Genomic DNA, 116,846 nt, shown 5'->3' on the forward strand with positions numbered 1-116,846 from the left:
ACAGGAGTATATTGTCCATTTAATAGGAGCCTATAAATCACTGAAAAGCATTTATAAAATAATTGAAGGTAATGGGAACCATTTGTTTAAATAACATCACGTTCATGCCCCAGAGGTGCAATAAAAGTTAGATTAATTGATAGGATTTTATATCTCACTGTGAAAAACCGAGTCACATTCTAGACACCGACAGTTTGGGAAAGTTGCAAATTCATCAGGCACCCAGCTACTATCAAAATAGTCTCTTCCATGCGAAGAGGCACATTTATATGACCCTGAAGGGTTTTGGGATGAGAACTATTTACTTAAACTGTGAAGTGAACTAGCCAGTGTGAGATCCTGACCCAGATTGGATTTTTTTTCCTTCCTTTTCTATCTGCTGTTTCATTTTTTTCCCATTATGATAAAAAGCAAATAAATATCTCTAAACCAAAGGCTCATTCCTAATCCGGGGCTAAAGTGTCCCGCGTCCGTCCGTGCCCATGAGAACAGCACCTCTGAGGCACCGGGCGAGGAGGCTGGGGCTGCACCGGGGAGCCGTGCCGGGCCAGCCGCCCCGTCCTGGCTGCTCACCCCAAACTTTGCCGGGTGCCTGCCGGCCGCTGTGCCAGTCTCCTGGCCACGGCCCCGGCCCCATGGCAGGGTTTGCTCTCCTCAGGCTCCTCTCCACTGCCAGCCGGGGCCAGCAGCAAGCCGCTTTCAGGTTGTAAACCATCCCCCCCCTTCCCTTTTCCCCATAACCGTGTTTTGTGGTTTATTTGGTTAAAGCACAGAAAAATGAAACAAAGCATGGTTTTTAGCAAAAGGGCAGCTGGTGGGGTGATGGGAGCCGCAGGCAGGCAGGGACTCCCCAGCCCTGCCGCCGCTCTGCCTCTCCAGGGGCTCCCCTGCTGCCCACGCTCCGCTCCCGTCTTGCCCTGGTTTTCCCCAAACTCTATTTTCACTTCTTTCCCCTCTTTTCAGCGGCTCTCGTGTGCTGGAGGGAGGCCAGCAGCGAGCCCAGGCTCCACCTGGGAAGAGGGTGGCACGCGGGACTGTCACCCCCCAGCACCCATCGTCCTGCCGCCCCGTGGCACCCCGGCGCTGGCATCGGGGACAGCTGGCCCCTGCCTGAAACACCCTTCAGGGCTCGTCTCTACAACACCTCAATCATCCCTGCTGCGGAGGTGCACCCCACAGCATGGGTGCCCCCAAATGCAGCCCCCTGGGGGGCACAGCAGCGTGGGGACCCCCCTCTCCGGGAGCCCTGCACCGAAACATTCCCAGAAAGCCCATCCCTGGGGAAGGACGGGCTCCCAGCCGGCCAGCCAGCCACGCCGAGCCCGAGCGCGCGGTGCAGCCGGGCTTCGCATCAGCTTTTGATAAAGGCGCCCTGTCAAACAAGGGCTGAATAAATCATGATGTGTTACCAAGACGCATTACAGCTTTTAAAACAACCACCATGGCATTCTACCCCACGGACTGATGAGTCTGGGGATGCCAGATCCCTGGCGCTCCGCAGCCTTGCTGGAGCCAGCTCACATCTGGAGTGCAGTAAACGTACCCAGAAGCAAGAAAGCAGCTCTGTAAGGGTCAGGAGTACAGAGAGCGGCTGCTGACTCCAGGCGCCACCCCAAAACCCACATGCATTTCCTTGTGTAAACACATGTGGCCAAAAGGCAGCCATGGTCACCTTTCTCCAAAGTGAGCCCTATAAAACCGCCAGCAAAGTGAGGAACAATGTCACTATTATTGTTTTAGAGGAATTCCTCCGAAGCAGAAAAGCATAGCCGGGCTGCCGACAAGGGTGTCTTTAAAAGTGGGGCTGACAATTGACTCCAGAGCCGAGGGGAGGGAAAAAAAATCCCCCTGGGGTTGATCATTTGCAGTTGTTGGGGGCTTCCAGAGCCGCCCGTTAACCTGCTGGCTCCTGCCGCTGCAGAGGCACAGCCGGGCAGGCAGAGCCCTCACGCACTCATCACCCCAGTGGGGCCGCTGCTGGTGCCGAGGCAGCCCGCCCTAGGGATGGGGTGCTTGGGGGCCAGCCCTGGGGGGACCCTGGGTGTTGGTTTTGGCGGCTGGTGGGAAGCAGCCCTGAAGCTCTTTCTGTCTTAGCAGCGCCCAGCGAATCGACCCCCCGAGAGCCAAGCACACCCGAAAACTGCTCCCAAACCTGTCGTGGGTTTATTGCCCGTGAAAGAGGATTTCTACCCCCATCCCCTATCAGCTGTGTCTGCAACCCTGCTGATGCAATCACCGCTCCCAGGGCTGGCATCGTGCGGGGTGAGAGCTTGCCGTCCCCGGAAAAGAAAACCACTGGTGCCTTCTCCAGGGCGCCGATCAGAGCAAATATGTGGGGCCTGGAGCTGCTTTCTCTTGGGGGGTCCATGATCAGTTGGATCGAGACCTTATAGCAGCTTCTCTTTGGGGATTTATTGCCCGGTGGCAAAGCCAGACGTGGGCTGGCAGAAGCAGCAGGAGCGATAACCTGGGGCCAGATCCTGCCCATAAATCGGGAATCGCAGCCTGGAGCTGCATAGACACCCTCAGTGCTGCCGGAGGAGGGCTGGGAGCTGGCAGCGGGCACAGGGGTCCTGTCGGGAGGCTTTAACCCTCCATCCAGAGCCCAAGCTGAACAGGGCTCCAGCACCAGTGGTACTGGGAGGGTCCCTGTGGGAGGCCTGGCCAGGAGAGTTTTGGGGACAGGGCTGAGCAAGGGCTGTGAATATGTACGGAGGCGGGAGGCGTGCAGATAGGGCGAGTCTCCACGCTTGCCACCTGATTGGGATGACCTTGCTCCTGGATAAGGGGCTGTCCTCCAGTGAACACAGATGAACATTTGAATTGCAGTGATAAACTTGTCAAATAGTTAAGTGTGTTAGAGGCTGTACAAATGCCCCGCAGAAAAGGTTTCTCCAGTGAGTCAGGGTCCCAAAACCTTTCTTTGGGGAGCTTATCTTATCAGGCAAGGGATGCAGTGCTCCGCAAGGAAACGGGGCCAGCTCAGCCTGAGTAATGGGTCTCTGAGCAAAAGCATTGCAAAACTAAAGGTGTTTTTTAAAAAGTCCTGACATCGCAGACAGAGGGGTGAGGAGAGAGGAAGAGGAGGCTTAGTCACATTGGCCATAGCCCAACGCCGTGGTGCTTCTCCAGGGCAAGGTCTTTAATGTCCTTCCTAGGACAAAACTTTACATCTGCCTTCCCCCCCTTTCCCTGTGAGAGCAACCTGGGGGCCGTTCCCAAGCCAAATCCACTCCTTAATTCCCTGCATCGGAGGCTGGGGCCAGCGAGAGGGATGCTGCCGGCATCATCCCGAGGAGCCGGGAAGCCCCGTTCCCCCACGGGGCCGCCGAGTGAGGGATGCCAGTGGGGCTGGGGGGGTCCCTCAGCTGCCGGCCACGGTGATGCTGAGCTTCCCAGGGACACCTCCACCTCCCGGAGGAGGCGGTGGCCGTGGGAGGATGAGCTGTCAGGGGCCACCCAGACAAGCAGCGAGTGCGATCCGGAGTGAAAACAAACCAGCTGGCCAGAGAGCTCCCTCCTGCCCCAGAGCTGAGCCCAAGCCTGAGCCGAGCCCAAAAAGCCCCTGCGGTCCTTCGGGTCCCCTAACCAACACGAGCTGGGCATCATGGGAACCCAAAAGCCACTGTAAATAACATGCAAACACGAGCCAAATTTTTAAAACAGCTAGAATCCCCAGGAAAGAAGAATATCATTGTCCGGGGAATAAATACCCCAAACTGTCCCCAAAAGGAGGAATATTAGTGTGGAAGGGCAATGCCTTCCCCACTCCTCCTTTCTCCCCGTGTTGATGGAGATCATGAATTTCAACCTACTTGGGAAATTCTTCCCAGGGTAAGCGCCAGCATTAAATTAAAACCTCCTTGGAGTCTTCCCCTAAAAGCCAGCGTGTCCCAGCCGCCATCTGAGCGTGCCCATGTGCGGTGGGGCGCCTTCAGGAATGCCTTGCGTATGGTCCCTATAAGCGTGCATTGGACAAGATTCCTGGGGGCTGGCAGGACGGGAAGCCTCCGAGCTGTGGGAAGCCTTTGGTTTCTGCCCGCCGCTTGCGTAAATCCCCGGACACCCACGCACGGGGCGAGTTTGTCGTGCTGGTCTCTCCTGGGAGGGGGGAAATGAGGAGGAAACTGGTGATTTACCGCCTGTAGATGGTGTGAAATTGAGGGAATGGCTCTGCCGCTTCCAGAGCAGCATGACCACGCTCTGATCTCAGGATAGGTGACCAGGACAGACCTGTCATGACATGTCCCCGGTGCTGAGCAGAGCTGGAGGTGGCTGGTGTGGGGACCTCGGTGCTCGCTCCCCGCATGGGTGTGCAAGGGTTAAGGCACTTGCACCTCTGGAGGCTTCGCAGGCAGCAGCTACAGGACATGTGTGATTATTATTGTCATTCCCTTCATTTTTTGCATTTCAGAAAAGTAGCTGCCCTTAGGACGGGGATTTAGAAGAGGCTGTGGAGGAGCCGGTGGTGTTTGCTGCTGGGCTTCTGTGAAGGTGGAAGAAAAGGAACTTTTTAATGTGGATTTTTCATAGTTAATTAAAAAAAAGACGACAAGGCTCTTTAGCCATAGAGGAAGGAAGTGTCACAAATGATGGATGACATTTTGAGCTCCTTGTTGAAATATGGTCAAAGCCATTGGGTGGGAAATGTTTGGGGCCAGTTCTGCCACCTGCCCGCTGTTTGCTGGCGACCCAGGGCTGGTACGGGGCTGCTGGGGGTCAGAGCCTCGTCCCCAGATGTCCTGCGAGATTCCTCCTGCTTTGCCAGGGCTCAGCACGGGGAGCATTCAGCAGTCTCCGGCAATGCCCATGTACCTCGAGCCAGCCGTGCGCTATGGGACCTGCACGTCAGCTGCTTTCCCAGGACTGGGAGAGCTTCCACCGCGAGCGCCCGGTGCTAAGACCCACATCATGGTCTGCCCTACGTGGATGCAATTTTGGGGAGAGTCCAAGAGCAGGTCACAGGCGAGCCTTGCTGAGGGCACCACCTTATGCAATGCCACGTCTCTTCTTCAGCATCCTGGGGAGACCCAGGCAGCCCCAGATCCTCACTGCGGTGGAAGACAAGCACAGAGGACTTGAAGACCAGCTCTGGGGGACACCCTCTGGCTCTGCGGGGACTGGCCTGTCCCCAGCGCTGGCCTGGGGCACGGCCCTGCTGCGTCATGCCCCTCTGAACCCCGCCAGGATCCCAGCCCGCCTCTCTTTGTAGTGCTATTTTTAAAACACCAAAGGAGAACTCCCACCTCCGTCTGCCGGGAACGTGGAGTGTCCCCCCCGCTATCTGCAGCAGCCAAGAGCCCTGCTCATTTTCAAACCCGCCAGAGTTAGCTTTAGATATGAAACCAAACAAGCAAACTGAAAGGGGCTTGTTGTGTAAAAAAGTTCCTCCGAATTAGTTATATCTGGCTTGTGATCCCTTTTTGATTGAATACTTAATAGCAGCCAGGTGCAAGCAATAAGGGACGCTCGCCCGCGCCTCTGGAAGCAGCCTGGGAACGCGGGGCGGTGGGGCAGTCCACGGGCGGCGCGGTGTGTGGGCTGCTCCTGCCCTTCCTCTGCTCCCCTTTCATCCACGGGGATCCCAGCCTTTGTTTCCTTCCCTCAGCGCTGAACGAGCGCGGGAGATGCACACATACGCATCTATACGTTTGCATGCATGTACGTACTCAAACGCAGAGCTCTTTGTGTCGGGGTGCATGCAGAAGCGTGGGCACGTGCGCGTGTTGTTGATGCGATTGGGCAAGTAACAAGCACATTATACATGTGTGTCTATGTGCATTAATGCATATGCATGTATATAAACATGTTCTCTTCAGCAGCTGAAATAATAGGCGCTCCTGACGCGGCGGAGGGTGCAGCAGCACTCCCCGCGCTCGTGCAGCAAGACAGTCACGTGGCACTCGGAGACGTTTTTCCATCCTGGCACTCCCAAATGTGTCTGCTGGTGTTTAAGCCCATTTCCATCCCTGAGTACGTATGTGTGCAGTTTTACTGCATTAATTTTAGAAACATACTGCCTTCGTAGACAATAATAAAAAGTGGATGCCAGGGTGAGAGACTGTCTAGAAACTACCAACTTAAAGACACTGCTCTTCTGGACCTGTCCCTGAAAGCCTGGCGCACAGGCGTGAGTGCTCCTGAAGGCATAAAAATTCACCGCACGGGCCCGATTCAGGGCCAGGACACAGCAGTGCTGCTGCGCTCGGCGGTCCTTGGTCCCCGTCCCCACGCCAGACTGGGAGCAGCACTGCTGGGCAGCAAAACTGCTGCGGCTGAGGCTGCCCAAGCCGCTCCTGGCTCGGCATGGCTGTGGGGTCCTTTCCTATCCAATATCACAATTAAAAATGCACTTCCCCCCCCCCCCATTTCTTTTTCCCAAGTGATGCAATTTCCACCCAACACTGTTCTGGATAAAGATCTACAGCGTGTCGCTTCCGATTATAACTCCTATAGTGTTGGCTGTAGCCTGCCTGATTACTTGATTTATTGAATTCCCAAATCCTCCAGAGAAACTCGATGATTTTATACAAACAATTCCCTTATGCTTGAAAATACAGCATTTGCCAGAGCACTTTCTGGGTGTTAGGATCCAGAAAGCCATCAGTGCCAATAGGAGAAAAATATTATTATGGGCTCTTGAAATCTGGGGCAAACACTTTGTACGCTGCAGCGGTATGGACCAAGCATACACACATGCTATAGCTCATGCTTTTTTGGGCTGCAGAGATCAGTACTGGGCTGGTCCCACTGCTGTTGCAGGGGGTTTCGTCGCCTTCCGCGGGCGGTGGAGGCCAGGCGAGAGCTGGTCTGGCGTGCAGGCAGCGTGGCACAGACGGGTGAGATGACAGCTGGCAAAACGCCAGCCGGACAAAATTAACCTGTCAAAACATTTTGAATATATATGCTTGGCAGAATGCACTTGCACCGGATCAGCTTCAGAAAGAAGCGCTGAAACCAGATTTCCTCTGTTGCTGCAGCATAACTCCATTTATTCCACCTGCGAACGCGGCCGATAACACTTTCAAGCTATAGAAAGGGTGATAAGATTCAAGGGGAAAAGGTGCTGTACGAGAGCCAAGTCATTCCTCATCATCCCAAGGTTTCAGGTGTGTGCAAAGGGCTGCAGAGAAAAATCAGCGAAAGGCCTGTTCCTTCTCCTGGAGGGGAAGTGTTTGTAGGATTAGGGCATATTTAGACGAGGCAGAAGTGGGATTCCTAAACAAAGGGCCGGGGGAGGCGAGCCCCCACGCCGCTGCCGCCAGTTCCCACACCGCAGAGGGTTTCCAGATTCGCTGCCTACCTGCCTGCGGAGTAAAGCTATCCAGACCCGCCGCCCAGCGCTCGCGACTTCTATTTTAGGAGGTGGTAGAAACAGCGTTAGGCATTTCTAACCCCTGCTTTCTTACCGGAGTGGATGAGGTGGGCTGGGGGGGCTGGGAGCGTCGGGGTGCACCCACCGCTTCTGGGCGCACATCCATTGCCACGCACGCTAACGAACCTGGCTGCTGGTTTCTGTACGAGGACCCCCCACTCCGAGCACCGTTGTGATGGCCACACTGGCCAAAAAGCCGGCACATGCACAAGCCGCGTCCCCCGGCAGATGTGCCTTTGCTGCCCGGCTGGGTTTGGTGCGGGGGCCCGCCCTTCACCTGCGGGTGCTTTGTGTTGGTCACAGGGGGAAGCTTCTTCTCCATTAATGGCCACAAAATAAATGGGACTTAAATGCTAAATTGCAACACGGTGAGCAATCTGTACAGATTTACTTTGGGATTGTGTAATTAGCAGTGAGGGACATGCAATTCTCCGCGAGTTGGTGTGCGGGAGCAAGAGCGGGCCGTTTCCTATGGAGGAAATCAGGGCAGGCTGAAGAAAGGTGTCAGTGTTAACCTCTGCGAACAGTGACGGGTCTGGGCTAATTAAGCTTTGGCTCGAGTTTAGGAAATAAAGATGCGTGATGCCAGATTGCCACTGCGGAGTGAGGAGGGGATGCTGCCAAGGATTTGGGGTGTTGGAGGTGGAGAGAGGGGGCTGCACCGAGGGGACGGTGGGTGACCTCCCCTTGGTCCTTGGAAGCCTCCCTCTGAGCAGGGTCCTCGGAAACCTCCCTCTTTCTCCCCCTTGTTCTGTTTGTCCTCAGCTCAATCGCCGTGCACGTGCAGGGACGCCGGACGCCGGTGTGCGTGGGGCGAGTCGCTCGCAGCGAGCACAAGCAGATGCAGGGAGGCACATGTGCTGGGCTTGGCTTGCAGCAGTGCTACATATGCAATTTTTTTATTTACACCCACAATCAGTTTATAATCTCTGGCCAATACTTCATCTCCTGTATGGGAAGATTTGGCCCATGGAGAGATGTTAACTCAAAGGCGAGTGGGAAATATGAAAGGGCCCTCTATGTGGAGAGCAATTCAGTTTGTCTCCAGTACACAACTGTGGTTTTTCCATCCCTCTGGATTTCTGCTCGGAGACATCTCCGCGCCATGAGCTCTGCCTGGGCTGCAGCGAGTGCTGCCTGCGGTCAGGCGGCCGCGACGAGCCGACGACACTGCACCGACGCCAGCGCTGCTGAGCCGTGCTCCCACCAGCTCTCCGCTTGCTCACGGGGGTTACGGTGTGAGAGCAACAGCTGTGCCCTTGTGCGAAGGCAAAGCTGGGATCTGTGCTGTTTGGCTTTTCAGCCCTGGGGCGCTGAGCATCCATTCGGGAGCGCTGCCCCGTTCTGTGGCTGGGGGGGGATGATGCTGGCCAGGATCTGGGCAGTCCTGGTGGACCGGCTCCATGCTGGGAAAGCACCAGATCCAGCAGCCCCGGCTGGACCCCGGCCACCCAGGGAGCGCCCTGGGATGCTGGGCTCCCACTTGGCCCTCGAAATGTGGGGTGCAGGCAGCATGCTGCTGCTGTGCTGCTTTGGCACTACATTTCCTTGGGAGTTGATGAGAAAGACAAAAAAATGCATCTCGCTGTAAAACTCAGAAGACTAAACGGTGGGGGGATGAAAGAGGCTGCTGATGTGCAATTGATCTGCTGACTCAGCCGCCTCCCCAGAGGATGGAGGAAAATCCTCCGGCTGTGGAGCTGCTGAGTGCTTGGGAGCCCGGCGGTGGCCCTGCCGGCAGCGAGCAGGGGACCAGCCTGGCCCTGGCCCTGACCCAGCTTGGTGTGCCAATGCAGATGCTGCTTTCACACATGTAGTGAAGGTGTGGGGCCTCAGCTCGCAGCCCTGCACTCTCCCCTGCCCCAGCAAAATTTAATTGTTTTCTGCAAAGAAAAAAAAATCATTTGGGGAATAGATGGAAAAAGGAGATAGCGTCAGGCAGTCATGGCCTGTTCTCCACCTGTTGTTATTTTGGTCTGGCCCAATCAACCTGCTAGCCAGGCTGGAGCCAGAGACCATCTGGAAAAACTGCCGTGTTTATAAAACTGACATGGAGCAGCACCCCAGGGCCCTGACCTCCCACACAAATCTGGAAATGATTAAAATGGCCCTGGCTGCCTTTGCAGCAGAGAGCTGCCTGCGGAGAGCAGCCCACCGACCGCATTTGGAGTTCTCATCAGCGGGGCTGGGAACGCGCACCCTCCTCCTGGCGCCCTGCCTGCCCTGCCCAGAGCCCCCCGCGGGCAGGCGGCTCGGGGGGATGCTCTGGGGAGCGGGAGGGCTGCTGCAGCAAAATATGCCAATCTGGCTCATCCTACGGCGCCTTTCCTCGCTCCGAGCTGCCTCACTTGGCGCTGCCGGGCTGGCTCTGCCGGGAGCCCACATCTTGGTCTGAGTGATGGGCACCCACCCTCAGGCTGGGGCAGCCCAGCGGTCCCTCCCCACCCAAGCTCCGGCAGCCGTAGGCATCAATCCATCTGCAGCGGTCCTCTATTTTTATAGCTAGCTGGAATTAAAAAGTGAAATAGTATCGGTGAGTCTGATTTCAGTGGGAATTAGAAAGTGAGCCTCAGCGCCAAAGGCAGCGAGCGCGAACCCTGACAAGCTGGCTGCGAGCTCCAGTGAGCTCCTTCTGCAGGCGTAGAGTTAGATGAATGCACTGCACAGCTCCAAGTCAGTGCTGCGGGACCGGAGCCACGTCCAGCCCTTCCCCGGGAGCAGAAAGGCTCTGGCGGGGCTTTGGGTTGGGCGCCGGGTTTGGAAAAACCCTCCTGAAAGGGCTGCCCTCCCCTCTGCGCTGCTCTCAGTCCTCCCACCTCCAGGACTTCGCTTATCAAAGCAGCTCTGTGTCCTTTGTGTAGCAAAGGGTAAGCGATACCGCGGCCAAAATTCAAGCCACATTGGACCTTGCTGACCCACACTGGCCAGGGGACATTTGGCTGGTTTCAGCCCTGCCTCGCCTGCTGGGCAGCAGTTTAATTAGAGAGGTGTGAATAATGAATTATCCGTGACTCTGAGCCATCCATGGAAAATTCAAATCAACCTGCTTTTAGTTTACAAGACGTCAGCAAACTATCTGCCAAGAGAAAGTGGGGGGAGAAAGAAAAGCCAGACTGCGCCTTGGTGGAGGCTGAAGAGCGGGCTGGGGGTGTAAACGGGAGGTGATGCTCCACGGTGCAACTCCAAGCCCAGTCAGCGCTGGCTGCTGGTGCGTGGGGAAAAGGGGCTCTTGGCCCCTCGGCATGGGACCCAGAGCTGGAGCTGCTGGGCCGGCTCCGGCAGGGTGGGGAGAGTGTGACGGATGCTCCCTGCTCCCTCCTCGCTCCCTGCCAGCAGGCGAGCAGCTGGGTGGGCAGGGGTGGTGAGTGCAGCCATGGCCAGCGTCTGGCAGGGACAGTGGAACCTTCTGCACGGGGTCCCGCTCCCTGGGTTCCCTCCAGCTCCCTTGGGAGCAGGCGCAGCACTAGCCCTTTCACGGGGGCAAAGCCAGCTCTCGGCCCCCCAGGGGTCCTGCTGGGGCGGGGGGCAGCTGGCACTGCTGGCACCCCAGCACAGACGGGGAGCAAAGACAGGGAGAGGCCCTGTCCACAGTCCCACGGCACACACAGGGGGGACCCAAACCCTTCTTGCAAATGGGGCTGCTGGGATTTATAGCGACAGCTTCTGTAAACGCTTGCTTCACCCCAGCACAAGGGGACTTAATCCCTGAAAGGGCCCTGGCCTTGGGCCTGGAGGAGCCCTTTTTGCTGTGTTTGTCTTCATCCCTCCTCTGGTTTACCTGCTCGGCCACGCTAAGCTCTGGCCCTGAGTTTGCTGCTGCCGCTATTGTTCCCTGCATTATCAGGGGAGGGTGATGGGGACAGGGACGGGAGCAGGAGGGGCCAGCTGGGCTGCAGAGAGCCTGACCGGGGACAGCCGGGAGCTTGAACTTGGCACCACCGCCGCCGCACACCGCTGGGCAGGATGCTTCGGGCAAGGCTTCCCGGCACCGCACCGCTTCCCTCCCGGTCCAGCCCGGACCTGGCTGTGAGGGTGGCAGCTCCCTTCCCTCCTCCCCTAACCCGCCCCGCAGTGATGCTCGTCCTGCTCCGATATGCCCAGGCAGGGATGCTGGGAAAGGCAGAGCTCCCGCGCCCCCTCCCAACGCGGGCAGGATTTTTGATGGCAGAGTGTGCAAAAATTTTCAGCCTGAATTTCAGATGCTTTAATGGGCTGCTGATAACAAGAGGGATCCCTGTGATGCTTCTGGGGCCAAAGGCTTTGAAACAGGCAGAAAATAGACCTGTCACGTCTTTTGTCCAGGGCCAGCTCTGCTCATTGATCTCTCTATCAGATGAGTAAACCGATACATATTAACCCGGAGCCAAAGCAAACACATTCTGAGTGTTGAAGTTCAGATAAGTCCTTTTCTCCCCTCCGGGAAACTGGAGCTGAAGCCCTGGACGGGGCAGGGGGAGCGGTGGGGGGCCTGGGCTTGCCTGGGGTGTGTGGCTGTGTGTGCCTCAGTTTCCCCTGCCCTGGAAAGGAGATGGGACCCTCTGCTGTGGGTTTGTCCCAGGGAGGGTCCAGCCCCCACCCCAGAGCCTCCCTGCTGCCATTGCTCATTTGCACTGGGGGACGTGTGCCGCGGGAGCACGCCAGCCCTCCCGTCATCAGCCCCCTCCGCTTGTCGAGATTATTAAATTACCCTCCCCCCCCCGGTTTGTAAAAGGAAGGGCCGCTGGCTGATAAACCCACGTGAAAGGACGGACGATAACAGCAGGCAGCACCGCAGATAAACCCTCCTGCCACCCCCAGCAGCAGCGGGGGGCTCCCTCGGCAGCCCCGGCACGCACTCACCTGCAGCGGCCAACTCCCTCTGCAGACTGCAGGTACTGCAAGGGATTATCAACCCCCTACTAGACTATAACCTCGTATAAAATTCTGATTAAAACCTATGACACAAATAGATTATGGAAGTAAATTGTGCTTCAGGGAAGTTAAATACCTGAAAACACGGAAAGTACCTGTGGCTGATTCAATTACTGGCCATGGACAGTAAGCACTTGGTACTAAGTGAGCATCACCCAGGCTTGGGGGCATTTCTGCTGCGCTGGGACCCGCCTGCCTGGGCAGTCAGAAGTGAAACACTTCCAGGACATGAGCATTTTGGTGCTTTTTCCCTGGGAGAGAATCAAAATGACTCATGCTGATGGGGGTTTTTGGTACGGTGATGTCTGTCAGATTTTTTTAATAAGTTTCAAAGTTTCATTTCCACATGATTGTCTTGGTTAATCTTGCTTCAATTTTTATATTAAGCACTGTGCTAGATACTTTTGCTTCAAATTTTCTATTAAATGGTGTGCTAAATACATTGTGAATGCAATATATTACACAGGCGTGGTCATTTGGATGGTACAAAATTTGATTTTAGCTAAATCGCAGTCCAAGAACGAGAAGGAGGATGCACCCCTGAGGTGCCACATGGAGACCTCGTCCCCTCCACCGTCCCCATTGCTGGCCAGCCCCAGCCCCACTTCCTCCACCCTGGGGGCCAAAGGCAAATGAGGATGGTGGTTGTTGTGCTTCATTAAGGACAGAGGGGGGAGAAGGGAAGTGACTCTGTCACCACGGGCTGTGTGTCACCGGGGAAGCTGGGAAGCCATCCGCCTCCGGCCCAGTGAGCGGCCAGTCCTGCTTGCCCTGTCCAGCTGCGCCTGACCCAGCACCGCGTTTCTGCCAAGCAAATAAAACCAAGACACCCACGAGCTAAATAAATAGATGCCACTTCGGTATGGGTGGGTGGGAAGCCCTCAGGTGAGGGGAGCCGGCGAGCGGGACCACCATTGATGCCAAGTTTTGGTTTGCACCTTGCAAAGGCTGGGCAGGAACCGGAGGCGCCGCGTCCCTGGGAGCAGGGAGAGGAAGCCGGGGCAGCCCCAGCACCGCGACCTTTCCTCCCTCCGGGAATGTGCTGCCTCAGCAGGAAATGCTTGGGGCTCTCCCGGGCGATGGGCTGCTGCTCCCCACAATGGCTGAGGGAGCCCGGGGGGTCCAGGGAAGAGGTTTGGAGATGCCCTGGCCAAGGGCATCCTTTGCAGGGGCTTGGGAAGGGAGAGATGACTTTGTTGCACAGCGGCTCGCCCACAGTGGCTGCAGCAACCACACACCGAGTCATTTGATTTCTCACATGGGTAAAAGAAAAGTGATCTGGAGCGAGTCTCGGTGCAGAACAACCCACCATGTGGGTCAGGCTAGCTCTCACATCCCACAGCGGGGTTTTTTGGCTTCTGAGTCCCAGTAACTAACATTTAGCCTTTTTCAAGTAGTAAGGAAGTTATGTGGGAAATTGGGGCAAAGGATGGGAAAAGCTGACATCGAATCCTGGTTTCTGTTCTCCATCCACACCACAATCTGTTTCTGAGGAAAAGCAGCATCCCACTCAGGGTGCGGAGCTGCTGGCCCTGCTGCAGGCACCTGGGCAGCCCCTGGGGCTGCTCTGCATCCCCCAGCCCCTGCCTGCTCCCGAGTTAGCGGTAGGAATGAAATACAGGATTGCCAGAAGGATGGCAAGCCCGGCTTGGCTGGCAGAGCCGAGACCGGGCAGGGAGATATCCTGGGCTCAAACACTGCGGAGCAAAGCTCAGCCCAGCTGTGGAGGACAGCATGGTGCAGGGATGGGAACCACGCTGTAAAACCTATGTGCTCCCCTCCAACTACAAAACGAAATTCTTGCTCAAGGAACAGCCCATGCTCACTCGAAACTCAGCCCAGGTGAGCCCATAATGGGATCCAGGTTTCCACTGAGCATGGCTGGAGGTTGCCAGAAGTTCAAGCCGGGCTGGGGTTCAGGTTTGTGATGAAACCCACGGGTCTAGGGGCTGCTCACAGCGACCGAACGCAGGGACTCCGTCTCTGCTGCCTCCGCTTGCCTTCAGCTAAGGATAAGCTTGGAAAGGGTTTTGGTTAGCATGGCACTGCTGCCGGTGATGGCAATGGGAAGGGGAGGCAGTTATATGGCAGCAGGATCAGTCCCCGTAGGTGAAATACCATAAGGAGCACCGGTGCACACACAGCAGAAGACACACTGCTTCGGAAATGGGAGCCCATTCCGGTGAGGAAACAGTGCGAATGCTATTTATTTGCAGAGTTTTGTTTTCATTAACTCCAGCATGAGTCAAACCCTTCCTGCCAGCATTTTGCCCGGTGCGGTGCCTCCGGCTGGCACAGCCGCTTTGCAAACGCTTCTTTTCTTGGCGGGTGGAAGCCGCGCAATGGGGCGGGCGCAGGAAGGCAGAACAATGTGGCCGGCGGCCCCCGGCGCAGGTGCTGGCCGGCCCGGCGTGCCGCTGGCGATTGTGCCGCCCGCACAGATGTGTCCGTGAGCTGTGCCTCCTCGGGGGCTTTCCAGGGAGGCCCTGATGAGCTGTGCGCATGAATCACGGGCTGGCTGGGAAGAGGGGAGAAACACAGCGACGACAGGGGGGAAGGCTGGGAGATCGGGGGGCTGCAGCAGCTCTGCAGAGGGAGCTGAGGCTGTGGCTGTGCTGTCTGCGCTGGGAACAGCTGCCTGCAGGACAGTTAGGGCTAATTTTAGGGGTGCGATCAGTCGGACACCGCGGGGCCAAGCTCTTCACGCCTTCGCTGCCGCGGGTAGCGTGGTGCGCTCAGTCGGAGCCACCCAGCCTGTATCCTGTCTCCTGCGGCCAGCCGGCAGGGAGGCGAGGGGCAATGGTAAGAATAGCACAGCCGTCCTTCCCGGCGCCCCAGCCCCATGGGCCAGGGATTTCCTGAGCAGGGCGGTGCCCCCGCGGCTGACGGTGGATGCGGCGCCGTGGCTGTGCCGGGCCACGCACCGGCTGGCTCCTAGCATCCGTGCCATCCCATGTGGCTCAGTGCCAGGGAATTTCTTCTCCTTCTGTCCCGTCCAAAAGCAAGAGCTGGTGGTAACCAGCTGCAGGTGTTTCAGGCGGCAGTGCCAGCAATTAGTGGGGTAGCCAGGGAGCAAAACAGGGAAGAGGATTCAGCCTGAGCTGCCATGGGACCATTCCCGCTCTGAGCCATTTCAGCTCAGAGAAGAGCCCCTTAGGGGTGAAGAAATGGGGACATTTAAAACCAGGCTGGTGAGAGCCATCAGAAATACCCCGGCAGGAACGTGTGCTGGCTTCCTAGCTCGTTCACTTCCCTCCAGAGATGCTCCAGCGTGGGTGAAAGCAAACTAAAGTCAAATTGTAAATGGCTTTTACTTCTCCAGCTGAGAGACACAGCCCCCCATGCCCTCGCCCACACCCTGCCCTTCCCTTACAACCACTGGGACACCACACCAGATATTAAAGCCACAGCCAGCCGCTCATGAAAACGCATCAGAGAGAAACAGGGGCCGCTGCAAACTGCGCAGCCCTGCAGACCAAAGGTCTTTGTGTGAGAAGCAGCCGGTTCCCCGCTGCTTCCTCTGCCCTGCTGCCTGTGACCCACCGCGTCCTCGGGGCCCGGAGCCGGCCCAGGCAGGAAACAGGTGGGATAAATATTTGTGCAAACCAGAGTGAAATTTCCCTTGAAGACTGTGCAATGTGTTTCCCTCGCAGTGGTTATGAATGGGAAGGTAATGGCCGGCACAGCGGCAGGTGCTGCCAGGGTGGTGTGCGACCAGTGCTGCCGCCTTCCCAGAGAAAGTGAGCCCGTTACTCTTACTTCACCAAGAAAGCAAGCTCAGAAAGCTGCTGGGGGCTGCAGGAAAAGTGATCCTGGAAAAAAATCTAGGTGTTTAATTGCTGTGGCTCAAACCTGAGGCCCATGGGAGCCCTGCAGGGTAGGGGCCAGCACACCCCACCCCAGGAGAGCCGGGGGGCTGCGGGACTGGCACATCATACCCTGTGCTGCCGGGACGGAGCAAAAGCTGTTACAGTCCCAACACAAAGTGTCTAAAGAGCCATGCCTCCCCTTTGCAAGGCTGGTTAAGAAAAATCACCGAGGGCCACACACCCCTGCAGCGCCGCAGGCACAGCCCCGGCCCAGCCGGTGCCCACCGCACAGCGGGAGCGGGCGGACACAGCGGCAGCACGCCGGGGCCGGTCAGCAGCGGGCTGTGCGCACGGAAGCAGGTGCCAGCGATTTGGGGCCAGATGTTACCTCTTTCCTGGTGCGGGCTGGTCCCCTGCGGATGTACCCCTGCCTGCTGGGAGGGGGCCGGGGTGTGAGAGCACATGGGTCTGGTGCCCTATGTAACCAAAGCGTCACTGAAAAGGATGCGCTGGTGGGGTTGGGGCAGATCCAGAAGTTCTGGCTCTCCCCTTGGAGAACAGTGGTCAGGATTTGACCCTCTGAGCCTACCAGCGTTAATGGACGGAGGGGAAAACGCACTGTGGCGATGCTGCTCCTTCTCCTTGAGAATATGCTACAGTGGGAGCCTGCAGCGGAGGCACCCATTTCTGGTAGTGCATGGGTAGATTCAGAGGGCTATCTTCAACTTGAATTAAAACTGAGCAAGCTTTATCTGGCTCATTTCACAGCCAGGCAGTGGGAAAGGAGTGGGAATTTTCTATCTAAATAAGGGGGCGAGGGGAGCCCAGGCAGCACAGGATACAGGCGTCGCTGAGCTAACATGCACTCATTACAACCCCGACATCTGCTCTCTGACCTCTTGAGCTCTGATTGCCGACAAACCTGCTGCGGCTGCCTTCCCCCTCTTGGATTTCCTCCTCCTCCTCCTCCTCCTCTCGCCTGCAGAGACCACGATCTCCCTGGCCGAGGGGCAGGTGGGAGCCATGGGTGCCTGCTTCCCCCCCACAGCGCTCTGGTAGCTGCGCCCTGTGATTTGAGGGCTGGAGGGTGGGGACAGAGTCTGCAAACCAACAAGGGTTTCACAATAGTTTGCTTAAGGGCTTGTGACTTCCAGGCTCATGCTCAGGTGCTCCAGGCAGGCAGGGAGCAGCCCTGTCCCAGATGCCTGCAGGAGCCCCGCATCCCCCTCGGAGCACGGCCGTGCTGGGGATGCTGTGTGAGGACTCAGGGAGCTGCCACTACCCCACTCAGCACCAGCTGCTCCCACACCCTGGACCTGCTAGATCCAACCTCAGCATCCTTTCCCCTCCTCTAGCTCTCCCCTTTTTTTCCTCCCTCTCCTTCCCCTCTTCCCCCAAAAGCTCTTTGTCTCGGGCTCTGTGGAGGAAGCAGACCTTCTGAAAATAAACTCTTTCTGCTTTGATCTGGTTTATGGGCACGCACTGTTTATAGCTCCGTGCGTACGACTTGACACTTTCCCACCTGCGGCCCCAGCAACTGCTTCTTATCACAGCCACTTTGGATATTAACAGGCCAGCGGGGAGGGTGATCTGGAGGTCCCCAAGGCCCCCAGCCCTCCCCGCACCCCACCACCCTCCCTGGCTGCTACCACTCCCCAGGCAGGAGGGAGACAGGCTGGTGTCCCCCTGCATGTGCTAATTGCATCAACTCATGTTTATTGGGATGTTTACCTAGGCTAGCAGTGATGGGAGGGTCCTCATAGCTCGGATCCATCCCTTCCCCACAGGAATTAGCTCATTTTGACCTGTGCTTTCAGCACAGCCCAGGACAGCATTGGGTTCCCATGCCTTCTTTCTGACCTGGCGGATATACGCATTCGGGAAGAGGGGGGCAGGAAAGGCCTGGAAAGCCCCAAATTGGCTTTATTTTGACCTGCTGAAGTGTATATTGAAGCAGGTGTCACCCACCTGGTCTGGGGACTGGAGGCCATGCAGGCACTGCAGCCTGGCTCGGGTCAGCACCGGAGCACCCAGCTTCCCAATGGAGCCGTCACCGCGTGAAGGGGTGCTGGGGGGGACGAGCTCTGCACCAGGGTACAGAGGGCTTTGCTTCAGCTCACCGCAAATCTGAAATTTTGGAAAGGAGCTTTGCCATGCAGCGTTGGTCCTGCTGTTGCGCTGTGGCATGGCGGTGACACCAGGAACAGCCGGGTCAGCCCTGTCCCTGGGTGCTGCACGCCACATCTCCTCGCTGCAGAGGAGCTGCCAAGCAGCTCTGCTTCTCCAGGGCCAGGGTGCCAGCTTTTCCAGTGCCAGAGGGAGGGCAGGTACCGCTGCTTTCTCTGAAGCCTGTTTCATGGAGCTTTCTGCTGTACTACAGCGTCCTGGAAAGGGCCCGAGATGTTGCAATAAAATGAGTCTGTTAATAAACAACATCAAGTCTCAGCTGCACTTACAATCATCTTTTATGCAGGCTTGCCTTCAAAACATCCTCCAACAGGGCATCTCTGCTGGTAACACATGAGTCAGCGGCACGTACCCAACAGCGGATCCAGGCAAGTCCCCTGCGAGGCCTGGCTGCCACGCTGGCTCACCTGCACCGGCAGGGACCGGGGGACCAGGGGGTTTGCACCGGCACTGGCACTGCCTGGGCATCCCAGCTGCCCCATGGGACCCCAGTGCCTCCCACCCCCAACTCCGCCACCGCCCCCAGACAACCGCTGCTCCGATCCCAGGGCTGCAGAGGTGGCCCCAAGCGCCTCGTTTCGGCGCTGACCCCGCATGAGTCTGGCACACCGGTCCCTGTCCCCCCACCACTGCGTCCCCTCCGCACAGCCCAGCACTGCCAGAGCAGAACAGGTGACAGCAGACACCCACCATGGTGCCAGGTCAGTTGACAACACAGAAGAGCAGTCAAGGTTTTGGAAATCTCCCCTGCAAAAGGTTGGTGGTGGGGGAGAAATTTCAAGGCTCGTTCCCAACAGAAAGTCTTGAATTAAATCAGCTTTAGTCAGTTCTTCCATCCTCCTTCAGACACTTCCAAAATATTTCGTTTTCACTTTGAACATACAGAACGTTTTAAAGTGCATTTAATTAGCTTATATTTCATGGGGGGGGGGGGGGGGGGGGGGGAGTCATTTGGGATTGGAAAAAAAATGAGATTTGACAGAGCTGCAACAGTGGGGGCATATTTTCAGTTAGAGAAATTAATCAAAATCAACCCTTTTCCACTGTATTGATTGCAGCTCATTGATAGTTTCCAGTTAACAGCATTTCTTTAAAACATTCTCAGCTGGCTCCAGCAGCAGCACTTACTTCATACCTCTCGCCACACAAAAGGAGACGCGCGGTAACACTTGAGACTCCCATTTAAAGCCGATACACAGGCGTAACGGGGGGACTCCCTGCCACGAGATACTTCTGAGGTCAAGCACCGGAGAGCAGTGCGGAGAAGGAGCTCAGCCCCACCACTCGCAGTCAGAGGCAGGGACCCCCTTGGGGCACGCCGTGCTCAGGGGAAGGGGCTCAAAGTCACAACGCCGGGCTGGTGTGCCTGGGGGAGCAGGGAGTCCTGCCCGCGGGGCACGGGCTCTGCAGGAGCACCTGCTCCAAGGTCTCGGGACAGGGTTACCTAATCTCCGGGCAGGCTAATGCAAGCGGTGTCTTGCACAAGTGGCTGTTATTGGCATATTTTGGGGCTTAGTGGCGGCGCGCAGCGAGGGACGGGGATTGCTCTTGGCTGTCGGGCGCTCCAGGCTACAGCCAGGCGCCGAGGCTGGGGGAGCAGCCCGCACTGTCGTGCTACGAGCCAACAGTTCCAGTGTATGGAAATGCATGGAAAACAGCCCAGAAATCCCAAGGCTTGGCCTGGTGTGGGGAATGACTCACCCTTTGCATTCTCCCCCCTGCACATTGCTGCCTTCCCAGCAGCCTGTGAGGGCAGGGGATCCTGCCGCCACGCAAACCACAGCACCCCCCAGCATGGCAGGAGCTGCACCTGGAGCTGCCGGCTGGACATGGGAATCACTGGGTAAAACACCCAGGGGAAGGTCTAATCCTGCCATGCACCAAGCCTCACACGGGCTCCGCGCTGTGCATTTGCCACCCTTTGCTTTCCGCCCCACTTGGCTGCAACCCAAGCCCTGGCTGAGGGTCTGCAGCCAGCTGGGCTGAGCGGGGGTCCCTGCCACCTCCCCAGGGATGGTGTCAGCCACAGCATCCCTGTCAAACCCGAACCCTGCCCTCACAGGTTGGCTGTCCTTTCGGGCAGACACTTGCCGAGGCAGCATCACTTAGGCAGGGACTAGTCATGCTTCACATATTAAATATTTGAGGGGGACCCGCAAAGCCATGTGCGCCCAGAGGACAAGTTCTGGCCTGACCAAGGTGCTGCAAAGTGGCTGGTGTTCTTCCCCTCGCTCTGCTATTAGTTTTATTGGGGTACATCACAATTGCTTGCTGCAGTTGCAGGATAACACTGTGGGAAGGCCCTCATGCTCCGCCACGGCACGTGCACACACAGCCTGATGGCATCCACAGGAGAGCTGGGCACCCATGGTGAAGTACAGCCCCCCCCCCCCATGATCTCCCCTGACCCTCTTGGGAGGAATTCAGGGACAGTCCTATTTACCGGAAAGACGTACACCAAAATGAGAGCAAACTCGAGGTTATTTTCGAGGCAGGAGGAGCTGCCCCGGCTGTCGGAGCAGGGGAGCCCCACACCTGCCCCAGGCACCAAGCCAACCCAGCCCCGCTCCCCAAACACAGTCACCATATTGGGGAACCAGCTGTCAAAGAGGGCAGGGGGTTCATTTTGAGCATCACCTATGAACCCCAAACAACTACAACAGCAGAGGAAAGTGAGGCAGCTCTCGTTACGGAGCCTCCTGAGGACACACCATCACAGATAATGGAGGAGCGCCGATATCCAGGGGCTTTAGGGCAGCTCCTGGGCTCTGGAGCACACGGAGCAGGATTGAGCAGCATGCCCACCTCCGGCGGGGTGTGCAGCGAGGACAAGCCAGCTGTGAGCCCCATCAGCCATGGTTCAGTGCAGAGGTACCTCTCCCTTCTCCTCCCCAGCCCCACGTTCAGGTGGCAAAGGCCAGAGGAGCATTTTGGTGGCCACACACCCAGCAGTGTGCATGGGGAGAGCAGGGCTTGGCCGTGCCCCCCAGAGCCTCCATCCCCCCCGTGCTGCTTGCTTCAGGGTCTTCATGGCCAAGAGCGGCGATGCCCAGATGGGAGCTAGCTGCACGCTATCAATCACACTTGAGCCACGTGGTGTATCCCACCCTGAGAGCTTCTTGAAAGAAACTCCTAATTTTCAACACCCACTTAAGGCTCTTCAGGCTGCGTCGCTGCCAGCAGACGTGAGCTCATGCTGACGCTCATGGGCATGTGCTGCCCCGCTCCAAGGCTTACGCCCACAGCAAAACACCTCCCCCAGCTCCCCACTGCACAAGCAGGCGCCAGGCAAGCACCACCTGAAAAGCAAAAGGTGGGGTCACAAGCAACCCCCCCCACTGCCAGTGTGGATCCCAAAGCAGGGCAGCCTCGTGGTTTCAAATAGGAAAGCCTTAAAAGGACCTAGCTCCTCCTTTGCCCTCACTCAAGTGTACCTTCATAGTTCACTTGAAGATGTAGGTATTAGTGGGTGTCCCCTAACCGGGGACGGGGGCACAGGAGAGACCCCGTGTTTGCATCCCCTACTGACACAAGGACAGCCCCAGGCCCTGCAACATCACCAAGTTTGTGACTCACCGGCACAGGGGTTGGGACAGGGTTTCGTGCTGCATATCCCCAGGGAGCTCCCACTGCCCTGGAGCTCCCATGCTACAGAGGCAGAGCGTGGTCCTTGGGATAGTGCTCCTGCCCCACTCTTCCCTTGGAGCAGCCAAGACCTTCCCTCCCCAGGTGATGCCTAACAGGGGCAGAGCCAGCAGAAGGTCCTATTTGAGTGGGAAGCTAAAAAGCAGATGGTTTTCAGCTGCTCCTGTGTCGGGGTGTGAGCAATCAAGCCCAGGGGCTCCTGCTAAAGGGTGCCTGTGCTTAAATGCCGTCTCTCCAGAGGCACCATCAGCCACAGGCAGTGTGGTACCCAGGGGTGCCTGTGCCACTGAAGGGGGCTCCTCTGGGCACGCAGAAATCGGGTGGGTGGCACCCAAGGGGAGGCTGTCCCTCAGCCCTGTGCCTAGGCTGGACCTGGGCTAAGGCAGGAGAAGCCTGGCCCTGCAGCCACCCGCCGTGGCTCGGCGGTCCCTTCCCCTGGCACTCTGGGCTGGGCGAGTGCGGCCAGGAGGAGTGGATGGCTCTCTTGGTTTCTCACCAGTCCTTGGCTACCACAAATGTTTTCTTCTGGCTAACCACAGCCCTGGCCCCGTGTGAAGGTCCCAGGCCCCAGGGGAGGAAGGCCTTTGGTGATTTTTTTCCTGCTTCATGCAAGCTGGGCTCCTGTGAACACCACATGAAAGAGCTGGGAGGGAGAAAGGGCACAGGAAAGGTCCCAGAAGAAAAAAACTTTGCGCCCTGGAAATGGGCTATGTTGCCAAGCCAAAATAATGCTGCTCAGCCAGAGATGACAGGTTGTCCTACACCACCTGGGCAAGAGAAGCCCTGTGTGCAGGGCTGCTGAGCAGCCTTGGTGCATGGGTTTCCAAGACATTTGGAAACATCATGGTGTGTGAAACAGAAGAGGTGTCTGATACCAAACACACATCTGGGGTGAGATCCCTCATGGGGCTGCACCTTACGGAGTCACCGTGTACCCCAGAGGAAAGACAGGAGCTGGGGGGGCTGCTCAGCATCGCTGGACACACCGAGACTGGGTGGGGACAAAGGGGTTAAAAATCCAGGAAAAAGCCACAAATGGATTTCACAGATGGCCCTTTAGCCACAACTGCAAACCTTCACAGGTTGCAGGCTCAGGTTGTGCGGGTCCCTGGATACCAGTGCTACCCTGTGGGCACTGGGGTGAGGGTGGCTGGCTGGTTCTCGGGGACCCCTGTCCCCTCCGGCACCCCCAGGAGGCGGCGCGGGGCAGAGGCTGGGACACAGTAGCGTGGCCTTGGTTTCAGCAGGAGGCATGGAAAAAAAAAAAGAAGATGAGGTCACTGCAAAGCAGTCGTGTAGGATGTGATACAGGAGTGGGGCGTATGGAGGAACAAGGAGCTATTGTAACCCTGCAAAGCAGGGGAAAAAACCAGCTGTGGGGATGGCTGCTCACCTCCTGCTCACGCCAGACACTTGGGGGATTAACTTGTCTGAGGTCACGTAAAATGGGTCTAGAAGAGGAGTGGGTAAAAGGAGGTGGCTGAGGCAGGGTGGGATGCTGTGGCAGAGGGATGGATACTGTTTTCCTCTCCATTGCACCAGCCCTGCTGGGGGAAAGTACAAGAGGTACTGGTGCAGCCAGCTCAGGTACAGTGAAACAGCTGGAAAACACCTGGCGCAGCACTGGGAATGCCCCGTGGATTTGCGGATTTGCCCTGTTCAATCCAGTCCTCCAGGCCTCCAGGGCATTCGCTGGGGATGGGCTGTGGGATGGGGCTGCTCAGAGCAGTGGCAAGGGCTGGAGCAGGTTCTTGGGGACAAAACTAAGAGCCTTTCCCTCCTTCCACCACCCTTTGAGCCTCCCAGTTTTATAGCTGTGGCACGCTGTGCCCGGTTGGCAGAGGGTGGCTCCGTGCCGTGGGGTTGGGCGTGCCTGCCCGTGGCACAGAGGACCCATCGGGGCTGTTATCCAGGGATGCACGGGAGGTGCCCATTGCTCCGGCCAGGGCCACACACTGACCTGAAGCTCCAGCACTGGAGAAACCCTCTTCCCTCCCTCTGCCCCGGCACCGCTGCAGCCCTCCCAATCCACCCGTCCCCGTCGCCCCATCCCCGGCCCTGCCGGCCCCGCGGTGGCACGGGGTAGCCGGTGCGGCGGTGCTGCAGACTTTCTGTCTGCACGGGGACTTCCCGTCCCTGCACGGCGCTGCCGGCGCGAAACCAAAGACCGGCTTGTTCGGCTGCCTGAGCCGCCTCCGTGCTGACTGCCCTGCTCTGTTCCCGCTAGGAATAATATACCCAGAGCTCTGAGCATAAATTGAGTTTCCCAGAGCCAGGCTGGTGGGGAGACTTTAATGGGAAGGAAAATAAACTGTGTACTCGGCGTGCGGGGAGAGGTGTGGTGCTGGCAGAGGGGCGCCGGGAAAAAGCTCCTCTTGGTTTTCTTTTTTTTTCTCCTGACTTGTTTGCTGAGGGAGCACACGTATGCATGCCCTCCTGTGCAATTTGTTTGCTTCCCAGGATGCCAAGGAAAAGAGAGGCATTTTAAAGTAGCGGGTTGAAAACTCTGGGGCCTCTGATCTGCCAAAGCATATTGGTGGCTCAGCACTGAGACCCGCCCTCAGAAGAGGCATTTGCTTCAGGAGAAGCTTCTTTTCTCCCCAGATTGCTCCTCTTGGGCCTGAGCTGTGGGGCTCCAAGGAGGCTTTCGTGGCGCGGGCACCAAGGAGGGATGTTGCCGTGCCGGGACGGTGACAGTGCGTTTCTGATTTCTCAGCACAATGCAGCAATTCAGGGTCTTGGGAAAGCGCATGAGTCATGCTGTGAACTTCCCTGGCCAGTCACCACTGGGAAACACACTTGCATCTGCTCAGCCACCCTGAAAATGCCTCCTGCTCGGGAATAATCCCTGCCATTTCTCCCTTCCTGCCCACTCCCGGTGGCGGCTGGGGCTGCTCCCGGGAATATCAGCAGTCCAGGGGCAAGGGTGCAGGGACGAGGCTGCAGGGGAGCAGTGAGAGCATCCGAAGGGGAGGAACAGCACAGGATTTGGACATGGGGGAAGAAAAGTGCCTGTGTTTAATCTCTTGGCTGTGCATGGCAGACGCCAGCAACCCTGGGTGCTTTTGAGGTGGCTGGGACCCGTGCGCCCTGTGTCCCCCCCGGCAGAGGAGGCTTTATTGACTTAACTCTGGGGCTGCACCTATTTATGTTTGCGAAGCCTTTGAAGTCCTCGGGGAGAAGAGTCGGGCCTTCGGATGTGCCTGTGACTCAGGAAAATCCACCCCCTCTATGACCAATAATTATCCCAAGCGGGAGCCAGGAGCCGGGGGGGTGGCGGGCATCCCCCCACCCGTGGGCGGCCCTGGGTGGCAGGAGGGACGTGGACGGGCTTCCCCGGGGCCACGGCAGGGCTGGGAAAAGTCCACAGTTTGGGAAACTGTTTCTCTTTGAACATGTTCACTGTCAGCTTTCACCAAACGTCAGAAATACAAATGGGAAGTGAAATCCCACTTTTATAAAAATATTTGCTTTGAGCTGTAAGGAGGCTTATTAAGGGAAAGGGCGGGTTTGAGTTTCTTTTCAGTGCAATGCTCTGCTCGTCCTGGCTCCCGGGAAGGCAGCCTCCCCGTGCCCTGACATGTCCCCAGGGCCATGTGCTGGTGGCCGTGTCCCGCATGTGTCCCCCCACTTCTACAAAATGCAGCTGAGCCAGGGCGGGAGGCCATGGGGGTCCTAGGGAGCAGCCCCGGCACAGCTCGGGGCAAGACACCACTCACAGGGGGGTGAATGGTGCTTTTCTGCTCTGCAAAGCCCAGCCGGCTGCTCAGGGGCTCATGGAGGTGCCCCCCATCCCGCATCCAGCTTCCTCCAAGGAGAGCCGTCCCCCGGCGCCGGTGCCTCTGTCTGTGCCGTATCCTGCTGAGTAACGCCGGTCCACATCCATACATGGGGAAGAGCTGGGCGAGAGGCTTTCTCCTCTGTCAGACCTCTCCCTCGCTCAGTAAATAACATTCCTGCTAACACTGGTATGTAGAAAACTTTCCAGCTCTCCGGCTAACGTCAGTGTCGTGGCTCCATCGCCCGCCCCCGCCAGCAGGGTCTGTGCTCCCCTCGGGGCCAGGGCTGCACCCCGGCCGGACCGTGGGGTGCAGTGGGGGTCCCTGCTTGCCCGCCGCTCCCAGCTCTGCCTGCACAGGCGGCATTTTATTTTGGGGGAAATGTGAATCTCTCAGATGACTTGTGGTTCCCTGAGCCCCACTGGGGGTTGATGAGGGGATGCCTGTGAAGCGATGAGTTCTCCAAATGACTAATGCACCAGCAAAAAGCCTTGGCTTCCCTTAGCTCTCCCAGCCCAGGCTGCACAGCCACCTCCCACCGAACCCCAGCTCCTCCGCTCCGGCCGCAGCAGCTCCGAGGCTGTTCACCAGGTTAGAAAGAGCCAGAGAGAAAGGGCAGCGGGTGCAGGCGGGGACCTGAGCGCTGGTGCAGGGTGACCCGTGTGTCCCTGCCCAGCCCCGCTTTGGGCAGCCCGTGGGTGACTCAGGAATGCTTCCCTCCTTCCTGCCCAGCCTGGCGTCAGGCTCATTCACAAATCGTCTCCCTTCATGTCCAGGTGGAGGGGCGGGCTGGGGAACGCGGCGGGGGCTTCCCCGCAACCCTTGGCCTCTGCCTGCCACCAGCTGCGACGTGCAGCAGCATTGCTGCCCTGTCCTGGCATAAAGCATTGGTGTGGGCACCAGCAGAGCTCTGCTGGAGTGGCCCATAGTCACTGCCACTGCCACTGTCACTGCAGACGGCTCTTGCCTTTGCCGCTCTGTGCTTCAACGGCTGCGGTAGACAACATCCATCTAACGCGGGGCTTATGCAGCACCGTTCCAGGTTACCCCACGGTGCTCTTTGCACAGAGCTACAGCACTAGGCTGATGCTGAGGTATGATTTTGATTTCTAATTAAGGTAGCAATCTCTACACCTTCACAAAAAAGAAGGTTTAGATTTGTCCAAGAATTGCGTGGGATGATTTAGCCGTGTTAATTCAAAGAGCGATCCACTCCCCAAGGCTGTCTTGAGGACCTGACAAGAGCCAGCTCGTGTTTGGCAGGCAGGGATGTTTGGGGTCGCTCACCCTGTGCATCAACTAACCAGTGCAGGGGAAGCTAAAAACTGACGCCAGGCCCGTGGCAGCGGTTGAGATGGTCTTGGCAGGTGGAGCTGGGCTATGAAGTCCACACAGACATTCATCCATGAGCGTCCTCAAAGCTTTTGGGTTTCAGTTCCAGGTTTACCCCCACCTGGGATGCAAACACACACAAAAGCAAAGCTTTGGGCTGTCTCAGAATGCCCGGTGCTGAGCAGCTGGGTAAGGCTGATCCCCGGGAGTGGGTGCCAGGCTTTCCTTGGCAAGCGTGGCCCCGGCCTCCCCCGGCACCTCCCCAAGCTGCTGCTGCACACCGGGGCCACCTCCCCACAGCCACACCTCGGCTGCGGAGCCAGTGCCCTTGGCAATTTGGGAAAGTCCTGGCTGCAGGCAGAGTGCCTTGTGCAGCTCTGTCCCACCCCATGTGCTCCCACGGTGCTGCTTCCCGGTGCTGCTTCCTGCAGTGCCCGCCCGCCAGGAGCCAGGAGGGGAATTTTTGCTCTTGTTCCTCAGAAGCCATGCATTCCCCCGCGAGGGCACGGCATGCCGGCCGCCTGTCCTCTCGCCGGGCTGCTGGCACGCACCACCCGGGGAAATCACACCCTCTTCCCAAAGTGATGCAGTGAGGCTCCCGGCTCATTTTATGGCCCCAGAGGGAACTCCAGGCTGAAAAGGGCTGAGGGATGAGCCCGTGCGCGGTTGTATCACAGCCCCGCGTCCCTGGAAGAGGGGCCTGCCTGGCTATTCCTGCTTTAGATCCAGATGGAGATGGTAAAAGGGGTGCTGGTAGCCCTGGGAAGCCTATGTGCTTCATGCACCATCATGTGCCAAGGTGCGGTCTCCCTGCTGGAAAACAGGAGTAGGAGCCAGACCCTGCCATCCATCCAAGCCCTTCCCGATCACTCGGCAGAGGAAACGTGTGCTGAGAGCTGCTGGGGATGGGCCGTTTCCTCCCCTGGGTTTTTCCTTCTCTTTCTTTGCCCTATTTAGGTATGTAAAGATCAGGGGGGAAAAGCTTGGCTGGCATGGGGCAGGGGCTGTGCCAAGCCGCGGGTCCCGGTGCGGGGCTGTCCTCCCCATGTGGGGCCACCCTGCCCGCCTCCTTCTCTCTCCTTTTGGCCAGCGATGCTGCAATGCATGCCCGCAGCAGGTCCGACCCTGCACCAGCCCCGGGGCCAGGGAGCATCCTTGGCTCCACACTTGGAGCTCGCTTTGTGCTTCCCGTGGCGGGAAGAGGCCAGATCCTGGCGCACGGCTGGGCTGCGCTCCCTGTTGATACGCCTGTGCAAAGTCAGCAGTGCTTTAGCAGCAGGGATCTGGCCCTCTCCGCGTGCCTCCTTGCCAGCTTCTCCATGAGTAATGACACAAACGTGCTTCTCACCCTGTCCCCGGCGCTGGGCTGCTCACCAGGGTGTTATAGGCTCCGCTCTCGCTTCCCCGTCTCTGTTTTACATCAGAGCAGCTCCCGTCCGTCTGTCTGTCTCCTCTTCTCCCCCCAGTGCAGCTTCCAGACGGTGTTAAATGCCCAAAAGGAGAAGCGAGCCAAGGAGGCAGGCTGTAGGCAGATCTGGGGTCAGGCAGCCCCTGGCACCGCATCCCAAGGGCCAGCCCTGCGTCCCCACCGAGGTGACAATAAGGACATTTGTTAGCTGGCAAGCCCTGAGAGCTAATCCTGCCCCCGAGTGCCAGGAAGCCACCTGGGGACTCGCCGAGAGGGTGAAAACTATTGACGGGCTGCCCTGAATGCGGGGGGCACTGAGGAGGACCAGAGCAACCCCTGACCCGGTGGAACCCGCTGTCACCTCCACCACCATCGGGGGATCAGCCACGCCAGCATCCAGCCCCAGCTGTGCTGGAGAAGGGCTAGATCCAGACAGCTCAGCCCCAACCAGGCAGCTGGTGGGTAACACTTGTCCTGAAATTGGATGGAGGAAGGATATACTTGGATGAGAAAAAGGGGCTTCTCCCAGAAGGAATGGACTGCAGGTGAGAGCCCCGTGCTGCCCCGTGCGCTCCCACCCCACTGCCAGGTGTTAGAGGACAGATGTTACAGCTGTGGGCACGACGGATCCACACATGGATGGTGGGGTCCCGGAAACTTTGCACTGGCAGCCTAATTGCTCGTTTGCTGTGGGTCTCCACAGTAAAATATTTGTCTTAAAAGCAGCCCCTGGAGCTGTAGGGTTTTTCTGAGACAGACTTGGCTGTTCACGCTCGAGAAGTGGGTGAAGCGCTGGGTTTCTGCAGCCCCCGGGAGATAACTCGAACAGGGCAATGCAGCCGGCAAGGGGTGGCTGTGGGTGCTGCCGGACCCCTGCTGCGGTGCTGCCCACGCAGGGAGGCTTTGTGGCTGGGAAGTGGGTTCATGCTGAGCTGTAGTTACGAGTAAAGGAAATGAAAATAAAAGCATGGTTTTTCCAACCATCTCCTAACATGCCCGAACATGTGGTGGGATGGCTGTCTACGTCAGCGTGCCTATGGAGCCTGTCCCGCTCCCTGAGCTCAGCCTGGGAAACGAGGGGAAACAGCAGGAAAACAGAGTGTTATTGGGAGGGAGGCATTAGAAGAGCTCAGAGACAAGGGGAGACGGTGGAAAATGCCGTGCTTGTTTGGGGGCCCAGACCTGTACAGCCTCACGTTAGTGGTCAATGCAACGTGAGGAGCCCACAGTGGCAAAAAACAGCTTGAAGAGTTCATGGAGGGACCCCGGAGTGTGGGTAGTCACATAACCCAGAGCCATCCCTCTTTCCCAGGCTGACTGGAATGTTTTGGGGTGTGGGGGATGCTGGCCTTTGCAACTGGGAGGCTTCCCAGCCAGCTGCTGCATGAGGGTTGTGTCTCTCTGCTACCACATTACTCAGGCAATGTGCTCATCCATGCAAAGAACTGGTGCAGACGAACGACTCTGGGGCTTTTAGTGCTGAGAAAAAGGGCGATCGTTAGCGTTCGAGCTGGGATGCTCTGCTCTGGTCAGCAAAGCGGGGGCTGCTGGTGGGAGCCATACTTTATTGAAAAGTGGGACAGATGCTGAAGACGAGCTGCCAGTGTCTGACTGCCAGTAGACTCTTCTGTTGTGCAAGATGCGTGTTAATGAAGTGCCTTTTGTAGGATGGAGATGGGAAGCAGTTTTGTAGTGGCTCTGAAAGGTCCAGGGAGCCATGTGCATCAGACAACAACCTGGATGAAAAAGCCATTGGGATGGAGGAGAGTGCCTGCTGTTTCTCCTGACCGTCTCTGGGAGTCCAGTGATACTGAGGGACCCATCTGGGGAACTAAAAGGCAAAGAGAAGGCAGGGCATTTCTAAGGCAAAGCCTGCGTGCACGCCACCGCGGCGCAGGAATCAGCTCTGCATGACTCTGGCCAAAATTTGCCCAGGTCACTGCTGCTGAACACCCTCCCAGCCAGCATCCCCAGTCCCCGCGGTGCCCAAGGGCAGTGGGGTGCACAGCAGTGCTAGAACAGCCATGCCAGAACAGCCGTGCCTTTCCCCCAGTCATGCACAGCAGCTTCAGTATCAGGATTTCCACGTGCTCCCACCAAGCCACGAGGATTCCTCCTGCAGACCCCAGCCCTGAACCCTAAATCCCCCAGCCCGTCGCCGCAGGATGAGCTTGGCAGGACTCCTCTGCCCTCATCCCAGTGGTATCGGGGGTCTGCGTGAGGGTCACCCTGCCCAGAAAGGGCATGGCACAGCTTATCCAAACCCTGTGGGGACAATCCAGGCAATGGGGCCAGTTTGGTGACATTTTTACCTGCTTCTGTACCACTGGGTCCCCCATTGAGCTGGGGGGGGAAGACGGCACCCCGAGAAAGCATTTGTGCATTCGCATCACCAGCTGTGTGGGAAGGACACCCCCCTCCGCCCCCAGGAGCCGTATGGGTCCTTGCCCCAAGCTCCGCTTGCAGAGGGGGATGCTCAGCATCCCTGGGGAGCGGTGGCAGGCATCAGCTGGCCGAGGGGAGGCGAGGCCATGTGGGTCGCCCAGGAGGGTGAGGAATGTGTGGTTAGCTGGAGACGGCTCCTCCGCCAGGTTGGCAGCGGAGGGGACGGTCCCCCCCAGCGCGGCGGTGCCGGTGGTCCCCAGCACAAGCAGCCCTTTAAGGGCCGGCAGGTTGCACAGCTCAATCCTCCCTTGTTCTGACCCCACCGGCAGACCGGGGCGGCAGGCACCCGCGTCAGACCCAGGGTCATTTCCAAAGGTGGTATTTCTCTCCAGCCCTCCCTCTTAGAAAAATCAAACCCTTCCCAGCAGAAAGGGAGATGCTGGGCAGAAGCCTGTGAGAGGGGATAGCCGACAGCACCCGCTGGGGCAGGGACATGGGAGGTGGGATGTGGGACATGGGACACAAGGACCCTTCCTTCCAACAGACTCTTTGGGATGTCGGAATGGCTGTTGATGCTTATTAGGGTTAGTAAGTATTAATTATTAATAACTATAATACTTTGACTGCCTATGCATAAGATGCTTTTTTTTCACCCTTAAACTTCAAAGATCTTTAGAAAAAAACAGTCAGGTTCACTAAGGCTGTACTACAGATGGGGAAACTGAGGCAAGGAGGGGACTGAGGCCAGCACCGCGTCTGCCTGGCCAGCTGGCAGCACCGGGAGAGGGCTGGCCTGTGGGGACAGGGCACAGGGGCTCTCCCGGCGGCAGGAGAAGCCCCGGAGCTCTCGCCCCGTGGTGGGACTGGCTCTGAGCTCAGCTCGTAGCCTCTCCTCCTAAGCCCTGGATCAGGCTGCATTTCAAAAATGCTCTTAAGTGCTGCTGCAGCCCAGCTAGCGGGACGAGGACCTGGGGGGAAGATGTGGCGGGGGCCTGGCTGCAATCCCTGCAGGAGCCCGGGGATGCCAGCGAGATAATGAGAGGGGATGTTAAACATTACTGCAGTCACAGGGCTATTTATCTGACACGAACAGAGGCAGCCAGGAATCCTCCAGGGTGCACAGCTCAACTTAGACCCCATTAAAGTTCCTTTTATTCCCTGTGTTTTGGCTGACGTTAAAACAGCGCCTGAATTGCTCCTGCGGGAGCCGGCTTCCACGCCTGGCGTCAGGTCTGCTGCTCGTTCCGGCCAGCAGCCGTGGGGCTGGGCTGCCTCCGCTTCATCCGTCTCCCCTGTGCCCCCAGGTCCCCCCAGCACCCAGCCCCGGGCGGGCACAGCGGGGGCTGAGCGGGGCAGGGATGGGCAGCCCCAAAGGGCAGGGAACCGCAGGCGCGGGCAGGGCTCGCAGGAGCGGAGCTGATGTTCCCCTGTGACACCAGCCATCCCGGGACTCGGAGGGCTCCCGGCTCTGGCAGGGCTCTGCGGGACGAGGAGAAGAGCCCGAGCCTGGAGGGAGAAGCCGAAGAGGCCATTTTGCCAGGAGCCAGGCTTGAGCTGCCTGGAAAAGATCCTCCTGTGCTCTGAGATTTTCTGGAGGATTTTTTTTTTTCTATCCTGACACAGGAAAAAACCTGAAAAATTGCAGAGATCGCACTGTACCTGGGCAGGAGCACAAGAGGCTGAGCAGAGCCTCTTAACTGAAGAGCTTACCTTTCCAAGCAAAGCCTGTTGTGAACTAGAAACGTATTTAGTTTTGGGGGGGAGCACACCAAAATGAGACAATTTGGAAGCTTTCCAAATATTTTTTGGACCCCTGAGCTCCTGCCCCGTGCCTCCCCACCAGCCGCTTCTGGATGTGGCTTTGGGGCTACAAAATGACCATGGTCAGGGACAGCAGTGACATGGAGCTGCTTTATACGGCCACGCTTTATATGGCCAAGCCAGGTGCCCGCAGCAGTGCCGAGGGGATGCCGAGCGAGCGCAAGGTGCCACCACACCACCATCACCCACCGCTGCCCGCTGCCTGCACAGGTGAGCAGCAGCCAGGAGCCGTTCCCCGAGGCAGGGCAAGGCGGGAGGGCAACGAGGCAGGCAGAGGCCGGGGAATTCGCATTCAGAAGTGGAACAGACAATTTCCAAGCCGTCGTGTCAGTGCGCGGTGATGAGCCAGGGCTGCTTCAAAAGGAACCAGCTTTAAATGGATCAAGCCCTGAGCCAAAAGCATAAACACTAGGAGGAAGTTTGGCTAAAGTTAAATCATGTTTTATTTAAAAATCTCCCTCTCCCTGTTGTAAGATGGAAACTCTCCATCTGAAAAGTGAAACTAAGATTGGAAACAGTCCGCAGTCATTAAGTTTATGCTGCTTTTTTTTTTTCTCTCTGGCTTCTCAAGTAAAATATCAACTGGCTCCACTGTCAGGGACAGGAAACATTAGTAATAAGTTCATAGATTTACATTTTCCCCAGGGAAATACAGGAATATCAGAGATCAAAAGTTGGAGAAAGGAGTTATTTTTATACAGAGTGATTTGCAACCAGCATTCATTGGGGGGAGTAAATAAATTACAGGCCCTTCACTTTGGGGTTGTTTAAGTTCTTTTTCTTTAATGCCGTCCCTTTTAACTACCGTAGAGAGTCTGTCAGGACTTACACAGAGCAGAGAGACTTCCGCGCCTGCAAAAAGGGCTGTTTTCCAGCAAAAAAAAGTTAGTTGCTGCAATTAGTTGTCATAGGCAAACATCACGTATTGGCCCACGGGCAGGTGGGTGTCAGGGTGGCTCGGGGCAGGACAGGGGCTGGGCCAGCTTGGCACGGATAGGCAATGCAGGGAGATGGCTCTGCTGGCCAAAAAGGTGCTTTTTGGCCTGTTAGACCCAGCAAGGTGTACCCACGGGAGGGGACGCTGATGCCGGAGCTGGACGCAGCAGGATGCGCAGCACCGGGGCTGTTTGGATCTCGCCTCTGCCGCCGCCTGCCCCCATGGGCAATAAGAGGCCGCGATCAGGGCTGATTCAATCAGGGCAAGGCGATGGCCACGGGCGCCCTGCTCTCCAGGTGGGCAGGGACAGCCCCGCGGGCTTTGCTGCCGCCCGGGTTTGTCCTCGTCGCAGGTCGGGGGGTGGCTTGCAGCATCCCCGGCGCCTCGGGGTGCCCGCTCTCTCCTCAGGGTCCCTGCGCCGAGCTGGTGCCCCAGCCCGGGTACAACCACTGCTCCGTGCAGGTCCTGCCGCTGCAGCCCCTGCTCCCCTGGGAGCCGCACCACGGGGGACCGGGGCTGCTGGTGGCCGTGTCCCCCTCACCCTCCAGCTCACCCGCTGGGGCTGAACCGTGCCGGCAGGGCCTGGGGTGGCAGGGAGCCAGTCCCAGTTGTGGTGGAGACACTGGAAACTTTGACCAGGCATTTTGTCTCGTGTCATCAATTAAAGGTGAGGCACTCACTGGCTGGGCAGGATAATGAATGACGGTTTTAAGTACAACTGGAAAAACAATAAAATACTCTATTAGGGTGACACAGCTGTGAACAATGAACATTAAACAACTTCACGGCTAGCGGAGCTGCCGCAGCAACACTTAGCCCTGGCGTTTGATGGATTCCTGTTTGGAGTGCGCCTCGCAAAGCGACTCTCCATCCACCCCAGGCACAGAGGGCTGGGAACCGCTCTCTCCTTCTCCTGCTTAAAAATACATCCACATAAAACGCGCTTTAAGAATCCCTTAAGGTTCATTAATGTCACAAGCAGGGGAGGAGAAAAGAGTTGGAAGGCCTTGAAGTACATGTCGGAAACACTCCAGAGAAAACTGTAAATGCTGCTGGGATGAACTGCAGGCTCTGGAGGATCAGTTGCGCTGGAAGACTATTTATTTTCCAGTCTATTTTAAACACTGGACTGTTTCAGATAAGAGTTGCCTGTGGTGGCAGACAGGATCGTGGGACTGGTGTGCAGGAACTCATGCCAGATTCATTTCTGGGGAGTATTTCCTCCCTGCCTTGATAAATCTGCCTTGTCTGCTGTACCAGGTTACTTCCTTTGGAGTTCTCTCTCCTTATTATTACTTATTAAAATTGCCTGCAAATAGCACTTGGGCTTCATGCAACATCCTGTATGAACAATTCATCCTTCTCGTTATCTCGAAGCTGACAATTCCCACCAGGGCCAGAGAGGATGGGTGGAAAAATGCCTTGAGAAGAAACAGAAATGGCCATGCCTTATTGCGAGGCTGGAGAAACCGCACTGGGGAGACTGGAGAGGGCAGGAGATAAGTGGAGACTTACCCCCTTCAGAGACAAAACCATGAAAGGGAAGAAAACGAGAAGAAATGATGCCGGCAATGCTGATGAGCATCCTCCCTCGCCTGCTGGCGCTGGGGTCCTGGGCTGGTGTTCGGAGGGGTCAGTGAGCCCCCTGCGACCTGACCTTGCAGACTGCCCCCCCTTTGCCTAGATCTTATCTAGAAAATTGCTCTCAGGTTACACAGCTTCTTCGGTGCCGGGCTTTTAACTCCCTGGACAGTGACTGCAGACGGCAAACCCGCATCTTCCCTCTGCACCTCCCAACACGGCCTTGCAGGAGAGGCCCTGCCGGGGTCACCAGCCCCTGGACTTTGAAACTTTGCTGCATCCCTTTCTGCAGGGAAGAGATACGGCGTTTCGGTGACCCGGGGCCGCCTGGAGGGGGAAGGTTTGGGGAGTCGAGCTGCTGGCTGGAGCCGGATGCTTGTTCCTCCAACCAAATGGCATTAGTGCTGGGGATGCTGCACCGAGGATGGCTCTCCTCGCTGTCCTGGCCTACAGGGCTTCGTCCCCGGCAGTGCAAGCCATCAGGATGCAGCTCCCTGGCCCTCATCTCACACAGTCGTCTTGGCCTGATGGAGCCGAAAAGTTCAAGCTTGGCTCCCGCAAGTGCAGGGCATTGCCATCAGGGAAGCTGCACTTGTGTGTAAGACCATTTCCACCTTGAGCATCACTCATGGGGGACACAGAAGCAGCTCCCCTGGCTCCGTCCTGCCAGCCCTCCTCAGCCCAGGCTGGCAGCAGCCAGGTTGCATCCAGCCCCTCCACCGGCTCCCAGCCCGAGCCATCCCTGCCCAAAGCAAAAGCAGCCTTTGCTCCAGCATATGCCCTCCGTCCCCTGGCCCGGGCACCATGGCCCTGCTCGGAGGACGGTGCTGCCTGGCGCATGTGGGCTTAATCACAGAGCATCTGCTTCCCATTGCGGCCGCCCAGGGCAGGTTTCCCCTCGCAGCCTCCTGTGAGGGTGCTAATTTTATATACGCAAGCTGCCTTCAGCGCAGCCGTCGGGGTAGCTGCGGGGCTGGGCGGCAGCGCGGGGGGACGGAGGGCTCTGCCCTGGGCAGGGGGAGCAGGGTGGAGGGGGGCCAAGGCAGTGCCAAGGGGGAGAGGCTCCTGTTCCCACTGGGGCTATGGGGAAGCTGGAAGCAAGTCTCAGAGATGCTTGGCCTGGCCTGGCAGTGTGGAGGGGTGCCAGGGACTATTTTCAGAAACCTCTCTCGTGGTAACATCCCAAGCCCAGGGTAATGCTAGCCCGGTATCGCTGGCACAGGCTGACCCATCCAAAAGCCGGAGGGTTTTGCGAGACGAGTCCTCGCTGCTTGGCGATGGGCAGCCCCAGTGCCAGGCAGTCAGGCATCTTAACTAGCAGTTCCCAGCCACAGCTCGTAGAAAGGGCAAATGCTGCTGGTGCCAAACGACGGAAAACTCCTCCAGACGATTTGGAGAAGCCTCTGGAAAACGGTCTCTTCAAGGGAGCTCAATTTTGGCTTTCTAAATTGAGGCTCCCCAAATTGCTTTTGGAAGCATTAGCCATTATTATTTTCCTTCTTTCTGTCTAATCACAGTATTTTCCCCGACACTTGGTGATAACAGGCATCCAAGCGCTTCATGCCCCCAGGAGGGGCTGCGCACCGTCACCCTCCTCAGCTCCCACACTGTGTCGGTCACCACTACTGTACCAAGCGGTGCCACCACCCTCCATCCACGGGCAAGCGCAGGCGATGCCGAGCAAGAGGAGACCCGGCAGCACCTTAGCAAGAGGCAGGGGAGCGCTGCAAACCCAAGCACCGGGGCAGCCAGTGCGGGAGCTCGGTGCCGGGCGATGCCGAGGGTCCACAGACCCAGCCAAGCACCTGCCCACCTGCCTGCGGGAGGAGAGGCGAGAAGGAGGTGGCTGTGATGAGGTGGGGATAACCCCGTCACCGCGGCCAGGGGCTGCTGACAGCAGCGCGTCGCCCTCTGAGAGCACTTCGGGCTGTGCAAGGGAAACCTCAGAGCGCTTTGATCTGCGCTGGGGCTCCTTGATGTAAAGCAGGGATTGGGTGAAGGCGGCTGCGGGATGAGCCCTTTGGCTGCCACCTCTCCCAGCTGAGGAGGAACAGGGCTGGCTGCCCCAGCGGCGCCGAGCAGCGAGGCAGCGCTGCCCTCGCCAACGGGGACCGAGGGGGGACCCGAAATGCGTGTGCATGACTGGTAGGGCTGGGCTGTGCGGGGCTCAAAGGTCCTGGTGTCGTCTGCTTTAGGGGATGCTTTGCTTCCGCCTCTGCCCCACCTTGCAGAGCCGCCAAGGGCAATGGCAGACGGTCACGGTGCAGGGCTGGGGCCGGATCCTGCTTGGCAGAGCACCCCAGGCCCAGCACTGGGAGCCTGGCTGTGGGCTGACAGACCTTGCAGTGTCCGCAACCCATTTAATGGGGGAAAATGGGTCACGGGAAGCAAAGCAGCCAAGCCTGATGCAGCTGAGAAAGCTCGAGTCTCTGCCTTAGCTAGAACGAGACCATGCTGGCAAGACCCCACGCAGCCCAACAGCACATGGGGCCCTTGCAAAGAGTCCTTCATGGTGCACTGGAAATCCTCCCCCAGCATTGCACCCAGAGGCCAGTTTAAATACCTGATGGCGGCAGTTCCCCGGGTTAGCAACCAGCTCTCTTCTCCATCCTCCACCAAGAGCCAGCTAAACCCTGGGTGAAAACACACCCAGCAAGTGTCCACGCAAAACTCAGTCTGCAAACCTGCTCAGCTTCAGGCACTGCAAACCACCCCTGGAGAAAGTTTTCGTAGCAGAGCTGTGTGCGGGGCAGGCGGGCCACGCCGCCGGCTTGGGGTGGGACTGAGCACTGCGAATGAGAGCATCTTTGTGTGGCGCCGCTGACTGGCGTGGTGCATATGGTCCCTATTTATTTGACTTCTTTGCTGCTGGATCCCTTTCAGAATAGTTTTCTGCAATTACTTTAAGTTTCCCCAGTGCAGATTGGGAGTGAAACTTGTGCTTCAGGAGATAAACTGCAGACTGTTTGGCATCAAGGGAAGCTGTTAATTTGCCAGCAGCAGAGACAGAGGGAAAAAGAAAATGAAGAGAGATAATTCATTCCCATCGCAGCTTGGTTTTGAAAGAAAATAGGGGCTGTGGGCTGGAGAGACACAACTAGAGCTGGTTATTAATGGCTCAGTGCTGAGGCCAGGCCAGCAGAGAGAAACCCGCAGCCAGCTGAGCCCTGACCCGCAGATATGCAGGGCCAGCGGGTCCCAGGCCTCCCCGTGGGGCTGCCAGTGAGGGTGCCCTGGGAAGGTGCTGGTCCTGGTGCCCCTTCTTGTGTACTGGCTTGTCTGCTGGGCACGCCTGCTCCCCGCTGCCGGGCTCAGAGAGCTCCTTACAGCTACAGCATGATATTCCCCACTGTGCGTGGAAAAGAGCGCATGTGGAGATGATGCGCCACGACTGAGGATGCAGAGTCGGTGTCGGAGCTGGGATGCGATACCCGCACCTGCCCAGCTGTTCTCTGCACTGCCAACCCACCCTCGCTCAGTGCCACAAGGTGGTTTTGCAAGTCCCCCCCATCTGAGGCTCCTGCTGCAGTGGGGAAACAGCTCCAGGTGCCCAGGAGCCCGGGCTCGGGGCTCGGTGTGTGGGGCTCACGCGGGGACCGCTCTCAGCACGCCCCTGCCACGCTGGGCCGGCCGGCGGGGAGGATGCTCGCGGGGAGGATGCTCGGAGGGTGATGAGGGGAGGGCTGGGGGTGCCCCAGGCGTGGCTATGTGCAAGCGGCTCCTTGGCACGTGTGTGTGCCACGGACCCTCTCTGCTCTTCCGCTTATTGACGTTATCCTCTGGCTGTGAGCTGGAGCACGCCGGGAAAAGCTTTCTACATCTGCCTCCTCTGCACTCACAGCCTCCCCCATGCTCCCTCCCACCTTCCTTTATTTATGGGACAGCTATTTCCTTTTGGAGACAAGTAGCCAGTATTATGAAATGGCAAAAGGGTTTGAATGAAAACAAGGTGTTTGCTTAAATTGTGGAAGATTTGGACTTTCTGATGGGTGATGGCATGTGACGTCCCAGCCTTCCCTTCCTCCCCTGCAGCCGGCAAGGACTGCAGTCCCTGTCCCTCAGGCACGTGCCAGCCACTGTTTTGGCTCCTGGGATGCTCTGAAGACCGTTTGAGGGAAATCAGTTGCCATCTACCAGTGTCTGCATTTAAAAATTGGCACTCAGGTCCTTGCCTGAGTCACAAGTACTAATAACTATTAATTTTTCCAGCAAATGCAGGCCCCCCGTTGCTGCCCTCCAACCCAGTGGAAGCGATGATGGAAGGTTATTGCTTTAAAGTGAGGTTTTTGGGGGAAAATTTGGATGATATTGATCACAGACGGCAGCTGCTGTAACCAGGGCAGTAAACTTTCCTACCCCGGTACTTCTTTTGACCTAAAATAACTTCTGCGCTTAGGCTGCATCTTTCTGAAGTCTGAGCAATGGTTATATTTTATGGGGGAGGGAAAAACCCCAAGCCCAGCTCCTCCCACGGCAGCACGGCATGAAGGGGGCATCTGGCCGACGGGCGCCCTGGGGAAGGAGGACGTGGGATGGGTGAGGTGCCTGCGGGCTGGTGTCCTGCTGGGGGCTGCGGCAGGATGAGGCCTCAAGCGCCAGCCGTGTGGCAGCCTCGCACGGGGACATAGCTGAGGATGCTCTGTCCGTCGTGGTGGGGGGACTTGGGGGACCAGGTCCCTGCAGGGCGCAGGAGCCCCCTGGCTTCGAAGCCAACAGGTGGGCAGGACATGAGGAACAATTCCCAGCCCCGTGGTGCTACCCTGGCTGGGCACCTCTGCGCTGCCTGGGAGCTCCCTGCACCTCTGGGTTTGCTCTGCCGCTGCCTCAAATGGCAGCAAATAGCTTTATTTATAGAGGAAGGGCTCCGTTTCGCTTCCTGCCCCTCTCATCAGCGAGTCGCCGGCGGGGCGGGGGCAGCTCCCGCGCCGCTGTTGGCTTCTTGGTCCCACCGTTGGTGCTGACATCCTTTCCTGACACACATCGGTTTCCTGCACGTGGCTCTCGCTCCGCTTCCTACCCCACTTCAGTTTCCACTGAGCATTGCATGTCACAGAGCGGAGGAGGGGGGGGAAATCGAAAAAAAAAAGAAAAAAAAAAAGAAAAAAAAAAGAAAGGAAAAAAAAAAGAAAAAGAGCATCTTTTCAGCTTTTCTTTCTGCCCCCACTGTGGACTGAAGCGAGGTGCAGGCTGGACAGGCGATGCTCATCCCCAAGAGCATCCCTGGCACTGGCTCACCCATCACATCCAGCCAAGTGAGGAGAGGTCATGTCCTCAGCTGTGGTCGCCTATGGTTTGACTCCAAAACTCTTTTGTTCCCTGGTTAACAGCCTGATTTCTGAGGTTGGTGAGAAGGGCAGGTGCTCCGCACCCCTGCACATTCCCGAGCTGCTGGGGCTGGGCGCTGCTGCCCTCATCTCAGTTTTAGGGTGGCGGGGGGCAGCCCCGGCCACGGTGGTGGGATCGCTCCCCCCTGCCCGCCACGGAGCTGCTCTCCAAACCCGCTTTCTGCCTCTTCGGGAAAGCGGGAAAAGCGATCAATGCCTCCAGCCCTGTCTTTAGAAAGTGGATTAGGGCCACTGAATAGGAACTGTCTCTCTAATGAAGTGCTATAACCAACAGGCTAATTGAGTAATGACATAATGCAGGCCCTTCAAGCTCTTTATAACGGGCCATGACTCTGTGCCACGACACGCCGCCACTTCCTCGCCTTGCCCCGCTCTGCCTCCAGCGCATCGCCGGCAAAGGAGGCTTAACGTGCAGCACCGTCCTCCCCGGAGCGGCCACAGACAAAGTGTCGCCAGCATAACCCTGCGTGGAAAATGCGGAGGTGGAGGGGAACCCGGATTAATTAGCTCGGGAGACGCCAATCTCCTTGCATGTGAAATGTGAGCCTTTTTATTGAGAAAAGTAAAACAGGCCTCGCATTGCTTTCAGGGAGCCCAGTAAAACAGAAGGTGATCCATAAATATGTATGTTATGCTGGATTTAAAATACTTTCTGATGATTTTCTAGGCAGATCTCCAATAAGTTACAGCACAGCATTGCTATTGTAAAGCCGTCGGCACAGGCTGGTAACTCTTGCACTTCTTATTGTGGGGAGGACACGGGTCGCTGCTGTGCATGTGCTTGTGTCCCTTGTGCCAAACCGTTCATCCTCAGGTGAAGAAATTAAATATAAGGTGTTATGGCTTTCATTTTTAACCCACTGCCATTAATGGAGCTCTGGCGAGGGTGTCTCTGCAGAGGGGCTCCGTGGCTGCTCCTGGCTGTTTGCTCAGTGTTACCCATCTGCCTGCACCGGCCCGGGGACAGCGACCCGCTCCCAGCCCACACGAGATTGTACCTGCCAGGGGGGCAGTGCCAGCGGCCCCCAAACCTTTCCCCATCATCGGGACCGGCTGAGAGCGAAAGAAGAGAAACAACCGTTTAACCCACAACAGTATTGCGCTTGCCCGTCCCTCCGTGGTCTCCCAAACCCCCCCAAGTGCAGCTGGGTGCTGCCTGTCCTCTCGCTGGCCACAGCCGCTGCCATGACATTGGTGCAGGGGACATAAATAGTTGGAGGGTGAGACAGCCCTGGGAAGGTGTTTCTCAACCCTGTGGGGTGAGCGGAGCAGCCCCACGTGCTCGGGGCAAGGAGTTTGTGCTCGCTTTGCCCAGGAGAAAGCCGGCCTCCGCTGGGAGGATTTATGGCCTGATTTCCCAGCCAGCGAGGCGCGCGCTGGCGCTGTTTTGGCAGGCGGCCGATGCTTCGCTGGGGCACGGTGCAGCCCTGGGGCGGGCATCACCCCTCGCCCCGCCGGCGCGGGGGCAGGCAGGGAGAGGCTCGCAGGCAGCGTGGCTGGGGAGAGGCGATGCCCTCGGCAAGGCGAGCACAGCCGGCGGCAAGACCCTGGTGATGCTGCAATCCAGACCGCCTGCATCTGCAGAGAGAAGTCATCTTTATTTTAATCCTTCGGCCTCGCTCCCCTTCCCCAGGTCTCCCTGGCTCCATCTCTCTGCATTTGCCATGCTCTTTGTCTCCATGGGAAGACTCGCACCTCCCCAGCCCCACGCTATCAGTTCATCATCCGATTAAAGATTAATTTGAGATTATAGCTCGTGTCAATAGCCCAGAGCTGGAAAAACAATAGCTACACCTGCAGCTTGTTTGTGAACCCCGCTCCTTATGGCGAGCTGTTAATGGACGGAGGCTTTCACAGGACTGCCTGTTGACAGGGGCTCGCTCAGCCTGCACCGGCACCTGCCGCCCTTCTTGCCCAGCCGAGGAGAAGTGTATACATCTTCCAAGGCCTCCCACAGTCCCAGGTATCTCGAGGGGAAACCTGTGTTGTCTCTGCTGATTGCCCCACGAGCCGTCCTGGCTTCTGCCACAAAGCTCCGGTCATTCCCTTCCCCAAATCAGAAACAGCCGTCCAGCGATTGACTTTAATAACGGGCTTTTCCCTGGATCCTGCCTGGTTTCTGTTTGTTTATTCAGCTTTTTCTAGGCAAGGTAAGAGCCAAAAGAAGAATTAGGCTGCTACGCTTTGTAGGGGCTGAGCTTTGGCTGCCTGCTCCTGGGGCTGCACGCTCAGATGCTGGAAACTCTCCTCCAGAGGCTGCGGGGGATCTGGGACAGCACGAGGAGAACATTTCTATCAGACAGTTTTGCAGCGACAGGAGAAGAAAGTGGAAAATTTTTTCCTTCCTACTGCCCTGGAGGAGGGGGGAGGCATTTTGGGAGGCAGTGGCAGGGCTGTCCCCTATCCAGCGCCGGGTCCTCGCCTCGAGGTGAGCTCTGTGGGGAGCCCCCAGCTCAGCCGAGTATGAGGCAGGCTCGGTGTGTTCCTTGTGTTTAAACGCTTTCCAGCCCTTTTTCTTTTTCCCTCTTTCCTCTTCCCCCTGCCCGGGTGCCCCATGGGGGGTTTCCCAAGGACTTTGGGTGCAGAGTGGCCCTGGAGCTGCTCTTCGCCCTCACTGCACCAGGGCCAGGCGTGCCTCATGCCCGTCCCCGAGAGAGATGGGGACAGAAAGGAGTGGAAAAGGCAATTTTGGGAACTGCAGCCCCCAAATCACCAAGCAGATGAAGCTTAGCCTTTGCAAAGGTGGCTGTAATCCACCCACTTCCCTTCTCGTCCCCTCTGGGATGCTCCGGATGCCTGCAGAGACAGGATGATTTCAAACAGTGGCGTGGAAGCCCTCAAGCCCTTTTTAACCCAGTATCTCTGCGTGGGTCTGCCCCAGCTCTCTGCCCCAGCGGGGTCCCACGGCAGGGTGGGTTTTCCAAACACCCTTAATTCTGCATTGGGTCAGGGGTGGGGGGGGGGGAAACTAGTCCTCTCTGGGAAGAAAAGGCACTTTGTGGTTTCCCCGGAGCCTTTGAAAGGGCTCCAGGAGCCGAGGGGACGTACGTGCTTGTTTAAAGGTCCTGTGGAGGTCCGTGGAAATTAAACGGCGGAGTTCAAACGCTCGACGCCGTGGCCGTGCCGCCGCCCGGGGAGCGCGGCAGCCCGGAGCCGGCACAGCCCGCACCCCGGCACCACGGCCCCTGCCAGCGGGGCCCCCCGCTACCTGCCGGGTGCTTGATTGAATCCCGGCTTTTACGAGCGCTGACACCGTAATCTGTTACAGATGGTCACACAAGGTGGTCACCAAATGGTTCCTCCCGTTAATCGCCGGCTGCCCCCTTCCCGCCACCCCCACCACCGAAACTGCAGCCTGCGCTACCTGGATGAAACAGCCGGGCTGCAGGCAGCAGCTTTACGGTGTGTTTAGTTCCTGTGGCATTAAAACAGAGAGGGGGAAAAAACAGGGAAAAAAACTGCTGAGGTTTCGTCATGAACCCTCTGGCTTCGCTGTGCAGCTCTTGTTGCCTGGGAAAGTGCAGGGGACCAAGGGCAGGGGACCACGGCACTCTGCCAGCTGCCCTTGCTGCCAGGGGTGCTGCTCTGGGGGGTTTCCTTCAGAAACTGAAATGAAAAAGCAATTGCAACTCATCATCAGGCCCAGCTCCTGGATGCAGTTCTCCATCACAGAGCCCCAAAGGTGTATGGGGCAGAGAAAGGGTAGAGGGGATTGCCCATCTATGCAGCAAGTTCGAGCTGGACACAAGGGTGTCCTTGTCGTGGGCCCCAGCCTCTGCTCACCCCAACAGCCCTTGGTGTAGAAGTAAGAAATATTTTTGCAGCAGGAAAATGAGCAGCCGGTCAGAAGAGGAGGGATCTGGGCCATGGCCGTCACCCTGAGACAGGGCAGCAGCTGGTCCAGACCTGGGCGTAACTCGGGGAGGTCAGAGGCATTGCCCCAAGCTGCGGGACAGCATCTGGGCGGCCGTGGGTCCCCAGGGCACAGGGTGCTCCTGTCTGAGCAGCCGCGGGTCCCCGGGGTGCAGGGTGCTTGGGCAGGGCAGGGAAGGGAGCAGATGCAGCAGCAGCCCAAGTGCCAGTGGGCTGTGCTTTTGTGATTCAGAACAGGCAGCATTTCTTTTTTCCAGTGTTTTAAGGCTGCATTTGTGTTTGAATGCCAGCAGGATTTGTCAGTCGGAGCCTAGGCTGTCCTCCACCCGTTTTATACCTTCTCTCTAAAAGGCTTGCATCCCAGCCAGGCTCTGGACAAAGCCAGGAACACAACTGAGAGCAGGAAAGATTGCTAAGGAGGAGGTTTCTCACAACTCTCATCGTCTGCCTAACCAATATTAGTCGAAGCCCATTGAGAGGGAGCTGGCAGGGTTCCCCAGTGGGTGCCAGCACAGGGACGAAGCAACAGCCTGAATGACACTGGAAAGGGTCCCCATCCGAATCGGTGACAGCCATGACACGCGTGGATGGGGGTAAGGCACAGCCTGTGCCGTGCAGTTGGATGCACGTTGCAGGGCCCTAACGCTAAGCAGCAACCGAGGGCTCTCGCATGTCAGAGCCGCAAAGCCGACACCAACCCCGGCTGGCGCGACAGCCTGCGCCGCCTCGCTGGCAAGCAGGGCTCGGCGGGCCTCTGCTCCCTGCTTACCCACTCCTCAACCCTCCTTTCCAGCTCCTGCAGGTGGTCCGTTCTCAAAATTGGTCTTTTTTTAACTATTTAGCTGCTTTTGCGGCTCCAGGATTTTATGGATGGAAAGCTGAAAGTAATTAGTGCCCCTCCCCCGCTTCCTGTTGGGAAAAGGAAGAAAAAAGCGCACACAAGAGCAAACCCAAAACTTCCTGCCCTGCTTAATAATCAAGTAATGAGTCCAGCCCGGCTGGGAAAGTCAGTTTATACTGGGTGAGCTCTTAATTAAAGAAGGACCGAGCAGCAGCTCTGCTCACTTTTACAGCCACACACATCTTCCTGCTCCGTAAGCGCCCCTGGGAGAGGCGCGGGGAGCCGGACGCCGGCCGGCCGGAGCGGGGATGAGTGCTGGGGGCTGCGTGCTTTTACTCTCTGGTTAAAAGCAATGTCCTGGACATGGGACTGAGGAAATGTGGGAGGAAGAAGGACAAAATCTCAACCCCTGGGGGAGGCAGGTGGCGAGAGCGGCTGCCTTGTCCCTGAAGCACCCCGGATTCGGAGGTGGCTGGGAAGGTGCAAGGCAGGTGGTTTGGGGCATTGGGACCGTTTCATTATGGAAATCCTAGAGGCAGGTACCTGGGGTATCCTGGAGCACCTGCCCCTCGGTCCCCTCCCGGCTGTGGGCACGCAGGGGACAGCCTTACCCACACTCGCTGAAGGGCTCTGCGGTGACAAGAGGATGTGTCACCTCTGCTGCCACACCACCCACATGGGGTCACCCACCCGGAGGCTCAGCTCACCGAGGTGCCTGGAGCTTTAGCCATCCCCGGGGAGGCTCAGGAGCCTGCCAAGAGCCGGAGGCAGCCCCAGCGCAGCGGTCCCCCATGCTGCAGCACAGACCCGCTCCCCAGGGAGTGCTGGGGGACGCGGCCGGGCTGTGGGTGCTCCAGTAGCCCCGTGGGGAAGCCAGCACCCACCCGGGCAGGCTGGGAGGGGCAGGGCAAGCCCTTGCACTTTCCCACGCGGAGCCAGGGAGATGCACTGCACCCCCAGCAGCCTGACCCCCCCAGCAGCCTGACCCCCCCCCAGCAGCCTGGTCCCCCCAGCAGCCTGACCCCCCCCAGCAGCCTGGTCCCCCCAGCCTGCCTCACCGCACAGCTGCCCCCTCCCCAGCCCTTGGCCAGGAACTGACTCAGCCTGCCTTTTCCTCTCCCGAGAGGCAACTGCTCTGCAGATCCCCTCCCGTGAATGCCACTTGCCGGTCACCTGCAGCCAGAGGCCAGGAGAGCCGAGCCCAGCACCCAGCCGAGCCCAGCACCCCCACCCAGCCCAGCACCCCGGTCCCCGCAGCACAGCAGAGAGCCACAGCACTCCCCACTCACACCCGCTGCCGCACATTCACCCTAAGCACCCACAAAACCCTATTATAAATTAACCATTTTATTGAATATCAATAAACTGTATATAATTATATAAAAAGTTTCATCAGTACAAAATTGTGGCACAAAAATATAAATACCAGTGTACCTTTGAAATGTAAACATCCTCTTTGTAATGATTCCATGAAAACAATGTCCAAAGAAAGATGCATTCAGGAGGCACCTGTCAATACCCATAAATAGGGCTTTTGGCACACACCTGTCGATGGGCAGCCTTGGGACAGGCCACCATTGTATCGGTGACAAGTGCCTGCTATTAGTCACAGTCCTCTTGAAAAGCAGTTGTTAAGAGTCATATTAACAGGTGCTTGAGTGCATAGCTGCTCTGTAAACAGGGTTGGTGTTTGAAATGGCTACCCGTGCCTTTTATGGACACTGTTAATCTCGCAGGCATTGCAAATTGTCATTGTGCTGGGGAGAAGCAGCTGCTTCACAACTACTGGGATACTGTATTATTGCATAGTTACACCTTCTACAGGCGGGGTATATACACTCGGGGCGGGGGGGGAACGTTTTGTCCTTCATTAAAAAAATATTGGTTCTTAAAAGTTACCAAGTGGTTACGGTAAAAAAAAAAACAACAAACACACACACACACACACAACCCCCCCCCAAGCTACATGGTCGCAATGTTTGATACTGGCGGTGGGGCCAGGGTGCGGGTCCGACCCTGCAAGGTGCCGAGTGCCTGCGGCAAGCGGGGGCCCCTGCCGAGGGGCTGCGCCCCCCGGGCTTCGCCACTCGCTGTGCCCCGGGTCCAATCCTGCCCCCTCAGAGGCCGGGGTGGGATCAGGATCAGGCCTTCGCATCGCACAGGAGGCACCCAGCGAGGAGTGTGAGGGTCTGCAGGGCCGGAGTAGCTGCGTCCGGCCCGGTGCACGCTGCGATGGCGATGGAGGAAACTAACTCCTACAGAAACTAGTTATTATATAGGTATTTGCGTGGTGAGAGGCCTGGGGGAGCCGAGTCCTCAGCGAGAGCCGGAGCAGCCCGTCTCTTCGTGCTTGTGGAGCAGCGACATACGGGAGAAAGTCCGGGAGCAGGTTTTGCATTGGTACTTCTTTACATCTGAATGGGTCTGCAGGTGGGCTCGGAGATTAGAGCGGTCAGCAAAGGCCCGGTTGCAGTGTGTACAGGAAAAGGGCTTTTCACCTATGGGACAAAGAGAAACGCTCCCAATTAACCAGTGCATCAACACATGGGGAATATCAAAGAAGGAGCCATTCATTAGCCAAAGTTTGTGAAGAGCACAGTGAAAAGAAGTGCTGGCTGTTATTGTTCGGAGGGAAAGCCGGGCGAGGTATGTACAGCATTCGCTCCGGGGAAAGCCGCGGGCTTGGGAATTTCCTACTCCCAGCAAAACCTCTCCTACGAACCACGGAAAATTAACGCTGGGAACATCTGCAAGCAGCAAGGCGGTTGCCCGTACAAACGAAGACAAGATTCGTCTCCTGGCCGGAGCCAAGCGCCCCGTTCGCGGAGGCAGGAAAGCCGAGCACTACGTGTTAATGAGATCATAGCAGGCAGCGGCTGGCAGGCGCCAGCGCCAGGGCCAGTACAGCTATTTCCTCCGCCGGACCCGCGCTCCCCCTTCTCCCGCCGGCTCGCATTGAAAAGCCTGGCCAGGGCGAATTCCTCCCAGAAAGCCTCTTTTGGAGGAAACAAATGCGTATGCTCAATTTGGAAAGCACAATTAAGTCTTCCCGGCTTCCTTCAGCCAGCATCTTTAGTACGTTAAGAGGGTGTGAAATCAGTGCCAAGGAACAATTACACCGTCCCCGCAGCCCCACAAAGGATGCTCGGGGGATGCATTGTAGGGGCGGCCGGGGGGGCCGCAGCTGCGGCACCCGGACCCGCACCAACAGGTGCGGGGGGTCCCGGCACCTGCCCGCGGGCCTCGCCGGGCCGCACCTCGGCAGCGGGCGTGCTTTGAGCTCAGCTCGTCGCCACCGGGCAGGGTGGCGGGTTGGAGGCCACGGTGATGGGCCGCCGGCTCTGGGCTGCTGCCCCGGCTGGGCAGCCTGGCCCGGGGCCCTCGGTGCGGGCAGGGAGGGATGCTTCGGGCATGGCGGTGCACAGGGAGGGAGCGCCACAGCGGTCTCGTAGCCCCAATTTATGAAATTGAGCCGAAGTGTGTGGCCTCACAGCGGCACAGATTTACAAGCCGAGCCTTGACCCCGCACTCGGTTCCAGCCAAGAGGATATTTAAAGGATGTTTTAGAGAGATGTGCCAAGGGGGTTTGGGAAGCCCTTATCTTCCCAGATAACACCCGGCCCGCCGATTCGCTGAGGGCCGCGGAGCTGGGAAGCGGGAGGCGATAAGGGAGGGAGGGAGGGAGAGGGGCGAGAGCCGGCGTTACCGGTGTGCGTGCGGATGTGGCCCTGCAGCAGCCAGGGCCGGGAGAAGGCCTTGCCGCACATCTTGCAGACGCAGGGCAGCGTGTGGCTCCGGATGTGCATCTTGAGAGCCCCCAGGCTCACGTACTCCTTCTCGCAGTACTTGCAGCTGAAGGATTTCCTGGCCTGGGCGTCGCAGTGCAATTGCTTGTGCTTGGAGAGCCCGGCGAAGGTGGAGTAAGCCTTGGCACACTGGGCGCAGCGGAAGCGCTCGGCGGCGGCGGGGGCCGAGGCCGGGCTGGGGGGCCCCGAGCTCTTGCCTTCATCCTCCTCGCTGGAGAGCGCCGTCAGGTCCAGGGCGGGGGCCGCGCCGCCCGCCGCCTCGCTGCCCGGGCCGCCCGGGAAGAGGCTGGAGAGCAGCCCCGCGTCCCACACCAGCGGCGGGTAGTAGGCACCGGGGCCCAGGACCTCGGGCGGGGGGATGACGGGCAGCGGGCACGTCTCGTACAGCAGCGGGGCGGCCAGCACTGCGGGAGGCGGCAGCGCTCAGCGGGGGCCCCCATGCTCCCCGTGGGAACGGGGGCCCCGACCCACCCCCGGGGGGGCTCCGCACCCGGGAGAGCGGGGTACCCAGCCCATCCCCGCGGCAATGGGACCCGACCCCAGGCCGTCCCGTGGGAGCCCCGCGTCCCCCACCCCGGAGCCGGAGGGGCAAAGGGACCCCAGCCCATCCCACGGGGGCCCGGAGCCTCAGCCCACCCCGGGGCAAAGGAGACCCCCACCCCACGGGGGCTCTGCTGCGAGGGATGGGGCGAAGGAGACCCCGCGCCCCTGCCCAGCCCGCGGGCGAGCCCCCGGCGCCTCCGCCCACCCCGGGGTACCAGGGGGCGGCCCCACATCCCGAGACACGGGGGACCCCGCGCCCCGTCCCACCCGAGATGCACGGAATTGCAGCCAAACACCCCTGCAAAGTCAGTCACCCACCGCTCCCGCGTGGGGCGACCAGGGGATCCCGCACCGAGCCCCCGCGCCACCCCGCGGGGCGCCCCACGTGCGGGGCCCGTCCCGCCGCGCCCCGTCCACGCACCGGCCTGGCTCTCCAGCTCGCTGTAGTTGGGCTTCTTGCTGGCCGAGAAGTGCTTCTTCACCAGGAAGGAGCGCGGCATCTTGCAGCCCCGGTGCCGCCGCCCGCTGCGGGGCCGCCGCGCCGCCGCGCTCGTTAATATGGGCCCGGGGCCGGGGGGGCGGCGCGGGGGCGGGGAGGGCGGTGCGGGGCCGCCCCCGGGGCCCGGAGCCAATGGGCCGGGCGGGGCGGGGGCCCGGCAGGTGTCGGCCCCGCCGCCGTCGGTGGGCCGGGCCGGGGGGGGGTTGCCCACGGGGCTCCGCTCCGGCGGGGCGGCCGCGCTGCCGGCCCCGGGGCCGCTGCCGCCGCTGCTGCCGAGCGAGGGAAGCAGGGCACGGAGCCATGCGACAGAGCCGCGGCCTCTCCGCCCCAGCGGTCCCCGGGCCCCCCACGCGTGGCTGCCCTTGGCCCTGCCCCACTGCGGCGCAGATTAGGACAAGCCGCCGCCGTGCCCCGCTGCCCCGCAGCACTGCCGGGACGCAGCCCGGCGGGGGGAGCGCGTTGCACCGCAGGTTATTGATCCTCCGAGAAGAGGCAATGACTTGCAGAGGAGCAGGATGGATGCAGCACGGCCCTCACTGACCCCCTCCCCGAGCCAGGGCTCAGGAGCACCTGCCCGGACATGCTTCTCCCTCCTGCCGGGCAGGTTTCAGGCAGCGCAGCCTCCCCTAGCAAGCAGCCGTCTGGTTTTCTTCCCTCCTGCCTTCCCCTGACTCCTTCCCCACGGGCCCGGCAGTGTGGGTCAAACAGCCCCAGTGGGGCACACGCTCCCTTTGGCTTTCCGCTCCCCAGGGGATGCGTGCCCACGGGAAGGTGCCCAGGCCTTGCCAGCGGCGGCTGGGGCAGTGGGGAGCAGAGCCGGAGCGCTCCCCCAAGCCTGGCAGTTCAAAAGCCCAACCCGGGCTTCCAGCTCACCCCATCCCTCCAGCTCACGTGGGGATTTCCCTGCTGGAAGGGCTCAGGGCATGGGTCCAGCCACCTGCTGCAGGAGCCACGCTCAGCTCCGGGCCAAGACAGCTGCTGGCGGTGGGCGGCTGCGGGAGGAGGAGGAACGGGACCTGCTGGGAATGCCTCCTCGCTCCCGGCCAGCGCCCGGCCCTGCCACCCGAAAAAGGGTCCGTGGAGCTGGGCCACTCGTGACTCAGCCGTCACACACCGCTCCGCCAGCCGCCGCTGACCACACGTTACTGTTTAGCCACAACCCGCATGAAATGCAGAAGTGGGGAGCAAAGCTTTCCACTGGCACAGCTGCAGTGCAGGGGGCTGAGCTCCCTGTCAGTCTTTCCTCAGGGCAGAACAGCTTGGGAAGCTTGTCCTGCCAGCCACACGCAGTCCTGCGGAGACCAGACGCATTTGCAAACTCTTCCCCTGCAGCCACATGCTCTGGAGCTGGATCTGTCCCTCCTTTGCTGCAGAATTGCCCATGGCTTCCAGCAGGTGTTTATCTGCACAACTCAGGATCGGCCTGATGTTCAGGGGAAAACGTGCCCCCGAAGGCCTTGGGGGATGCAAATCACAGAGGCCAGGTCCACCCCCTTTCTCGCAGGGGTCCAGGGGTGCAGCACCCCGCGGTGCAGGGGGCAGCAGCCCGGGTGCTGCTGCAGGTGCCTCCCCCGGCGCCTCGCCAGTGCCCCCCCGCGCTCCTCCACCTGCCGCGGATGTGGTTACGCTGGGGACACTTGTACGAGGAACCCGACGAGGTGGTTTTCTTTCAAGAAGCAAAGCCTGCTCCTCTTTTCTTTCTGAAATGTTAATAATCAGATCTGTTCCGACCACTGCGCGTGGAAAAAACTTGCATGTGCTAGAGGAAAAATCGAGATCAAGGGAGAGAGTGACCTGACCTGCCTGTGCCCGTGACCAGCAAGCTACAGGACAGAGAGCAGGAGACCGGAGGGGAGAGGAAGCTCTGCAATGATTCACGGGCTGGAAATGGCAGTGGTTTCTCAGCTGTCCCACCCTGCACCAGAGCACTGGGCTCTGGCAGCTGCTGAGCCCCAGGGTGGTGAGAGCAGCCCTGCCACCAGCCCCATCCCAGACCCACATGGACTGGCCCAGGGAGCTTGCAGGCACACGCTAACCACCTCCAGAGCAGCAAGTCTGCTGCAAATTCTTCTTTTTACCTTCTTTGGCCCCATAGCTCCATGAAGCATCTCAAATATCCTACTGCGGAGCAAAGCCCCTGCCGCCAAGGGAGACTGTGACGGGGCGAAGGCAAGTTCTGGCCATGAGGTGTGGGGATGGGGCGTGCACCCTCACTGCGGGACCGGAGAAGCTCCATGAAACCCACCACAGGCCCCTGAGCCCGGTGGAGGGGCCGGGGACCAGCACAGGGCCGGGAGGGACCAGCCCCGTTCTCTCCAAAATACAAGACCTCCCTCTGCTGTCGGCGCACGCCGTGCCGGCCACCGCTTCAGCGGCTGCAGGGACCAGGGTGGGTTTATTCCCCCTACGCTCAGGTAATGGAAGGGAACCTCTTTAATGGACGTATTAAAACAGCTCCCAAAAACCTCCTCTGTATTATTTTTTTAAAGCCCAGTGTCCGAGTACTGGGTAAAGACAGAAGAAATGTGAGAAGAACCAGAAGAGGGACCCACGCCTGTAGCAACACCGCTTGTTTTCACTAAGCGCTGACTATTTTCTGGAGTTTTGGGGATGAAGGGGGAAAGGAAAAGGAAGTTTTCATAGTGGTTTCAACAGTCCTCGTTTGTATCACCTAGAGAATAATGTAGTTTGCCCATAAAAAAAGAGTTGGTTTTGAAGAACAAAGCATGAACCAATGCAACTGTAACATGAAGCTCTGCATTAGAAAAACAAACGAAAACCCACCCCCAAAACAGGCAAATGCCCCGTTGTCATTTTTAGTATATTTAAACCAAAGAAAAGCTTTAGGACTGCGAGCACATCCCTCGTTTGCTTTTCTGTGACTTAACACAGCCTTGGTATTGCGTGAGAGGTTAATCCTTCTTACGCTGGTCTGACCAGTGACCGTCCTGCAGAGCTGGGCAAAGGCCTCAAAGCACAGCTGCTGTGCCGTTGTCAGTCAGGTGACATGAGGACCCAGAATATACCATTAATGCTTTATTATAGATGGGACCCTTTACAAGATCCCATGCCCCCAGTGTAAGGAGACGGGAGGGATTTATTGCTGTAATTCCAGATGAAGCGATGCCTTTGTGTTAGGCAATTAATGCTGACAACAATTTATCAGACCTATTAGAGCCAGTCTTTGAGCAGAGACAGAGTAATTTAAAAAAATAGCTCAACTGCAAAGCTTGTCTCTTCCCATTCTGGCCCTCTCCCTCTGTGCTAATCCTAATGCCGACTCCCTGTGCCAGACACCGGGAATTTCACAGGTCCGAGGTGGCCCGATTGCATTATCGCTAACAATGGGCGCTTGGGATTTGCTGGCTACGAGATCAGCTGCTGACGAGGTGAGAGCAGCTCTGGCAGAGTACTTCACTCTTCTGCAGTAACGCTCCACTGGATTTCGAAGCCCGGACTAGCTTGTTCCATAACAAGGCTTTTTTTTTTTCATCACGAGTTTCTGCACAAAATGAGATGAATCAAGCTATACACAGAACACACGCGCCTCGCAACAGACTGTCTTTTAAATCAACCAGCAAATACTAAGACATACCACAGCGTGTGTAAACGCGTTTGCATTTCAGTTGATGAAGTCAGCAGCGCAGACACAAAGCTCTTCAGCAGCCGGGGTAAGGGGAAGCCTATGGCTAGGTTTATCTCGGAGCGGTTCACAGCACAGAAAGCCATGCTGTGAATTCTGCTCTTATCAAGCTAGCAGGTGCCAGGACATTGCTTCTTACTCATACGCTAATATAATCAAAGTTCAAGTAGAACTAGCCTGCATTTTCCAGTCAATATTTTGGTCTGTACCTTCTGTGAAATAATTCCCAAGTAATAAATTGATGGGAATCAAACCCGAGTTGTATAGTCAAGGAACGCGTCTGCACGGACAGGGTGCAATCACTCAGCACGAGCAATTCCCGACGGGTCACTGCTGCAAGCCAGCCATCACCTCCTCATCTGGAGCTACCTAAACTGAGGACAACAGACGGATGTTAACATCGCAACCTTGACAGCCAGAGGAGTTCAAGCAATGGGAGCTGTGAAGATTTCACAGAAAAGCCCTGCTGGACAGTCACACTTTCCCGATTTAACAAGAAGCTCTAGGGGCGTTTGTTTCTACGGCTTGCAGGAGTATTCAACTATTTTTCAAAACCTGCATGGTCCACTGTTTGAAAGATTATAGATAATGTTGCAACTAATCAGTACAAAATATTTAATGGAAGCCAAAAGTTGAAGTCTCCGCATTTCTTGACGTCTACTGTGCTCCCTGCAGCATTACACGGCCGGCAAGAAGTGTATTTAGGGAGGTGCTGAAATGAAATGTATGGAGCACGAGGAGGAAGTGACAAGAGTTGACACGAAGATAGGATTTTATAAATTAAATGACTTTTATTTGTAACTTGTCTTCAAAAGTCAAAAACATGACAAAGTAATTGATCGGAAGCTTCTAACTGCTCCTTAAACATTTTATCAGAATCACATGGAAGTGCACTTAGAATAGTAGCAGAAGTCTAGATTCTGGTCAGTGGGTATCACCAAACTGCATTCTAGCCAGATCCCAGAAATCCCCATCCAACCACTAATACACTGTAATCTCTTTGCAGATCAAGCATTAAAAATAACCAACCCCAAACACAGTACTTTTTCCACAGTACCATGGGATTCCCCCCCGCCTCCCAAGACTGAGCTTCCAGTCACCAAAGCAGATACTTACGGCCGAGTCTGTAATAGCCCATCCCAAGCTGGGGAAAACGTACCAAAACCAAGTTCAACTGAAATATTAGAGGTCTGGCAGGACACAAAATTTAATCGAGAGGTTTTAGCTGGGGTGCGTTTCATTGTTTTAAGGGTAAGGCTATGCTGCAGTCTGCAGAGCGCGATGATATCAAGTTGACTCGTCAAATAAATTAATTAGTACTCAATTCTGTGGTGGTGCAGGTCCACTGCTCCAATTAAACATGCTTCAATTAGACTAGACATCTCAACACTACTGTGATTTACAAGTTCTGGTCAGGTGTCTTAGATCATTAGATCTCAGCATCTTGACTGTGCAGTTAATGAAAACGTTAAACTAAAAAGGAATCTCTATAGTAAAAGTGTAGACTTGACTATACAATATCCATTTACCATGTACTGGAATTGTCATCCCGCTTTCTGGGTTATATTTCACTTTTTCTTTGAAGGCTATACCTGCATACTCTACATATAATATTATATGGAAAACAATCTAAGTACAGCTTCAGCTACTTGAGCAACATTTAAATGAAGAACAGGAATTCAAAATACCTGTCAAAATCTGCAAAGCAGAAAGGTAGTGCTATGAATGATTGGTAAGTTTTGCTACCAGCTTGCCTTGAGAGATGGAAAAACTAGGAATATATATGAACATTTTAGTTCAAATAGAAAGCAGCGGTATTGAAAAAAAACTTCTGAATTCCCCTATCAGCATAAGGCTTAAAGTCACTAGAAAACCAGTTTCAAAAACACCAATTTAATCATACAGCCAGCAAATATGATTAATATTTGCTAAGATAGTTAAAATGCATCATTTTTAACTAAGACCACCATTGAAGTTTATTCTCCAGGCTAGAAATTATGGTCAAAGTATGGAAGAAAGAAATAATCATGCATAGAACTAAAATATTTTGAACCAGTTGCTTACACAGGTGCAAAGACTTGCTAAGAAAGTTTGTAGTTTGAAGACTCATGCTGAAGACGTGTTTTCCATATAGTTGAGAGGCTGCATATAAGAATTTAAACACTGGGAAACATTACGAAATCACAGGCATCATAGGTCACTTTAAATGAGAGCTGGTCTGACGATTACAGTTAGCACCTAGAGGTCTCACTAAAGGAAAACAGAGCTACAAATACACCTCTCGTACTATCATTTAAGATATGTAAATGAGACTGGGAAGAGATATTTATTAACTAGTTCAGGCCATTCCATTTGGAATGGCTTTGGTTTTAGACAGTCAGATGAACACACCTGCAAAAGAAACCAAGAACTAGGCATAGGTAAAGGAAAACAGATTTGTCTCCTCCATGTGGACCTACAATTAAGCTTTGCAGGAAGCAAGTAAGAAAATTAGGCTGGCAGGGTTGAATGGCATAGACCATGTTAACAAAAGACAGTGTTACAGAAATATCAAACCAGGATTTGAAACTGAGATAGGGATTAAAAAGTCTTCCGTATTTCTGGATGCCTGAGTTCATCTTGGGATGTACAGGGAGAAGTGCGAGGATGCTGGGCATTTCCCCCTCATGGAAGCTTGGTTTTACAGTTAATCTTCTAGTTGGTTCATTTATCCCGCAAAGAACGCATCAAAACCTGTGCCATCATATCATCTTCATCAGCATCGTAATCCTATGAACAAAGGGTACAGAAATTCTTTTACTGCAACAGCCACGCTGGTTAATACAACAGCAAATAAGAACAGAAAAAAGCTGCCTCTTCCTTTGACTTGCCAATAATCCAATTTCTCTCATGATACCATCTGCACGGATGAGATTTCACATTAGCGGCTAAGTAAAAAAGCTGGGGTTTAAGAGTCATCGGGTTGTATTCCAAGGGTAAGAAAACACATACCACAAAAGTATCATACGAAAAGCGATGTCGTCTTTGAAGGTGCTCCATGAAGTTAGCACTCCTGTAATTTGGATCTCCCCACGGCATTGAGGCACAAATTGGGCAAACCTTCAAGAAAAAACCCAAAAAACCAATTAAGCCCCAATGGTTAAGTGCTTTAACATCTACAGTAGGAAGGGCAGGACAGAGACAACATGGAAGATTGAAGTTCAAGGTATGTGACAATCACTATTCTATATGCAAAGTGATGTCAATTAGTTTGCTGGGACATTTAATACAAAAGCCTCAGACAACCCCAAATAATTTCAGTTCGGGTCTTAGACCTCTGAACTAGAATGGCTTACTCTTCCCTCTGCTTTCTGAAAATCAGAACTGACTACAGCTGTTTGCTTTAGAAGATTTCAGCCAAACTTCCCAGAAAAATAAAAGTTTCAAATTCAGTTCCATGTTTTGCAATTCCTTTTTTATGAGAGGGGGTATCAGCAGATAAAGATTACTAGAATGATACACTACTTTTTGCAAGCATTTTTTCCAATGGTTTATAATATCTTCGCGCTGAAAACAGCGGAGGGGAAAATTAAATGCCTGACATCTTTTTGAAACTCTATCTTATCAATTTTATGTTTGTTACTGTGCTGAATTAACTTTGAATGTCTGCCATTTTTCAAATATGAAAGGAGGACGTGACCCAGCTGCAACAGGAATAAAGGCTAGTCACCTCCAGAGAATGTATCGAAAACCAACATCAAAATCACGTAAAAGTTAAATGCATGAACAGCATACCCACATTTGACTTTAACAGGAGTAATTATAAATATGTACTTAACTTCAAGAGTAAGTCTCTAATTCATTGTTTCAAAGGGATTTAAGACTAGACTTCATTGCAATTCCTGCACCAAGACTTTTTATTACCACTTGTTTTGCATCCATGCTGTGCAATGTTTTGCAGTGTTCAACTAGTCCTTCTTGATCAAAGTTTTTCTCGCTGCAATATGGGCAAGGAAAGGTAAAGCGATTTGGGAAGTTCCTGGTTGGGGGGAGAAAAAGAGGTTATGTATCACTGTAAGAAAGTTAAACCTAAAAGCCTTAGGATTCAATACTCAAAAGTTGTCTTACCAGCTCTTAAGAATACAAATAATTTAAAGCAATAGTCTTATTCTATGCCATTAAGACAAGCTAATTTTAAGAGTCAGCTTTTTAATTCCCCACAATAGCTTAAGGAACTCTTAATATCATCCATATTAACAGAGAATGGGAGCTCTTCTACAAATGTTACGAATGCCATTTACCATATTGCTTTTTTTTGTTTTTTTGAATGCACAAGGTACCACCCAGTATGCTACAATGCAGATGGGTGCACTGCAATCAATTCTGACTTCCCTTCATTTTAAGTTACTACAACCATGAGACAGAAGGATAAAGTTTTTATTTAAAAAAATAGGTACTTCTACTGAGTAACCTGATCTTTAAGATGTCTAGTGCACAGACTATGTACAAAGCAGAATAGCTTGCCTGTGCAGTCAGATGCAGGATTAAGGCTTAGTTTTTAACAACACGAAAGGATTAAAACAATTAATACCCAAACGGAGCAAAGAGGTAAAGTCTGCTTTTACTCCAAAGTTCTACCATTTGCATGAAAACCCATAATGCAGTTAAATTTTTTAAAAGATTCTTCTTTTTAGAAGATTATTCTTCTTCTCAGAAGAATCAAAATTGAGATTTTATAACAATTAACCAGTAACAGCCCTGTTTTTGTGACAAAAAAGACAAGTATTTCCAGAGAAGAGCTCGTTACCTGGTGTTGTGAAGTGGTTCTTTAGTTACAGCTTTCACACCTTCCATTATATAATTCTGGTACTTTGAACAAGAAGCTGCATGGCTACGCATCTTTGAGAGATACATCTGTGCAGGCAACAATTGCATAGCAAGGTTAATTTAAACTAGTTGCAGTTACTTCTACGCTTCTAAGCAGAAGTAAAACAAAGTGGCTTTCTGCAGATAGTGTTAAAGCAGGAAAATCAAAACACTTCAGCTGGCGAGGCAGAAAGCTTTGCGATTATAGATTAGTTAACCTGTAACTTTGCTGCCTGTAATATTTTACAAGTACAACACTGTTCAGGATAGCTCATTTTTCTTAACCTATACTCTAGTATAAAAAAAAAATGCTTCGTATAAAGCCAGTTTACCTGGGCACTGAGAAGACACAGTGTATGGAAAATAATTTGGCTTTTAGTACAGGTCTTGGTGTAGACTGATTGCTAGTTGTTTGGTCCCATTAATGAAAATTCAAATTTACAGTAAGGCAATCTGTAATTCAAGGCACTACAGTTTTCTATCAGCTGGAATGAAGACACTACCCAGAAATAAGAAGCGAAACTAACTGAACTGTTACCCTCACCTTAGTGTGTCTAATTATCCTTTTCTTGTTGTTTTGCCATCTGTTGAGGTATTTTCTTATACATTCAATTAACACTAAGAAGCCCAACTTTACAAGGGGAAAGGAAATGACAGGAAGGATGCCATACAGGTATTCAACATGCAGGACGCTAACAAACAATAAGTCTATGGAATACGCCACCTATGTAAGACAACTTTGACTCAACTATTTCAAACAAAGCAAATAAATTTCTGTTTAAGAGCCAAAGAGATCACTATCTAAAACTCACATCCACTATTTCATTACAACATTCCTTCCACAGACATGCTCACAGAAGCAGCTGCAGAAGTAGTATTTTACTATAATTTTAAAGTCAGTATCTTTCATTTGAAATTCACTTCCTGAAGAGGTGACAACAAAAAACTGTGGAAAGAGCGCCAATGTTTGGATGCTGCCTATATAAAATATCTTTTAGTACTTATCAGAACAAATGTTTTGATCTGATTCTGCAGAAAGCTGGAGCAAGCACTTTACTTCCCTCTAAGCAGTATGGCCAAGCAGGCACACCTCATGCACTTAAATTCCAAATACTTTCATACTTTTTTATTGCAGCCATTGCAAGTGGTTTCTGTCATTTCAATTTGCTTTTCCAAGTCCAGAGCTCTGCTACCAGGCGACAGGGTGCTGCGGCAGACACCACAGACTGGCTTTTTCGGCTTAAGACATTCCTGCAGGCACAGAGTGCAAAAGCTAGGGGGGGAGAAAAACAGTAGGTGGTGAGAACAGCCCTCCTGGACATGCAGCATAAATATCCACGTCTTCTGCCCTAAGTGATAACGGAGTCTCAAGAAATGATAGCTAATAAAACAGCAGCCTGTTGACAGTTGTGCATGAAGGAAGGATTCCAGCTCATTATACTCAGTGTCATTAACCTTTGGGCAGTGCTCTGCTCTCTCGGTTTCCACATCTTTCAGGAGAGAAAGTAATCGAAAATGAAAGAATATTAGCGTTTTCCCCTGATGGTTTTTTTTTCGGGTTTTTTTTGGGGTATTTTGGTTTTTTTTTTTCATTTCAGGGAAGCCCCAGGCCACCCATAAGACGCTGCTGAGGAGCGGGGCTGCCCGCGGAGCCCCCTTGTCCTCAGGCAGCGCAGCTTCACCCCCTCTCCCCCCGCCGGGCTCCAGCCCCCGCCGGGCTCCAGCCCCTTGCCCCTCCCGGCCCGCCCCGCTCCAGAGGGAGCGAAAGGGGAGGGCCGGGGCAACCGAGCCGCGGCTCCCTCCCAAGGCCTCACAGCCCCCAGCCGAGGAAGGCGCCTGCGCGCCCCGTTCCAGCTCCGCTCCCCTCCCGCCGACAGGGCCCCAAACCCGCCGCCGCCTCGGGCCCCCGCTCACACGTGTCCGCAGGGCACTCGCACCGGGCTCTCGTACACCTCCAGGCAGACGGGGCAGGTGAAGCGGGACAGCGGGTCCTGCCGCCGCTCCGGGGAGCGGGAGGAACCGCCGCCGCCGGCCACCGCCATCTTCCCGCCGCCGCGCCCCGCCCCGCCAGCCAACCCAGGCGTGGCCCGTGCGCAGGCGCAGCTCCGCCCCTGCGAGGAGGCACCGCCCACATGGGCGTGACCACGCTCAATGGGCGTGGCACTCTGGGGGCGTGGCTCGGCGCTACCCCGCCCCCGGGGCGCCGGTGCGTGGCGGCGGCGGCGGGGCCCGCGCCGCGGCTGGGGGCAGCGGGGCGGGGGAGGGAGAGCGGGCAGCGCCGCTGCACCGCGCCCGGGGAACCGGTGATTTCAACAGCAGCCCAGCGTAGGGGCGAGGGCCGAGGCGGGCCCCGGGCGCTGCCCGCCCTGGCCGCCCTCACCCCCGGCCGACCCTGCCGGTCGTGGCCGGCGCCCCTTCCCCGCCGGCCCCATCGGCCACCGCCTCTCCCTCAGCCCCGGGGGTCCCCTGCCCGGAGGAGGCCCCTCAGCCCGCGGCCCCCCGCGCCGGGCGGGCCCGGAGGACGTCGCCCCGCCCCCTCGCCGCCCGCCCCGCTGACGTCAGGCGGCGGAAGCGCTCCCAGCGGCAGGAGGCGGTGCCCCGCCCTCCCCCGCCATCCACTTCCGGGGCGCCGCTGTCAGCCGCCCCCTCCCGCTGGCCGCCGGCAGCCCCCGGGCCGGTGCCGGGAGGCCGAGCCGTGAGGGCGGGCGTGCCCCGCCGCTAGCCAGCGGGCAGCCCCTCGGGGGGTGGCCTCTACCGGGGCGTCGCGGGTGCGTCTGAGGGGCCGAGGGGTCCGCGCTGCGCATCCGGGTCACCGGGCGCTTCCGGCTGAGCGGCGGCGGGTCCCGGGCGGCAGGCGCGGCCCGGCGCCGAGCGGTGAGGGACGGGCCCGGCCCGCGGGGCGAGGGGGGGACTCCGCCCGCCCGGGCCGCGGGCCCTGGGCGCAGCGCCGGCTGGCGGGGGCGGCGGGTTCGGGGCGGGCGGCGGCGGGCGCTGCGCCCCGTTACCGGTGGGGGGCTGGAGGGAGCCGGCCCGGGGCTCGGCCGTCAGCGAGTGCCGCTCAGGCCGGGGAGGCGCAGGCGGTGTCCGGGGCCGCGTCCGCGGCTCCTCGGCCCGGCCGGCCCCGTCCCGCCCTCCCGGCCGGGCTGGGCGTCTCTGCAACAAGTGCCTCCATGAGAGCCGGGGAGCGACGCGGCTCCAGCGGGCGTTAATGCGTGTGGTGTTCCCTCCTCCCCCCGTGTTTTACGGTCCGATATCCCTCAGCAATGCGGCGTGCTCTTGTGCCATTAAACAGCCTTTGTATTCGGGTTAGTTTTCTTGTCAAATGTTTGGTGAAAACCTGGCGTTTCTGGTCCCCTTAGCGCACAGGTTAGGAGAAGGCTGTACCTGTCCTGTGTTTCTCTCCTGTTGCTGTGAAGGTGTGACGGTGCCCTGCCCGGCAGAGGGGCCGGTTCCCTCAGCTGAGGTTTTGACCCAGGAGATGGATAGAAATGTTTTCTTATCTCACCAGCAGAAACTAGACTCGGATCAGAACTTACTGTTCACACATCTCCATGAAATCTTGAGGTTTTCGGTCAATAATTTGCAGCAAAACTGCCTTGTTACCTTATCTGTTCTGCCAGGCAGTGTGTTTCTTAAAACTATATTTATCTGTGCCTGCTCACATATTGAGGTTTTTGTCGAGGCTTGTAACCATGGTTGTTGGCTGTTCGGAGCCTGCCTGGCGCTGGGTGGGCTGCCTGGGATGGGGATGTTTTGCTTCTGGAAGCTCTGCGTGTGGAGGAGCAGCTCTGCGGCGGCTTGCTGGCATGCTTGGTTTGTCGTCTTTTGCCTTTCAGCTCTGTAAACTCTGGCTTGTGTACAAACCACAAGTCGAAATCGGAGCCGGCGGTGGCTTTGAGTGTCACAGTCCGTAGGGCCTTGATGAAGGACTTTAATTTGGGGACTTTCCTAATCCTGATGTCTTGTACATGTAACCAAGAGCTTTTGTTTAGTAGTTATTAACCGTGGAGGTGGAAGATCTGTAATACTTAATCCAGCTCCTTGTCAGCACAGGATCATTCCTTGTCCTGGGCGTGTATTACTGATGTGCCAGACAAAGATCTTTCTCTGAAATTCTCTCATGGAGCTCTTTTTGCTAAGGAACAGACATTCTGTTGTCTTTGTCCACAGACTTCATCTTGCACAACTTAAGGAGGAAAGATCTGGGGAGAGAGAAGGGTTTACTCCTGTCCCTTATGCTCGGATGTTAATTTAGAACTCCACATTGCCTGTGATTCACAGCTTGTCTCTTGACATCAGTGCAATTTCTGACTGTGGAAAGACCGAGAGCAATGTGCCTTTGAGCAGAAATTGAACTGCTAGTTAACTTTTCCCACACGGGGTTGTCATTAAGTGCAGCCTTTCATCAAGTAATATTAACTGCTAGGCTGTTGATTTTTATGTTTATTTATTTTCCTGGCCTCTTGGTTGTTGGTTTGTGGGTTCCCCCCACCCCATGTATTTTGTGTTATGGCTCCTTTCATTCAGTTAATTTTGCTCTTAACAGTGGTTTTCATTTTAACAGGAGTGTGTGGGGGCATTGATCAGTATTCTAGCAGCTGCAATTAATATTGGGTGGAAAATCTTTTCTAAAGTGCTGTTTCAGACTGACGATAACCGAAACAGTGCATTGATTTCCCCCGCCTCCCCTCCCTTTGGTGCACGGTTGGGAAGTCCGTAAGGGCTAGATTGCATTTTCATTTAAAAAACAAAGCCTGTGGTCTGCTTTTTGATCATAAGTTCCTCAGGCAGTCAGGATGCAGCCCGTTGGCCTGTTAATTACCTTGGTTTTGGTAAAGTAGCATTGGGAAGCTTCTTTTGTCACCAGCTTTTTCTGTGTACTATGTGACCTCAGTGAGGTGAAAATGTAGATCAGTATATACATAAAAGCAACTATCCCTGCAAACAAAAATGCACATGATGTAAAAACAGAATGATTTTGCTCTGGTCTAATAAAGCAGCTAAAAATGGCAGGTGTCACTTTTTGCTGAAAAGATTACAATCTTCTTTGCAGCTGCCAGCATTCAGCTGAAACTTTGGCTGTACTTTGCGGCATTCAGGGGAGTCTGTTCTTTGTAGGATGGCTGCAGAGCTCTCCCAGCACAGTGATGGCCTGGGTGTGCCAGCAGGTGGAATGTGAGTGGCAGTCAAAAGCCTAGAAAATGTTAGAAATAGGAAGGCAAAGTTAATTAATCTGCTTAGTCTATGGGCAGTCCTGTGCTGCTGGAGGGGAAGAAAAAAAAAAGTAGATGTTTTCCCAAATTGAGCAAAATGAAACTTTTGTGGGATTTTTTTAATCTTTATGTCACTGTGCACGGCAAAAAAGCCCCAAAAAACCAAAACAAACAAACAAACAAAAAAACCAAAAAACCAAACAGTGACTGATTTAAATAATGTTTGTGTAAGTTATTTGAACTGAAATGGCAAAATAAAACGCAGAGAAGAGACCCTAAAAACTCATGCTTCTTTCAGTTTTTTGCCGTGAGTTACTTTTGCCTTGGTTCACTAAGCCAAGGAACCCTCAGTCTGGGCTTGAGACTACACCAGCTTTATTATATCAAACTCCCCCCGCCTTGCTCGATGTAGGTTTGTTGTGCTGTTTTAGGCGGATAACTGGAAGAGGAGTAGAGGATGACAGTGAAAAGCAGGACAACAGCATTTCTGTAGACTCTTGCCCTTTTTCAGAAACCTAAAGAGGCTGTTCTGGGAGCTGCTGCTCTGTGAACCATTTTATAGAATCCTGTGAAGCAGATAGATGCTGTGGACATCTGGGATTTATGCAACTGTGATGACTTGTCTTTGTTTTCAATTTTTATTCCAGAAGCGTTGCCATTACTGAAGATTCTTAATGCCAGATAATCAACCTACTGCCGAATGACCATGAAAGAGACGAGGTAGCTGCCCAAGTGCGAGATAAAAACTGATTTCAATGGATACAAAATATAAAGACGATTTATTTAGGAAGTATGTACAGTTCCATGAATGCAAACTGAATGCCTCTGACAACAAGCAGCGTCCTATTAATGATGAGTATTTGCGAGTGGCAGCGGCCGCCTTACTTTGCCTTCCCAAAATTGATCCCTTTTATAGATTCCGGTTGATAAAATTTTACGACATGGCTGAAAACTCACTGAGATCTGTGAAATCCTCAAGTTTACATTCTCTCCATAATGCATTCAAGATGCTCGAGACAGTTGGAATTAATCTCTTTCTTTACCCCTGGAAAAAGGAGTTCAAAAATATTAAGGTAAGATGTTTTATGTGTGGCCGTAGTGAGAACATGATTTGTTTTTCTTTCTTTTAACACATTTAATGCATTTCCTGTAAAGACTTTTTTTCCCACCTATTAGCATGAGAATATATTTGTCTATATACAGTTGGTAAACAGAAGCCGTTGGAAAGTTTCTATACAAAATAGGTGAAATTTGTACTTGTGAGAGTATCCCGAGAGCAGAAGTACAAGTACTGTCTGCATTTATAATGTAACCATGAAATAGAGGAAGAGCTTATTTAAGGTTTTTGTTCAGCCTAACCTGCTACAGTGTCTTAACTCTACGTGGAGATGCTTTCACTAGGGTGAGTGGTCAAGTTGCATTTAAGCTTGCTCTAGGTTTGATTTTTGTCTTGCAACAGCTATTAATGGAGCGTAGGTACTAACAACCAATGCATGCTTTCAAGTGGGTGCTTTGCTGAGGTTCCCACAAGTTATATGATAATGGTAAAGGAACTTCTCTGAAAGAATTGTTTCCAAAATATCTTTTATCTGCTTATCAGTTCTCAATTCATGAAGTTTTGATTTTAATGTACTTTCAAATTGTTTACCTATGCCAGGATCTCAGAGGGAAAAGTAGGAACTTGTATATTGCTCGGCTTGGGTGCTGGAAGTCAGATAGTGAGTTCTCTGCTGTTGATTTTTCTATTTTATCTTTTACCTGTTCTTATATGCCTATTCAAAACTGCTGCAGCATTTCAGTAATGGATGCTGTAGGTGACTTACAAGAACAGTTTTGAGACTTGAAAGCTGGATAAAAACACTGCTGGTATAGGTGTCTAAAGTCATTTGCAGGTTGTGTGCGCTAGTGATGGGTGGTTTTGTTTTTCTTAAGAAGACACTATTTTGCTATTTAGCAGAGAATTTGAGCATTATTAGGACATTTGAGAGTTCTCTGTTTCCTCAAGGGGAAACTACCTTTCTTCAAGATCCTGCCATAAATCTTCATCATTATGCTTAAGTTCTGGCCTTCGAAATGTTGGCCGATCCCTCGAGGATCTCTCTCGCTGCACTGCCGATACTGACTTTGGCTGTGCACTGTGGATCCGGTACCTGTTCTATACAAGGATGTGATGGGCAGGCTACTCCTGCCTGCAATCCAAAACAGTTTGAACTGGGTTAAGAACATGCCTCGGGTATGCCAGATGCTAAGGATATTTCAACTCGCACAAACTCATATCTTTGTTTTTGGGGCTTTTTTAGTGGAAGTTCTTGACCTAATATAAAATTAAATAAAGCGGACATTTGAAATTGCATAGTAATAGTACACAAAAAAGTGTGCGCCTCAGGTATATTTAAAGCTGAATTGAAGAGGACTTTGGTACTCCCGCAGTAGTTGTGAGTTCCTGTTATCTCTAGCTAGGTCCTGTCCAGGGGCAATATGTGAAATCTCTGCCTTTTTACCTTTCATGGTAGACTTGCTTGTAAATGCAAACATGTCTGGTACGCATAGAAGTTAATGTCAGTGTATAGCGTAGTGATTTAAATCAGCAGGGAGGACATTATGCTAATCAGGATTTCAATTTGAATAAAAACTCTCCTACTTTGAATTTGCCTCATGCAGAATTTCCATCTGCTGAACAGGAGGGATGCAGAAGTGGAGTTCATCTTGCCATGGGAGTTGCATGTGTTCGCTGTCGTTATTATTCTATTTAATTATATAGTATCTGTCACTGAATTATCTGAACATCTAGTCCACCACTGAATTTGTAACCTAGTTTTCCTTTTATTTCCCCCCCCACCCCCCTTAGACCTACACTGGACCCTTTGTTTATTATGTAAAGTCTGCTCTAACTGAAGATGATGTAAGGCAGATTTTGAACTACATGGGCTATGTCCAAGAACTGGGAACAATGTATAAGCTCAAAGAGCAGGTTGATGCCATTCAAGTGAAAATGGTTTCATTTGAACTCTATTTGGCCAAAGTGGAATGTGAGCAGCTTCTTGAAATTCACTTGCAAGTGAAGGATAAAGGTTATTCAGAGATTGATGTCATAAATGAACGAAAAAATAGCAATGAAGATGTTCGAGGCTGCTCAGAAGCCATGAAACGGCGTGCAGAGTGCAAAGAAAACTTAAACACATCCATGGCACGAATGGTACTCCAGAAATCAGCAAGTGAACGGGCCTCTAAAGATTATTTCAAGCCAAAGGTGAGCAAGCCTTCTAAATCAGTGGACACATATGATAATTATTGGGAAAGTAAGAAACCGCCGTTGATGAGCTCACTGAGTCTCAGGAAAGAACCAATTTTAGTTGATGCGGAAGACGACATTAAAGATGAAATTATCCGTCCGTCACCCTCTCTTCTGACAATGTCGAGCTCCCCACACGGGTGTTCAGATGAATTCTTGCCAACTTCATCTCATCATAACGGCATGCTAAGAACAAATGTCCCTTACAGCTCCTATTTTTCCGCTCAAGAGGACTTAGATTTATATACTGATCCTGATTCTAGAAGTATGTTAAATTTTAAAAGACAAGAAGCTATTAAGCCTGATGTATGGGTGTTAAAAAATGATGCCAACCCTGTTTACCACAAACGCACCCACCTAGCCAAAGAGACAGCTTCCCTCAAGTGCCAAAACTGTGGCGTACCTTGTGGCACTTCTGTTTGCCAAAAGTGTGACAATCTGTTCAACTCTAGGCAGGAATATCCACCAGTGAAACAGAGCACCTACTCAATCAAACCACTTCCAAACGATGGCTTGTCTCCTGCGTCTGCTTTAAGGGAGAAATCTCAGTACACATCACAGACTCAGAGTCAAGAGAGAGCTGCTCAATTCAGTTCAAAATCCAAACCTTCAGGCACCTCGCGCTGCGGCTTTTGTAACCGATCTGGAGCTGCAAATACTTGCACGTTTTGCTCAAAAGTCTCATGTGACACTTGCCTCAATGCTTACTATTACGATCCCTGCTGTAGAAAAAGCGAGCTTCACAGATTCATGCCTAACAATCAGTTAAACTATAAATCGTCCCAGCTGTCCCATGTAGTTTATAGATAGACTTGATTAGTCTGTTTTGGAGGGGAAGGAAAGGGGGAGGGGAAAGGGCTATCCTAACTAATGTACTGACTCCACCGATAAGAAAATACACTGACCTCTTACACAAATGACATGTCCAAATGTTTGGAACCATGGTTCAGTGATCAGGTGCCAGTTCTTGATTTTTGTGGCTTCACAGATGCTGCAGATACATTAGATTTCATGCTGCTATAATTTAGGTAACTCCTAAATGATCATTACTTTTCAATTTAAATGGGGGAGAAGAGCACATTTTTCTTTAAAACTTGGCAGCTGTTGCATTTTAGAAAAGTGACATCGCACCTTTCTATTACATTGCAGTCATCTCCTTGCCCAAATAAAACCACGCAAGGCTTGAAAATAAAATCTAAAAATTAAGATTCTCATTTTCTATGAGTGATGAAGCTACTGCCAGTTTTTGATAAAGTATGACTTTAAAATGTGCAAGAAATATGTGAATGGCTTGTTTTGCCAACAAGGACTATTTTTTGAAGTGTGTCTGCATTTCTTGATCTCCAAAATGCAAACACCACAGCATCTCTTCCTTTCGTCTTTATGTTTCTTCCTTCTCCCCTTATCTCCCGGTTGTTTATCTCAAGCTTATATAATCGGAATCTGGACAATACGTGCTTTATTTTCTGGTGTTGCCAATATCATCCTACTGGTTTTTACTGTATGGTATTTTAAAAAGGTGAACCTGTATTCATGTCACTTAAATTATGCCTAGAGTGTTGTCCTTCCAGATGAGTACTAATTTTCTTTACTTTCTGTTGCACATGTATTAAGTACTGTTCTTTGTACTGTAAATAGGTAATTTGGAAACAGTTTATTTTTAATAAATATTTAATATGTTGAGTTCTTAAAAGTGGTAAAATCATTATAACTATGAAGTCTCTCTGGGTTATTTGTTGAGGTGACTTTTTGTTTTTCCTTGTACTGTATTTCATAGCTTATTATAGTCACTGTGGCAGACTGATGTTCTTGGCTCTGATCAATTTTTGGTTTTTAATCTGACATTTTTTTCCCTCTGATAAGGCTATGACTAGCCTAAGTGGAGTCTTGTCTAAGAATTGCAGGATTTTGGTTCTCAGTGCACGCTTTTCCTTTGTGGTTATGGGAATTGTAAGTATAAATGTTATGCTTGCTTCCAAATCCACTGCGAAGTCTGTAGTGTAGTCCAGCAAGTAAAGCACTGGCCTGGTTAAAAATCAGAGCTCATTTGTGACTCCTGTTAAAGTAAACCCATCAGTTATGGATGTGAATCAGATAATATTATTTATCTGTATTACTGTAGCACATAGGAACCCTAGCCGAGAACCAGGACTCTGCTGTGCTAGGCTCTGTACAGTTTGACCCCCAAACAACACCTGATTATGACTAGGCTTTAGTTTTTTATTAAAAGGAAACCCACAAGAATCCTTCTAACTTCCTTATTCCAACTAGCTAGTTATCAGGCAACCTAATCTGATGTGCAGAATTAAATGTGTTTAAAATATCTGTAAAGAACTCTAGCTGAGATGTAAACTATGTAGTCCACTTTGCACTACAATTATTCACTTAGGGGTTTTTTAAACACTGTTAGAGTCTAGGCTTCTAAACTTAAATGTCCATTGATCCCTGTGTGACAGAAACATGCATGAATGATCGTTTGTCTTACATTTTTTTGGGTGGGGGGAGGGCTTGAGGTAGGTAGAGGGGGAAACTATATAGGCTAACGTTGTAAAATAGCTAAAATAATTTTAGCCATAAATGGGTGTCAGAAGTTTTATGGAAATAAGATGAAACCTGAGTCTTACAGAGGGCTGAGAACAATAAGTTACTGTACAGTTTGCACTAAGAAACAAAGTGAATGGCGTGTGTTTAGCAATCGGGGAGATTTCTGAATCCAGCGACTGCAACGGAACGTAATGTTGTAGGCAAGTATTGCCTTGCTGACCCTGAAGGCTGGGGTGAATATTGCTTAGGTGAATGATTTTAAGGTTTTCAAAATCTTGTATGGTTTTTTATAAATATATATATATATATAAATATGACACAAATGTAGATACATTATGTATATAGTGAAGAATTTAAAACCAATTTTACTATTAAAATACAGTCTAAGGGTGGTTTTCATTTCGGTGGTTATTTTGGTTTTGTTCATCTTTTGAAGTGTCATGCCTGTTTGGCTGCTATACAGTGTATCTTCTAGTTCACTAGTTCAATTTCCATATGGCTACTCACACTACAGTGAATAACTAAAACTGTGATGCCACGTAATTTTTACGGTGAACATAGCAGGGACTATACTTGCTTTGAAAAAGAAAAGTCCTGTGTATATATGTCATGGAATACTGTAGTACAAAACTGTGTTGAATTGAAGTGATACCATGCTCTATTTTTGTGTATCTTACTGTATGAGGTTGCTGTGATTGATACAGTAAAATATATGCTAATTTAAAATGCAGGTGTTTTGCATCTGATTTGTTTAAATTAATTTATGTTTTGAAGGAATTTAAAAATAAAGAAGCCTTTAAGAAAAGGCTTAACTCTTTTCTTAAAGTTGAGTGCATGTAGCTGTCTGTTCCACAACTGCGTTTTTGCATGCAGAAATGAGTTGGTGCGCAAAGGTAATCTCGGGGGCCAAATGGGCAAGTGTGTATGTATCATGAGCCTCAGCTCTGTGAAATTGGATGTACTGCCGGCAGAATGCAGAGCTTTTTTAAAAACGTTTATTTTCAAGTCTTAGCAGCATGACTCAGTTTGTTCCCTAAGAGCATGTAAGCCAATATGTGAGCAATCTGCAACAGACAGGGCTAGAGAGCAGGTTCCATGTGCGATGTGGAGCTAACCTACATTGGTTTCCAGCCTTGACTCTTGATGTCATATGTGCTTTTTCTAACTCGCTTCCTGATGTAAGCTGCATCTCGCAGAAGATGTGCGATAAGACCGATGTACATTTTGGCACTTGAGTTAGGCCTTCTGGCTCCTTTTTCATCCTGCTAGCTCTGGAGCAGGATAATTTCTCAAGTTCCAAACTAGATTATTTTTTTCGTTTGTTCTTTGTGTTAAAGCATGTCAGGTGAACGCTTAAATGCCTGAAGTGCCATTTCTACAGGTCCTCTAATCTTACAATCTGATGAGGTTACTGGAAGTACCAGGGATGATTATAAAAATCAGGCTCAAAGTAACTAAAATATTCTTGTAGGAAATCTTACCTTACACCGCTGTGCTTCTTGTGCTGATGTGTTTCTGGTGCATATAAAATAAGTCTTACTGTCTGACATTTCTGATTACAGACCTATATGTGTGTCTGATGTGTCTTTTGCTCAACAGAAGTTTAAAGGTTCAATAGACTGTCAAGTAGTTTAGCTTTGACAGTTTGAACCGACAGCTCCTTAAATTTATTTTTTCTGGAAGATGACTGTGGATTGCAAGCGTTTAGTACATGTTGCTAATTATGCTGCAGAATCTTATTAGGGGAAAAGATTCACCTTTCCAGTATGTGTTTAGAAACAGGAGCTAATCTGAGGATTGTGATAATTGATGTGTTGCCAGAGTGACTGAGAGAAAAGCGGGAGGTGACTGCAAGTTAAGGCAACATGTTGATGTACCTCTTTTGACTCTAATGTAGTTACTTCTCTGAAATCCGTGGGAGTTAATTAGGCCTTTTAGCATGGCCATTATTGTGGTATCTAAGTAGCGGCTGAGTTGGGCTACAAATGTCCCTGAGTGTTATTTGTGAAGGATGTTCCATGCGTCCTTCTGAAAATCATGGAATGTGGTCGTGTTTGGCTAAAGATTGTATGTAAATGTCTTAAAGCTCTTGTATAAAATTAAGTAAAATTGGACATTGCAGTTACTTTTAATTACTTTTTTCCTACTGTTGATGATATTCCCCTAGAAAATATTTTCTCTAACTTGTCTTGCCAGTCTGAAATGTAGGGGCAGGGAATAAGTAATTAAGTAGCTTTCTGGTTTTGTACTCCTACACCCCTGCTGTGAAAAACAAACTCCGAGGGCAACCTTTTGCATTGAGCCAGCATCTGAAAATGAACAGACTCGTACATCAGATCTTCTTACACGGTGCCTAGAGGAAGGCAAAAGGTTGAAGTATGTTGATATGGCAGCAGCTCTTAAACTCTCAAATCCTGCAGGCATGCCACATAATTGAAGCTCTTCCATCTGAGAAGAGGTGTAGGAGAGCCAGAGATCAGCTGCTTTGTTTGACAGATTTCAATGTGCTAATGTGTGGAAAGCAAGGCTGTTCCTTACAGCACTGAAAGCTCTCTGCATTGAAAATATCTTAGCATATTTTATGCTCTGTAATGGGTCCTCGGTTCAGATCGGAATCTAGAGCCCTGCGACAAGGTAACCCGCGTAGCACTAGAGGTGTGCTGATGGGCAGCTGCCTGCAGCCAGGCTCTGTGCCGAAGTCAGGAAAGGCGATTGTGACACCAGCCTGTCCACGTAGAGCTGTGGGGATGATAATTGACCTGTAAACAGGAATTTATGGCACATAGCAGTGCCCAAAGTGGAGCAATTCTTACAGTTCCTTGTTTTTCCCCTCCTGCACTGCTTTTGCTGCTTTCACAGTGTGAGACAGGCTATGGGGACTCTGGCATTGCTGTGAGTTGTTGCTTTTTTGGGAACAGCTGCTCTGCTGCCCTGACCTCTGCAAAAGAAAGGATCTCATCTCCTTAGGAGTCCCTGCGAGCAGGGGAGACACTGCCTTGCTCAGGGACAGTGGGGTGCTGCCAGTTGGTTTCTGCCATTTTGTAAGGCAGAGTTGCTCCAAGCTTTTCCAAATGCAGGCAACATGCCTCCCCCATCTGGGCCATGCTGCCACAGATGCCTTCCCGGAGAGCTGGGTTTGCTGTTTCCTCACCCTGAGGATCAGCAGGGTCAGAGGCTGTGATTACTGCTGGGCCACCGCTACAATCAGCTGCCCCTGCTCCCGATCCTCTCTCAGCTAGCAGCAGCGGGTCTGGCTTTCCACAGCAGTAGCAGAGGCAAAGGGGCTATGGAAATCTTCCTGACACCCAGCAGCTTCCTATGTTGCCTGTGCTTAAAGCCAGCCATGGACTTCCACTGAACTTGGAAAGGCTTTGTGCAGAAAAGAGGTGGGCAGGTGGAAATGTTCCAGATAAAATTGAAACAACCTGCTCTGATTTTTTTTTTTTTCTTAGCATCAAGAAAAAAATTCTCTTCCAACATTCAGAATCTGGGAGGCACTAAAGTCATGTTGCAGGGATTTTTAGATGAGATTAGAGATTGTTTTAATTACTGTTACTTCTTATTGGTGGGATCCTTTCTTAGTGCTGCAGATCCTGAGTGTACGTGGTGGTGGTCCTGGTACTTCTGTTCAGGCTGGGCTCTATCATAGCGGTTCCTGCTTTGAGAGGAGGATGTGAAATACCTTCTGACTTGGGTAATGCCACCCATTTGTTTTTAATCTCTTATACTGGGCTTTTAGTTAATTCTGCATTGTGCAGTTCACTGCATTGAAGACAATGTCGAAGCTCCAAGTAGCTTTAAGTAATGCAGTATCAGACCTGCAGCGTGTGGCTGACAACTTGCATGTGGCAGCTGCTTCTGCTGTTGTGGGTGTGGGGCTGTCATGCTTCCTGCTTTAGAAATCATTCTCATGATAGTCATACTGTTCTGAGATTTTTCATCATCAACCTGCTTTAAAAAAAGAAAAAGAAAAATCAACCCACAACTGCTCATCAACTCCTTAGTGAAAAATGTTGCTTTCCCCCAGAGTAAGTAAAATCTGTTTTGTAGCTTTGTGTGCAGCATGCTCTAATTTAACTGCCTTACCTGAATTTTTCACAGACCAGCTTTCTAGAGCATGGCCAGTACTGGTGAACTGTCTTCACCTAAGCAGCAATCTCTGCACGTCTCTCCCTCACTGCACATGTGTTAAACTCTGCTCTGCGCTTTGCCTTCCAGTTAGGCAAGACTGAGCTTCTGTAGTGACCCAGTTGTGGATCCTTGCCAGTGGTATGTGTAAACCCCAAACCCTAATAAATGAACTGTTAATCAAAATACGTGCTGCCAACCAGCAAGTCTAAAAAGCAGCAGCCTGTTTACCTGTCTTAGTGCACTTATGCTAACTAGTATATTCATGGTGAGCCTTCCCACAAGGCAGCTCTGTGATGGAGAGGAGAGGCCTCTTCCTCTCCTGTGTGGTCTGCTGTGTGTGTCCCTTGCACCACCAGGAGCGGTGGGTGTGCGTGTGGTCCCACAGCGGAGCCGCAGAAGCTGGTAGAAGCTCGCTGACTAATAACAAGCATCTGTGTGGTCCCTTAAAGGGTACAGAGGAACCCTGTTGGACACCCCTGTTAGCACAGGGTCGGAGGATCTTCTGAAGAGCTGAGTCCTGGCATGAAGATTCCCTCTGTGTGCCTAGGTGGAGCGTGGCTGGGTGGGAATGCTGAACACAACCCCTGGAAAGAGCTGTCTAACTGTTCCTTGGCAATTCCCGACACTAGGAGCCAGCAGACACCTGACAGCGCTTTGCCGGCTTGGTCAGGACGTGTAGGCAGGGCTGTCTAACTCTGAAGTGATGGTGGTTTTGTTTGGCTAGGTTTTTTGGATGTATTCTCCGTTGCAGCCAAGCATGCAGCGGAGCCTGTAATTATTCCCATGGAGAGGGTTGTGCTGTGACCCCAAAGGGATGGAGGAGGGAATCGGCAGTGCTGCTGACGGCTCTCTCCATGCCTGGCAGCACCAGTGCTTGGGTGTGCCCAAGGAGGAGGGTGGCTGTACGGATTCACTGGCCGCAGCTAGCATGGGTTGACTCCGTGGCAGAAGCAGAAGGGGACGAGGATGCCATCTGCCACATCACCTGTTCAAAACCCGTTTCCTCAGGCTGCGTTGCTGGGGTTAGCCATAAGCCTTTCTGTCCGGAGGGGTTAGCTCAGCACCGCTGTGAAACACCTCCCCGGGAACTCAGTTTCCCTTGGAAAGAGCTGGTGGAGGTGGCTCACGTATCGGTTCTGGGATGTGCACTGAGGGGAGAATGCCATTTCCATCTCTGCTTTATGCTTGGTTCCTGGCCCTAAAAATGCAAACCTGTTCTAGCATCTTTTCGCACAGTATTAAATGAGAAGATGTGTTCTTATAGCTGTAACAGGCCTGTTTTATAAGCTGGCTTTGGGCCACCGCAGCAGAAATCAGTGGGCTGTATGCATATGTTCTGCCTCTCCTTTTTAGGGGAGAGTGGGGAGAGGGGCTTTATTCCCCACGCTCCGCCTCTCACTCCGGGAGAAGCAAAGCCCCTCTTAGGGCAGCTACTGTTACATCTTTCGCTATGATTAAATTCTCTTATTCTCCAGACCTTAACGACAGAAGTTTCTCTGAGAGGCATTCCTAATGCCAGGAAGGGGAAGGAGCACGCGTGTGCATTTTCTACTCCGCTTTGCTGCGAAGTCATGTGAAATAGCTATAGATGGCACTCTGGTATTGGTTACTGCTTGTGCCTAGCGGTTTTCGTGCTGGGAGGACAGAGCACAGTGAGACTCTGTCTTGGGAGAGTAAGATCAATTTGGCCAGCTTCTGAGGGAAAATTTATGTATAGCTTCTGCAGCGAACACACGGTGTGAGCAAGGCTATAGTTAAGGGTGGGAAGGGTAGAAATTAAGGAATAAGATGAAGCCTAGTGGCAGAACAGTATCGTATTATAGGAATACTGTTTCCTGCTATACAGATTTTTATAGACAGTGCTTCCGTGTAGATGATCTGGCATTTGGGGTCTTGTGTTGATAAGGATTTAAGGAACCTTTGTACCTCGTTTAAGGGGATGTTTTATTCAGTGTCTGCCCAGGCTTTCCGTGCCCTAAGAACTGGTGGGGGAGGCCGTGGTGCCCTGCAGTACCAAAGGGACGGGCTGCAGTGCCTCTGCTGCCCAGGGGTTTGGCTGTCCTGGTGCCGCTCCAGGACAGAACTGGGGAGGCGTTAGCTGAGCAGAGGACGCCGGTAGGCTCTGTCTCCCACTCCTAGGTCTCCAGTGGAGAATTTCAGCCTGAGAGCACAAAACCTCTTCATGTCAATCAGTAGCAGAAATAAGACTTAGAATGGGTGAGTACTTGAGGGTGGAAGGGGGTGTTTGCTCTGTGCGTGTCCTGCTGGGGAGAGCCTTACGTCTTCGGAGTTCGTTCAAACTTGAAGGGTGCTTTACGTGCACAGTCGGTCTCGGGGATCCCTTTCTTACTGCTGCATTTCGGCATTCACGTAGAGAAGCACTGATTCATTTGAAATGCATTCTCTACTCCACAGATTACTGCCAGGCTCTGTGAAAAGTCTGCCATGCCTAGGTTTTCAAAACTGCCGTTTGCTTGGACTCTTTTAGTGACTTCTGCCTGTTTCAGGAATCAGTCTGATTCATTTTCCATTGCGACTTGTAAAATCTTGGACTATTTAAAGGCATATCAAAAATTGAAAGAATCTCTTCTGGCAGCATCGAAGCCTGTGGTGTTTGAATCTTTGATGTGAAGATTTCTCCTGCTTGGAGAATAGTTCGTTTTAATGCTGTGAAATAGGGCATGATAACTGTGCTGCTGTATATACTACAGTGAGCATTATGTGCTGCTTCATAAAATGATGCTCCTGTCCAAGAACTTCCTTTCAGAATGAAAGAGGGAAGGTGCAGTATTCAGATACTAGTAACTCACATCTAAAACGTTTGGCACAAATTTGTCTTTAGTGTAGATCTACTGCCTGCAGCTGGACTTAAATTCTTTCTTCCTGGTTCAGTGCTCACTGCTTAAAATACAGCCTGTTAAATGCTGCAATGGTCTAGGTACCTTTGGAACCTAGTGTCTGTCTGGGGTTGCTCTGCAGGGAATTTGGTAAGCAGAAGCAGGGTTAAGGCACGAAGATGTGGTGTGTACCATTGTTCTACTTGGGTTTAGTTGCAGTACAATGGAAAGCTGAGGAAGAAAGCAACCTGTTTTCCGTAAAGTCATTTTTGAGATGTGTTAAAACACTGTGAGGTCTATAAACATGATTTTGGGGAAAGAAAGATCAGAGATCCTAGGAAGCAACATATATAGCTGCAGAGGTGCAAAACCTACAGGACTTTGCCACCGAGAACTCTACCTGGTAGGAATGATCAAACCAAATGTTCCTTGTTGTAGTACAAGCCTAGGGTGTCGTCACTGTATTTTGCTTCTTGGCTGTTCCTGAGTTTGTAGTCTCAGGGCAGGTTGTAGGCATCTTCTGGTACTGTTCACTGCTTGATTTAAAAATCCTCTTTTTCCTTTCATTGTACTTCCTACTTCTTTTTAACAGGCTCAAAGCCTGTTGGCAAAATGACTTTTACTGAGCTCAAGTAGGATGCTTGCATGTCTTGGGAGTGAATGTAGGTTTGACACTGATTTGATTCTGCTTTTTCTGCCTGCAGCTTATCACTCAAGCTCTCCAACGAAGGACTTTATTTCCTCAGTCAAATATTTTCCATATGACTAGATAATAGCTAGAAGCAGTGATTTTTCTGTCAGTGCTTGGCACTGTGGATTTTCTGTTCAGAAATTGTATGGCCATCTGAAAAATAGTCTTAAAAACAAGCACTGCATTTGTTTAGAGTGACAGGGTAAAATGAAGTGATGGAGTATTTTTATTTCTGTGGCACTTAAAATTTGTCTTTTTTTTCCCCAACAAAGCTTGAAGTCACAGGGAGGTTCGTTCATTGTCAGCAGACACCTTCCCTGTCAAACTGAAAGTCATGTCCCAGTTTCTCCATTGGTACTCCCTGGAACGTGGTGCTTGTGAAAAACACCAGCTCAGCTGCTGGGATGTCCAGATTTCACCCACCTCCCCGATGGGCTGTAGCTAAAAAGTTTTTTTTTCCCTGATGCACTAACGTCATGACACCCAGCGGCTTTGCCCCAGAAGCAGCTTCGTGAAGCTGAGCCCAATTTCCAGTTCTGTTCAGTCAACACCTCTCCCATCACCAGCAAACAAAGAAGTTTTTAAGTGGGTTTGTGATTAGGGAAAATTGTCTGCTAGAAACCCGACTGAGACACTGAACTAGCGTATGCACCAGTCACCGAGGCACTGTCTTTTAATCATGACTGACACAGTTTTATATTGAAAACAAAGCCTGGCACCATAATCTTTGTTCTGGTTTTATGCTAGTGGAGGAGCACTAATTGCACTGTGGTTAAACCTGATCTGCACAACAGGGAGAGGAGCTGAGGGTACAGAATTAATACTAGATAAAACCACAGGTGTGAAAGGCTCATTAAAAACTATCAAGCCAAGGAGTAAAGAAATGTGGGAAAGAAATTACACCAGTGCCAAAGAGCAGTATGAGTAGGAAGATAAGGGGAGAAAGTTATTGGCCTGACAGTCCTTCAGAGAGGAGGAGAAAAAATTGGCTTAAAAATTGAGCCCGATAACAAAGTGGTATCTAATGACTCTACATGCAAAAATGACTTTTCCGTGAAATACTAGTTTTACATTCAAATGCAGAAAAGCTAGGTAGTAGAAAACGAAGTTGATAGATTTCAAAGGGAACATTAATTAGGAACAATTTGAAAGTCCAGCCGAAGATCTATTTAAATTGGTGCATTTCTAATGGAAATTAATCTGCCATGTGTTTTCCTAAAATAAAATAACTTGATAAGATACTAAGTCTGCATGTGTTCAAAGTAGACTTCGAACATTAGAAAAGAACGAAACAAAAATTAAAGGAATTCATTCCAGAGCGTGAAATGGCGGGTCTGCCCTGCTGCCTGGCGTGGGGCTGGGTGGCTTCGTCGGTGCCGGAGAGCTGGGTGTGCAGCTCTTCCCAGCACCGCTGCTTGCAGGGCGAGGACGCACGCAGGAGGGGCTGATGCAAGTTCTCCTGTCTTTCCATGGTGTTTTGAGCAACAAGATACTGATTCTTTTGGAGCTTGTTAAGATATGAGCACAAGCTGTATGCTAAGGGGAATAGTACCTTGCAGTGTTTTTGTCAAACTGGTAGCTAACTTTAAATTCTTGTGGGAGGAGCAGGTAGGCCTGGGAAGAACAGAAGTATGTGGCTTTTAAAGAAGAGAGGAGATGATATTTGGGGCATCTGTGTGTGATACAGGGCTGGGAAAGAATGAGATTGAACAATAACCAGTTTTCTGGTTACATGTTTGCCTCTTTGATTTCATGTTACAACCCTTTGTCAGCCACTACATATTGTTCCTTGGGTGTTTCTTAGAGCTGTGTTTGATTTATGCCAGTTGAGAATCTAGTCCATAATTCCTAAGGATGAAGCCTTATTCACCACTACAGAGGTTATATTTCTTGTCAGGTCATTTCACGCATGTGGAGCCTTTCACAAAACCACAGCACACAGATGCACTTCCATTTACGTGTGGTGGAACATGCGTGATTTGTTGTATGGCCATGCGGCGTTTGCAAACTGAAGCATGATGTACAGCATCCTTGTGCAACTGAGACCTGTGCTCCCTTGGTGACCTCCGGAAGAGCGAAAAGTATTGAGAAAATCAGCCTTTGGAGTTGTTAATGAAAGAGAGCGCCTTGCAGAATAATTTAGTGAAGTGACAGACCTAAGAGGATTTTAAAATACTAAATTTTTCCTTTCCTGGACCACAGCCAAATTCTTGGCACCAGTGCACCTTAGTGCCAGTAGGATTCTGCTCCTGTGTGTGTCTGTGTGTGTCTGTGTGTGTTGAAGGCCATGAGGCACGCACTGGTCTGCCAGTGCTGGGTGCACCAGTTCCCCTTTGCAATGCAAATGTGAGACATGGTGAATGCTAATGGGTCTGTCTGCATGCTTGCAGAGATTTTGCAGAAAATGAGACTTACAGGCCTAATGCGTTCAGTGTATCATGGGAGCCTAAAAGCATGCCAATCTTTTCAGTTTTGTTGGGAAAAGCAGGCAGGTAGGTGGCCTGAAGGAGACACCACAGTTGAAGGACACAAGAAATGGCTCAGCTAGTAAGTGCTCTTTGATTTCAGCACGTCTGTTCCCTTTGAGATACCTTCATGAAACACATAGACCCTTTGCACCATCCCCACAGCTCAGCCCTTATCATTGCTATGAAATAGCCATGAGCTGGAAGAGTTTTCTCTGTACTGATGTTTAAAGGTGACTGTCAGGTATCCTCCGTTGTGACTGGGATAACTACAGTCTCTGCGGATGGTTCTTAGCTGGTCTGAGTGCTACCTACTTATATTTGGGTTTTATGCCTTTTGCTTTCCAGGCTTTTGTCTGATCCTAGGAAAGTAACCCCAAGGCACATGCTAACCCTTGCCTCCCCGCATCAGAGCCTGCTTCAGGACCTTCAGCTTTCTGCTCCACAGATGTTTGTCCCGCTCCCCTCTGCTTTGGTCTCTTCGCGAAGGTTTGACTGCTGAAAAACTATGGCAAGGGGTGAGATGAGCTCTTCATGGCAGGGGAAGGTGGAGGGGGAGCACCCCGGTTACTGTGCTGGCTGTTTCCTCCTGGCGGTGCTGACATTGGGTGGGATCCAGCCCCTGGAGAGCTGCCGGGGATGCTTTGCAGTATCCTGTCCGTGGCTGTGGAGCTGAACAGGGCTGATTGAGAGCGAGCCTGGGAGAGGATCTTGAAAGTTAAGGGTTAAACCCTGGCCAGCTGGACTTTAAGTAGCAGGCAGCATTCAGAGCACGGCGGACAAGTGGGATGTGAGAAGCCAGAATATGCAGGCACTGGGAATTGTGGGTGGCATTGAAAAGCCAAATACAAGAACAGAAACATATATTTTAATATGTATTTCCATTACAGTCGCAAGCACAAATTGTGAGGGGGGAAGTGCGTCTCAAGAGCAACATATGTGTTATCTCATGCCTCCATCTAAGTATACAAGCATGGGATTAATGTCTATTTAACATAAAGCTGAAAGTTTGGTGTACAGATGGTAGGAAGTTGGGCAACAGCATGCGTAGCTTGTAGCATAGATCTGTCTTAAATGAATGCCATCACCTAGCGTTGTTTCTCACAAAATGTTACCCTTCAAATCCATCCCTAGCCCACTTGCAAAGATGCTGAGCTGCCTCTTCAGCACAGGCGTACTCAGGAAATTATAGGCCAGTGAGTCTGACCTCAGTCAGGCTGGGTAAGAATCTAGTGATGATAAAATGAGATGAGAACACAAAGCAGTGGGAGAAATATGAGTTGATAAAAATCAGCCAGTATGGCTAAATCTTGTCAGACAAATGTAGCGGGGTTTCTCGCCCCCCTTTTAAGGTGATGATGCAGGGAGCAGAGTTGCACGCAGGAAGCGATGGGCGCAGACATCTGTAAGACACTTGACACAGCGACGCAAACCAGACTGATGGGTCGGATTAGTAGGTACAAAATGTGCCTGGGAGATACCAAAGGAGAAAATGTGACTGGCATGCTGAAAAACTCATTGCATGCAGATTTCAGAGTCTTGCACAGACAGCTAATAACCAGAGCCTCATACCACACTGTGTGCGAAATAAATACTATTAATGCTCTTTGCAGGTGGGGAAACAGAGGCCTGGTGAGATGACATGATTGACCAAAAGGGAAAGCAAGGGAACTGGAAGTAATGCTTTCCAGATTAATTTAATTAGTACTGTGCCTGTTTTGGTACATCCCTGCTCTAGCCAAATGATTGTGGGGTACCGAGAGAGGGGATGAGGCTTTACAGAGAACCTCACTCTACATTCAGGCAATTTTGCTTCAGAATTTTCTTCTGTGCCTGTTTATGGTGATTTGCTTTATGAATCTGACCAAGACTATCTTGAAAAAGAACTTATTTCTCAATCTGCTGTTACTGAGGTCAAACGTTGGGAGCATGCTTTTAGGGAAATATCTTTGACCTTGTTGATTATGTTGTAGCTCTGTCTTTTCTAAAGCTTAGGACACTGTCTGCTTTATGGGTGCAATTGAAATCAGTGCTTTTATTCTCTGCTCTCCGTTTGTTCTCTATAATCAAATGCTCTTGTGGTCTGAGTGGAAGCCAAGAGTGGTAGTATGCAACACTTCAGCTGCAGCTGGCTGGCTTGGGGACCTCTCAACTGGTCTTCACAAATTTTCTGCCAAGTGGGGACAATAATGCTTCACTAAGATGCCCTGCTCATGCAGGGCCGTGGAGCTGGGAAGTGACTTACAAAGTATCTGCTGTTTTTAGTCCCTTTGAGCCTCTCTGTACGGGGCACGGAACAGCCACTTGAGCAGAATCCAAAGCCCTCTCTTCAGTTCCACGCTTTTTATTTAGAGGATCAGTTCTGTGTTTTCCATTGTATTTAAAATTAATCTACTTGTAGATCCCTGTTTTTACCTGAAATAATCCCCAAGTTGTCCTTCATGGGCTCTATTCCTTCACAAATCATCCTCTTTGCTCATCACTGCTTATTTTTATAGACCTTTCCTTGTAATGTACTTGAAAATTCTATGAGATATTGGTCTATCACTTACTGAAGACTATACATTTCTATCAAAATCTTTTTCTTGATTGTCCTGAATGAATTTTGTCTGGCAGCTGCCAATATTCCTTTAAAATTTCGCATGGGAGACCTGAGTAAAGCATCACTGCGCCGATAGCTTTGGGGTTTCGTATTCCTGGGCCAGTCATGGACTGCAGGCAAGTCATGTCACTGTTACCCATCCTGTGGAGTGCTTACCAGTAAATGGGTTTAATAGAAGGATTTTCACAAGGGTTAAATACCACCTCTGGCAGTGCAAGGTTTTATCCCTAATGTAGGGAAGCACAAGTGAGGATTTGTACTGACCTAATTCTTCATCTCAGTTATGGCCACCAAAGCTTCCTCTCGCCCCAGGACCTGGAAGTGTGTACTTGCCTGAAGTTACGGAACAGTTCAGTAGCGGAGCTGGGAGCTGTTCCTGCGGATGTGTGTAGCGAGGTCCGTAGCTTGCCGTGCAATGGGCAGGACAATACAAAGGCTGGAAGAAGACGGCTGGGAGAAAAGTCTTTGCTCGGGAAAATGAGTTCCCAACACAGGCTGAGGAATGCTGGAAAAAGGGTTTATCCAGTAGTTCTGTGGAGGGGATAAGTGTTAGCAGGAACCTGATGGAGTGCAACCTCTAACTGAGAATTATGAGGGAAATCAATGTCAAGACAATGTTTTCTGTGCTTGTATAGCTTCAAAAATGAAGGCTCCACCTTGGCTTTGGCTGCGAGCTTGGCTTTGGCTGGTGGGCAGTGTTGCCCACCATCTGATCTCTGTGGATTTCTGTGCCTTGAAAAATAAACGACTCTTTACTGTCCTTTGAGACAGGGTGTTTTAAGGATGCAATTTGTCTAGAGGCTGGAAGAGGCATCTAGGAGCAGGGACTTTCAGAGGGCTAAGCCGGCTGTCTTGCAGTAGGTACGTCATTAGCCCGTTGCCAGCCACGTTTTCTTTGTGTTTGATCAGTACAGGCATTTACTTTGCTTGTACCACAGGAACAGCATGTGAGTAGGTAAATAATTGTTTAGAATGGCTTGTTTAGTCTCACATGGCCTTTTTTCTCATACAAAGTGCCGATAAAGGAGCAACTCCTCCTAAGGGTTACTGTTTCCTTCAGCTCCCACCTGAAGCTTCTCCATTAGCTCAAACATATTTGGGCTGCAGCTGTGCTGATAGCCGTGTATGGAGAACATCAAACAAGGGCAGAAGTGAATCCCTAGCAAGGCTGTTGTGCAAGATTCACCCTTTGGTTCTGATACTGCACAGCGTTGTGCTCTATACGTGACTGGCAAAGTGGGTAAGCGTGCCCATCTGCACATCAAGACTTTTCTACCCCATCCGTGGCTGTTTGGTTGCTGCCCCTAACGCTCAAAATAGAGCTGTCTTTCAGGGAACACCCCTTCTTCCAGCCGCTAGCACTGGCCTGCACGGTGGAGATAGTGTTTGTATCTGCTGCCGAGCCTTTTGCTGCCTGCAGATATCCTCAGTATCGGACACAGCTGTTTGGACAGTTCTCTGAGTCATTAATCCTGGTGAGTATTGAGATAGTTTCCTCCCAATTGTCTCTGCACTCCCTTGTCCCATGAATACATCCACAGACTCATTTTTTATTCGACTGAAGGACGAGGCTCCTTTCAGCTCCCTGACAATGCAGGACGCAGCAGGATTTGGCTTGGGCAGCGCAGCGCAGCTGGCTGACTCGTATTCCTCGTGACCGCCCGTCCTGGCGGTGCGACCCTTTCACAGGGCTGTGCTATTTCTAGCCACTCTCAGATTCGTGACTGTGTCCCCTTTCGCACAGGAGTTTGAATTTCCATCTCCTGCTGACGTGCTGTAGTGGCCTGCCTGGGCTGCCGCCTGCTGCACGCGTTTGCTCTCCCTCCTCGTGCCGTTTCCCGGAGCCTCCCGCTTCACGGGTGAGCAACTGTGGGGCACGATAGCTCTAATTCCTCCTCTCCATCCCATTATGCTGCTGCTCACCTGCTTGGGAGATGATGGAAAGGACTCGTGTCTGAAATACTGTGAAGGGCAAGGCCACCCCCAGAGTCTCCATCTTCCCTGACCAACACGAAGTGATTATTCAAGCCTCTCTCTTTCATGAATAGCTTTGATATCATGTTTTTTGAGCACAATATCCCCAGAGCTGTTTTGCCACTTGAGCCCTGGATCCCTGCTCCCTGTCACTTTATTTTTGCCTCTCCCAGCTTGATTATTGATGAGAGCAATTTGCAGTATGTGCCGCTTTGTTCGGCAGGAACAAACTAGGTGTACAAGAGAGAAAAGTATTCCCATCCTCTTTGTAGGAGGTTGAGCAATGTGCTTCCAAATCTCGGCATACATGTACTGTCATTGATTCATGTTTCTGCGGACAACTCTGTCATTTGCATACCAACGACTGTGGTTCTTCCAGGCTTCGCTATGCCTCGGGCTGCAGCTGGGCTTCATGTTCATGCTATGGAACATGTTCCCAATCTGTATCTGTCACTGCTACTTAATGAAAAAGCTGAACATCACTTCTCTTGCAGGCTCCTCTAATGATTCAATTTTAATTTGTGTGTTGCTGACTGATTTTCTGTTTAGGCTATGATAAATAAAAATTAAACATTCAGAACAGATCTCTAGCTAGTGATGTCAACACATTTTGCAAATCTAAATTATGCCTTACAACATCCCTGCAATCTGCTTTCTTCTGAGAAGGAAACTGAGGCAACCAGAGGAGACCAGGGAAACCGAGAGTCCTAACGCTGGAAGCAAATCTATTGCTGCCAGCACAGGGTCACTGGGCATGGTCCAGTTAACATCCCTGTGTGCCAGCCAGGGGCTGGTCTGAGTTACCAAGGGCATCAGTTGAAAGCTCTGGAAAATCTAGTTGTAGTGATTTAAGGCAATCCCATCCATGACTGTCTGCTCCGTTCCTCTGCCGGCCACGAACATCGCTGCAGCAGAGACTGCGGGAAGCAGCGTACTCCTGTACGTCAGCCCCTCCAGTCCGAGCCTCCTGTTTTGTCATCAACCTTCGTTGAGCTGAAACACCCAAATTTGCATAGAAATGTTTCAAGTGTGGTAGAATTTCTTCTTTCTTGGTTTTTACACTAAGCGTCTTCTCGTTTGAGAGGTTTCTGTAAGGCTTTGTTCCTAGAAGTCACTGGAATGGAAATGAGATGTTTCACCGGACATTTAGATGTGCCACTGCTGCCGTGGTATGTGCAAGTGATGCATGTGCGCAGTTACCTACTCCTGACATCAATGTTCACTGTGTTAAAACGATGTTGATGTTCAAACTCAAGAATTTTAGGCTGAAGGGGAATGATATTTTCATGTGCCTGAGTTTCTAACATTCTAACAATACCTGAGTTTCTAACATTCCTGGATGTTAGTAAGTGTTATACTTAAGTAAGTGTTGTCTCCTTACGGTTTTCTAGTAGAAATGCCTGTCCCTTTTTAAAACTGAAATGTGTGATTAGAAGAGTTGTATGGGTTTAAGTTCAAGGTGTAGGCTGCACCTTTCACTGCCTGTAAAGGTCATTCATGTAAGTAGGAATAGCTAAATAGCTATTTGTAAGCAACATTGTCTGCCAACAATACAGGTTTCATGGACATTTTGCCTGAGTAATTACCTGTGTTGATACTGTATTCGGTACTGCCATTGCTAGAGACCTTTAAAATGGGTGTAACCATGTCTGCTTTCAGAAAAAGGAAGAGAAACACCATGGCTTAAGACTGAGGGCAGAAAATTGTGATTCAAGACTGAGCTTGAGCCAAGGAGATCATTAGGGATTAATTAAATGCCATTACTAATCAGGAACAGGCCACTTACTTACAAAATTCCTCAGGCCCTGGAAGTCCATGGATTTCCAGATAGTCTCAGTCTCAGGATTGACTGCAACGGTGTAGAGTCCGTCCTGCCTCTTAGTCCACCAGTGCTTTCATCAATGACGGAAGTGCTCACTGAGGATACTGGATAACCTCCTCTAACTTTAAAATAAAACGTTTGTACCACCAAAGCACTAAAATCCAATAAATTCACAAATGACCTCCCAGCTGTAGTGCTGTAAAAATCCTAAATGGAAATCTGAACTCCATCAGCCCCTTACTTAAAAACAAAATAGATAAATACATTGAAAGGACCGATAACAGTTTGGGAATGTAGGAGGTCTGTGCGATGAAACTGGCACTTGCTGCCTCGGCGATGGATCAGTAACAAGGAAAAGCCTAATAGCATTTTTATATAGCTGAAGCAGCTTGTGGATGCATGTAGCACGTCCACAGAGCTTTCTGTTCAAAAGGCAGAAGCCAAAATCTCAGCCTTGGTCATTAAAGCAGCCATCACAGACTGGAAGGGCTGCTTGATTCACTCTTCCAGCAGCACAGCCCATCAAGGAGCCTGTCTGGCTACCGCTCACTCTCAAACCTGTCACCAGTGCTACCACAGCCATCTTGCCATGGGACGCAGGCTGCTTTGGCTGCTGAACGGCAAATGTTCCCACTCACTAGCAGCATCGACCCAAGGAGCCGGCTGGGACCTCCGGAGCCTGGGCTGAATTCCAGGCTGAGGTTGGAGAATTGCTACGCGTTGCTCACTGAAAATGGTAAGGGTGAGGCCCTAGGGGCACTTGGTGGGGATGTAACTGGGGTCCAGTTGAAGACATCATCCCTGCATGACAGTGACTCCGTTTTACTTTGTTTATATGGCCTTTGATGGAGGAAGAGCAAGATATGAATAAGGGTATAAAAATTTGAGCTTTAGGGACAAGGTGCCTAGTTCATGCTGCCTTCTTAGGGACCCTGGTTTAGTTAGACCTGTCTGTGGTCATGGCAGATGGTCTAGACTTTTGTGTTATTGAGGAAATTAATGGCTAATTAAAAGATCTTTAGTTAGATTAGTACCAGATGTTTCACAAAGCACTGTTATAAACATCTGGCCAACTGCCCTGGCAAAATCCAGTTTGATAACGCAGAGTCCTACTGGTCTTCAGTTTGAGAAAATATACTTGACAAAGTTTTCATTTTTTGGATCAAGTTTATGTAAATATTTAAAGATTTATCAGATTAATAGGACTTTACAATAACTCCAGAAGCACTCTCCTACTTCACGAATACAAGTAGTGTCTTTTTATACACAGCAGTAGCCTCTGAAGATGGATGACGGCTCTCAGTTTGATTGTCAATTATGTGTTTATACGCTGTTTGACAGATAATTTTTTCATGGTGATTTACTCTTCCTCATAATTAGATGTAGCAATTAGAATATCTTATATATTATACTGGAATTTTCTTCTAATGGTGCTGTAGCTGGATGGTCTCTCAGACACCTGTTCTACAGCAGAGCGAGCTTGGGAATTAACTCTCCACCACACCAATCTGCTTTTCTTCTTTTTTTCCCCCCTTTGAATCATTTTAGTCTCCTGGCATTGGGGAACTTCCACTGTTTTCCCAGGATATTCTCTATCCCCAGTTGATGTTTGTTTGTCTTATCTTTATCTAAGTTACTTCCTTACAGATCTGGTCAGCTGGCTTGCTATCTTTTGCTGGGCAGCAGCATCCCTCCTCCTTTGTCTCAGAAAACAGATGCTCTGCCATGTCCCTTTGGTACCCCGAGGAACGCTTTTTCATTTCTCCATCAATGCAAAAAAATGGCCAGAGATGGAAGAAACATACAGAGAACTGAGCACCTGGCAGCGTTGGCAGCACTGCCCGCGGCCATGTATCCTCTTGTCCTTGGCCTCTTAAAAACAGCTTTCTCTGCTCGCTATCGCAAAGCACGTACTGCAGTAAGGATGAGCGTTCCCAGCCAGGGATGGCTGCTGGGGCAGTACTCGGCATCAGGGTTGATACGCAGAAGAGAGGCATGGCTGTGTGTCTATTTTCCGTGTACAGTTATTACACAAGTAAATTAACTGTAAACGGACATCTCCATAATGAATGCTTGTGTGTCAAGATGCCCAGTTTGCCTGGAAAAGGTTGTAGTATTCGCATGTACAAAGTAGGTGCACAATTATGTAGTTTAAATGACTGAACGCACTGATACGCTTACAAATTCTTGCAGCCAGTGTCTTCCAACACAGGGGCAGAACCGCAGGGAAGGACGTCCAAACGCAGCCAGACTGGCGGTTCTGAAAGTCTCATCTCCTCCTTATCTCCAACACTATCAGAGTTGCGCTGCCAGCATTTCAGTGGGGTGCTCCCAGGAAAGGGCCTTGCATGTGATGGCGAGCTGGTAGTTTCTAAAAGGCAGAGGGATACAAGTTTCAGGTTACTTCCCACCATCTGGACTGCAGAAATGCTAAGCTGAGGCTGGGCAAGGACACGGGGCTGCAAAGCACCTCTGATGGGTAGCAGCTGGGCTGCACTGTCCCTTCTTCACCTGGTGCAAAAGTGATACCTGCATCCTCGCCAGGCCAGCTGGGGAGCAGGAGAGCCGGCCCCACGGGGGGAGAGCAGCGAGCCAGGGAAGCAGCGACCTGCCCTGACAGCCTGAGCAAGCAGCAGTGAATATAGCGTTTCATTGGTGCAGCTGCAAAACAAGGTAACTTTCGTAGATTTTGTCCCTGTGTGTAGAGCTGGTTGAAAGCTTTAGGAGGCGAGCAGTGTTGTTCTTTGGCTATGACATGACTTATTAGGTTCCTCTGGACAGGCAAATGTAGCCTGTGCACGCAGGTGTGTGCATGTGCCTGTGTGTTTTCTGCCCCTATCAGCTTCCCTTGGCTGAAGGAGAACCCAGATACCCATTTTGAAGAGCCATAGTAATTTGATTTTGTTTGTTTGTTTGTTTCCATTTTCAAGTTCTTTGCAAGAAAAAGAGCCCATAAGCTTTATTTCAAAGGTGAAAGCCAGAACGCTTGCTCCTAGGTCCAGAGGCTGGTGTTGTTAAAGGGGAGGTCCTGCCAGCCATTGCAATGTCCTTCTGGCTCACCGGTGAGCAGAGGAGTTCCCCTGTCCCTGTACTCACTGCCGTTCCCCTCAGTTTTCTGCAATTATGCTCAAATTCTGCGATTGTATGCTTAAAACCATAAATGTTTAATTACATGAAAAGGCTTGTTTGATTCGATTAGCACAGACTTACAAAAGCACCTAGAGAAAGTATCTTCCCACAGGGAAGCTGTTCTTGACAGAAGAACAGGATTAAACAGGCAGTTAGAGAGTTAAACCCTCTCTCTTTTTGAGGTGTAGCTGGAAGCTGAGACCTTAGACCAACAAGATCTGCCGTACTAAGCCACCTCAGCGGGTGCAAATGGGCTCCAGTGGGTTAGGAGCAAGACCAAGAACTTACGGTCTCAAGATTTAACGCAGACAGCGTAGGTGTCTTCAGGATGTGACCAAAGAGGAACCAGAAAGTTCTGGTTAGCCTTCTCCTGTGGCCCACAGGGCAGAGAGGGAGAGACAGAGAAAATGGAAACAGGATTACAGTCCCAATGCTATGATTAATGCTGGTGTTGAAAGGGGAACAGGGCGCTCTGAGCCGCCTGCCTAATCACAGGCTGTAACCTGCTTGGCAAGTCTTCTTCTCCACTTCAGACTCGCCTGGCTGCCAGCCAGAAATATTAAGTCTGGGACAGGTGACATTGAGTAGGTTTGCCATACCTCTTCTGTTGTCTTTGTAATGCTGCCAGCGTCCTGTGGTCATTTTCTGTTGATTGGACTCTTGTTCCTTTGGGGAACTGATAGCTTCAATATTCATTCTTTCTTTCTGGTTGTTTTTTGTGGGGGGAGAGGGAGGAAGAAGAAGGGAGAGCTTAAAAAACAAAGTTAGATAGTTGAGATAACACAGGCTATACCAAAATCTCTAGGATTCACAGCAAAGAATCATGCTTCAGGTCAATTTTGATTTCTAGAAATCAACCTTTTGGTTAAATCCCAGTTCAAAAGTACTCTTTAAAGAATCACTCTGTGCCTTGACCATTGCCGTAAAAAAGCAATGTTGAAAGAGTGTGATAGGTCTGGGTTTAAGCATGGCTCACCACATGCTTAGGCTTTAAGAAAAAAGCTGTTCCATGAACAGCCAACCTTATAAAGTCTAGTTTCCTGCAGGTTTGGTTTTCTGTCCTGTCACCTCCGTAACCCCCAGCTCCTCCATCTCTTTTGGGAAATCTCTTGCAGACAAGAAGGGAGGCAGCAAGCAGGGGTCTGTGAGCGCTGCTCGATCAGCTGCCTGCCCGTGGCATCTCCCCTGAGCTTGCTCACCTCCCTTTGGAGCCAGCTCCTTTGGGTCTTTCCCCACTGCACAAACCAGCCGGGAACTAAATTACCTCAAAGACTTCAATCCCTCTTCCAAATCTGGGTGAGAATGGCTGATGGAATGAAATGTTATTGGGGAAGAGGGGTGTTGCTGAAGAAAGACAGACTGGGCTGGAGGTCTGTTTCCCAAGGAAACTATGCTAAGAAAATAATGCAATCGTGCAAACATACCCACAAAATTTAGTAACTGTTTGCAGTCCCTGCGTACAGTGTGGCGTGGAGTGGAAAGTGCTGCTGCTCCTGTTTCAGCTTGTGACTCTGCTGAGGACTTTGTGTCCCTTGGCGGGTGACCGAACGCCGTGCCTCAGGTCCGTGCCAGGTGAATGGGAGAAAATGGGGCACGTTCCCTGAGGGATTGCCGGGCTCTTTGGGTTAACTCTGGCCATGCGGAGGGGACTGCACAACGGGGCCTCAAACTTGGCTGAGGCCTTTGTGTTTCTGGAACACAAACAACAACTAACTTTCAGTTTATAATAATCTCAGTATGTATCTATTTACATAGCTGTTTAGTCCATAAGTGTTTCTCATGAAGGCTCTTTTCCAAAACACAGAGAGTACATAAGGCTATTGCTGTGCTATTGCTGTCCATTTCTCCAGCTTCGGGGTTCCTTTCTGAAGCAAATTTAATCACCCAAATCCAAACTACTCCTGACAATATCTGGAGCTCTAAAACTGAGAACTATCATTTTTGATATTGTTCCCATTTCTAACTGGCAACCAAGGCTCTTGGTGTGGAGAAAATTATCAAAATGCATGGTTAAGTGGTGGTCGTGACTCGTGTTTTGCCAAGCAGAGACAGGTCAAATGATTTGGGTGGAAAACAAAACCCAGCTCCGATTGGCAACAGGCTCAGCACAGCGGTCCCCACCTCCTCGTCTCCTCTGTCACTCCGAGCATGTCCTTGGAGCACCTCGCAGCACAGCATGGGGTCAGGCCGGGCGGCCAGCCAGACCTTCGGGGAGAGGTGAGTGAGGTACCAGCCTGCTCCTTTGAGGGGGGATGAGAGGAGGTGGCCAAGGGGAGGGAAAAGTGAGCCTGGGGATGCTGAGGCCACGGGGTGCTGCTTTAAACTACGCTCTCCGTGCCTCAGTTTCTCTCGCTATGAAAACAGCGGCTCCGAGGGCAGGCGGCGGGGATGCGCGGCTGGGGAGGAGGGTGCCCGGGCTGAGTGCCTGCTGGGGAGCAGGGCGCAGGGGACGGAGGGTGCCCGGGCCGAGCTGGCCCTGCCAGCCCCGCAGCGCCGGAGCTGCCCCGGCTGTGGGACGGCGTCCCTCGGCCTCCCCTGCCCGGGGGCCGGGGCCGGGGTGCGCAGAGCTCAGCCCCGGTGCGGGCAGGGCAGGGCTCAGCCCCGGTGCGGGCAGGGCAGGGCTCAGCCCCGGGGCGGACAGGGCAGGGCGCAGCCCCGGTGCGGGCAGGGCTCAGCCCCGGGGCGGGCAGGGCGCAGCCCGGGCAGGGGCGGCGGGAGCGGAGCTGTCCGCGGCCGCCGGTGCTGAGCCGCGCGGGCAGCCGCCGCGCTCCCGCGGGCGCGGAACCTGCGCGCCCGCGCCCCGCCCGCCGCCGCCCCGCGGAGCTGCCGCGGGAGCCCCGGGAAGTTTCTGGCGGCGGCGAAGGGAGCGGGCTGCGCCGGGGAGCTCCTCCGGGAAAGGTAAAGGGGGGCCCGGCCGCGGGGGAGGCGCCGCCCCGAGCATCCGCGGGAGGGACGCGGTGCCCCCCCGGGCATCCCCGGGGCTGGGTGTGGGGAGGACGCGGTCCCCGTGGGCGTCCCCAGGTGCAGGAGGGCCGGGAGCCCAGCCCCGCTTGCTGTGTGCCCCGGGGCTGAGGGAGACACGTTCCCCGGGGGTGCTGGAGCGCAGCGCCGGGCAGCGTGTCCCGGGGCGGGCATGGGCGAGCGCTGGTGCCAGCCCTGGGCGCGACCCCAGCTCCCCGCCTGGGCGGCCTGGGGCACCGGTGTGTGCGTGAGTGGCACATCTCACCGGGCGCTTTAGGGTGCCCGTGTGCGGGGGGCTGCACCCCCTCTCAGAGGGGCTTGCAAGAGTCCTGGGTGGCTAACAGAGGGAGGCGGAAAGCAGACTTGTTTTGTCTGTAGCTGATGGGGATGGGCGGCCCTGGCACAGGAAAAGTCTGTAATCTCCAAAGTGATTTCAGGCAGGGGACTGAGGGCTGCCTTTCCTTGCACCGTGATCTGTCCTTCAGATACTGAGCAATCACTGTGCTATGCTCTTTTGCTCTTCTATGACTTTTTAAGGCTTGCTTTATTTGCTAGGCAGGCAGCAGTGTCTAAGCTTCCCCTGTGCTAGGAATTGCAGAAATCGATTCCTGCCATTTACTATTGAAAGAGATGGGAGGTCAGCTGAGTTTCCAGGCTCATCAGGTTTCCTCCTCCTCTCCAAGAAGGGCTCTGGCTTTGTGGCACGTTGGCTGAAGAAGAGCAACTGTCCAAGTCTGGAGAGGGAAAGGGCAAAACCAACAATCGCACGAAATAAAATGTATGTTTTTTCAGGCAGTCAGGCAGAATGCGTGCGATCAGGCCAGTCCAGCCACGCCGGTGTCCTCCCAGGTGCCAGGTGTGGACGTGGGGTGTGGGTTTAGGTTTGATTCTTCTCGTGAACACAAGAATAAGGTCTGGGATGCAGAATACGAGGGTTTCCTGGTAATGTACCTGTGGCAGCAGCTGCTTGGAAAACTTCATCTCATTTTGAAGTCTGATTAAATTGAGGGGAAAGGAGCTTTCACAGTCTGTCTCAGAACAGAGTCTGAGCAATGGAGCTTAAATCAAATTCAACAGCAGCTTTGTATGCCCAAAGACTACGTGGCCAAGCAGTTTGATTTTAAAGGGCTGCGTTGTGACGGCTGGGTAGCCCCCGATGAGACATTCTCGTTTGAAGTCCCTCCCAGAGGAGTTACAGGTTTAGTCTTGATTGAGCATAGTCACGTTTTTGAAATGCTTTTGAGTTGGAAGAAAACTCCAGCAGCTGTTTCTGTCAGAAGTGAGTGTGAATGTGTTTAGTACCTGCACTGATGCTTCTGCAGCTTGTGACTCTCCACTAAACACGACAGCGCAGGGAAAGGCTTGTGCAAGCGTCCCCCTCTGTCGCACACTCACCTGAGGGAGCATCTCAGAGAGAGGGAGGCCTTTGGGCAGGTCTCCAGCAGGCAAGCAGAACCAGAACAGGTTTGTGAGGAGCTCAGATTAAGTGCACCACCTTCTAATTCATCTGGGGGGAAGGCTTTACAAGCCCCCAGCGAAAGCAGCAGGGGAAAGTCGGAGATTTTTGCAATAGTTTTTGTACTGATCCTAGCTTCACTTGCCTGTGTGCTGCACGTAGCTATGGTAAGTTTACAGGATGTAGTTTATGATTTACTTTCAGACACAAAAATGATAGCTCTCCATATTTCTGTAAAACTGATTTATTGTCTGTGTGTCAATGACATCAGCATCTCTATTAGTGCAAGAGATGCATTTTTATAATTTTCTGTATTACAATGAGAGATGCGTGCTTTACAAATAGCTCAAGCGCACCCATAAAAATAAGGCCTGTCGTGGTTTAACCCCAGCCAGGAACTAAGCACCGCACAGCCGCTCGCTCACTGCCCCCCGGTGGGATGGGGGGGAGAATCGGAAGGGTAAAAGTGAGAAAACTCATGGGTTGAGATAAAAACAGTTTAAGAGGTAAAGCAAAAGCCTCACACGCAAACAAAACAAACCAAGGAGTTCATTCACTCCTTCCCATCGGCAGGCAGTGTTCAGCCATCGCCAGGAAGCAGGGCTCCATCGCGCAGAAAAGGCCTTGACGCTGTGTAAGCACTGCTCAGCCGTAAGGAAAACATCCCTGTGTTATCAACACCGTTTTCAGCACAAATCCAGAACATAGCCCCATACGAGTTACTATGAAGAAAATTAACTCTATCCCAGCCAAACCCAGCACAGGCCTATCCCAAGTAATAGATCAGAAACAGAAGTTCCTCTCCCCTGGATTATTGTTACTTTTTGCCAGCTTGATCTCGCAGGACACCTGCAGCTCCCCTGATGTCCTGCAGGATGGAGACCTGCCAGGGTTCTGAAGGAAATGAAGTCCTGCAAGCTTTGCCAGTTCCCTCCTTCCCTTGCTGCGTGTGTGCATGCACGCTGAGGGGCAGGAACAATTCCTTCCAGACTGTTCATGCTGGGCCTTGCCCTGTCTCGTCACAGTGCAGCTGTGTGATCACAGTCCCTCCTTTTTCCCCGGCTCCGTGTTCTTAATACACGTATGCTTTGCTGAAGCATCTCGGGGAGGTGGTGTGCATGTGCTGTGTTCAGGATGTCTGCTTCCAAGGGCTCTTGAGGAAGAATGAAATATGGCCTAGGGGAGAACTATGCATTATGAGAATTTCAGGAATGATTTGCTCAGCCCTAAATAAAGATTGTTTCCAATTAGGTTAATGAAGGACATCATTCTCATGGCCAGAGTCACTCGGTCTGGCACAGGGAGGTATAAATCACCTGTCCCTGTACCATGGACACTCTTTACCCTCCAAAGAGCACAGGAGAGTAAGGGAGATTATTTCCACTGTGCTGTGAAGCATTTAGCATCCAGGGTGCTCTGTGGAGTACAAGGGGGCTGCCAGTCTCCAGCACCTCCGCATCCTCCTCTCCTGCTGGATTCACTCTCCTCTGCCCCAGCTTTGCTCCCAGGCTGAGCGACTCCCAGTCCCATTCCCGGGTGCCACTCTGCAGCCTGGGACATCGCTCCCTCACTCCGACCCCTCAGCTGGGTCTCACCCAGCTTGCACCATTGCAGGGCTCTCACCACCAGAAACTGCAGCTCCCTTCCTTGCGGCCTGGCGTCTGTAGGGATGGTCAGAGCAGCAAGCAACGCTGAAGGTACTTGTGTGGACAAGTGGTGCAACTCAGTGCCCCAGACAGAGCTAGCCTGATGGTGTGTGCGTTTATCCCAAAGACATAGGCTCCTATCTTACGGCATCCAAAATGTGCCTCTGGGACCTGTGTCCATTTTTTCGTCTGTTTGTGCTTAAGGGGAAAGAAAGAGTCACTTTCTCAAGAAATTCTGAACGGAAACTTAGAAGCTGATGAATATGTAGCAAAACCTCCTCCCTCTTTTCCTTTCAACATCCACACTGTCATACGGTGGGTCTAATGACTTGGTGGTTTTCTAAAAATTTAACCTTAGCATCAATTAAAATGCTTTGACACACAAGGAAGGGAGAGGTGGGCTCCTAAGGACATTCATCATAGAAAGCACATTGAGATTGGATTTTCGTTAGCTGTGAAATTAAATACTCTGAAGCAGCTTTTTCACCCTGACAATTATGAATATGCATCAGAGTGATGTTCTCACCCTGCCCTGTCTGCTCCTGCCTGTGCCAGTGAGGAGGAAAGCCCATTTCCTCACAAACCTTTTAAAGGGTGGCCCGAAAAAGGGTGAAGTTGGGCTCCAACCTTTTCTGCTTCCTTGTGATGGAGAAACCTAATCTGATAACTTCTCTGCAGCATCCTGCCAGTACCGCCTGCTCCCTTCAGCTAAAGCCGGAGATCCCCTCGTTGTCTGTCTTGCAGCCAGCAAACTTTAGTCTTCCACTAAAGCCCAGACTTGCAATTGCTGCTTTTACTTAAGATAAAGTGACTTACAAGGTTTTAAACAAAACCTGAACACAAGCCCCATTTGTTTTCCTGTTCTTTATCAGTCACTGCGTAGTATGGCGAGATTTGAGGCTAGGGACAAGATTTGCACAGAGCAGGTGAAGAAAGATTGGGAAATGTTTCCCTTTTGCCTGCCAGGGATTTCCAGCACTTGTGCCCAACAAGTCGGGACTATCAGTGAAAATCTCAAGGGAGGACTTAAGCCTCCACTGGACAGTCAATAAAGGGAGAGATTCAGCTTGAATTCTGGGTGCAAAAGCACTTGAAGTGCTTGCAAGGGACTCACATCGCAGGGTGAGTACCAGGTATCCAGGAACATCCTTTTATTGAAATGATTGATCTCGTAAAGGGACAAAAAAAATATCTCCCACCCCCAGAGCCACTGTGCTCACCTCCTAAATGATTTTGTAGTCTCTCTGTGATCAAGCAGTGTGTCCGCGATGCCCAGAGCCTCCTTGCACTGAGGTGTAACCTTGCAGGGGAGCAGCAATTGGGCTGGTTTCTGCAGGCTGCCCTTGCAGAGGGAGCACACCGAAGTCACAGGGCCTGGGGCTGCCCAGCTCCCAGAACAGGTAACAACGGTTTTGCTATTGCTTTAATATCTGCTGAAAGATGGGCCCAGCACAGACCAGGGCGAGGAGGGACAGCTTAAAGCTGCCTGGCGTCACCTCTGTGCTGGTGCCTCTGTCTGGGATTCATGGGCTCTGCTCAGAATTCCTGGCAATTCGATTCCCCAAGCCGCCAGGGAGCAAATGGGAAAGGCAACCCCGGCTGGACACGGGCATGTCCCAGTGCCTCGGCCGGGCAGGCAGGGAGGAGCTTCCCGGAGCTGCAGATGCCATCAGTCGTGCCGAGGACACAGAGAGGGGACAGTCACCTTCAGCATAAACCTGTAAGTGAAAGCCTGCGAGCAGGTGACGAGCTGAGCAAACTGAGTTACTCTGGAATGCTTTTAGCGTGGTGCAAGTGCAGAAAGATCAGGCAGTGAATTGCTTCCCTGGGTACCCAGTGCAGGCTGGGGACTGGCGTGCAGCTTCCCAAGTTAATGTTAGCTGGGATCATTTCCTGCCTAAACCCTTTCCCCTCTAAGCAGAGCTCAGGGTGGATCTTGGCCCGTTGCTGCTCAGACTCCAACCTTGCGTGCCCTGGTAGTTATGTTGTGTAGACATTTACAGGGATGGCCACGGAGTTTGCGCTCTGCCCAGAGCAGCTAGAAAGCCCAAGCGAGTGGATGGAGGTTACAGTGACTTCTCATAACCTTCTCATGAGCAGCATCTCACGGGGCCACACTGACAGGGCTTGGTTCTCTGCACCGTGACCAGGCAAGAGGGAGAGGGTAGGAGGGGTGTAAAGCAAGCACCTTGTGAATTATGTTTGCTAAGAAAAGCAAATTGATGTTACTGAACTATATCATGCAAATGAGGACATTCAAATGTGTTAGAGTGGTCCAAGGCTACCCCAGTGCCAAAGCAGAACTGAGAGTGCAACGTCCACCAGCCAGGAAAGCATAAGGAAAAGCAGATCAGGGGAGCGTGCACCTGCAAAGCGTCTGCTGGGCTGGCAAGGAGAAGTCCTCCAAGTCAAGTTGCTGCTCTGACACCAACACTATATTATTTAAAGTAGGAAGCCTCTAAGATGCAAATGTTAATATTTTCCTTACGTATTTTAGCAGGCAATTATTAAAAGGTAATGAATTTTTAAGGCTGAACATCAAAGCTGCATGTACATAAATACAAGTAATGATGTCTGAGAAGTTGCCGTACTGTATTTGTACATACTGGTAACAAGGCAGGGGACACTTGATGTGTTCAAGTAGCAAACTAGCTGTGTGGCTGTCAGCCTGCCTGGGCAATCACACTGCTTGGCGCTTTTTCCCATAGGTGCTTGCATATCAAACCCGAAGGGCTAGCAGCCTCTTCCAAGCGGCAGATAATAGCTGGAGTTTAGTTTCGTGGTAAAGCACACACTGTTGTTAAATGAATGCTTTGTTGTGCACAACAAAAGATTGGAAAAATCACAGGTGTGGTGGTCATTTCTCCAAAGTGAAAGATTGTGGCAGGAAGCTCTTTTGTACTAGGCACCCCAAAGAGAAGTGGGTAGACCTCCTGGCTGTGCGTGTTTGCCTTCACGATGTCCACACAGTGCCACAGACCAGACTTTCCAGACCCAGGCAGGAGGATGGGGCATTTCAAACCAGTACAGTATCTCTTTCTCATCACCAAGAGCCAATAAATCAGTTGGGGAAGGAGGCAAGCATGCTGCACAGCTTCCTCAGAGCCTGTCAGTTTAGCAGGATGATGTAAATGGAGCTTAATTTAAAATCACATTTGCATCAAGCTGTCAAACCAGTAACCTGGGCAAAACATGTCTGAAGGATGTGGGAGTCTGCCAGCAGCACAAGGGCTTTGGCCATGTCTACTAGAGCAAGTGAGCCAAAACCTGGCTTGCTGTTCCTCCTTCTGTCTTCAGTGCCTGACACCTCTTTCTGTGCAGTGCACACTTGGTGAGACTGTTTTGCACAGACCAATTCTCTTGCTTTCTGCTGTCTGTGTTCATAAGGGCAGCAGGAACCATCCAGAGAGGCCAGAAGTTCAGCAGAGTGAATTGGGAACCATGGATGACCATTGCAGCTCCCATTAACTAAATTAACCAGCATCCTGCCTGGCCTGCAGAGGCAACTCCATCATACTCATGGTATGTAGGCACTGACCATAAAAATATTTGATTGCTTAACATCAGATGCTTGGGATAGGCTCACTAAAAAGTAGTGAGTGGGACTATGTGAGCTGTAAACATCCCATAGGTTGTGTGCCCACCTAATCCAAGACAGCCATGAAGTAGGGTAGAGGAACCATGGCCTATCGGTATTTGGCTGTATGGGCCAGTAACACAGAGAATGAAGAACTATTGGCAGGATCTCTTGGCAGTTTAACACCAATTAGTGTCTTAAAATAAATCTACACTCAAAGCTAATTTACTCATTACTTCAAGTAATTAGCTCCATCTGTCTGAATGCAGCCTCGGATGTGAGGAGGGCATTTTCACCTGGGTACCGATAACAAGGGTGGTTGCTCTATGAAGTCCATGTCAGCAAAACTGATGGAAAGAAAGGCTCCATCTCCCACGGCTCTTAGCCCATTCGACAGCTTCCAGGCTGCCTCATGGCACTTAGCGGTCAGGTAGGGATCTGTGCTGGGGAGATTATTTTTATTCACCTCCTCCCCATAAGGCCAACTCTGTTCCCTGTTCTGGCTCGCAGCATGGCCCCATGAAGACTAGGCTATGGGGCAGGAATAGGCAGCCTGTTGCCACTTGTGAGGGTTAAACCGTGCCCAGGCTGGTCCCAGCTGCCCTCCCCTCCCCAGCCCCTGCTCCCTGGCAGGGCACTGTTTTCGGTTCTCCCACAGTGTGCAGGTAGGGACCTTGGGGAAGGAGGCAGGAATACTGCATGCATTAAACATCCCAGCAAGCAACCTAACAGCTATCGAAACATATAATTAAACCATTATTTTCTCTCGCCCCTTTCTATTTTTTTCTTCACCTGAACAAAACATTTTTCCATTTATTTGTTATCAGTGAAGGGAGTGAATATACTGAAACGCGTCTGCTGTTCTGGTCTACTACCCCCTATTAACTTCCTAAGCACTTGGGAACCTTTGGCTCAGCTGCACAAAATAACAGGAAAACTAATTAGGCCAATAAAACTCAATGATTGAGTCAGGCACCCTGAGAAAGGGAATGACTTTTTACTACTTTTTTTTTTTTTTTTCGTAATACATGGGTTCACCCTCAAGTTCTTCACCGCCTGCACTGCTGGCAGCACGGATCAGATTTAGTTACCGCTGAAGGTCCCAGCCAGGCACAGTGATGACTGGGGTGACAATTCCTTTCTGTCCCCAGCTGTGGGGCCTCCTGGGCTGGGGTTTGATGAACAGCTTGTTGCAAGTCCCTTTGTCTGCAGAGGCCCTTCTCGGCGCACACAATGCATGTCTCGCAGTAGAGGCAATTAATATGCCGCCGGGATGGCACATGAACGGGTCTTGGCTGCATCACAAGGGCAGTTCGGGCCAAGTCTCTCTGCTGGTGTGGACACAGGGACAGGCAGAGGGACATGAAGGACGGGGCAATCCTGGAGGAGGTGGGGGACTTTGCAGAACACGAAGCCTCCAGCTCCGAGCAGCTGGTCCCCCCGTCCAAACACGCAGCGCCTGCTGCAGTCAGCACATGGCCGAGACTTGCAAAGAAAATTTAGATCCAAAGGCTAATGCTAATCAGTAAAATCTGTCATTGAAGATATGGTAATCAAGTGAGATTACCAGCCTGATCCCATCATCGACCCCCCGCCCAGCCGGTTAGGTCAGTGCTGCATGCAGCATAACGAAGCCGCCTCCTGCAGTGGTGGGCCGGGGGTCTGCACGCCGCTGGCTTGGTTGCAGCACCGTGCCAGGAGCGCGTCGCAGGGCTGTCCTCCATGGGAACCGAGGAAGCCGAGCACTCCTTCATTAGCCAAAATTCACTCTCACTTGTATTTGTATCTTGCTTTGCAGATGGGAAATACGTCCAACGCCTCGGTGTTCATCTCCACCTTATCGGAGAGAGAAGACCTGATTTTTGGCACGCTCTATTTAGTCTTTGGTAAGGAAAGCCAGGCTGTTATACCGGTGTCCCTGCTGCGGGCAGCCCAGGTGCCTGCCTGCCAGAGACATTCAGGCCTTTTGCAGTCACTGATGCTTCCAGAAGTGTTCAGTGATTAGCAGAATAATCAAACTGGCCCTTCCCATGTTAGCCCTCCCCACCTTACTCAAAAGGATGATCTAGCCAAAGCTTGGTGACTGCATTCCCCTCTCAGGGGAGCTGCAAGTACCAGTTATGTTTTTAAATATTTGAAAAGTTGAAGAACAACCTTTGAGGAACGTGCTGTAACTCCTGCTGCAGCCACCCAGTGGGCGACGGACAGGGACCCTCTGTTAGCATTGCCAGCTTCATGACTATTGAAGGTGATTTGGACCTCCAGCTGACCCTTCCCTTCTGCAGAAGATGCTGGTGAGTGTCCTGTGATTTGGAGTTAGTGGCACTGAAAAGCCAGCAGGCAAAACTGAGGGGCTGGGATGTTCTCTGAGGTGGCCTGGACCTGGTTGGTGTGGGCCAGAAGTGAATGATGGCCAAAGAAAAGCCTTCCAATTTTCTGAGCCCTGAGCACATTGTCTCCCAAATGCCAGAAGTTTTTCACGCCTGCAAGCATGGGGAACCCAAGAGATGCTGACGCCACTGGGACTGCCAGCACTCCTGTGGGCACCTACAGCTCCTAGAAGTTAGTGAAGTTAATCAAATGTACTTAGTGCAGATGTGAGACTGGGTCTGTGGGAAAAACGCCTCATGAGGCTGGGAACAAGGACAAACATCTCAGTACTCTACCCTCCAGTGACTCCAAAGCCCTGGATTTGGCCAGGTCTTGTGTGAGAATCCTGTTCCTGAGAGGAACTTTAGTGTTGGCTGTTCAGTGGCTTTGGAAGCTGGTTCTTACCATGATATTTAATTTACAGCCTAATCCATTAGGGAGAAACTCTCATCCTACCCAACCTGCCCCAAGAGCAGCAAAGATTCCCCTTCTGAGGACACTGAAACCTCTTTTCAATGAAAGCACAATTACGTAATTAAAAAAAGAGAGAAAGCCCTTGTTATGAAATTTTAATCACCACCATTGTTTTAAATACACTAATAGCAAACAAAGAGCCTTCTTTTGTTTAGTCTGGATTTTCCTTGATCTCCATAATGCCTTTCTTCTTGTTTATTTTGTTACCATGATATTGGACAACACAGGCTCACAGGAGTGACATTGCCAGGAAGAAATTAAAAAGGCAAAGGGGCCCAGCTCCTTGGCCTCACATCAGAAGAGCAATCGCACAAAGCTCCCGTTATTTATCTAGCTGGAAGGAAGTGCCCCCCTCGCTCCTTCCAGCTGGAAGAAGTGACTCTGGCCAGATCCTGCACCCGGAGCCCATTGCAGTCTCATCCCACCGCTGCCTTCCTATCAAATGCCTCTGTAGGATCTCAGGAAGGGGAAGGGATCAAATTCAATGTAAAGCAGCTCCAGATGTGCTCACAGAGCTCTGCAGGTCCCATGGGCTCCCCTGCTCATCTTGCTCTGGAGAGGGAAGCCTGGAGCCCTTTCCACCCTCTGTAGACATCTCCGGTGTTTGCTTCCAAACATCTCAAGATGATCCTGGCTTCTTTCCCGGCTCTGTTACAACACTGTTCCTCTGCCTTCTCCGCAGGCATCGTGTCCCTCTCTGGGAACTCGCTGCTCCTGCTGGTGGCCTATCAGAAGAGGTCCATGCTGAAGCCTGCCGAGTTCTTCATTGTCAACCTGGCCATCAGTGACCTGAGCATGACAGTGACGCTCTTCCCCTTGGCCACCTCCTCCTTCTTTGCACACAGGTACCTTGTGGAAGCGGCTTTGCACTGGCCAATGGCTCTGGGTTCAGTTTGCAAACCTTGTCTTGAAATGAGGAGATCCCTGACAGCAGTCCGGAGGGACCCAAGGAGTCCGTCTGGTGGCACTGGGGCACCGTGTAACCTCACAGACATCCATCCCACCGCAGGGTGCCTTGCTGTTCCCTCCCCCTTATCACACAGACTTGCTGTACAAGGGGTTTGGTGGTGGGTTTCCAAGCTGGCGCCCACATGGCACAGGCATCGCAGTGGTGTGCGCCGGTGTGGATCGGGGCAGCTCCCGCACCCATGGCTCCGTCTGTGCCTGTTACTGGGATGCTCAGGGAACAAATCAGGGACAAGATCATGCCTGTGCTTTCTCGGGCAATCAGGTGCCGGTATCCATGCAGCCCGTTGCAGCCGCCCCACACACGGTCGCCTTTGCTTTTGGTGTGGGACCAGTGGCTGAGGCCCCACCACCCACTGCTGCCAGGAGAGCAGGCTGGGAAGCTCCCAGCCTTCCTCCGCGGCAGGTACCGCACAGACAATTCCCGTCCAGGCGCGTGGCAGGGGCTGTCAGCCAGCCGCCCCGGGCAGAGGGCAAGGGCTGGGTTTACCCACAGGCTTTCCCTTGCAGGTGGCTGTTCAACCAGGCGGTGTGCACCCTCTACGCCTTCTGCGGGGTCTTGTTTGGGCTGTGCAGCCTCACCAGCCTGACGGTGCTCAGCACGGTTTGCTGCCTGAAGGTCTGTTACCCAGCATATGGTAGGTGCTGGGATGCGTTATCTGATCTATGCTTACACCCATCTCTGTTAACATAACCCTTTTTTTTCCTTCTCTTACGGGTCAGATCCACCTCTTCTGGGAAAGCTTTGCCCCAGGGCAACCTATTCCCAGTCAATACACGGGTGCAGCAGACTGAAGGCTTTTATCACTTGTGTATTCACCCCCCTCCACCTGTGTGGGGCTATGGAGCTCCGGCACCCTGTGCCCATGACCTGTGCATGCATCTCGGCCGTCCCTGCCTCCAGAGCCTGCTTCGCTCCAGGGCTCAGGAGCATCATCCACAAAAGTATCAAGGGGCTTGTCCTCCCTCTGTAGAAAAGTCCCAGCTGCTGTATCACAGCAGGTCACGGGGTTTTGAATGTTCACACACAGACTTGAGCTTAGGCCAGAGCAGTCTCTGCATCTGGGAAGCCACAAGCTCTGGCCGTGCAAGGAAGAGCCGCTTTCCCTTCTCCCTGGTGGGAGAGCCATAGGCCAAATGTATTTAATTCACTGAAATAATTAATACAGGAGGACTGGGTCTGCAGTGTTGTAGCTCACTTCTGTAGCCCTGTTTTCACCTGGACTTCCTCCGCAGAGCTAGTGTGAATGTTTGCAGCTCTAAGCTTGGGCACCAGCCCTTTGTGGAGGGCTTGCACTGCAGAGAGCACCTGAGGAAGCGAGGGGACCCAGGGATGTCCCCGACACATTTACAGCTCCTCCTATTTGGAGTTGCTTCTTAATTTCCTTAGCTTAGCTGCTAATCCTCCATCTAGCATGTATCTTTAGCATAGACTTCGGATTAAAGACCAAAAATAGAAATAAAATGGGAAATCAAAGATATTAGTTTGATTTGCAGACTAGCACCCCAGGGTGCATCCTCACCCCCTCTCCCGTGGCTCGCTGCCCGTCTGCCCTGAGCCTGCGGCTGTTGCCAACCGCCAATGTGCTTTGTCCCCAGCAGCTGACGGTGCCTCAAGGACGATGCTGGAGCAGAGTCACCTTGGTTATGTGCCAGCACAACAGGAGATCACTAAAAAGGTGGAAGGAAAGATAAAGATAAAAGTTGGCTGTTAAAAGGCAGCCCAGGTACCGGTGGCTTTTCCCTGCGCAGGTTCTGCTCTCGAGATGAGCCAGCGCTTGGCAGCCTGGCATGTTGAGCTTATCTCCCCGTGATTTTCCATGAGGAAATGGCTAATCCCAAGGTGCTTTTAATTGCTTAGTTTCAAAGAAAAATGTTACTCCTTTGTATGGCTGAAGATTTCGCACTTTATGCTGAGCTCTTAGAAGATCAGGGAGTTTTAGATTTGATGGGGGATGGGACAAAAAGGAAAAAGCCCACCTCCCCCAGTGCTTCACTCTGCCAGGGAGGAAAAGGTCCTTCAAATGGCAGTGTCTGGGATGGCTTTGAGCAGTCCTGGAGCCAGCTCTCCCTGCCCCGTGCTCAGGCTGCTGCAGCCAGGCAGCCTCCCTCCCTCCCTCCCTCCCTCCCGGCTGCCCGTGGGTGCAGCTGTATCCCCGTGAGGCCATGGGTGCAGCGTCCCCCCGTGCCACCAGCGGCCACACAACCTCCCAGCCATTCCTCCCAAAGCCGAGAGAGGCTGAACCGCTGATCCTGCCACTTGCTGCCCAGATTGGGGCAAACCCTTACGTTTCTCTTGGCTCCTTGCTCTGGCTGCCCACCCAAGGGGACAGGAGGACGCCTGTGTGTCCTGGGGCCTGGGGGTGAGCGCTGGTGCAGCTCTGCCCACTCCATGACTGCAGTGCTGCCGTGCTGTGCGCAGCAGCTCCTGCCCTGCCTGGGCGGCCCTGGCCACGTCCCAGTGCAGCTGGCGGTGTCCCCCGTGCCTGGAGGTGTGGGCAGCTCAGGGTCACAGCCCCTCTCTCCGCTCCCCCTTGCCCATGGGAAACCACCCTCACCCCGATCCCTCTGCTGCAGGCAACAAGTTCTCGCCCTGCCACGCCGGAGTGCTGGTGCTGTGCATCTGGGCATACGCCCTGATGTTTGCCACAGCCCCCTTGGCCGAGTGGGGCAGCTACGGCCCCGAGCCCTATGGGACAGCCTGCTGCATCACATGGAAATCCTCGAGCAGGGAGGCCACGCTCTACATCCTTGCCCTCTTCATCTTCTGCTACCTTCTCCCCTGCCTCCTCATCCTCGTCTCCTACTCGCTGATCCTCTGGACGGTGCAGGTGTCCCGGAGAGCCGTCAGGCAGCACACGTCCCCCCAGCGCAGAGCCCGCAGCGTGCACAGCCTGGTCGTGAAGGTAGGGAAGGGCTCGGGGTGCTGCGTGGGCTCGGGGTGCCCCTTGCCCCAGCCTGCGGGCAGGCGAACGCGGCAGGACCCCTTCTGCCAGCCAGGGGTGTCTGCCGCTCGCGATGAATTCTCCAGGTGTTTGTATCAGTGTGGGTAATAGCACATTTCTCCTCGTTTAAAGCCATCAGGTGGAGGAGTTTTCATTTTAAATAACATTGGAAAAGATCATAAAAGGAGCTTGCATGAGTCATTGTTCCCCAGACTACAAGCTAATACTACAATTTGCCAAGGATATGTCAAAAAAAAAGTGGATACCCTTTAAAAAAAAAAACAAACACATGAAAGAAAACAGCTTGCAAGCCTGGCCTCGAAGGAAGCGTTCGTGTCTGCTTAGAGAAGGGGGGGTCTGAGCATCGCCTGCTTCCAGGGCCTCTTGGTCAGTCTGCACCCCAGCACACAGATTGCCAGAGGGATTTTGAGCGCTGCCAAAAGGCTGTTGGAGTCTGATGCTGGCCTGGTCCCAGCTGGGTCATTGGGTGCTTCGTACCCGTCTGCCATGGCAGGCTGAGGCCACTCCCGAGTTTCCCAGGTGGGACAGGGTGGGAGTCGCCTGAAGCCAGTGCAGGTTCATGTGCCCACGCTGAGGCGTGCTGAGTTGCTGCCCTGATGTTCAAAACCCTGATGCTCCAGTGCGATGGATCCAGAAAGCTGAGCACCTTTCCCTGGGGATCTGACCGACTGCTCAGGCCCCGCTGCACATGGCTGAGTTTTGGGGCGGGGGTCAGCATCCCGCGTGTGCTGCAGGAGGCTGACGGCACCGCCGTCTCCATCTCCTTCTCTTCCAGCTGAGCATTGCCGTGTGCCTGGGGTTTCTGGCCGCCTGGACCCCTTACGCCATCGTTGCCCTGTGGGCAGTCCTCGGCGACGCCAGCCAGGTGCCGGCACTGGCCTTCGTGCTGTCGGCTGTCTTTGCTAAGTCCTCGACACTCTACAACCCCCTAGTGTACCTGCTCTTCAAGCCCAACTTCCAGAAGTTCCTCTCCAAAGACATGGTGCTCCTCCAGGCCATCCGCACCCTCCTCTGCTGCGGCTGCCCGAGTGCTGCGCTCCAGCCCTTCCCTTCCCCGGGCTTCGGTGACCACCCTGGGGCTTGCAGAAACTGCGACGACACTTTTGAGTGTTTCAGTAACTACCCCAAGTGCTACAAGCTCCCCCGGGCGCCCGGCAGCTCACCCCGGCGCGCTCCCCTGGCTATCCTGGCCGATGGAGCTGCTTGCCAGCCGGGGCTGAAGAGGACGGTGCAGGTGATGGTGCTTGTCACACGGAAAAGGTCGGGCCTGGGCGCTGCGAATGTGGCGGGGGAAGCCCTGCCGTCGGATATCATGAAAGACCTTCTCTGAGCCCAGCCGTGCCCAGCTGTGTCCTACCAGCGCACTGGAGGACAAACCCAAACGCAACGTTTCTCTCACCTATGTATCCGACGGGTCCCCAGCATGTTCTGCAGATGAAGTGACATGAAAATTTAAGACCAACCTTGCCTCCCCCTCTGGTTTGGCTCTTGCAACTCCGAGCCTAGCCTTTGCACTTGCAAAAAAAAAAAATAGACCCCAGTGCCTGAAATCTGCCCAGGGTGCAAGTCCAGGGTGCAGTTTCACCTGCAGCTTGCTCTCTGGGCCCTTGGCCTTTGTTTTTCCATCCTGGTGCTCTGATGACCAAGTAGGAACTTGGTTATCCTAAGAAACTGTGCCTGGCAGGGAGGGCTGGGGGCCAGGAGGCCCCGAGAGGCGTCCTGGCTCCCGTGCCACCTCCTGCAGCCCCCGCTGACCATGTCCCCTCCCGGCGGGGAGCGGGACCACGCTGCTCAGCTACCTCACTCGGGATTATGAAGCATCTTTATATACCTCTCAAGAGACTACTCTCTGTGCAGGCTGGGTTACACCACTCCCTGGATTTGAACGCGAACCCACCACCGTCCTATAGATCGAAATGGGAGCTTGTCTTTAGAGTAAGGATTTAGGGTTAAAATAATCCCAGTGCAAGTAATAGCAGTCCCAGGTCGTGGTCTCCAGGCAGGGAATGGCGAATCTGTGGCTGAGCACCATCCTGGAGGCAGGGCTGTGGCCGTAGGGTGTCTCCCAGTGGCTGGGACGACGGGGCAGCTCATGGCATCGGCACTGCTGCGCTGCCTGGGCAACAGCATCCCGCGGGCTCGTAGTCGGCATTTGGAGATCAGCGTGGGCAGCTCACCCACGGGAGGAGTCTGGGACGAAAAGGACCAAGAAGCTGTGAAAGGGCCCGATGCAAAGCCATCAACAGAAAAGTCCCCAGGTTATTCGCTGTGGCAGGCGCGGGGCAGGCTTGGGGATGCCTCTCTCCAGTAGCACACGGGCAGCCCCGCGGTGAAGCTCACCCATCCCATCCCCAGCACCGAGCCGCTCGTGTGCCCAGCCTTGGGCACGGCGGGAGCTGGTTTTGCTTTGCAGGGCGGGGATGACACAGCCAGGGTGCTGAGAGAGGTTGGTTATGCCCCCAAAAATTAAAAGATGCATTCAAGGTGATGAGAAGAGTCAGTAGCAGAGGTGGGAAACCTGCTGCCCTCCGGCACCCAGCCGGCCAGTTACGCGTGGGAGCGCTTCACGTTGTCACTGGTTAACCAACAGAACCACGCCACAACCCATCGCCAGAGCCGCAGCGCTAAAGCGTGGCCGTGCTAAATGGGAATAGCAAACTGTTTTCTGCACTGAGCGCTGGGAATCAGGGGCTGCCCCCGATGCCGTCGCTGGCTGCTCCTGCCTGCCAGCCCTGCCTGCCAGCCACCCTGCCTGTAAGCCGACCCCGAGCTCTCCCTCCTCCCTCCGCTCTCCAGACACAGATATTGCTATTTTTAGCAGTGGCTCCAGGAACCGGGATGTATCACTGCCTTTTCTTAGCACAGATAGAGCAGCCTCCTCTCTTCCGAGGACACAGAGCACTTCACAGAAGACCAGCTAGCTGCAGAAATACGGGGGGCAGGTGTGCTCCCCGGGGAGCAGACAGCAAATGCCCACCATCCGTCATTTAAACAACCTGGGCATTAAAACCAGGAGCTGGGCTTTTCAGCCTCGATGTTATGGCCCAGTTCCAGCCCAGGTGGCACCGGGGCCAGTGCGAGCTCTGCGGTGGGGAAAGCGGTTGCTGCGTGCGGGCAGAGGCACCCAGCGAAGCCGCGGAGGGTGCCGGGGCCTGGGCGGTCCTGCCCCTGCTTTCTGCGTGTGCCATCATTACCGGCTGCTGCTGCACAGCTCCGATTAATGCACGACAGCATGGCAGTCGTGGCACTTGCTTTTGTCCCTTGGTCATTTCCACTTAGCCACTTTAATCAGCGGTTTCCCTGTGACAGGAGAGGGTCACCGATGCCTCCGGGGTGCACTTGCATCCTCCCGGGATGGTTTTGCCCACGTGTGATACCTGCAGCGCAGACGGTTGGGGCAGGCAGGGTTTATGCACAAGAGCCAAGTAATCACTGAAAAGCCACGCGGGGAGCGACACTCCTGCCTTCGCTTCCTACTCCTGCTATGCAAAACACCCCCACCCAACCCAAAGACATGCAATATTTGCAAAACGCTGCAAACAAACAAAGCAAAATCAGGGCAGCCAGGGAAGAGAGAGGACAAAGTTTGCAGCGTGGGTGCAGGTTTCTCGGGGGGCCAGCCACCGCCCGGCCCGGGGCACGGTTGCTCGGCCCCTTCCCACCCCGCAGCTCGGGGCGCTGCTCCCCGTGCCCCGTCCCGGGCACCCCGGCACACGAGGGAATCGCAAGCACTCGGTGGCTCTGCCGACCAGTCATCGTGTTCCAGAAACTGTCCATGTTAAAAAGTAAATTCAGTCATGCAAAACTGGCATTTGACTTGGTTCAATTATGTGTTAGCAGCCGCGCTCTGGGATAAATGAAAATCTCCCTGCTGTGCCTGCTGCCGTGCGTGGCCGGGGCAAGAGCGTGGGCAGGTTTTGGTCCTGCGGGTGAGCGATTGCGGAGATAAGGCAGAGCCCGTCGGCCGGGGCACGGGGACGTGGGGCGAGCCAAGCTCTCGCTCCTCGGCAGCCGAGCCTTCCTCCCGCCGGGGTGAAGCAGCGATGGCGCGGCCGGCGGCGATGGGGCCCTGCCGTGGGCTGGGCTGCACCCCCTGAGCTGCCACCTCAGCGAGCCCCGGCTGCACCCGCTGCCCAGGGGAGCCTCCAGAAAGGTGGCCAGGGGCTGATTTCCAACTGGAGGACACGAACACGAAGGGCTGCTGCCATCTCCTGGGGGCTGGCCATCTCCTGACCCCGGCTGGGCTGGTGCTTGGGGCTGTGATGGGCTTGGGGACACGGCGTGGTCCAGCCGCAGGTGCAGGTGGGTCCCTGCTCTGCTTACCAGCCCCCCTGCCTGCTGCCTCGTCCCCTGCCAGCTGAAAAATACTGCAGTCCAGAAATCACCCATAGGAGGTAGGAAAAAAAAAACCTGCAAATCCCCCAGGTCCTCTGTTACTCCAGGAAAATCCCAGATCAGTATCTTCATCTTTAGTTTGGTGTAAGAATGCACAATATCGGGAACACCTAATACTGAGCGTACTTTAACCTCCATTCAGACGAGACACTCCTGCTGCTGGGGAGTCCAGGCAGCGGCGCTGCAGCCGCTTAGCAAAATCCAAATCAATTTAATTAACTCACTGCACTGTGGCCAGGCCAAACAGCAGGTCCAGGGTCCCGCACTGGCCCTGGCACGACCCGGGGCTGCCCTAACCCAGCTGCTCCTACCTGCCAGGCTGGTGCTGATTTAATCAGTGTCCCCAGCTGGGAATGGTGCCATCAGCTGCCACCAATTACCCAAGGATAAGAACCCCCCGCCCCTGCCAGGGCAGCTCCTGCGGTGGCTGCTGGTGGGGCGAGCCCGGGGCTGCGAGGAGGATGGCGGCTTTGCCCCTTGGGGCCGAGGTAGGGTCTGGGCCAGCTGCTGCGGTCGGGCAGGGTTTGGGAGGTGGTGGCTGGTTGTGAGAACTGATTTCTCTAGTGTTTGGTGCTGCTGCAGCCTGGTCCCCGGCTCTGAGGCGGGTGGGAGGGGGCTTGGGGGCTGCAGGGGTGCGGTGCTGTGCTGCTGCTCGGTGGGAGCCCGCTCCCCGTGCGGGGAACAAGCCGGGGCTGCCTTGGTTCAGGTTTGGCGCCTGGGCAGGCGTGCTCTGGTCGCTGCGTATCCCACCCGGCGCCGGCTGAGTGAGAGTGCTTGTGCCTTTTCCCAGTGATGGCTTCATTTTCAAATAGCTGTCGTATTCCAAGTTCAATCAGCCTCTTGAGGTTGGAGATGCTGAGGCAAGTGCAGACACGTATGCTCTGTTGATCTATACATATGCAATATACAGTTAGCAAAAGCCCAGTGTGAGCCAGAAAACCTGCAGCCAGAAATCTTTCTCAAGGAGAGAGATTCCTTCCCAAACACAAGCTGGTAGAGGCCAGTTACAACCATAAAGCAGTTTCAAAATGTAGCTGGCCCATTCTGGGGTTATTTTCTGCCCAAATCTCCCATGATTTCACATCTGTCAGTGTCATAAAATCACTTTGGTACTAACCTGACTGTATAGGGCAATAACCCCTGGGATTTCTGTGGTCCCCCACCGACAGTGCCGTGGGGCTCTGGGGCATGCGGTTTGCTTGCTGTGACCCCGTTAATAACTGGCAAAGCAGCAGCACTTCCAGGAGACCTTCTCCTTTGCTGCCTCCCCTTGAAAGGTAAGCAGGCGAGCGATGCGCTCCTGCCCCTCGGGAGAGCCTCAGCCTGGCAGGGGTTCAGGTTTGAAAGAGAATTTAAGGGGTGAACTAAAGCAGCTGGTGTGTGTCCCCAGAACGAGCGGGAAGGCTGTGTGGACATGGGAACTCTCCCCAAATCGGTGTCGTGTCCCACCGACTGCTGCTGCACACGGGGCCGGACCCTGGAGCAATGCAGCAGCCTGCAGCCGGCCATGTGATGGCAAAGCGGGTGGTGTGTGGTTTGAGCCTGCCTTAATTTATCAAACGGCTTCACCCAAAGGCTGTCCCTTCCTGCGCATTCCAGGCCCTGGCGGGGCTGTGTCCTCCGGACCCCAGGAGCAGTCTCTGGGGCCAGGTTTCACAGCTGGCATGGCCAGTAAAATGTGATTTTTACATAAATGAAGCTGAGAGCAAATGTCATTCTTCTGCCGCGTCCTGCTCCGCTCTTGGCTGGAGAGCGGGCTTGGCTAAGGGGAGCAGCGGTTTGGTTGTGTACAAACATGAACCTTTGGAAAAAATCTGCCCTTTGAGTTTAATTTCTCTTAACCCTGGTTCTGTGAGCCGGCTCTGCCAGGACAGCTTCACCTCAAACGAGGTGACGGGTGCTGCTGTGCTCCCCGCAGAGCCGCCCTGACTGCAGGGTCGGGCTCTCCCCTTCAGCTTGGTTTTCAGTTTGCCATGGACAGAAAAACTGGGAACAACTGGAGGTGCCCTGTAGCCAGGGGGCATCAACCCCAGCGTCCCAGGGCCCGCGGTGAGCAGGGATTGCTCAGGGGCCTGAGGGCACAGCAGCACGCTCGGAGCGGGCAGGGAAGCTCTGTGTCCTAGGAAAGGAAAAACAGGGAACAAGGTGACTGTCAAGGAAAGTCGGCAAAATTATAAATGAATATGAAAATCAACCATTGACATAATAGCAGAAATTTCTTCCAGTGGTTCCAAGCTATGGTGGTTAATGTAGTTTGAGGGGAAAATGAAGTCTTAACTCCAAGTTGTGACAAGGGTAGTGGGTGCCTTCTGAAGTTTTAGTGCAGCTGCTTTTTAAATACCCCCCCAATATTCCTCCAGCTTAATTGCTTCGGAGTGATTTCATTAGTTCTGGCTGCAGTGGTTAATTGGATGTATAAACCCCTCCCAGCCGGTGGCTCTTGGCTGCAGTGCTGCTGTTGGCCTCCAGCAGGACTGGGAGGCAGGACCAGCCTCCCCAGCAGCTCCAGGCTCTGGCAGGTCCCACGCCAGCTCATCCCACTGCTGTTCAAATGTAAAGTGGGAGTCACTGATGAAGATCCCATCAGCTGAAATCAGAGCTGCCCTCAGCCCACGCCACTATTCCAAGTAATGGCTGGCGGCCCCTTGCATCCAGACCCTTTGTACCTCCAAAATCGGCGGCTGCACAAAGCCGATGGTGCGCGTTCCCCTCCGGTGTCTGTGCTCCGGCTGTGCCGTCTCCCGTGGCCCCGTTCTTCTCAAAAGTTGGGCAGCCCTCAGCCACAGTCTTTAAACGCAGCCCCACAGGTGGAAACCCCCTCCCCGGAGTGGGGGACCTCAGCTATGGGCTGCACAGTCGCTGGGAAAAGCGAAGGGTGTTGAACAAGCAAAGCTCAGAGCCCTGGTCTCTCCAAAGGTTAAGCTCCTGACTGGCAGGTAATGACTATTGCTTTCGTTCCTTTTATGGCAGCTTTTAGATTAGGCTGTAGAAACAGCCTGTAGGTGCTTTAATGTTTAAAATAAATGAGCGTCTCTTGGTGTGGTTGAGTTAAAAATAACATCTTCATCATGATGAAACCAAGGCAGGGAAAGCTGGAGGTGTTTGCTCGCGTCCGGCGGGCGAGTCGGAGCAGGCTGGGGCAGGGGCTGGCTCGCGGGCAGCCGGGGCAACCAACGGTGGGGCTCAAAGGTAGCGCAGGTTGTGCGCGCACCAGGCTGTGGTCACGATCGCTTATCGGCGACTGCCACGCAGCTGCCTCGGTGCCCGCAGACGCGTCGCTCTGGGGGGGACGGGAGCGGCGGTGGCGTGTCTGCGGGAAGGACGCGCTGGAGCCCCGTCACATCGTGTCTTGTGGGTGAGACCTGGGAGCTCTCCCTGGCTGAGCGTCGGCTGGTGGCCCCGTGCAGCCCTGCCCGGGGAGCGGGTGGCTGGGTGCTGTCCCAAGCCCGGTGGCGCAACTGTACTCGGTGCAGCCGCCCTGGTGGGCGATGCGAGGCAGCAGGGCCGGCAGGGCCATCCCCTCCCTGCCTGCTTTCCTCCCTCTCTGGCACAGCGGCTGCTGCTGGGCTGGCCAGTCTGACCACAGTTTTAGTAGCCCCAAGAATCAAGCAGCTCAGAAGGGGCTTTGCAAAGAGGAATTTTGACTAGTGGGGAAACTGAGGCACAAAGCAGGCATGTGAGCTTGCAGCGGTGACAAGGCAGAGCAGGTTTGCTGTCCTCTTGAGCAGTGGAGTGAAACCTGGTACAAGCCCCTGTTGTCTGGGGAAGAGGCTTTGCAGGGCGTCCTGCCTCTCCCATGGCCTGGCCGTGCCAGCGGGCATCTCCTCCCGGTGCAGGGTTCGCCTCCTCCTGGCCCAGTCTGCCGGGATGGAAAGGGGGTCTGCTCCCCGCAGCCCCGCCGGGGCCTGCCCGTGTCACAGCCGTCCCTTGGGGACCTCGCCAGCCCATGCACTGGCTGATGGGAGCGGAGCTGCTGCTGGAAACCCCTTTTCCTTGTGTCCTGTAGCAGCTCTGTTGCATCCTTGGATCAGGCAGGGCTGCTGAGCTGGGGGAAATGCCGGCTCTGTGCCAGCACCCCGGGGTGGCTGGGGAGTTTGGGTGACTCCCCTCGCTCCTGGGCCAACCCTGTGCCCGTGGCCCCATCGCCGGCACAGAAACAGGGAACTGGGGCTGGGCTCAGCCCTGCCTGGCAGTGGGAGCTTCAGGGTGCCGTTGCTGTTCCTTGCCGTGGATGAGTTTTTGCCATCTGCAGCCAAGGCACCTTGTTGTGGGCTGACGCGGCTGTGGGATGGGCTGGAAGAGGGAAAAGTAACTTCTGGGAGGCTCCGAGCTGCCAAAAGCTCTGCTCTGGGTTCCCCCTGCCTCTCCTTTGCATGGCTCCTTAGTTGTTGAGAAACAGCCGTGGGGTTTGCAGCCTGGCAGAACTCGAGGGCCTCTGTAATTAGTAACATCTGCATTGTACTTCCCGCTGGTTCCATATTTAAGAGAGCAGAAAAACATCAGGGTTACACTTGCACAAATTTGCAGATGACACCAAATTAGGCTGGGGCTACTAGTACTTGTGGAAAGAGGATTGGAGTTTAATATTGGCCTGATAAAATAGGAAATGACCTAAAGTAACTGCAAGGCAAGTCAAGGAGGAGACAGCTAGTTTTTCTTTTCCAAGCATATTACTCTAAGTGAAAAATCCAAACTGTGGATGACTGTCCCAACAATGACTGTCACAGAAAAGTCAATGTATTGATAAATGAATATGAAAAATTGGTCACTGAAATAATGGTAAAAACTTCTTCTATTGGTTCCAAAATGAGGAAGTTAGCGCGTATTTTGAGAGAGAACAAAGCTGTCTTAATTCCAAGTTTTGACAAATGTAATATTTTCTTAAGTTTTAGAATGGTTGCTTTTAAATTAAACCAGCCAAACTTGCTCCAATTTAATTGCTTCAAAGTGATTTCATTAGTTCTAGCTATATCAGTTAATTGCTTCAATTGAATGAGTAACATTCTTCCCAGCAAACGGCTCCCACCGCGTGGAGCGCTACCGCCGATTGCCAGCAGAGGGCAGGCACCGACCAACGGCCCTGCTGGCCTGGTCCCTGCTCCCATCGGGTGCTGCAGACCCCTATTTATTTGTCAGGCGACCTATTTCACCGGAATAACGACAGAAATTAGAGGCTATTTTATATTTCAGCACGACTATGGCATAACGCTAAGCTCAGTGTAATAGCATCTCGATCAATGTGCGCCTTGCAGTGCCAAGAGACGCTCCCAGAGAGCTTCCAGCCAGCTCCTGGGCTTAAATCTTCAAGTTGAGAAACTAAGATGGATGGGTAACTAAAAAGTAATTAAGTCTACTGCTGTCTCGAAGGGTGAAGAAAAGGTCTGATTTTTACACAGCTCCTCTCCTAAGGATAAAGCAAGCACCGATTGCTTTCTGGTCAATGCCCGAAGCTGAGTTCGTGCCCCGCTCCGGCTCCCACCAGTGCGTTTCTGCTCTGGGGGTAGCAGAGAGCAGCTCTTTGAGCTAACAGGGAGGGGGAAAAAGGGGGAGAAGGGAGTCCTGTATCAGATGCAAGGCACTGGTGAGGCTGCACCTCGAGTACCGTGTTCAGTGTTGGGCCCCTCACTGCAAGAAGGACATGGAGGTGCTGGAGCGTGGCCAGAGAAGGGCAACGGGGCTGGGGAAGGGTCTGGAGCGCAAGGCTGGTGAGGAGCGGCTGAGGGAGCTGGGGTTGTTCAGCCTGGAGAAGAGGAGGCTGAGGGGAGACCTTATTGCTCTCTACAACTGCCTGAAAGGAGGCTGTAGCGAGGTGGGGGTCGGTCTCTTCTCCCCAGTAATGAGTGACAGAACAAGAGGAAACGGCCTCAAGCTGCGCCAGGGGAGGTTTAGGTTGGATATTAGGAAAAACTTCTTCACCGAAAGGGTGGTCAAGCATTGGAACAGGCTGCCCAGGGGAGTGGTTGAGTCTCCATCCCTGGAGGTATTTAAAGAACGGATAGATGTGGTGCTCGAGGACATGGTAGCGCTAGGTTAACGGTTGGACTCGATGATCTTAAGGGTCTTTTCCAACCTTGACGATTCTATGATTCTACGTGTTATTTTGGAAAAACTGCTCAGACAACACAGGATTCTAAATACATTCTTGACCTTTTATTCTTCCCAGCAGGTAAGCAGTTGATTAAAAACCTTAGTAGCAAAACCAGACCAAAAAATAAAAGCCTCACACTTTCAGAAACAAGCATGTGCACTTGCGTGGCAGATTGACGTGCAGAACTACAATTCACATTTCAACAGTGAATATGCAAGTGACTAATGAGGAATTTGGGTTGGCAGGGAGAGCAAACTGCTGCCTGTGTAACCATGGCAAACGTGCAACAAACGCCGCGGGTCTGTCGAGCTGTATGCAATTTTGAGCAAAAGGACTAGGCCGTGTACAAAAAGTGAAATGATACTGCTAATTTTGAAACAGCGTAAGCAGAAGAGAAAAATGATGTTAAGAAACAGGACAGCTTAATGAAAACTGTTTGGCACTTCCCACCTGAGGCGGCTTCAGCCATGTGCAATATTAACCTTTCTGTATCTGGATTAGGTTTTGCAGGCTCTTCTTCCTCACGTACGCATGTAGTTCAGCAAGTGAATGATATGGAAAATGCTGCTTTTGCTTCCACTCAAACCTAAAAATTCCACTAGTGAATTCTGGAGTGTTAGGGACACTTCATGAATTAAGCAAAACAAAGCTGCTGTTTTCCAAGATTTGAAGCCAAAGTGCC

At 53.1% G+C, this 116,846-nt stretch overlaps 3 protein-coding genes across 11 annotated transcripts; 1 reads left to right on the plus strand and 2 right to left on the minus strand.

Annotated features, from left to right (window-relative positions):
• Nucleotides 1-46,646: 46,646 nt before the first annotated feature.
• Nucleotides 46,647-50,091, minus strand: SNAI1 (snail family transcriptional repressor 1). Its single transcript, XM_082326306.1, has 3 exons — nucleotides 50,000-50,091; nucleotides 48,936-49,439; nucleotides 46,647-47,727 (listed from the first exon to the last, which is right to left on the minus strand). The coding sequence occupies exons 1-3, from the start codon at nucleotides 50,076-50,078 to the stop codon at nucleotides 47,546-47,548; spliced, it is 765 nt and encodes a 254-aa protein (XP_082182432.1). The 5' UTR covers nucleotides 50,079-50,091; the 3' UTR covers nucleotides 46,647-47,545.
• Nucleotides 50,092-54,389: 4,298 nt separating this feature from the next.
• RNF114 (ring finger protein 114) lies at nucleotides 54,390-60,656 on the minus strand. 2 transcript variants are annotated; one of them, XM_082326154.1, is made up of 6 exons: nucleotides 60,480-60,654; nucleotides 59,688-59,838; nucleotides 58,507-58,613; nucleotides 57,624-57,738; nucleotides 56,712-56,819; nucleotides 54,390-56,489 (listed from the first exon to the last, which is right to left on the minus strand). In XM_082326154.1, exons 1-6 carry the CDS (start codon nucleotides 60,605-60,607, stop codon nucleotides 56,424-56,426), a joined length of 675 nt encoding a protein of 224 aa, XP_082182280.1. In that variant the 5' UTR covers nucleotides 60,608-60,654; the 3' UTR covers nucleotides 54,390-56,423. The 2 variants fall into 2 exon arrangements, with proteins under 2 accessions (XP_082182280.1, XP_082182281.1); XM_082326155.1 differs by lacking the exon at nucleotides 54,390-56,489 and having other exon boundaries at nucleotides 56,749-56,819; nucleotides 57,539-57,738; nucleotides 60,480-60,656.
• Nucleotides 60,657-61,226: 570 nt separating this feature from the next.
• On the plus strand, nucleotides 61,227-110,620 carry SPATA2 (spermatogenesis associated 2). 8 transcript variants are annotated; one of them, XM_082325895.1, is made up of 8 exons: nucleotides 61,227-61,439; nucleotides 64,426-64,568; nucleotides 64,695-64,851; nucleotides 100,704-100,791; nucleotides 102,432-102,594; nucleotides 103,226-103,353; nucleotides 105,293-105,621; nucleotides 106,457-110,620. In XM_082325895.1, exons 2-8 carry the CDS (start codon nucleotides 64,534-64,536, stop codon nucleotides 107,009-107,011), a joined length of 1,455 nt encoding a protein of 484 aa, XP_082182021.1. In that variant the 5' UTR covers nucleotides 61,227-61,439; nucleotides 64,426-64,533; the 3' UTR covers nucleotides 107,012-110,620. The 8 variants fall into 8 exon arrangements, with proteins under 8 accessions (XP_082182021.1, XP_082182016.1, XP_082182019.1 ...); XM_082325891.1 differs by lacking the exon at nucleotides 61,227-61,439 and adding exons at nucleotides 61,640-61,870; nucleotides 63,619-63,740 and having other exon boundaries at nucleotides 64,426-64,851; XM_082325890.1 differs by having other exon boundaries at nucleotides 64,426-64,851.
• Nucleotides 110,621-116,846: the final 6,226 nt, after the last annotated feature.

Source organism: Platalea leucorodia (assembly GCF_965183815.1).
Source record: "Platalea leucorodia genome assembly, chromosome: 13".
Classification (NCBI taxonomy): domain Eukaryota; kingdom Metazoa; phylum Chordata; class Aves; order Pelecaniformes; family Threskiornithidae; genus Platalea; species Platalea leucorodia.

Excerpts from the sequence above, each read along its gene's own strand:
- SPATA2 (XM_082325890.1), top strand. The coding sequence starts at position 64,534 with ATGGATACAAAATATAAAGACGATTTATTTAGGAAGTATGTACAGTTC. Across the intron at positions 102,595-103,225 it reads TCCTCCTTCTTTGCACACAG|GTGGCTGTTCAACCAGGCGG; the intron begins GTACCTTGTGGA and ends TTTCCCTTGCAG. Across the intron at positions 103,354-105,292 it reads GGTCTGTTACCCAGCATATG|GCAACAAGTTCTCGCCCTGC; the intron begins GTAGGTGCTGGG and ends CCTCTGCTGCAG.
- RNF114 (XM_082326154.1), bottom strand. The coding sequence starts at position 60,607 with ATGGCGGTGGCCGGCGGCGGCGGTTCCTCCCGCTCCCCGGAGCGGCGG. Across the intron at positions 56,820-57,623 it reads GCATGGATGCAAAACAAGTG|GTTTGCCCAATTTGTGCCTC; the intron begins GTAATAAAAAGT and ends TTTTTCTTGAAG. Across the intron at positions 56,490-56,711 it reads TTTCGTATGATACTTTTGTG|GATTACGATGCTGATGAAGA; the intron begins GTATGTGTTTTC and ends CTTTGTTCATAG.
- SNAI1 (XM_082326306.1), bottom strand. The coding sequence starts at position 50,078 with ATGCCGCGCTCCTTCCTGGTGAAGAAGCACTTCTCGGCCAGCAAGAAG. Across the intron at positions 49,440-49,999 it reads CGAGCTGGAGAGCCAGGCCG|TGCTGGCCGCCCCGCTGCTG; the intron begins GTGCGTGGACGG and ends CGCCTCCCGCAG. Across the intron at positions 47,728-48,935 it reads CCACATCCGCACGCACACCG|GTGAAAAGCCCTTTTCCTGT; the intron begins GTAACGCCGGCT and ends TTTGTCCCATAG.